Source organism: Adiantum capillus-veneris, chromosome 12 (assembly GCF_014529385.1).
Source record: "Adiantum capillus-veneris isolate H3 chromosome 12, ASM1452938v2, whole genome shotgun sequence".
Taxonomy (NCBI): Eukaryota; Viridiplantae; Streptophyta; class Polypodiopsida; order Polypodiales; family Pteridaceae; genus Adiantum; species Adiantum capillus-veneris.
Genome location: NC_140942.1, coordinates 157,471,643 through 157,596,589, shown reverse-complemented (window position 1 = coordinate 157,596,589; position 124,947 = coordinate 157,471,643). Strand labels below are relative to the sequence as shown.

At 43.0% G+C, this 124,947-nt stretch overlaps 1 protein-coding gene across 1 annotated transcript; it reads right to left on the bottom strand.

Annotated features, from left to right (window-relative positions):
• Window positions 1-84,738: 84,738 nt before the first annotated feature.
• Window positions 84,739-123,650, bottom strand: LOC147446750 (uncharacterized). Its single transcript, XM_086525928.1, has 6 exons — window positions 123,136-123,650; window positions 122,539-122,747; window positions 122,126-122,444; window positions 85,636-85,743; window positions 85,282-85,523; window positions 84,739-85,190 (listed from the first exon to the last, which is right to left on the bottom strand). Exons 1-6 carry the CDS (start codon window positions 123,466-123,468, stop codon window positions 85,076-85,078), a joined length of 1,326 nt encoding a protein of 441 aa, XP_086382054.1. The 5' UTR covers window positions 123,469-123,650; the 3' UTR covers window positions 84,739-85,075.
• Between the last annotated feature and the right edge of the window lie 1,297 nt (window positions 123,651-124,947).

Sequence of the window (124,947 nt, the reverse complement as noted above, 5' to 3'; positions counted from 1 at the left end):
CATGGGCCCAAGCGGGCGTGTCGAGTGCATAAAAAATTACTCTAGCCATCGTAGATTTGGCTTTTAGTGGCTTTGGGCTTAGTTGATGCTAGCATTCCCCCTTTTCTAGATCATGATGTCCCTCACATAACTGCGTTAATGCGTAATCAGGTCATCGGGCCACTTGTTGTTGATTGAGCCGTTGAAGGCCTTTCTTCCAATTATCTCTACACTACTTTTCTTCTTCATTTATTTACATTTTTTACAAGGAGTTCTTTAGCTTGATGACTTAGTATATAACAAATCTAGGTCGAAATTTAATCAACACTCATCTGAAAATCCTACACCTAAGCTCAAAGAATCCTATGTAGAAGGCCTCTTCAAAAGTTTTCGAGTAATATGATGACATAAATGAGATTCTTGCATAAAATCTAAAGAGGAATTCTTGGGGGAGTTGCTCTGACAAGTCAGAGCACAAGCTTTGTACGCCTTCCAAGCAAATCATCCATGGGGCATCTATATATTCTACATTGTTAAATGTCTCTATGCATGTGAGAAGCATATGGTAGATCTTTTGCATGATCACACATGTTAGGTCTAGAACCCTCTTGCAGCATCTTTGCCATACTATCCAAACTTTCTTTCATTTAACCCTAAGTTTCTACTCCATGCTTGGGCTTTGGTAATAGGTAATCAAGCCTTATTATACTCATTTGAACATTTTCCTTATTCAAAGTTCATGTGATGGTGACCACTGGGGATGGTGAGAGGTGCAAAGAAGAATTGCACATTTTCTCTACCACTCCCCTATGGCCTTCTTGGCCAAAAAGTATCCCAAGCTCTGTAGTGTCCTAGCAGACACAAAGTGGGATCCTCTATGATCTTTTAAGAAGCTTCTATCAAGTGGATTTTCCACCATGGATACTTTTGAATCCAATTTTTCCTTCACTTGGTGACTACCATCTTGTGTTCTTCAGTGAGACTATCGTCTTTATATGTCCTTGGAATGTAATACTTTGTGTCAAAGTAGAGGATATGGCAAACCTTGCTTATGCCAATCCCTTATGACTTGTTTTGGTTTGAGCATGTTGATATTCACGCGATGTAGAATTTTTTTCTACCATTCCATGGCCGTTGCAAAATACTTCATCTTGATCTGCAGTTATTGCCTTCGCTAGATTCTCTTCAATTGGGATTGAATATCTTTCTTTCTCTCACAAGTTTGAAGTGCAGGTCCACCTTGTGTCTTGCTCTCCCACGTTGATATATTCTAGAGCATTTATGTTTGAGTGGTCACTTTCTCCTATTCATTGAAATCTGACTTTTTAGAATGGAAAGTCCGATATATGTCCGAGAGATCACTTTCTCCTACATCAATGAAATCTAAAATTCCAGAATGGAAGGCTTTGATAAAGGTTGTGCAAGGAGGTCTCTTGCAGACAGGTTGTCTTTCTCTATTACTTCAGCTTTAAGTTTTGAGACTTTCGACCTAAGAACATCTACCACACTCCCTCCATCTTTTTGTTTCTACAACACTATCACTAGTTCTATTATTTGTAGTTGTTCAGCTCAAAGCTCAAACTTTACTTTGTTGATCTTGAGCTCTTTGTAAGCCACATCTACAAAAGATACAATTTCAAAGTAAGATTTCTCATGGTTGTCTTTTGACACGTTCAATTGTTGTTATAGTATGTTCTCAATTTGTGTGATTCGTGTGTTTGCGACATTAAGTTATCTTTTGCAATTGACGGCTTACAAAAGTTGTTTGGTTCAAGGATTATTATAGCTTATCGAGTTATGCATTTGGTTCTCAATTCTGACCATTAAAATATCAATATCAGTCTCCATATTTTCCATGTCCTCATCTTGTCAAACTATGCATTGATGCATTCTTTACGTATCCCTTGAGAGTTTTGCTATCTCTTTTTGCGGGCCTTCAATCTCCTTGGTCTTCTCTTGGACTATATTATGGAGCTATGTGCTCATTTAGTAGCTCCTACTTAATGATCGTGAATTGAACATCTAATGGCCACTACTCCGGACTTCCTCCAATGTGCATCCCAAACTAGTTTGTCAATGAAAGTCTTTGCACTTGCTACCTAACCTCATATATCATTTTTTGAGATATATTTCTTTGATGTGGGGCTGTTGCAATGGACACCATTTGAGTGTAATGTAAGGAGACATCTCCTTGCTTGTCTCTAACCTTATCTGTTCAATGAGCCTCTTCTAATAGTCATGCATCCTCTCCGTTTGTTATTCCTCCCATTGTGGTTGAGGTTGGGGTTGAGGAGACAAGGTGCTAAGCCACTCTCACGTTTTTCTTTTGCTCTCCTCTATTCTTCTTATCTTTCATGAAAAGTTTCTTTGGCAAGTATTGGTGTTTGTCTTTGCTCTTCTAGTTGTTGTTTTGTCTTCTTCCATCTTTCTTGCCTCTTCATCGACTCTTCTTTGTGCATCTTCTAGTACTACCTTAGCAAGTCGATCTTGCTCTAATTAGTTCAATCTTTCTTCTTGAATTTCTCTCATCGCTTTAGCCATAGCCTTGATGTCTACTCCTAGGGACTTGCTATACGCCGTCTGTGAGCCGCAGGGCTACAAGCACACAACCTGATAGATGCAAACAAGCTCTACGTCTACAGGGCGGTGTGTCACTCACCTCCTACAGTGCTACCACCAAGGGACTCCGTGTGCACGCAGAGAAGAAGAAGACGTCATGTCGCCACTCGTCCTTCTCCGTGCCACCGTGCTCTCTCTCTCTCTCTCTCTCTCTCTCTCTCTCTCTCTCTCTCTCTCTCTCTCTCTCTCTCTCTCTCTCTCTCTCTCTCTCTCTCTCTCTCTCGTTGTTCGTTTCGTTTAAGCTTGAAGTAGTTGTTCATTTCGTCGAAGCAGATATCCTCAGCCATGTTGATGGAGATCCATATAAGTTTACACAACAATATCAAGCAACAAGGCACTATACCTCTAGGAGGTATGTCAGTGTGAAAAGACCAAAACATCTGGAAAACAAGTGGAAACAAAAGCTAGACCCCTAACCGACCTATATGTTATCACTTATGGAATCAAGGGAAGAGGATATTATATAGACAGTCTGGCATCCCTAAGGCTAGGCCTCTATCCTCATCATCTAGGTAAACAAAATCATTGTCAATCAGGCCATAGTCTTCCTTGGCTTTTTTATCATCTTTGTGTGCACGTATGTTAATCAAGAACCTCGTTATGCATGGATACTCATCTTGTGCAAAGAATAGGCATGTGCCACAGGAGAAACATTCGTTACTGGGTCCAGGTCACTAGTAGTCCATAGACATATAAGCCATTCTAACTCCTCAAAATTGTTCTCACACACAAATCCCTCTACCAAATCCCATTCACAAGAAAGTATAGGGTAGCATCTATGAAACGCTTGAGAAAAAGAAAAAGGGTACCTTTCATAAAAAATAGAAGTGCATGCCTCTGGTGAACTAGCCATCTCTAGGAACACAGATAGATTTGGTTAGGTCTCTAAAACATGTTTTCTTGTCCTGCTTGATGTGACATGGTGCATTTGGACTATGTGTTGGGTCCGATAGGGTGCATTCTCGTTGCTAGTCTCTCTTGCTCATTTACTATTTTCATCCTCTCTTTTTTTTTTGTTGCTATAGTATAGGACTATATATATACATTCCCTAATATTTGGAAGTTAAGGGGTCTGAGAGGAATGTTAAGAGGGAAGCAATCGAATAATGATTGTTAGTAAGTACACTCCCCTTCCTTGGGTAGATCATACCTTCTGGAAAGTTGTCGGTCGCTTTTTGAAACCAACTGTTCCAAGTTGTAATGGGCAAAGATTTAGATCGATGGGATTTTGCCACCTTAGGTGATTCATAAGGTTGTAAGGGTAGTAAGGTACTCTCCCATGATCGTACTTGAGGAGTTGCTTCAGGTGATGAACTCATAATTGGAGGTACGGAGTCTTTTTTGTTTGTGTGGATTTGTACAATGGTAGGTGGAGGTTGTGTCGAAGCTTGTATTTCCGTAGATGAACTACATGAAGAGCTGTAAGCTTCATTCGACTTCCCTATTCTTGAGCTAGGTGGAACAAATCGTTCTTTCTTCGATACCCAAACTAGCTTTGGAACGGGTGTGTAGCATTCCGTGATCTTTTCCTTCCCGCGGTCTTCAAATCGTTTTGGGGTTACAGGATTTGCTCTACATGGACCTTTAGTAGGTGAGAGGGGAGAACACAAGGTACGTTTAGGTACCCAAATTTGATCGTTTCCATCGTAGTAGCCCTGGGTTTCAAATAGTCGTTTAGGAATCCACCGCAACGTATTCTTGCATTTCTTGGTGTGAGTGGGGAGTCTCTTACGAGGCTTTTGTTTTGAACCAGATTGAGCATCGAAAGTGGTTGTTAATGAATCTTTAGGGACCCATTTTTATGTTGCCCTTGACAAATCACGCTGAGTCTTGGGTGCCTCATTCCTTATTTCAGTCACTGAAGTTGAAGCTCCAAAGGGTTGTTCCATAGGGATAGATGTTTCAACCTCTTGAATATGCAATGTTACATTCTGTGTTCTCTCAGGAGTCAATAACTTAGGGATAGTTGCTTGAGTGGCAGGACTCAGAGTTTGTTTCTGTGTCATGATAATTTCCATTTTGGAAATCGATAGTACACTTGGTTGCAGACATCCACTTACGTCCCACGTTTATGTTGCCCTCCATAGCAGGCCGCAGGCATGACCAAAAAGCTTTGAGCCACGGTCCCATTGTCATAAGTAACAGGAGTGTGCAAGATGCCGAAGACAGTAGTTTTCTTCTTGTAAATACCCTTGACTTGGATGGTACTTTCAAATAAAGACGACTTTCCTAACTGACACCACACTCTATAGGATAACAGATTATGTTTAGCTCTTGTGTCCAATAAAGCGTTATATAGCACTTTCCCATAGGTGCTATTTAACTCGATCGGGTATCATAGAGGTGGGTCAAAAGCTTCTAAATCATCCTCTAACTCAACTTGAAATGCATGTGTAACTCCCACTTTGGCCTCTCATTGGTGCCTAATACGTTGTTGTCACTCTTGAGCCTCGGCTTGAGCTTGTATCTTTTTCAATTTTGCTTGTGCCTTGGCTGCATTTTTTTAATGAATGGCACGTAGCTCCTCTTGGCCTAAGGGATCATAGTATCTTTTAAATTTACTCCCATTGAGGAATCCAATGGTTTCCACTCCATCAAGAGTTTCCACATGAATGGTACCTTCTGGGATGATTTTGCATACTCTATATGGTCCTTTTTCCGCATATTTCAGCTTTTTCTTCTCTTTACGCACTCCATACATAAGAAATTTATCCCCAACCTTGATATCCTTGTTCTTTAAATGACGATCAAACCATTTCTTTCGCCTATCTTTCTCTACAAGTGCATTTCAGAGCCAATTGTCTCTCTTCATCTAACACCTCAAGGATATACAAACGCTCAACTAAAGGGTTACCATCCCAACCTTCTTGTGAAGCTACTCGAAGACTAGGAATGACAAATTCCCATGGCATAACTGCTTCTTGGCCATATACCATCTTGAAAGGTGTACAATTAATAGCCACTTTGTATGCAGTACGATAAGCCCACAGAACTGATGTTAGCTTCAAATTCCAATCTGTGCAATGAGCCTCTACCGTCTTGGTCAAGATAGAAATTAAAGTCTTGTTAGTACTCTCAGCTTGACCATTTGCTTGTGGATAATAAGGTGTCGACTTATGGTGGGATATCATGAAGCTTGTTGTGAGTTTCTTTATCACTTCATTTATAAAATGAGTGCCATTATCACTCACAATTTCAAAGGGACAACCAAATCATGTAATAATGTTCTCAAAGAGAAACTTAGCAGTTGACCTTGCATCAACCTTGCGTGTCGCCTTAGCTTCTGCTGTCACATAGTTAGTCGCAACAATAATATATTGGGAATGTGTGTTACGGGTTGCCGACTAATTGGGCCTACAAAGTCTAAACCCTATTTTTCAAATGGTTGGGTCACTTTAATAGGATGAAAGGGAATCCGATCCTTCCATTGTGTGGTCTTGTAACATTGACATTCATCGCATCCCCTTGCAAAAAGTGATGTATCCTTGAATAAGGTGGGCCACCAATAGCCTGATTGCAACACCTTCCTAGCAGTTAGTTCTCCTAAAAAATTTCCTTCCGCTATTCCCATGTGTGCTTCTTGCAGTATGTACAAATACTTATCCTCACAAGCACATCGTATAAGAATATCATCTTTCCCTAGCGTGTAGAGAGTACCTGAAATTAGAGAATAAGGTTCGCATTCCTTTAGTAGCTTTCAAACTATATCCTTACGAAGCTCCTTGGATGGAAAACCATTAACTAAAAACTTTACAATCTTTTCACCCCATTCAGGCATGGTTTTGATTAGGAATAGGAAAGTATCGGGCAATTCATCATCGATTCCAGTAGGGGCTTCCCCATTGGATATGCAAGACAAATGATCAACCATGACATGCCTTTTACCGGATCTAACCACGACGATAAAATCAAACTCAAGAAGAATTAATAAGCATCGTGTAATTATTCCCATGGAACATGGTTTGTCTACTAGATACAACAACGCTTGACAATCCACATACAAAACAAACTTGATGCAAAAAGGTAATAGCAAAATTTCTTTAGTGCATAAATCATAGCTAAACCTTCCCGCTCTGTAGTGATGTAGTTCCTCTCAGTATCATTCAGTTTGGCGACTTGCAAAGCTAATAGGGTAGTCCAATTTATGTTCTCCTAATTGAGCTAAAACACATCCAATAGCAAAGTTTGACGCATCAATATGCACATGGAAAATTACGTTGTCATGCAGTTCCGCTCCCATGCTAAGAAAGATACTAGGAAGATGCACATTGGCAGGCTTAATTGAAGCTTACTTCACGAATGATCAGTGTTCAAGGCTTGCTAACAAGCTAGTTTTATTATTAATGTATGCCAAATGCGGCTTTAAAGGGCCAATAGATGCCTTAATGATGTTATAAAGGAGTATGCTTGAAGTTAGCACAGATGGGAGTTTATGATCTAGAACTGCAACGCTTGAAGTGCTGAACCGGCATGTCTTTATGGCTCATCCATTGGAGCTACAGTGAAAAAGTTATGGCATATAGAAGTTTGAGTCAATTGCAGATCCGTATTGGATTGGACACCTGCAGCTGAGGGGGTAGAAATGAAATGAATGCATGGGCTTGAAGTGCTCGCTTTGTGAAGCGTGTCGGTCTTTTCAGATCAACAATCGGAGTTCCATTTGCCAAGATATTGGTTGTTAAAGATTCATCGGGGGCCAGTTCCGTACCAGTCTGGTGTGCTCGGTCGGTGTGCCATCTGGGAATTTTTGAGCTTCAATCACGGGATGTCGGAAAACGATGCCGCACTTGGCAATGCTTGAGTTAAGTTGCATGCTAGACGGCTAATGGACACACATGCTTTGGAAGTTAAATATGTTAAATGTGGTGCCCGTACGGAAACACATAATGTTTTTGAAGAGCTTCATGTCCGGAATGTTGTCTCTTGGAATGCAATGATTGTAGGGAATGCCCAACACTCTGCGGTAAGGAGCTTTGGGCTATTTTCACCGAGTGCAAAGGGGAGGCCTTCTGCCAAATGCAATCACCTATACTTATGTCATAAAAACCTAATATCTACTTTCCCCAAATGATTTCTCATATTAGACTGATCATTTAATATACGAATATACCAGGGGGGAGCAAATGTTGGATATTGCAAAGGATGCCAGACCGGTCTCAACAGGGGATCCAAAAGACGAGAATTGGGGATCCAGATGGGGATGGTCTGCTAAAGAGAACAGTACATCAATGGAGTTTAAAATACCCCTAGGTTTAACCCCATTAAGACTTCCATAGTGCAAAGTTCCAATTTTTTAACTCTAAAGGTCATAGGCTATGGGAACTTGGCTTAGTGACTAAAAGTGCAAACTCTAGAAGTCAACAAAAGACAATCGGCAAGAAGACAAAGGAGAGGGCGAGCTGGTAAGAGGACAGACTGGGAATCATACACACACACTCACACACACACTCACACACTACACTTTCCACAAAGCAAATAGGACACATGTCAGGCATGTAGGAAAACCCCAAATTCTTGCCTGAATCCTATTGGATGGACATAGAGGTGGACCAAAGAGGGCTCATCTAGTGTAAACTAAATTTCTTATTTTATAAATGCTTTAAAAACCAACCAATAAGAAATAGTCTCCATAAAAGACTATTGGACAGTCAAAAGGTCCAATGAGAATTAAGCAGCTCCTAATTTTCCTTAATTCCTATTGGCCAGAAGACTAAAAGGTCCAATAGGAATTCAAATAATTAAATTTATTATTTGAGCATTTACAAAAAGGGGAAAAGGGTGCACACTTGTCACAAGGCTTTTGATTGGGCCTCTCAAAGGCTATTGGCTAAAATATTCACGGGCCAGTAGGAAGCCAACAAGAGTACAACTCTTGCTCAAATGCTATTGTCCAGGCTTTTCAAGGGCCAATAGGAAGCCAGCATGAGTAAGTAGCAATAGGGGTCGAGCAAGATGAGAGAGGGGGCTGATTTGGAAAGGCATTATTCCACACACACACACACACACACACACACACACACACACACACACACACACACACACAAGCTCATGTGTGAAGTGAAGAAAGTCTATCTCCTTCTCAAGCTTTAATTGAAAGCTCTTCATCTACTCCAAGCTTGTGAGAAGTGAGGCCTACACCAACAAACTCTTGGCTTGGGATGCAAATCCAACCAAGAGACAAGCTCCAATGCATGCTCATCTTATCTACCATGCTAATTACTAAGCTATGCTAAGCTATTATGAATGATTATGTGAGGAGAAATACTTCTTTCTCGTAACACTACTTCTTTTTCTTCTAAGATCTACTCTCATACCCCGCTAGCTCTCACCATCTTCAAAGGTGTGTGAGGTCTTGGGTCTGAGACCAACAAGGAATTGATGTTGTGTTTGAAAAGTGTTAGCTTAGTGCTTGAAGCTTCCATCTTCATTGCACTAGCAAGTTATTGAAGGAACACAAAGAATTGTATTTGTCTCCCTTGATGGGGGAAACCTATAATACAAAGCCTATTGGAGGGGGAACTGGCTCCATGTGCACCCGGTCCTCAATTGTTGTCAAGTGTTAATCTCTCTCTCTCTTTTGAAGTATTGTTCATGCCTAACTCTAACTACTTGTTACTCTTTTGTTGATCTCTCTCCAACCAAGCACTCTTACTATGCTCATTAGGAATCTCTCTAATGAAATGCTCACAATCTCTATGTAATTTCCACTACACATAAGTAATTACCCATTAAATGTTACATTGGTATCAGAGCACAAGGTTTCTTTTTTATTGCTCAAGAACGGAGGTCCTCAAACTCACTATAAATGGTTGGTATTATTAATTGCATGAGGGTAAGTAGAATAGGGATTTATTATCCTTGAGGTGCACCTGCTTCGTGCAATTAACGGGGTATCACCGTTGAGAGATATGGTCTTAATAATGGAGTGCCAAGGGGCTTGCCTACGGCTTAACCATTATTGAGCTATTAGAATCTTGATAGGAACCGGTGCCGACTGGGCTATGATAAACCCTCTCTTCTATTCCTTGCAATTATGATATTCGAGTCACGGGTACAGGAGCTTGAGTGCTTATCTTTGAAAGTAAAGAGGAGTAGCAACTAGGGCCTGAAGTGCCAACGTACAAGTAAAAATTTACACCTAAAACTTAGTTAAAATGGGTGACAATAGTAGAGAGAGTGAAATTAATGTTGATGGCTTTGATTTTGCTAATGATCAAGCTACTAATGATGCTTATATGCTTGTAACTATCTTGTTACTAGGCTTCAACAAGCCATGGGCAACCCATTCCTCCAAGGATAAGTGCAATAGAAACTACGCATCCATGGGATTCTCCAATCTCCTCACCTAGAAGAGGGAGTGCCTATGAAAGCTCCTAGTGAGATTTCTAAAAGAGGGCTCTCTACGGTGAGAGAAGAGGAGGACCCATACAAAGGGCTCAAAAGCTTACAAGTTGATGGGGCAACTCCCTCACAAAGGAGAGCCCAAATCTCAATGGTAGAGCCCTCACCAAAATAACGAGAAAGAAGTGAATTTCTTGCCACCTCAGCGGAGATGGCACCACGAAGACAGCGGGCAAAACGCTTTCCAACACCCCCTAAATGGAGAAGACCATCGCATAGTCCTTCTCACCATAATTTAAAGAAGGAAGAAAGGAAGTATGAGAAGAAAAAGGCAAGAAAGAGGTCACCCTCTTCTCCATCTTCATCATCCTCCTGCTCTTCTGAAGGAAGTGATGGTGCAGCTCCCAAAGAACTCAAAAGGAGAGGCCATAGGAAATCCTATGCCACTTGGAAGAGGTCATCCAAGCTCAAACAGTTCAAGGAGAGAGGAAAGAGTATCTCTTTTCTTACCTACGATGGCAGCTTTCATGCTACGGACAAAGTCTTGGCCTTTATTCAACAATTTGATGCGGCTTTCGAAGATGAGGGCTTCACGGAGTCCTCTAAGATATGTCATGTAGCCATGCATCTCCAAAACTCCGCCAGGCAATGGTGGTCTAGCCTACAAGCAAACATGAAGCTCCACGAACATGGAAATCTTTAAGAACTTCCATTATGAAGTAGTATTTGGCTAGCGAAGCCAAAGACAAAGTGCTCACCGAATGGCGAATCTTGAAGCTCTCTCCCTACGAATCTATTCACAAACACGTAGACAAGTTTTGGGATTTACATCTCAAAGCCCTTATCTACAAAAAGATAGATTTTGGAGAGCAAAAACAACAATTTTGTGCGGGTTTATCTAAAAGATATGGCAGAGTATGTCAACTCCCAAAGGCCTCACACGATTTCAGTTGTCATACACCATATACTATGGTGGCTTCACGAATCAACTTCCAACAAGGGGCTAAGAAAAATCTTAAGCCCATGGAAATCAAAGACCGTAATGAGCCCCAATGAGCCTAAGGGGAAGGACCATGTCCAAAAGTCTCCCAAGGGCAACAACAACAAAGCTAAGGAGAAGGGAGTCAGCAAAGGCTCTCTCCTGAAGAGCTAGAGCGTTATCGCAAGGATAACCGTTGTTTCAAATGTGGGGAGCAAAGGCATTCTTATCGTGCTTGCCCACAAAAGAACACACGCAATGAACCTCCTAGAGCTTCCATAGTTGAAGTTCAAGAAGAATATGCTCATCGCAAAGGATCTCCTCTATGCCATGCTTGAGGAAAGGTAAGAGAACATGATGCTTTCATTCTCTTCGACAATGGCTCTACTCACAATTGCATATCCATGGAGTTGGTCACTAAGCTAGGCATCCAAGCCTTTGAGATGGGAAATACCCTACCAGCCGATGGTGCTTTCAAGAGAGAAGAAGTCCCAATTACTCCCTTATTTGGGAAATTGAGGCTTCATGTCCAAAGCTATGTGGACAAAGAGGATTTCTTCATCTCTCCCCTTAAGCATGAGGACATAATCCTAGGGGCACCATGGTTTGATCGCATGGCGGCCAACATCAAGTTCCCTAAAAAGAAAATTTACTTTAAGTACAAGTACATATATGCTGACAAGTCAGATAACACTATACCTCTTGTACATAAGCAAGCTTTTGATAAGTCAATAAAGAGCTCTATTTTCGTGTACATAATATTTGTAAAAGACTCTCAAAATGAACCTAATGTTTTGTCAAATAAAAATAAAGGGAATAAAAAAGAAAATTAGGGTTATCTAATTTCCTTAATGAATTCCAAGATGTTATTATTGACGACATCCCTAATAATTGTCTCCTAAATGAGGGGATGATGACCATGCAATTGAGTTTCTTCGATGAAGCTCACTGCCTAATAAACCTCCTTATCGAGTTTCTCAAGCTCAACAAGAGGAAATTATGTGGCAAGTGCATGAGTTGGTTGAGAAAGGAATGGTTAGGCCTAGTCATCTCCATTTTGTTCACTAGTTTTATTAGTGCAAAAGAAAGATGGCACATATCGTATGTGTGTCGACTATAGAGCACTAAATAGGATAACTATCAAAAATAGGTTTCCCATTCCGTGGGTAGAAGACCTATTTGATAAGCTACAAGGATCGAGCTACTTCAATAGGATTGACATAAAGAGTGGCTATCACTAAATAAGGATAGTGGATCAAGACATTGTAAAGACCGCATTTCGCACCAGGTTTGGTCTCTACAAATTCATTGTCATGCCTTTTGGCTTGACCAATGCACCAACTACATTCAAACGCATGATGGAGAAGCTCTTTAGCCCTCACCACAGTTACATTGGAGTGTTCTTTGATGATATAATCATCTACTCCAATTCCTTGGACGAACACAGACAACACCTACATGTAATTTTTCAAGTTCTGCGAGAGAATAAGCTCTACATAAATCAAAATAAAAGTGAATTTTTCTTACAAGAGATTCAGTATTAAGGTCATATTATCTCTAAAGATGGCATCCAAATGGATCCACCAAAGTTAGAAGTAATGCAAGAATGGCCTAATCCAAAGATCTGCATGAATTAAGAAGCTTTATAGGTATGTGTGCATACTATAGATGCTTCATAGAAAAATTCTCGCTCATAGCAGGATGTGCGCTCCTTACCGCACTGTCGAAGCAAGGGACTTGCCGATACACCGTGTGCGAGCCACAAATGGCTCCAAGCACACAACAAGACTAATCTAGCAAGCTCAAAAGAGGGCAATGGTGTGTCACTCACCGCTCTATGCTCCTGCCGTGGAGGATTCCTCGCCGCGATGAAGAAGAAGCTGCAGTCGTGCCGCACTCAACCGCTTCGCCGCCGTCGTGCCTTCGTAATGCTCGATCGCACACACACTCTCCCTCTCTCTCTCTCACACACATACACACACACACGAGGAGGTGAAGAAGAAGAAGATGGAGATGGAGATGGAGCAAGAGCACTCTTCTATTGCACAAATGAGACAATGAGTGAATTTTAGGTTTAGTTGGCTTTTATATGAGCTCACCCCATTCACACTTGGGTGCCCATGCTTAGCCAACTAATCCCTTGAATGTCCCAGTTAGAGTGCGCCTCTCATCGGCGATCACTCTTACCCTTTTCCTATTGGTCCGACAAGCCCGGTACCTAACTCTACCAAACACATAATACACGTCCGTCGTAGGTGATGGGGTGTCCGTGAGCCGTGAGGGTTAACATGCCCCCCCTTCCTGATGTAGATTCTGTCCTCGGAAGCTATTGAGTTGAAGCTCGTTCTTCGAGGTGGAAGAGCATTTGAGATGAATGTCCTTAGCCTTCTTCAGTCACTGCAAAATCAAACAACATTGGCACAGTAATTGCATTCTCATAAGTGATTAAAAAGAATATGCAGTTTTAGGTAGACAAATTGATTGGTAAAAGAATTTCAAACAATTTGTCAGCAATGAACGTTAAATTGCAATGTAATCAAATGCATAAACAGATGTAAAGGTAAAAAAATTAAACAAGTCTGGGGTCGCTAATTTGACTATCGAAAGGCACTAGAGATCGAATATTAATACCATGGGTAAGCTTCTTAATTTTCTGTGGTCAATTAAGTTGTTTAATCGCGAGAGCCAAGTAGTCATGTTCGAGGGCTGACTAGAGGCTATATCTAGAAGACCTTGTAGTTAAGCTACCATAAAAGGAATTTCTCATGAAATCATCGCCTGACTGATTACTTTTTCTTTGACCCCCCAAAGTCTTTTCACAGTGATTCAATCTTGATGTGTGTGCTTATTTTGTATACCTTGGGTTTTTTGCTTTTCAAGTAAAAGCGCCCATACTGGGAACCTCTAGGGCTCTAGTACCATAGGCAATACATGTGAGTGAAGTACCAAATCAAGCTGAGATTTTTCTTCCAGCTTAAGATTTTACAGTGTGGCACTTTGATTTTTTGTTTGTTCATTTTCAGCATTTTAATTTTGTAACTTTGGGGGGTCATATAACACTGATACACCTCCCCAGGCTCATCACACTAGTAAACTCCCTTTATAATGCTTAAGCTAAAGGTCAATAGGGTCAAGCCCACTAGAAAGCCCTAGTACATTTCACACAATGCTGCCTAAATCAGATTAAGAACCTAAGTAACCATTAATTATTAGGAAGGCATTCCCCATGGTATTAAGAGAAGATTTCTAACACCTAACTTGGTCAAACTAGTTTGTCGGACTGCTTGATTTTTAAACCTAGACAAGTGATTATGACAAAAAATTACATTGAATTAAATGTTTGATACTAAGCAAATGCGGTGAATATTAGGCTACCAATCACAATTAAAGCTGACAATCATAGATGGAAAAAAGATAAGGGGCAATGCTAATGAACAAGAAACACCTGTTTGTGTCGATGGTCGCGCTTGATTTGAAGAGTGAGTTGAGATAAAGATTCCATGAAGGTCCAAATCCTACCAATAGCACCACGCTCCTGTACACACTAGGAAACAAAAGGAATACCTCCAGGAGGCACATTAGTGGAAAAAGGTACCCTAAGGCTAAACCCTAATTATTTGTACTCCCCCTAGAAAGTCAAGGGAATAGGATATTGTAGAGGTTGGGGGGAAACCCTAAGGCTAAACCCCTATCCTCGTCGTCGAGATAAACAAAGTCATCATCCATGAGACTATATGTGCCATCCGTGTAGTCGTGTAAATTTTCTTCTTCATCATAGGTGCCCATGTTTACTAAGAAGGTCACTAGACGCCTATAGTCATCTTGGTCAAAAGGGTAGGCTTCTGCAATGGGAGAAACGCTCTCTACTAAGTATAGATCAGACGTGGTCAAGAGACGTATCAGCCATTCTAACTCCTCAAAATTCCTCTCACATGCTAGCGTACCTATCAAATCCCATTCACATGCAAGCACTGGAAAGACCATGTGAAATATTTGTCAAAAGTAACGGAGGTACCTCTCACCCAAGGCAGGAGTGGATGACTCTAGCGTACTAGCCATATCTGTACACGCAAATAGATGATGGTTAGAGTGCAAATATTACAAGGGTCATGTTCTTGTGCATAATTTGTTTTTATGATTTGTGTTATGGCTCTTGCTCTTTTACTTTTTTATCTTTTTTTGTGAGTATAAGGCTTTATATATACATTCCCTAAGATCGGAGATTAAGAGGTCAGGGAGAAAGGTTGAGAGGAAAGCAAGTGAATGATAGATGTCCACAAACACTTCCCCCTTCCTTGGGTAGATCATACCGTTTGAAATGATGTCGCCACCCTTTGAAACCAATTGTTCCAGTTGGTAATAGGTGAGGATTTTTGCCAGTAGTTTTCTATTACCCTAGGTGCCTCGTCAAGTTGCAAGGGTGGTAAGGTACTCTCCCAGGATCGAACTTGAAGTGGTTCATCAGGTGATTCTTGAACACTGGGAGGTGTGGATTCTTTTGTAGCTTCATGGAGGTCCATTACTATAGATGGAGGCTGTGTAGAAGCTTTTACCTCTATGGATGTATTACATGAGGAGCTAGAAGCTTCATGGAACTCCCCCCTTCCTGAGCTAGGTGGAATAAATTGGTTTTGCCTTGGAGCCCAAACTAGCTCTGGACTAGGTGTGTAGCATTCTGTGATCTTTCCCTTCCCACGGTCTGCCATTGGCTTTAGCGTTACAGTGTTTGACTCATATGGGTTTGTTGTCGATAGGAAAGGACACATTTTACGTTTAGGTACCCAAATTTGCTCATTTCCATCATAGTAGCTTTGTGCTTCTAATAGTTGTTTTGGAATCCATCGTGATTTGGTCTTGACTCTCCTAGGACGCGCTCTTGGTTTTCCCAGGAAATTTTTTCTTGGAATGGATGGGAGGGTTGAGGTAGTTGGAAGTAAGGCCTTGGGGACCCATTGATATGTACTCTTAGGTCGTGGATGAGTACTTGCAATATTACTGCTTGCTGCAACTACAAGTGTTGAAGTGCTAGGTTCATGGGTAGCTGGCAAAGACGAGTTAACCACCTTGGCTTGTGAATGTTGGCTATCCTTCAACTTTGCTAGAGTTTGCAACGTAGGTGACTTTGCTTGAATGAAAGGGATAAGAGTCGGTGTTCGCGTCGTGACACTAACAGTATCCCAATCAATAGTGCATTTGGTTGTCAACATCCACGTGCGTCCCAGGTTTACGTTGCCTTCCATAGCTCCCGCGGGCATGACTAGAAACCTCTGCACTATGCTTCCATTGTCATAGACAACAGGGGTCTGAAGGACTCCAAGAATAGCAGTTTTCTTTTTATTAATGCCCTTGACTTGCATCGTACTCGGGGATAGGGTCGGTTTCCCTAATTGACACCAAACTCCATAGGATAACAAATTGTGTTTAGCTCCCGAATCTAATAAGGCATTGTATAGTACTTTCCCATAGGGGCTATTTAGCTCAATTGGGTATCGTAGGGGTGGCTCAGATTCTAATGAGTCGTCATCTGTGTCCTCGAAAAATGCTTGCGTGATTCCCAGATTAGCCTCTCGTTGGCGTCTAAGACGTTGTTGTCGTTCTCGAGCCTCAACTCTTGCTTGGATTTTTTAAAGCTCTGCTTGTTCCTTGGCAGCCTTCTTTTGATGGATGGCTTGCAACTCTTCCTGGCTTAAAGGATCATAATATCTTTTGAATTTACTCCCATTAAGGAATCCAATGGTTTCAACTCCATCTAGAGTCTCCACACGAATGGTACCTTGCGGGGTAATTTCACACACTCGATATGGCCCCTTACCAACGTATTTCAATTTCTTCTTTTCATTACGTACCCCGTACATAAGAACTTTATCACCAACCTTGATGTCTTTATCCTTTAAATGGCTATCAAACCACTTCTTTCTCCTATCCTTCTCCACTAGAGCATTTCGCACAGCTAATTGCCTCTCTTCATCTAGCCTTTCCAGGATATATAATCGCTCCACTAAGGGGTTACCATCCCAACCTTCTTCAGAAGCTACTCGAAGACTAGGAATGACAAAATCCCATGGCATAACTGCTTCTTGACCATACACCATCTTAAACGGTGTGCAATTAATAGCAACTTTATACGCAGTACGATAAGCCCATAAAGCTGATGTAAGCTTTAGGTCCCAATCAGTGCGATGAGCCTCAACTGTCTTTGTCAAAATGGAGATGAGAGTTTTGTTGGTACTCTCAGCTTGGCCATTTGCTTGGGGATAATAGGGTGTAGACTTGTGGTGAAATATCATGAAGTTTGATGTGAGTTCTTTTATTACTTCATTTATAAAATGAGTTCCATTGTCACTCACAAGTTCAAAGGGGCATCCAAAACGTGTGATAATGTCCTCAAAGAGGAACTTAGCTGTTGTTTTTGCATCCGCCTTTCGTGTTGCTTTTGCTTCAGCCCATTTGGTTACATAGTCGGTAGCCACAATGATATATCGTGATTGCGTGTTACGTGCAGCCGGACTAATCGGTCCTACAAAGTCTAAGCCCCACTTTTCAAATGGTTGGGTTACCTTGATGGGATGTAGAGGCATCCTATCCCTTCTTTGTGACTTGTTGAAGCGTTGGCATTCATCACATCCTTTTGCAAAAAGTGATGCATCCTTAAACAGAGTGGGCCACCAATAGCCTGACTGTAAGATCTTTCGGGCAGTCAAGTTTCCTGAAAAGTGACCACCAGCTACGCCCATGTGTGCCTCTTGTAGAATATATAAATACTCATCCTCGCGGGCACAACGTCTAAGAATATCATCTTTTCCTCTCTTATAGAGAGTTACAGCCAGTAAGCAATAGGGTTCGCATTCCTTGATTAATTTTGGAGCTATATCTTTTCGCAGTTCTTTGGGTGTAAAACCATTAACTAAGAAGTTAACAATCTTTTCGCTCCATTCAGGCATTGTCTCAACAATGAACAAAGGAGTATCAGGCAATTCATCATCAACCCCCGTAGGAGCTTCGCCATTAGGGATACGAGATAAATGATCCGCCATGACATGTTTCCTCCCAGGCCTCACAACAACGGTGAAGTCAAACTCAAGAAGAATTAACAACCATCGTGTAATTCGACCTGTGGAACACGGCCTGTTTACCAAATATAGCAATGCTTGATGATCAACATAAAACACAAACTTGGTAGCAAGAAGGTAATAGCGAAATTTCTTTACTGCGTAAATCATAGCTAGACCTTCGCGCTCTGTAGTAGTGTAGTTCATCTCGGCATCATTTAATTGGCGACTTGCAAAGCTAATAGGGTAGTCCAATTTATGTTCTCTTGGTTGAGTTAGAACACACCCAATAGCAAAATTTGATGCATCGATATGCACATGAAAAGGTACATTCCAATCGGGTGTTCGCAGGATTGGAGCACTTGTTAGGGCCTTCTTTAATAACTCATAAGATTGATGACATTCTTCCGTCCAGTGAAACTCGATAAGAAGCTTGTACAATGGACGCGCTATCTCGGCAAAGTTTAAAATAAATCTTCGATAATAACCAACATGGCCCATAAATCTTTGAACTCCTTTATAGTTCGTAGGTGGTGGCAAATCGGCAATGGCTTTAATCTTACTCTCATCTGTGGATATTCCGTTCTTGGACACTATATGCCCTAGAATGACTCCATGCTTAACCCAAAATTGGCATTTGAAAGGGTTCAATGAGATGCGATAAAATCTGCACCTTTCAAATATTTTTCGTAGATATAACAAATGCTTCTCCCAAGAAGAATAAACACAAAGGTCGTCTAGGAAAGCTTCACAAAACTCCCTCAGAAATTCTTTAAACGCAGTGTTTATTAATCGTTGGAATGTAGCAGGGGCATTCGTTAAGCCAAAAGCCATAACACGAAATGCAAACACTCCAAACTCTATGATAAAAGCAGTTTTAGCTTGGTCCTCTAATGCAATTGTGATTTGATTGTAACCAGAGTACCCATCTAAAAAGCTATAAGCTTCCTTGCCCGCAACTCTTTCAAGCACATGTTCTGAATATAGCAAGGGATAATGATCTCTCCTAGTAGCTGCATTAACTTTCTTGAGGTCCACGCACACTCTTAGTTTCCCATTCTTTTTTGGCACAATGACTATTGGAGAAACCCATTCTGAGTGCTCAATAGGGTATATGAATCCACATTGGATAAGTTTTTCAATCTCCTCTTGTACAATTTTGGCGTACTTAGGATTCATTGGATAGGGTCGTTGTTGGACGGGTTTAGCAGTGTTGATCATGGGAATTGTATGTTGCACCACAGAAGGTGGAACGCCCTTCATGTCATGATATGTCCAAGCAAAGATATCCTTGTATTCCTTGAGGAGCTCCTTAAGTACAACCTCTTCAGTTTCGATAAGGTCTTGAGCAATAAAGACTAGTTTAGACTCCTCACCTGGTTCTGCTAATTCTATCTCTTTAACTACCGCTGGACCATCATAGACTCCACTGCTTTCATTGGTAGGTATTCATTGGGCCTTGGCATACACAACCTTTCGCTCCCCCGTGGTATAAGATTTAAAATGTTCAGGAGCCGTATGTAAGTCAGCAAGCTCTTGTCCTGACGGAGACCTTTCTTTTAGTTCTGCCTCCTTTTGTTGTTGTGCTAACTCTCGGTTTTGACGTCTTCTTATAGTTCGACTCAATTTCGGCTCTGTAACCTCCAATTGAGCGAGGTCAATGGGTCGCGGGCTGCACCACATGACACTCTGAAGATGTTCACCCCAATTGTCTACTAGCTTTCGATGAGCATCACATGCCCCTAGATAGCTAAGCCATTCTGCAGTAGATCTTTCCTTGTTTATCCTAGCTCTCACATTTGCTCGATATCGTCTTCTCTTATATGACCTTTGTTTCTTGTTAAGGTTTTGATTTTGGTAAATGTTTGAACTCGACTCGCTTGATAGGTCTTCGCTTGTATCTTCTTCACTCTCATATAAATTACCATAGATGGTCGTACTAGACCTTGAGTCATCCTCAGGGTCATTCATATACACGGGATCCTCTCCTGTCCCTATGTTAGTCTTTGAACTAGATTTTGAGCTAGAAGCATTAAGGGATTTCTTTCTTCATGTTTTCTTCTTTCTCGCTCGGCCAATGGATGCAACATCTCTCTCTTCAAGGATGTAATTTTGCTTTTGGAGCATCGACCGTGTGAGTGCATTCACTGGTGCTATGTTTATAGTTGGTGGTGTCCCATCAACAATCTCTATTATGTTCAATGGTGTGATTTTCAGTGCGTTTGGATTGTTAGGACACTGTGCGATCAAATGATCTATGCCACAACGATTACAAGTGAGTATTGGCATTGCCAATGCACTCCCTTGACTTGTTTACATTAGTGCGGCATTATTTTGCATTCTAATGGGGCACTCAGATACTCGATGTGGTCCACCACATTCGTAGCACTGAAGAGGTGGTCTCTTGGTAAAACTATTAATGTTTTGGCCTCTTGCTGCTAGCGCAGTAGCTTGATATACCGGTTTGATTTGTCCCCAATGGTCTTCCATATAGTACATGGGACACTCCTCAAGCATGTCGACTCCATAGGTGATACTAGAGTCTATGTCCTCTTCGCAATCTACATAAGTATTAGATGACTCGCAACCTATTTGGTTCATAGGTGTAACTCTTGGATGAGGGGGTTGCGGTCCTAGCACTGGAGGTGGCAACGGTGTGGTTTGGACCACATTTTGGGTTCTAGGGACCATGTGTTGTAATGGCAACTGTTGCTCCATGGGTGGGGTAGGCATCAATGCAGGAACTCGAGGTGAGTCTGCCCAAGCTATAGGCGGTCTATTTTCCATGATGTGTTTAAGCATTAGGCAATCCTTCGCTTGATGGCCATACCTACCACACGCGTTACAAGTCCTGTTAAACTTTACTCTAAAAGTAGGGCATTCACTCGTAGTATGTGGGCCCAAGAAAATTGAGCACCATTGTTGCTCCCTTCTTGGATACATATGAGTGTTTTGTGGAGCACGATTACCCCTAAGGCTTTCTTGGATGGCCTTTGTGAGATCTGCCAAAGTCATCTCAGATATCGTTTTCTCTTTCACGATTGGCTTTATCTTCATTGGCTCATGCCCTGATGCTTGCGAGCTACTAGACTTCGGCTCGGCAGACACTCTTTCTCTTGCAATCATTAAATTATCCTTCAATAGGATTGCATTCATGGTGACTGCTTCCCAAGTAGTGATACCTCTAATGACTAGGCCATTATAAATACTTTCATGTCGTAGTCCCCTAATGAATCTATCGAGCAATTGGTTGTTGTTGAATCGCTCGTTTGGATTGCATCGAGAATTCAAATTCTTTAGGCGACTAATGAAGTCTCTCACGGATTCACCTTCTTCTCGTTGGGCTTTCTGGAGCTGAGAGGCTACACCCCAAAGTACTCCCTCTTGTATGTATTCTTTTAAGAACAGTCTCCTAAGAGTAGAGTAGATCGTTTTTTCTTCTACTCTTAAGGTTCTATACCAATCTCCAGCCTTTCCGCTTAGGGTCAAACTCAAAGCCTTACACTTATGTAGCTCATTGTGCTCTTCCAAGGAATCGCACACATGTTCAAAGACTTCCATATGCTTTCTAGCATCTCCGTCTCCATTGAATTTCTGTGTGAGCTTAGCTACTTGAACTGCCTTGCTCCTAGGCTCTCTATCAGGTGCACTACGCATGTTTTCCGCAATAGAGCGGCTGATAGTTTGAGCAAATGCTGCCAAATATCCTATTTGAGCAGGTATAATGGGTGTATGTGCTCCTGGAACCACATGTGAGATGGGAGTTGGCCTTGGCCTTGGCATACGCGCGGCTCTTGGGTCCCAAATTTCGTATGGTGGTGTACCAGACGGTGGTTCAAAGTTTACAGGCGTGGCCCTAGGCATAGGGGGTGCCTAATATGGCATGTTATTATTAAATGGCATGGCTCCACTTGTATAAGAGCTTGGATAATTCCATTGTGGATTGTAAGCTCTTGGAATAATCGGAGGTGTAGGAGCTACATGAGGCTGAGGTACGACAGGTGCACATGATTGATACATACATGTAGGTATAGTTGGGGGCACTGTGCTACTAGGCATCGGCGCAGTATTAACAAATGAACTCCATGGTGTACTTCTTGTCATGCTCACCACTGGGATATGCATGGTAGCCGAAGTGTCATTAAGAGAAAGATGAGCTAGATCTGGGAAGGTAAAGCTGCCACTTGTGGGCTCAGATTGTATTGAGGATCCTGGCGAAACAACATATGGAGGATCAATGGGGCTCACTGAGGGAGTCTCCATTTGTGATAGGGTTGGTTGGTTGGTTGGCCTTTCCCATATCCAATAGTCTCATTAGGCCTGTTGAAGGCATGTTGATCCCTATGTTCTGTCTTTCTAACTCGACAATCCTATGGAGGACATCACAGACTTTCTATTGTTGCTCATCTATGCTAGTAGCACCCGATGTGGATTGTAGAACATCTAACCAACCCACATGATAGGTGTGTCCTGTGTACCGATCAGTTAAAGCTTCTGCTTGTAGGTCATACTCCCAATTTTCGTTTAGGAATATCCCATCTAGGCCCGGCGTGCTGGAGGTTTCCCTTGAAGTGGAAGCATTATTGCTCCCCATAGCTTGCCCCTCCGTGACTGCTACCTTGGGAGCACTCGGTTGCTCGGCTGGCATGATTGTTGTCATAGGAGCCTTTGCTTTCAGGGCTCGACTTTGTTCTAGCCTTCGTAGGTTCTCAATTTCCCTCTCCCTTGTTGCTTGCATATAGCGTTCGATCTCTTGTACTTCGGCAAGACTCCTACCATCGGGTAGTAAAACCTCAGAGGGAGATAGTCCTAAAGGATCAGGAGATGCAGTGGATGGGACATTCACATGCACACTCTCAAGAAGCATAGGGTCCATTTTAGGCATGAATGACGAATTTACTTCCCCACTCCCTTCATTTATTTCATTAACCGCATGTTCGGAGCGAGTAGCTCTACTAAGGGTCTCTTTTAAGCGGCTAAACACGCTGGACCCGGGCCGTGGGCCCATGGCATGCATGTCTTGACTTGAACTATCACGGTTTGGTGTAGGATACCCCTCCATGACTTCGTAGTCAGAGGAAGAATCACTAGACGCGATATGAGAATCTTGGGTCGCGCTACCTTGAGTCCCGGCCGAAGGTCCAGAACCTAGTAAATGGGTGCCCGCGTAAATGGAGGCACTACCAATATGCTCGTGCTCTAACACTCGTCCAGAGCGTAGGTTCATATGACTTGGATCCCCTAGAAGTGTCAGTGAGGGCCCGTGAAGGCTGCTCACCTAGTAATTTTGGGTGTTTTGCAACCCAAGTCTTTTCTTATTTATTTATTTTTTGATTTTTTGGTCCTTTTTTTGTGACCCAGCTATAGAATAGAACGTATGATAGCTCAAAACGAGCGTCTCGGTCAGAGGGAAGTGCCGTGCTTTACAGCCCTCTGTTTGGTCACTTTATGCCCTCGAAATCCCTAAAACCGTCAATTTCTAGTAGGGAACTAGGCCCAAATTAGAAAGTCTAAGGGTGCAAGTGGGAAGAGAAGGGAGGAGAGTGGGGGGACTTGCCCCACATGCTCTCATTCCCTCTTGAGGGGGTAGGGTATATATATAAGAGTGAGTCTAGTATATATCATAAGACTGAGGACTGAGGCCTGGGCCTGAGCTTGGGCTAATGATCCCGATCCCGATCAAAATTTTAGTGTAGCCCCCCTGTCACTCACGCTTAAATATTCTCGGTTTTTTTTTTTAATTTATTGCTAACTGCCTACCTGCTTATTCATTCACTGCAAACAAGCTAACGACTACTAATTGTGCAAAGACTGTGTGCAAATAGAAAACACAACATTATGCAGACATCACAGAACTTGCAGACCACAGAAATTAACAACTTACAGAAAAACAACTCATTCCTCTTCCTCTTCCTCTTCTTTCCTACTACAAACAACTCATAGGAGAAGCACAAAGTGCCTCTTGGGCTTATTGCAGGGCGATTCCCCTGCAGCGGCGCCAAAAAAGTGCGCTCCTTACCGCACTGTCGAAGCAAGGGACTTGCCGATACACCGTGTGCGAGCCACAAATGGCTCCAAGCACACAACAAGACTAATCTAGCAAGCTCAAAAGAGGGCAATGGTGTGTCACTCACCGCTCTATGCTCCTGCCATGGAGGATTCCTCGCCGCGATGAAGAAGAAGCTACAGTCGTGCCGCGCTCAACCGCTTCGCCGCCATCGTTGTTACCATATACATGTGGTAGTGATGTGTGTGAACACACTAGGACCGCCGGGGCATATTTTTCCTCTTTAGGAGGTTTTTTCCCCCGTGCATTGTATATACGCCCATCACTCTAGGGCTAACTATCTTTCCATAGTACACTAAGTAACACACTCTCTATTGTGTGCCTTGAGCTTCCTTCGTCTTCTCCAAACTGTGTGTGTTTCTATGCAACCCTAATTCCAACAATTGGTATCAGAGCAGGTCACGTCCTCCCGGGCTTAGTTGCCAGCTGCTCCAGCACACGCCTGCTCACTTTCTCCGATTTCAGTCAGAATTTTGATTTGGGCTCATTTCGGCCTCCGTTTCCACTACAGGCAGTACTGCACAGGCTATTTCGTCATTTTGTACAGATTTTCTGTCAGTGCCGTTTTCTGCATAACAGGTGCCTTATAGTCTTCTACGGCTTGTGCTATATAGCACAAGTTGTTCCCGCTCCATTTCTCCTATTTTCGGGCAGTTTTCACATCAGGTGCAGCATTTACCATGGCTGACAACAACAACACAGATGTGTTCAAGATGTTTGCTGCTGAGGACAGGTTGGATGGGGACAACTACCCTATGTGGGCTTATATGATGCAACATGTTCTTGTGTCAAAAGGTGTCTGGAACATTGTGCAGGGCATTGATGTACGTCCTGGTTCTGAAGATGTAGGCGATGTTGAGGATGTTGCACGTCTTGCTGCAAGGATTGCAGCTGTTAGAGTTGTTTTGCCTACGGCAGAACAAGCTCGTTGGGATGTTAAGGATGCGCAGGCTCATGCATTGATTGCGTTGTCTGTGAAGCGCACCATTATTCCTCACATCCGTTCAGCAAAATCTGCAAAACAGGCTTGGGATATTCTAGCAGGTCTTTATGCAAGCCACAATGAGGCTAAAATTTCTTTGCTGCGTAAAGAGCTAGAGTCGAAGATTATGCATGAGGAAGATGATATGGACACTTTCCTTGCTAGTGTCAAGGATATCAATGAGCAACTCATTTCTGCAGGTGAAGTCATTTCGGACAGTTCCCTTGTGCAGACTGTTCTTGATGCCTTACCAGATTCCTACCAGACTTTTGCTAGTACTTGGAGACTGATGACCCAAGGAAATCCTGAAGTTGTCAAGTTTGATGCATTATGCACATTGCTATTGCAAGAGTCACTTTCTAGAAAAAACAGGACTAGGCAGCGTGCAGTTGAACAGGCTTTTATTGCTTCTCAAAGAAAGGGTGGTAACAGTAATGCAGCCACTTCTTATGGTTCTGCTGTGAGTGGCAAAAATTCTGTTCCTAATGCTTCTGGTGGCAGCACTTCGTCTGGCAATTCTGGTGATAAGGGCAAAAAGAAGATGCGTTGCCATTATTGTAAAGCCAATGACCACTTGATCAAGTCGTGTCCTAAGTTGAAGGCCAAAGAGGCTAAGAAGAAAGACGGTGGTTCCACTGCAAATGCTGGTTCCACTACAAATGCAGCCATTGTTGAGTCTTCTGTGAAAGGAGATTGTGATGCTGATGTTGATGCAGAATGGGCTTTTAGCGCAGAGTGCACGCACAATCCTGCTGTCCATGATGCATGCTTGTCAGTTGCTGCAGATTCACATGTGTGGTATTTCGATAGTGGTGCTACAAAGCACATTACCTCACATCGTGAATTGTTTACCTCTCTCGAGTCTGTCCCTCATGGGAATTCAGTCACTTGTGCCAACAACGCCTCTTATCCAGTTCAGGGAGTTGGAAAGATTGTGCTCACTGCTGCTAATGGCAGTTCCTTCACACTTGTTGATGCACTTTATGTACCTGGGATCAAGAAGAATCTCTTGTCTGTATCCGCACTTGCTAGACTTGGACTTGTAGTCAAATTTGTGGACTTTTGCTCCCACTTGTCGTATGACTACAGTGCGTTTTCTATGTGCATTGGCAGCTCATTTTGGTTGGGATGTACATCAATCAGACATTGTTACTGCTTTCTTGAATGGTGACATATTTGAGGAAGTTTATGTAACGCAGCCTCGCGGTTTTGTCATAAAAGGACAAGAGGACAAAGTGTGCAAATGTAAGAAGGCTTTGCATGGGTTGAAGCAATCTCCTCGTGTTTGGTATGAGAAAGCTGACACTCATTTGGTTAAACGAGGCTTTCGTAACAATCCAACAGAAAGCACATTGTATGTAAAGCGTGAGGATGATGTATTTCTCATTGTGGTTCTTTATGTTGATGATTTGCTGATCACTGGACAAAATGAGAGACATATTGCTGAATTTAAGGCTGATTTGAATGCTACTTTCAAGATGAAAGATTTGGGGCTGTTGCATCATTACTTGGGTATACAGTTTAAGCAGTGTGATGGTGGTATTGCCTTGTGTCAGAAAAGTTACATAGAGACATTGCTATGTAAGTTTGGACTTGAGGATTGCAAACCGATTGCCACTCCCATGGAAACAGGTTTGAAGTTGAGTCTACATGATGCTGGCAATCCTGCTGATGTCACTCTTTACCAAACTGCTGTTGGCTGCCTCATTTATGTATGCAACACGAGGCCATATATTCAGTTTGCAGTCTCGCAGGTCAGCAGATTTATGCATAGCCCAAGGTCTAAGCATTGGCAGGCTGTCAAGAGGATTTTCCGCTACCTTAGTGGCACTTTACATCTTGGCTTGTTTTATCCCAAGGGGGGATCATTGCCGCCAGACTTACATGCTTTTTCGGACTCAGATTGGGCTGGTTGTTTTGACACGCGAGTGTCCACAAGTGGTTTTTGTTTCATGCTTGGCAGTTCATGTATATCATGGTTGAGCAAGAAGCAACCTACTGTGGCCACTTCGAGTTGTGAGGCTGAGTACAGGGCAGTCTTCACAGCTACGGTTGAGTGTGTATGGCTCAGACGCCTTATGGCTGACTTGGGTGTTGGACAGGACACTGCCAACACTATCTACACTGACAGTCAGAGCGCATTGGCAGTTGCGAGGAACCCAGTTTTTCATGCTCGCACAAAGCACATTGAGGTGAATTACCACTATGTCAGGGAGAGGCTCTCAGCAAGAGAGATCAGCTTGGCTTATGTGCCAACACAGGACAACCTTGCAGATCTTTTCACAAAGGCATTGTCTCGTGAGAAGCTTGAAGCTTTCCGCAAAGGTTTGGGCTTACTCCCCTTTGTGGACTGATCCTGTCCTCAGGGCATGGCACTTCCCTTTACTCATGTGCCAGCTCTCATTCACCGCATCACTCCAGGGGGGATTTGTTACCATATACATGTGGTAGTGATGTGTGTGAACACACTAGGACCGTCGGGGCATTTTTTCCCTCTTTAGGAGGTTTTTTCCCCCTTGCATTGTATATACACCCATCACTCTAGGGCTATCTATCTTTCCATTGCACACTAAGTAACACACTCTCTATTGTGTGCCTTGAGCTTCCTTCGTCTTCTCCAAGTTGTGTGTGTGTTTCTATGCAACCCTAATTCCAACAATCGTGCCTTCGTAATGCTCGATCGCACACACACTCTCCCTCTCTCTCTCACACACATACACACACACACGAGGAGGTGAAGAAGAAGAAGATGAGATGGAGATGGAGCAAGAGCACTCTTCTATTGCACAAATGAGAGAATGAGTGAATTTTAGGTTTAGTTGGCTTTTATATGAGCTCACCCCATTCACACTTGGGCGCCCATGCTTAGCCAACTAATCCCTTGAATGTACCAGTTAGAGTGCGCCTCTCATCGGCGATCACTCTTACCCTTTTCCTATTGGTCCGACAAGCCCGGTACCTGACTCTACCACATACATAATACACGTCCGTCGTAGGTGATGGGGTGTCCGTGAGCCGTGAGGGTTAACACAGGACCATTGCATGACCTAACAAAAAAGAACGTTAAGCATGCATGGTCTCCAAGGAGAACACTGCTTTTGAAAAGCTTAAAGAGAAGCTTATCTCTCAACCTATGCTTACACTATCGGAACTCTCAAAGCCATTTGAGGTCCAATGCGACGCTTGTGGTGATTGCCTTGGAGCCGTGCTGCTCCAAGAAGGGCACACCATAGCATATGAAAGTCGAAGGCTCGACCCAGTTGAGCAAGCTCCAGGCATATATACAAAGAAACTGTTAGCAGTTCTACATGCCCTAGACACGTGGAAGCACTATTTATTGGGGACTCCATTCATTCTGCGAACGGATCACCAAAGCCTTAAGTACTTCATGACGCAGACCAAGCTCTCTGACAAACAAATGAGGTGGGAAAATTTCCTTTCACAATTTCATTTCATATTGCTCACATTGTTGGCAAGCGTAATCAAGTAGCCAATGGACTCTCAAGACGACCAATAGTGAACGCGGTATCACTAGCAACTCACAATGATCTTTCGGACATGATAGATGAGTATGCTAATGATCCCGATTTTAAAGATGTGACGTCAGCCCTCGCACTAAGGAAGATAGAGGAACCATTTCCCCTACAAGATGGTTATCTTCTCTATGGTAATAGGCTATGCGTTACTAACTCACTACGTGAGAAAGTAATGTATGAATCTCATGCTCCTCCATATGCGGGGCATAGAGGGATTCAAGCTATCCTAAGAGGGATAGAAATGTACTTCTATTGGCCTACCATGAAAGCGAACATACAAGAGTATGTTTCAAAATGTGTGGTTTGCCAAAACACGAAGTTTGATAGAGGGAAGCAACCTGGTTTACTTCAACCTTTGCCAATCCCTAATTCACCCTGGGAGAGCATATCCATGGATTTTATCTTTGGATTTCTTAAGTCTATCCATGGGAATACAGGAATATGGACAATAGTAGACAGGTTCAGCAAACAAGCACATTTCATACTTGTCGAAAAGACTATTAAGGCCCATCAAATGGCAACCCTCTTTATATCAAAAATCTATAAGTATCACGGCTTGCCAATGTCAATAGTGTTGGATAGAGATCCTAGAATGACTACAATTTCAGGGAGGGGTCGCTTTGAGAATTTAGGTACAAGGCTAAATTTCTCTTCAGCCTATCACCCGCAAACGAATGGCCAAAGTGAGATAGCTAACTTAACAATTCTTGATCTACTAAAAGCTTATGTCTACTTCAAAGGTCCCAATGGGAGAAGTACTTACCTTTAGAGGAGTATGCTTACAATAACACAGTACATACATCCACATGATAAGCACATTTTGAGGTAGTTGAGGGAAGATCAAAAAGTCCCCTGCTACTTAAGGTACATGGGAAGATCTAGCCGCGACCTACAAGAATCTTTCCAAAAGATTAAAGATGCTATATCCATCTCACAGCAAAGGCAAAAGGTTGCTGCTAACAAGCACAAAAGAGCCCCGACCTTTAAAGAAAATGATCGGTCTTGCTTAAATTTCCCAAGGCTCGTTTAAGGCACACGACGGGCAAGAATCCTATGGAACACTAAAAGTACTATGCTAAACTAGCAAAAAGGTATTGTGGCCCCTTTCAAATTCTTAAGCTAATCAATGAGATGGCTTATCAGCTCAAGTTGCCCAACCGCTGGCTCATACACAATGCTTTCCATGTGACCTGTTAAAGCCTTACCAAGGAGAGCCATCCCAAGAAGCAACCATAGAAGACCCACTGAAGATTGAAGACCAAGAAGAGGTACTGCAGCCCGAGTCCATTCTCCAACACGAAGACAAGGTATTGAGAGGCGGTAAGATTATCCGACGGTATCTTATTAAGTTTAAGAATTATCCTTTTGAAGATGCTAGATGGATGCAAGGCATACAATTAAAGGATAACCTAAACCTTGTCAATGCTTACAATGATTCCTTAGAGTAAGCAAATATAAATATGTTTTAAATAATCAACCTTTTTGTCTTATAAGACTCTCTTTTTCTTTATTGTGCACAAATGTTAAGAAGTATGCATGCTTAGTTTGTGGCGACGACGTCTCCCAAACACCAAGTAGAGCTTGTTACTCTACTATGGAAGATTGATACAAACTAATGAGCAGACATTCTTGCGACAGCTAAGTCTCTCAAGCACCAAATGGATTAGTCCTCCATTCTGGAACGATATCGTAGGGTAAAATAGGGATCCTCTACCTGCTAGCAAACGGACTAATGATTAGGCTTTATCTTCTCTACCTCATAGTCGAGGACGACTATGATATCGAGAGAGAGGTAATGTCATAAAAACCTAATATCTAATTTCCCCAAATGATTTTCTTATATTAAACTGATCATTTAATATAGGAAAGTACCAGGGGGGAGCAAAGGTTGGATATTGGAAAGGCTGCCAGATCGGTCTTAACATGGGATGCAAAAGATGGAATTGAGAATCCAGATGGGGCTAGTCTGCTAAAGAGCACAATACATCAATAGAGTTTAAAAGACCCCTATGTTTAATCCCATTAAGACTTCCATAGGGCAAAGTTCCAATTTTTTAACTCTAAAGGTCATAGGCCATGGGAACTTGTCTTAGTGACTAAAAGTGCTAACTCTACAAGTCAACAAAGACAATTAGCAAGAGGACAAAGGAGAGGGCGATCTAGGAAGAGGACGGACTAGGGATCACAAACACACACACACACACACACACACACACACACACACACACACACACACACACAAAACTTTCCACAAAGCAAAAAGGACACATGTCAGGCATACTAGGAAACCCCTAATTCTTGCTCGAATCCTATTGGATGGACATAGAGGTGGACCAATGAGGGCTCAACTAATGTAAACTAAATTTCTTATTTTATAAATGCTTTAAAAAACAACCAATAAGAAATAATCTCCCTAAAAGACTATTGGACAGTCAAAAGGTCCAATGAAAATTAAGCAGCTCCTAAATTTGCTTAATTCCTATTGACCACAAGACTAAAAGGTCCAATAGGAATTCAGATAATTAAATTTATTATTTGAGCACTTACAAAAAGGGGAAAAGGGTGCACACTTGTCACAAGGCTCTTGACTGGGCCTCCCAAAGGCTATTGGCTAAAATATTTACGGGCCAATAGGAAGCAAACAAGAGTAAAACTCTTGCTCAAATTCTATTGGCCAGGCTTTTCAAGCGCCAATAGGAAGCCAACATGAGTAAGTGGCAATAGGGGTAAGCCATCATGAGTAAGTGGCAATAGGGGTCGACCGGGATGAGAGAGGGGGCTGATTTGGAAAGGCATTGATCCACACACACACACACACACACACACACACACACACACACACACACACACACACACACACACACACACACACACAGCTCATGTCTGAAGTGAAGAAAGTATATCTCCTTCTCAAGCTTTAATTGAAAGCTCTTCATCTACTCCAAGCTTGTGAGAAGTGAGGCCTACACCAACAAACTCTTGGCTTGGGATGCAAATCCGACCAAGAGACAAGCTCCAATGCATGTTCATCTTCTCTACCCTGCTAATTACTAAGCTATGCTAAGCTATTATGAGTGATTATGTGAGGAGAAATACTTCTTTCTCGTAAGACTACTTCTTTTTCTTTTAAGATCTACTCTCATACCCCGCTAGCTCTCACCATCTTCAAAGGTGTGTGAGGTCTTGGGTTTGAGACCAACGTAGAATTGATGTTGTGTTTTAAAAGTGTTAGCTTAGTGCTTGAAGCTTTCATCTTCATTGCACTAGCAAGTTATTGAAGGAACACAAAGAATTGTATTGTAAAATGTCTCCCTTGATGGGGGAAACCTATAATACAAAGCCTATTGGAGGAGGGACCGGCTCCATGTGCATCTAGTCCTCAACTGTTGTCAAGTGTTAATCTCTCTCTCTCTTTTGAAGTATTGTTCATGCCTAATTCTAAATAGTTGTTATTGTTTTGTTGCTCTCTCTCCAACCAAGCACTCTTGCTATGCTCATTAGGAATCTCTCTTAATGAAATGCTCACAATGTCTATGTAATTTCCGCTACACATAAGTAATTACCCATTAAATGTTACAACTTACATCTTGAGGGCATGTGGCACTATTCAAGACCTTGTTACGGGCATCGAAATTCACGATGATATTGTTAGTCAAGGACTATTGGAGGAGGATATGGTGCTTATTTCAATGCCTTGATCATTATGTATGCTAAATACGGTGCCCATTAAAAGGTTGCCCGGCTTCAAAGGCTAACCATTAACTAAAATGTGGCTGCCCAATGTAAAGAGCTCAATGGCCACCCTAATTTATTAAAGGGTGTGAACCAAAGGGGTAAGGGAAAAGCCATGGAGTTCAACAGCGAACGACGCGCGCACGCGCGCAAGAGAGAGAGAGAGAGAGAGAGAGAGAGAGAGAGAGAGAGAGAGAGAGAGAGAGAGAGAGAGAGAAACGATCACGCACGCCGCACTACTACTCGGTCCAGCTCCGCCATGAAGCAAGAAGTACTCAGCAGGCAGGGTGATCTTGTTTGGGGCCAATTGCGACCCATTTGGCGGAGTTCAAAATTCAATTTCCACATCATCAAGGGTGCTTTTTTATGCTCCCTAGCAACGACAGCACCGTCGTTGCTAAGGGAGGGGGGGAAGCTAATAGAGGGGTTATATATAGGGAAAATGGGCTATTGCATGGAGGGGAGTTAAGGAGCATAGGAGAGAGAGGGAGAAGAGTATTGTGAGGTAGCGAAGGGGAGACCGGAGGCATACAAGAGTTCTCTGTCACGCTTTCTCTCTCTCTCTCTCTCTCTCTCTCTCTCTCTCTCTCTCTCTCTCGGCCCTTGAGAAGCTTGAAGGAGAGCACTCTCGTTCTCGAACCTCTCAATCTCCAATACTAGGGAATGTATAGATAAAGCCTCATACTCACAAAAACAAGATTAAAAAGTGAAAGAGCAAGAGCCACCAAACAATAATGTGGAAACTTACAAGTTCTATACATAACACAAAATCATAAAAACACATTATGCACAAGAACACGACCCTTGTAATATTCGCCCTCTAACTATCATCTGTCTGTGTGTACAGATATGGCTAGTACGCTACAGTCATCCACTCCTTCCTTGGGTGAGAGGTACCCTCGTTACTTTTCACAAGTGTTTTACATGGTCTTTCCGGTGCTTGCCTGTGATAGGGATTTGGTAGGTAGGCTAGCATGTGAGAGCAATTTTGAGGAGTTAGAATGGCTAATACATCTCTTGACCACCACTGATCCATACTTAGTAGAGAGTGTCTCTCCCATTGCACAAGCCTACCCTTTTGACCAAGATGACTATAGGCGTCTAGTGACTTCTTAGTAAACATTGGTGCCTCTTATGATGAAAAAGATTTACATGATAACACAGATGGCACATATGGTCTCACGGATGATGACTTTGTTTTTCTCGACAACAAGGATAGGGGTTTAGCCTTAGGGTCATGTAAAATTTAATGGCCTAATAACTTGTGTGTAGCTGTTAACCCTCGTGGCTCACGGACACCCTATCGCCTACGACGGACACCGTAACCGTATTATTTATTTAAGTAGAGTCAAGCACCGGGCTTGTCGGTCCAATAGGGAAAGGTAGAGTGATCGCCGATGAGAGGCGCACTCTAACACGAACATGCTAGGGTTAGTTGGCTAAGCATGGGCGCCCAAGTGTGAATGGGGTGAGCTCACATAAAAGCCAATTAAACCTAAAATTGAGTCATTCTCTCATTGTGCAATAGAAGCTGCTCTTGCTCCATCTCCACCTTCTCCTTCACCATCTCCTTGTGTGTGTGCGTGTGAGAGAGAGAGAGAGAGAGAGAGAGAGAGAGAGAGAGAGAGAGAGAGAGAGAGAGAGAGAGAGAGAGAGAGAGAGAGAGAGAGTGAGAGTGTGTGTGCGATCGAGCGTTGCGGCAGCACGACGGCGGCGAGGCGGTTGAGCGCGGCGTAGCGGCGTCTCCCTCTTCTTCGCGGCGCGGGAATCCTTCATTCGCAACTACGCAGGAAGGTGAGTGACACACCGTTCTTCCTTGTGAGCTTGTCTGTTGTATGACTGTGTGCTAGGAGCCTTTGTGGCTCGCACACGGCGCGTAGCAAGTCCCTAGCCTTGACATTTTTGGCGCCGCTGCCGGGGAGCTGCTGCGCGTGAAGCTCCAATGGCGACCTGTAAATTGTATTGAAGTTATTTTTTATGTAGGAAAGGCGCGGCTTAAGTTTGATTATTGTTGTTATGCAAAAACAGTAGAGAAAGACAGAATGTTGTTGACTGCATTCAAGTTTTCTGTGTTCTGTTAAGCTCTGTTTTGCTAGTTCTATTAAGCTCAGATTTCAGCTTACACTGTTAGCATTTCTTGCGTTTCTACGTTTTCTGCATTTTCTGTTTGCACCGCACAGTTCTGTCAAGTTTCAATTTCTGCATTTTCTGTGTTTTCTGGTTTGTGCACAGTTAGGCGCACAGTTAGTTAATTAAGCAGGTTAGTAATTAGGTGAACCACTGATTAGTAGGCCGGTAGGTAGGTGGGACAGTAAATAGTTAGGTGATAATATCTCGAAAAAAAAAATCGAAAAATAAAAACGTGAGTGAGGGGGAGGTTAGATTTTCGAAAATAAAAAACGTGAGTTATAAAAACGGACGGGTTGGTTTGTATAAAAGTTAGATCAGGATCGGTTTCCCAAGCCCAAGCCCAAGCCTAGGCCTTAGTCCTCAGTCTTATGATATATACTAGACTCACTCTTATATATATACCCTACCCCCTCAAGAGGGAATGAGAGCATGTGGGACAAGTCCTCATCTTTCCTCCCTTCTCTTCCCACTTGCACCCTTAGACTTGCTATTTGGAGCCTAGTTCCCCAGCTAGGAAAAGACTGTTTCGGGCTTTTCTGGAGCAAAATAGAACCAAACGGTGGGCTATAAAGCATAGCGCGTCCCTCCTAGCGATACGCTCGTTTCAAGCTATCACACGGCCCATTCCACGACACGCTCTAAAAAATCTAACAAACAAACAAACAAAAAACACGCAAAAAACTAGTCACAAGGCCTCCTAGAGCAGCTTTTTGACACCTTAGGGTATCAAAAGCACATGCACTTACGCTCTGGGCGGGTGCTAGAACACGAGCATATTGAGGGTGCCTCTATTCATACGGACACCCATTACCCATCCACGATAGGCTCTAGACCCTCAGCGGGGACACAAGGTAGCACCACCCAAGACCCTAAAATAGCCGCTAGTGATTCCTCCTCCGACTCAGAAGTCATGGAAGCATACCCTACCCAAAACACTGAGAGAGAAGGCCATGCACCTCCCGAAGCTCCACAGCCTAGTACTAGTATGTTTAGCCGTTTCATGGAAACATTAGGTAGAGCTACTCGCTCGGAACCTGATGCAAATGAAGCACACGAAGGGGGTGGGGAAGTGGACTCTCCTTTCACATCGCACGTGGATCCCACACCACCAAAGAGTGTCCATGTGGATATCCTGCCAACTTCTTACCAAGAAGGCCCTGTTGAGCTGCCTCCTTCAGAAGTTCCCTCTAGAGTACCGTTGGTGACAAGTAAAACCACGGGGAGCAACATTGCTTCTACCTCACAAGAAACCGTTAACACGTCGACTCTAGAAGGATTGTTCATTAATGATCATTGGACATACGACCTCCATACTGAGGTGTTGACGGATCTACACTCTGGCCACGCCTACCATGTAGGATGGATAGAGATTGTACAATCCACCTCTAGTGCCACGAGCATCGAAGATCAACAGAAAATGATCTGTAATGTTATCCATGGCATTATTCAATCAGAAAGGCAAAACTGAGGGGTAAATATACTCTCAACTGGCCCCATGAGATTTCTGGATACGAGCAAGGCTCAATAGCCTACTCTATCACAAATGGAGACTCCTCTAATGAGCCCCATGGACCCATCTTACGTCATTTCACCTGGGGTCTCTATGCAATCTGAGCCTCCGAGCGACAACTTTAGCTTCCCTAACTTGGCTCAACCCTCTATTAAGGAAAACATAGTGCTTACTCCAGGGATAGGCCTGACAGAGAATGTGCCAATGACATCTACGGTTAGCGCAGTGCCACTACCTAGTGTCGTAGTACCTAATATGGGGCCTCGACCGTATGTGCCTCTAGCCCCTTATGCACACATGGCCCCCACACCTCCAATTGTACCACTTGTTTATGCTCCTCGAGTGCCGCTCCCTAGCCCTTATCCGAGTGGACCTATGCCCGGTTATGTTCCATATCCTGCATCATCCACACATATGCCAAGACCGGTACCCGTCCCTCTCCCACATATGATTCCAAGAGTACCCCCACCGGCCCAGCCTCCTCACATAGGTGACTTGGCAGCGTTTTCTCAAACCATAGGTCGATCTATCGCGGAAAATATGCGTCATGTATCTGATAGAGAACCTAGAAGTAAGGCAGTACAAATTGCCAAACTCACGCAAAAATTCAATGGGGACGAAGATGCTAGAAAACACATTGAAGTGTTTGAACCAGTATGTGATTTCTTAGGGGAACGCAACGAACTACATAAGTGCAATGCCTTAAGCTTGACATTAAGTGGAAAGGCTGGAGATTGGTATAGAACCCTAAGGGTGGACGAGAAAACAATCTACCCTACCCTTCGAAGGTTGTTTCTAAAGGAGTACATACGAGAAGGTGTGCTTTGGGGTGTAGCATCTCAGCTACAGAAGGCCGAACGTAAGGAAGGAGAGTCAGTAAGGGACTTCATTAGTCGTCTAAAGCACTTAAACTCTCGCTGCCCTGTAAATGAGCGCTTCAACAATAACCAACTGCTTGATCGATTCATCCGAGGGTTGAGGAATGAAGGAATCTATAATGGACTAGTGATTAGAGGTATCACAACCTGGGAAGATGTCACTGCCAATGCAATCCAATTAGAGGACAACTTGATGATAGCAGGCATGAGGGTGTCTACTGACACGAGATCCACTAGCTCACAATCCATTGAGTATGAACCCATGAATGCAAAGCCCATTGCCAATGAGCCAAAGGTATTTGAGAAATTCTTGACAGACCTCACCAAGGCAATCCAAGAGTCTCTTAAGGATAATCGACCCCCTCAAAATAGTCACATGTATCCAAGAAGGGAGCAACAATGGTGTTCCATTTGCTTAGGTCCACATAGCACTAGTGAGTGCCCTACGTTTAGAGTAAAATTTAATGGAACTTGCAACGCATGTGGTAGGTATGGTCACCAAGCTAAGGATTGTTTAATGATCAAACGTATGATGGCAAATAGACCACCTGTAGCCTGGACGGATGCACCTCGAGCTCCTGTATTGATGCCTGCTCCACCTGTTGAGCAACTACCGCAACACATTGTCCCTAGATCTCAAAATGTTGTACAAGCTACACCGCTACCACCTCATGTGCTAGGACCGCAGCCCCCGCATCCAAGAGTCGCCCCTATGAACCAAGTGGGTTGCGAGCCATCTAATGCTTATGCAGATGGCTGTGAGGAGGAAATAGACACTAGTATTGCCTACGGACTTGATACATTGGAAGAGTGTCCTATATACTACATGGAAGATTGTTGGGGGCAAGTCAAGCCGGTTTATCAAGCTGCTGCTCTCGCATCCAGAGGTCAAAATATCAACACCCAGGCTAGGAGGCCACCTCTTCAATGCTATGAGTGTGGTGGACCACATCGGGCAGCGGAGTGCCCTATTAGGCTGCAAAAGAATGCTGCACAGATGCAAATGAATCAAGGGAGCACGTCTGCAATGCCAATACTCACATGTAATCATCGTGGCATAGATCACTTGATTGCCCAATGCCCCTATAACCCAAATGCGCCTAAAATCACACCCCTAAATTTGGTCGAAATTGCTAGTGTGACATCGACAATACCACCCGTCGCACCCGCTTATGTGATTACACGGTCCATGCTTCAAGGGCCAGGCCATATCCTCGAAGAGAGAGATACCACGTCAGTTATCCAAGCAAAGAAAAAGAAGACACAAAGGAAGAGGTGCAAGAATACGGGAAATTCAAAGCCAAGTTCCAAAACAAACATAGGAACAGGAGATGACCCCGTGTATATGAATGACCTCGAAGATGATTCAGATTCAATCGAGACAATGGAGACTAGAACCAATACCACAAAGGGAAAGACCGACCAAGAAAACCGTAACATGGAACCAAATGAAAACCGAATAAGAGAAAACCATAAAGAGCCTCTGAAAACACCACAAGTGTTTCCAAATCCAATCCAAGACCCCCAAGATAAACCGCAGGGGCAAAAAGGGAAGAATCGTAAAAAGAAGATTGGGACGTACCCAAACCCAGTAGATGAGATTGAGCAGGTGAAACATCTAAGAGGTTTAGTGGAGGAGACTCAAAGGAAACTAGAACCAGAACCCATGCATGTCAAAATTCATGACACAGTGTTTCCCACGCAAGTTCATCCACCCCACATGAACCATAGACCGTTAGCCATATCTAGTATCATCCAAGAAGGGAGTGAGGACGGGACATCAAAAAGTGAGCATACACCCTTCTTGTTGGAAAGGATGTTTAACGAAGGAATACCTGATCCCATTGAGGAATATGAGATTCCATCCTCACCAGTTCCTAGTCAAGGACCTACACCCTGCAAAATGCCAATGAATGTTGCCAAACTGGTGGACTTCATGTCTTCTGAGGTCCGAACCACGATCATATCAAAGCTGTATGGAGATCCTGAGTTATTCCTTGCACTTCGAGCATTCCTTAACAGAGAGCTACGAACGGGATTACCGCAGTTTGCGCAACCAAATAGGCCTGACTCGATTATGATTGATGAGGAAAATCATGTGCAATCACTTGACTTAGATGGACACGAGTCTGTGATCGAGGTACCCATTAACGAATTAGGGCAATATTTTGAGGGAGACGAGTCTAATGCGACCCTACCCATCACTACCAAGGGATTAACTATAAAGGGAATTCTTGATGGTGGTGCGGGAGTTAGTATCGTTACAAAAGATTGTTGGGAATCCATGGGAAAACCCCGCCTCAGCGTTACTAACATTGTGGTAAAGATGGCAAATGGTACCATAGCCAAACCTATGGGGATGCTCAAGGATCTTAGGATCAAAGTTCTAGGACACAAGGTACAACATACGTTCATTGTAATGGATTTCTCTAAACACCTTATGTCATATGAAATGATTTTAGGACGACCATTCATGAGGGAAGCACAAATGGTTCATGATTGGTCTAAAAATCATGTCTATTTGCAATTCCAAGACTCTGTCTTTAGAGTGGATTTGGTGAATGGTAAGGTACACCCCTTAGGGAGTAAAACTATTATTGATCATCGCTCTGACACCACAGTTCACTCGGCCCCACTACAATATTGTTACACTTGTAAGAAGGATACAGACATTGGCCAAGATTCTCCTTACATGGATGTTTTACCGGGTATGACGAAATCAGACAACGTAGACTGGGTACACCTAGCTGCAACCATAGATACCTGGGGGAATAGAGGAACCACTTGGGTCACACCAGAGGGGGAAGAGGTACCACAAATTGCACCTCTGAACATGATAAGTGCCATACATGCATCTTCTAAGGGCAAGGCAATTGTGGACCAATCTGACAGTGACACCGATAGCTCAATAGAAGACTTTAACCAACACGACTCAGACACTGACTTCCAGAGTGAAACGGATTCTGAATCTCATGAATTAAAGAGTGGAGCAAGTTCTGAGTCAAAACATTCGGAAGGACCGAGCACATCAACCCATGATAGCTCCTCCGAGAGTGAAGAGGACACCAACGAGGACTCCTTTAGTGAGCCAGATCTAAATGCAAATCAAAAGCAGGTCTCAAATAAGAAAAAGAAAAATGTTAAGAGGCGTCGATATCGAGCCAATGTACGTGCTAGGATAAAAAAGAAGAGATCCTCAGCAGAATGGCTCAGTTATATAGGAGCATGTGATGCTCATCGAAAATTGGTAGACAATTGGGGTGAATATCTCCAAATGTTATGTGGTGTAGACCACGACCCCATGACATAGCCCAATTAGAGATCATAGACAAGCCAAAGTTGAGCCGCACTGCAAGGAGGCGTCAAAACCAAGAGTTAGCTCGACAACACAAGAAAGCAGAAATAGAAGCACAGACCAAAGCACAACTAGAATCCACAGCCTTGCATCCTGCACTAGAACATTTCAAATCTTACACCACGGGGGAAGCAAAGGTTGTGTACACAAAAGCCCAAAGAATACCTATCGATGGGAATAATGGAATCTATGATGGTCCGGCAATAGTTAAAGAAATAGAATTAGCTGACCCCGGTGAAGAATCAAAACCTGTTTTTATTGCCCAAGACCTCACAGAAGTTGAAGAGGCGGTCCTCAAAGAGCTTCTCAAGGAATTCAAGGACGTATTCGCTTGGACATACCATGATATGAAAGGTGTTCCACCTTCCGTGGTCCAACATACAATCCCTATGATTAGCACTGCGAAGCCCGTACAACAAAGACCCTACCCGATGAATCCTAAGTACGCAAAGATCATTCAAGAAGAACTAGAAAAGCTTATCACATGTGGGTTCATATATCCTATTGAACACTCTGAATGGGTGTCTCCAATAGTTATCGTGCCAAAAAAGAATGGGAAACTCAGGGTGTGCGTGGACCTCAAAAAAGTTAATGCAACTACTAGAAGAGACCATTACCCCCTACCATATTCCGAACATGTACTTGAAAGAGTTGCAGGCAAGGAAGCTTATAGCTTTCTAGATGGGTACTCAGGCTACAACCAAATCATGATAGCGCTAGAGGACCAAGCTAAAAGTGCCTTCATCACAGAATTTGGCATGTTTGCATTTCGTGTGATGGCTTTTGGCTTAACAAATGCCCCTGCTACATTCCAACGATTAATAAACACTGCTTTTAAAGAATATTTGAGAGAGTTTTGTGAAGCTTTCTTAGACGACCTTTGTGTTTACTCTTCTTGGAAAGAACATCTATCATGTTTGCGGAAGGTGTTTGAAAAGTGTAGGTTATATCGTATCTCATTGAACCTGTTCAAATGCCAATTTTGGGTCAAGCATGGAGTTATTTTAGGGCATATAGTATCTAAGAATGGTATCTCAACCGATGAGAGCAAAATTAAAGTGATTCTAGAGTTACCACCACCAACCAATTACAAGGGAGTTCAAAGGTTCATGGGACACGTGGGTTATTATCGACGGTTTATTTTATTTTTCGCTGAGATAGCACGTCCTTTGTACAAGCTTCTCATTGAATTTAAATGGACTGAAGAGTGTGACCAGGCCTATGAACAATTGAAGAAAACACTAGCAAGTGCTCCGATTTTAAGGACACCTAACTGGGATGTCATTTTCCATGTGCATATTGATGCATCAAACTTTGCGATTGGGTGTGTTCTCACTCAACCAGGAGAACATAAATTGGACTATCCCATTAGCTTTGCAAGCCGTCAATTGAATGATGCTGAAAGGAACTACACCACTACAGAGCGAGAAGGTTTGGCAATGGTTTATGCAGTAAAGAAATTTCGCTACTACCTTCTGGCAAACAAGTTTGTATTTTATGTGGATCATCAAGCGTTGCTGTATCTGGTAAACAAGCCATGCTCCACACGAAGAATCACACGATGGTTGTTAATTCTTTTGGAGTTTGATTTCACGATTGTAGTGAGACCCGGTAAAAGGCACGTCATGGCTGATCATTTGTCTCGAATACCCAATGGTGAAGCCCCTACAGGAGTTGATGATGAATTACCCGATACTTCCCTATCCATAGTTGAGACTATGCCTGAATGGAGTGAGAACATTGTTAACTTTTTAGTTAATGGTTTTCCACCCAAGGAACTTCGTAAGGATATCGCTCGAAGGCTAGTAAAAGAATATGAACCCTATTGTTTGATTGCCGGAACTCTGTATAGATTAGGCAAGGACGATATTCTTAGGCGTTGTGCCCGCGAGGATGAATATTTGTATATCTTGCAAGAAGCACATATGGGCATAGCAGGAGGATATTTTTCAGGAGACCTAACTGCTAGAAAGGTGCTGCAATCAGGCTATTGGTGGCCAACTTTATTTAAGGATGCATCACTTTTTACAAAAGGGTGTGATGAGTGCCAACGTTACAAGCCCACACAGCGCAAAGACAGAATGCCCTTACATCCTATTAAAGTAACCCAACCATTTGAAAAATGGGGCTTAGACTTCGTAGGTCCAATTAGTCCCGCAGCTCGCAACACTCAATCTCGATATATTCTAGTTGCTACGGACTATGTAACAAAGTGGGCTGAAGCTAAGGCTTCACAAAAAGCTGACGCGAGGACAACAGCTAAGTTTCTTGTTGAGAACATTATCACAAGATTTGGTTGCCCTTTTGAAATTGTTAGTGATAATGGTACCCATTTTATAAATGAGGTAATAAGAGAGCTTACCACGACCTTTATGATATCCCACCATAAGTCTACACCTTATTACCCGCAAGCTAATGGACAAGCCGAGAGCACCAACAAGACTCTAATCTCTATTTTAACCAAGACGGTAGAAGCTCATCGCACTGATTGGGATTTGAAGTTGACATCTGCTCTATGGGCTTATCGTACTGCTTATAAAGTGGCTATTAATTGTACGCCATTCAAAATGGTATACGGCCAAGAAGCGGTTATGCCTTGGGAGTTTGTCATTCCTAATCTTAGGGTAGCTTCACAGGAAGGATGGAATGGTAACCCCTTAACCGAGCGTTTGTATATCTTAGAAAAACTAGACGAAGAGAGACAGGTTGCTGTGCAAAATGCTCTTGTGGAAAAGGATAGGAGAATGTGAAGGACAAGGACATCAAAGTTGGTGATAAAGTCCTTATGTATGGAGTACGTAAAGAGAAGAAAAAGTTGAAATATGCTGGTAAAGGACCATATAGAGTATGTGAAATTACTCCACAAGGTACCCTTCGTGTGGAAACTCTTGATGGAGTTGAAACCATTGGATTCCTCAATGGGAGTAAATTCAAAAGATATTATGATCCTTTAAGCCAAGAAGAACTACGGGCCATTCATCAAAAGAAGGCCGTCAAAGCACAAACCGAGTTAAAGAAGATACAAGCTCAAGCTGAGGCTAAGGAGCGACAACAACGTATAAGACAAAAACGAGAGGCTAACCTTGGAGTCACAAATGCATTCCACGTGGAAATCGAAGAGGATTGGTTGGACTCTGACACACCTCTACGATACCCTATTGAGTTAAATAGTGCCTATGGAAAAGTGCTATATAACGCCTTATTGGACACGGGTGCTAAATATAATCTGCTATCCTATGGGGTGTGGTGTCAGTTAGGGAAGCCACCTCTATCTGAGAGTATTATCCAAGTCAAGGGTGTCAACAAGAAAAAAACTACGGTTTTTGGAATCTGGCACACTTCTGTCAGTTATGACAATGGAATTGTAGCTCAAGACTTTTTGGTCATGCCTACTGGAACTATGGAGGGTAATATAAACTTGGGACGCACGTGGATGATAGCCACCAAATGCACTATTGATTGGGGGACTGGGGGTGTCACAATGCAAAAACCAACTCTTATCCCTACCACTCAAGCCATAGTCCCTGAGATATTGCCTAAGGAAATAAAACCCAAGACATTGCATGTCCAGGAGGTTGAACCATACGTCCCCATAGCCCAACTCTCTAGAGCTTCAACTGATGTAGTTGAAAGAAAGCTTGAGACACACAAGAACCATCCTAATATAACAGAGAAAACATACAAGTGGGTCCCTAAAGCTTCTGTAGTGAGCATAGTTGATGCAAAAAAACGGAAACCTCGTAAGAACCGTCCCACTCACTCCAAGAAATGTAAAGAAACGTTGCGTTGGATTCCTAAACGACTATTGGAAGCCCAAGGATACTATGAAGGAAATGATCAAATCTGGGTGCCCAAACGTAAAGTGTACTCTTACCTGTCACCTGGCCCATGTAAACCCAATCCTGTGGCTCCAAAACAAATTGAAAATCGCGGAAAGGAAAAAATCATGGAATGTTACACACCCGCTCTAGAGTTAGTTTGGGTACCAAAGAAAGAACGATTTGTTCCACCTAGCTCAGGAGCAGGGAAATCAAATGAAGCTTCTTGCTCTTCATGTAGTTCCTATACGCAAATAGAAGCTTCGACACAACCTCCACCTACCACTGTACATATCCATACAAGCACGAAAGAGTTTGCACCTCCCGGGGTAAGTTCACCACCTACAACAATGTTGCAAATAAAATCATGGGAGAGTACCTTACCACCCTTGCAACTAGATGAAACGCATAGGGCGGTCGAAAACTATTGGTTAAAGCCTTCACCCATAACAACTTGGAACAATTGGTTTCAAAAGGTGACGACCTCATTCCAAAAAGTATGATCTACCCAAGGAAGGGGGGAGTGTTTGCTAACATCAATCATTCACTCGCTCCCCTCTCAACCTTCCTCCCTGACCTCTCAATTCCAATCTTAGGGAATGTATATATATAGCCTTATACTCACAAAAAACAAAAATAGTAAAGAGCAAGAGCGACTAGCAACGAGAGAGCACCCTATCAAATCTTACATATAAGTCCAAATTCACCGTGTCAATTCAAGCAACACACAAAAACAACTCTTATGTTTTAAAGGCCTAACCAAATCTATCTGTATTGTCAGAAATGGCTACTTCACCAGAGGCATGCACTTCTATTTTTTATGAAAGGTACCCTTTGTCTTTTCCTCAAGTGTTCTACGTATGCTACCCTATAATTTCTTGCGAATGGGATTTGATAGAGAGCCTTGCATGTGAGAGAAATTTTGAGGAGTTAGAATGGCTGATACGTCTATGGCTAACTAGTGATCCCTACCCAGTAGCGTATGTGCCTCCAGTGGCACATGCTTATTCTTTTGCACAAGATGAGTATCCACGCATCGCGAGGTTCTTGATTAGCATGCTTGCACAAGAGGATGATGAAGAGGAACTAATAGAGACCGAGGAAGACTATGGCCTCACGGACAACGATTTTATTTATCTAGATGATGAGGATAGAGGCCTAGCCTTAGGGTGGCCAAGTGGTTTATATAATATCCTCTTTCCTTGATTCTAAAAGGGGTGACAGATAGGTAGGTTAGGGGTCTAGATTGTGTTTTGAGTTTGTTTTTCAGGAGTTTTAATTTTTCACACTGACATGCCTTCTAGAGGTATAGTGCCTGTTTTTGGATGTGTTAGGTAGGACTTATATGGATCTCCATCCACATGGCTGAGGACATCTGCTTCAACGAAATGAGCCACTCCATACCTCCAGGTGTACTACTTTCCATGATTCATGTTGGTGGATATGTGTAATTGCTAATAATGATTTTTCATGCTTTGTTTGAGTGCAATAGTTATGATTGTTATCTGCCATTATAGATGTATAAATTTCTCTTTGCTTAAGTTGATTGAACTCCAATTTAATCTTATGGATGAGATTGGAGATTAGGAGACCGTGACTTTAGGTTAACTCATTTACTTGACCACTAGGCCTAGCTAATAAAATTATCCGAGTATTTGAGACCTTAGGAATGTTTTAGGCAGAGAAAGGCTTGCTCACTTAAACAATAAAAAACACTAGTGCGAATACCAAGGAAATGGAAGCAAAAAAAAACATAAGTGCCACAAATGAAAAATCTTACGCTGGAAGAGAAATCCTGGCTTGAATTGGTACTTCACTCACATGTTTTGTCTATGGTACTAGAGCCCTAGAGGTTCCCAGTGTGGGCGCTTTTCCTTGAGAAGCAAAAAACCACGGACATACAAAATAAGCACACACGTCACATGATTGTGACCCAAAGTAAAAAAGTATTAAAATAATAATAATAATTTTAAAAAAAATAAAAAAATAAAGAAAAATTAAAAGACTTCCATTGAGCTTACAGTTAACATTTCAAGCTTTTGTTTGCAGTTGTGAGAGCGAGTTGGCTAATCAAAGCTGAAAAGCATAATTAGGGAATCTTGCATTTAGATAATCTTCTTAGCTTAGCTAGTACTAGAGTAGTTGTTTTAACCTTAGTCATAGCTAACTAATTGATAGACTCACCCATAAGCTCAAAACTCTTGATTAATTAATTTACTCAAAGTGCAATTTATTTGTCCTTAATGGCAGTCTAACATTTCATAAATCTTGCATTTACTCATTTCCACATGTACTTTACATTCCCCTCATGATTTATGGCAATATAATTCCGCTTGCTAAAACAGTGACTTTGCCTTGCAGATTCAAATCTAGAAGCTCTACAACATGGACATACCAAGCTTCAACTCAATAGCTTCCAAGGACGGAATCTACATCAGGAAGGGGGGCAATGTTAACCCTCGTGGCTCACGGACACCCTATCGCCTACGACAGACACCGTAACCGTATTATTTATTTAAGTAGAGTCAGGCACCGGGCTTGTCGGTCCAATAGGGAAAGGTAGAGTGATCGCCGATGAGAGGCGCACTCTAACACGAACATGCTAGGGTTAGTTGGCTAAGCATGGGCGCCCAAGTGTGAATGGGGTGAGCTCACATAAAAGCCAATTAAACCTAAAATTGAGTCATTCTCTCATTGTGCAATAGAAGCTGCTCTTGCTCCATCTCCACCTTCTCCTTCACCATCTCCTTGTGTGTGTGCGTGTGAGAGAGAGAGAGAGAGTGTGAGAGTGTGTGTGCGATCGAGCGTTGCGGCGGCACGACGGCGGCGAGGCGGTTGAGCGCGGCGTAGCGACGTCTCCCTCTTCTTTGCGGCGCGGGAATCCTTCATTCGCAACTACGCAGGAAGGTGAGTGACACACCGTTCTTCCTTGTGAGCTTGTCTGTTGTATGACTGTGTGCTAGGAGCCTTTGTGGCTCACACACGGCGCGTAGCAAGTCCCTAGCCTTGAGAGTAGCGGAAATGAGCATGAACATAGTGGGCATTTCATTAGAATAGATTCCTAATGAGAATTACAAGAGTGCTTGGGTGGAGAGAGCAACAAAAAGTATAACACCTAGTTAGATAGCATCGAGAATACTTTCAAAAGAGAGAGAAATTAAGCTAATGACAACAGTTGAGGACCAGATTTGCATGGAGCCGGTCCCCCCTCCAAAAGGCTTTGTATTATGGTTTCTCCCATCAAGAGAGACATTGTACAATACAATTCTTTGTGTTCCTTCAAGACTAGCTAGTGCAATGAAGATGAAAGCTTCATGCACTAAGCAAAACACTTAACAAACACAACTTTAATTATCCCCGTTCTCAGACCCAAGACCTCACACACCTTCGAAGATGGTGAGAGCTAGCAGGGTATGAGAGTAGATTGAGAGGAAGAAGGAGTATCTTACGAGAAAGATGTACATCTCCTCACATAATCACTCATATTAGCATAGCTTAGCTTAGTAATTAGCTTGGTAGAGGAGATGAGCATGCATTGAAGCTTGGCTCTTGGTTGGATTTTCACCCACATGCCAAGAGTGTGTTGATGTAGGCTTCTATCTCACAAGCTTGGAGTAGGTGATGAGCTCTCCATTAAAGCTTGGGAAGAGATAGTCTTCTCTTTCTTCACACATGAGATTGTGTGAGTGTGTGTGATAATGCCTTGCAAAAATCAGCCCCCTCTCTCTCTTGGGCGAGCCCTCTTGCTATTTGCTCTTGCTGAGCCCTCATTCGCTCTCCCCAAGTCAAGCCAATGACTATTAAGCAGCATAAGTGATAGCCTTCTGACATGTGTCCCCCTTTCCCCATTTGTGAGAGCTTTAGGTAATTAAATAATTAAACTAAACTCTCATTGGACCCCTTTGCCTCCTGGCCAATAGGAATCATGCAAGCCATTGGGCTCCTGAATGCTCATTGGACCCCTTGTGAGACTGCCCAATAGGCTTCTAGGAGACTTAATTCTCATTGGTTTCTTTTATTAAATGTTTTTAAATTAATTAAACTAGATTTACTCTAGCTTAATTCTCATTGGTCCACTTCAAGGGTCATCCAATAGAAACTGGGCACACCTTGTAGGCATCTGGCCTATGGAGCTGACATGTGTCCCTCATTCCCTTTGTGTAAAGGGAGCCTCTGTGTGTGTGTGTGTGTGTGGCTTTCTCTCTCATCCCCTAGAAGAAGGGCTCGCCCCCTCCCATGTAGGGATTGCAAAGACTTTTTTAGTCACACACAAAGCATCCAATTTCCCCTAGGTTTGACCTTTGGACACAACCTTTGAATTTTGGAACCTTAGCATTTTGGAAGTCTTAATGGGCTGAACCTTAGGGTCTTTTTAGCCCATTGTTGCACATGGCTCTTTTACAGATGCCCCCCCCTTTGGATCCCTATTTTCCCTCCTTTGGATCCCTACTGTGGCTGGTCTGCTAGCTTAACCAATATTCTAGCTTTTTCTCCCCTGGCACTTCCCCACATTAAATGATCAGTTTAATATGAGAAAATCATTTAGGAGAATTTAGATATTGATTATTATGACAGGGTCCTCCCACAATCTCTATAATATCCTATTCCCTTGACTCTCTAGGGGGAGTGCAAATAATTAGGTTAAGGTTTCTTATGTTTTTTAATTGTGTTCAATAAGTGTTGGTACCTTTTTCCATTGATGTGCCTCTGGAAGGTGGATGTTTGGTGGTGACTATTGTGCAGTTTGTGACTATATAAGGATGCCTTTGAAGGACAATGACAATGGATGTTTACATGCTACAACGGATGTTCTCCATTATATCAGGTGTACTACTTCCTTTTATCCTTGCTTCCACATTTACATGTTTGCATCTTGTCATTTGAATTCTAACAATGCATAAAATTTAAGAAGTTGTGACATTGCCAATTTAGATGCTATAATTTTTTCAAACTTCTAGTACCTTGTTCTTCTCTTTGAGTTTGGTCTATTAGTTGGATTTAAGTAGGTATCAGGACCCTTAGGCTAAACTAGGCCACTTAATTGCTGACTCTAATTCCTAAATAGTCTATTAATTGTAGTAACTTTAGTAATGTTTTAAGCTATGAGGATATAGTTCTCTCTAGCTTATTCCACCTATGTGTGACTTGTGTTGTGGAAGTCCATGTGTTAAGATGGTATTTGAGACCTCGAGTCTCACGGCTAGTTTATGCTCAAGCTGGTATTTGAGACCTTGAGTCTCCCAGCTGCTGGTATTTGAGACCTCGAGTCCCCCAACTACTTGTAGCAACTATGACAACAACAAAAAAGAAAACAAAGGAAAAAAAGAAAGCAAATAGCACAAACTTTGTTGTATTTATGTTTGTCACACTTAAGTGGTATAAGTGACAAGATCACTAGTCCTTGACCCCGACGAGCATTCCTAGGGTTAACTACTCTTTAGTCAACATTTTTTAATTAACTTTGGTCAATCTAGTACTTACTTTAGCCCTAGATCTTGTGTACTTCTCTTAGAGTCGACCTAATAGACCCTAACTCAATTGCATTTTATTCAGTTACTACGCTTGTTCTAGTTGGCAATGTTACAATTCATGAATTTTTTTTTGCATTTCCTAGAATATCATGTATGCATCTCACTTACTGCAGGCCTGCACATGCTTCCTTTGAGCTTTCACAATGTTGTTTTTCTTCTGACACAGGTACTCCTATCGTGGATCTCAATGTTGCACTGTTATATTCCATGGACAGAATCTACATCAGGAAGGGGGGCATGTTAACCACCGGTGTCCACTTTCTAGTAGTCATGGGCCGGGCTTGTCAGTCCAATAGGAAAAGGAGTGATCGCCGATGAGAGGTGCACTCTAACTCAAACATTCAAGGGTTAGTTGTCTAAGCATGGACGCCCAAGTGTGAATGGGCAAGCTCATATAAAAGTCACCTAAACCTAAAAATCACTCATTCTCTCATTTGTGCAATTGAAGAGTTCTCTTGCTCCATCTCCATCTCCATCTTCTTCATCTTCATCTCCTTGTGTGTGTGTATATGCGTGAGAGAGAGAGAGAGAGAGAGAGAGAGAGAGAGAGAGAGAGAGAGTGATCAAGCATTGCGATGATAACACGGCGGCGGCGAGGCGGTTGAGGGCGGCACGGTGGTAGCTCCTTCTTCTTCGCGGTGAGAAATCCTCCACAAAGGCGAGCATAGGGCAGTGAGTGGCACACCCTTGCTCTCTTGAGCTTGCTAGATTAGTCTGGTTGTGTGCTTGAAGCCATTGGTGGCTTGCACACAGTGTACGGCAAGTCCCTTGCATTGACACGTGCGACAGACACGCACACTAAGCAAGAAGCTCTCTCTCTCTCTCTCTCTCTCTCTCTCTCTCTCTCTCTCTCTCTCTCTCTCTCTCAGTTTAGCAAAAGGTTCAAAGGAAATTAGCAAAGAGGTTAAAGCTTAAGCAAGGGGAACAACACAATCTATGCTTGAAGAAGGAAAGCAGGAATCTGTTCTTCTCTCATTCTCGAAGCTAAGCAGGGATGAATCTGGAAGCTTATCATAGGAGAAATTTTGATCATCGATGCAAATTTAGGTTTGATTAATTTGTTTTGATGAATGACTGAGCCGTTAATTGCCCGGAGGAAGCCGTAAGGGGAGTTTAAACTCGTAAACCATCATTTGATTTAATTAACAAGTGTCATTAATGGCACTGCTTCAATAATTCCAAGTAGATTATAACTTTTTCCATAGCCACCAACAGCCCGATGCTGACCTGGCTCAAGTTTGAACCCATATCCCCCGACAACGTGGTGAACCCAACGCAAAATCGAGCTGGCGTGGGAAAATAGTTGAAGCCTATGTCTACACTGCAAGAGGCAGCCATGTGGCAAATGATGCAGCAGTTTGCAGCATGCATGCAGCATCAAACAGGCTGCCGAACAACAACATAATCTACAAGAGCGGATTCGTAAAGCTCAGCAAATTGTTACAAATAAGTTGCAGTTGTTTGAAGGCCAAGATATTTCAAAATTTTTGCAATCTTTTACGAGCAATCTATGGAAGATAATGGAATTGAAGACCAGGACTTAGAGGAAGGATTTCATCTGATTGTAGTGCCGGAACTTAGGGCCTTGATTAAAGAAATTCAGGCGGCTCAAGGACCAAATTGGCAGGACTTCAAGAAGGCGCTGCAAGAGGAATATTTCTCGAAGATTCCTAGAGGGTGACCAGATAAAGCTTCGTGAAGTGGGTGTAGAAAAAGAATAAGGACTTGTCTGCAAGAGAGCTGCTACGAGAATTTGAAGAAATTTGACCAGCTATCTACAGTGGTGCAGTGTTCGATGAAGGATCGAAAGGTGGAATCGTTTATTCAAGCTGTTGATCAACGACTTTAGGAAGGTTTGGTACAATTGTTGGAGGATCCGACATGTGAAATGGGATTAATATCTTATTGGAAGAAAAGTCAATGAAGTGGTTAACACGATAGTGAAACGGCAGAAGACAATTGATAAGCTGATTGTGGCAGATGTCATGGATGTTGTGGAAGAAGAAACTAAGGAGAAGCCATCCTCTACAGTACCCAATGTGGAAGGGCCTGTCCTTGACAATCTGGTAAAATGTATTCAAGAGCTAAATTTAAATTTCAAAACTGTTAAATTTGAAGAGTAAGCTGCAAAAGCGTCTACTTTCAAACCTAAGCAGCAACAACCACCACAAACAAATTGGGATAATTGATGCATGTGGTGCGATAGTGAAGACCATAGGTATATGAAAGATGTGATGAGCTTGATGAAGCTTACAGGAAGAATGTGGTTTTCTGGAAAGATAGGAAGATTCGTCTCAGGGCAACAGGAGAGATGCTCCGCTTAAACTTTGGCAAGGGCGGCATGAAGAAGCTAGTGGAATAAATATAGCATAATGTTGCTCTTGTGGAAGCGACTACATATAAACTACAGGTTTGTGGTAAGGGAGATGCTGAAGATACAGGTGCAAAGGGCCAATTGTGGTCGTATGCTTTAAAGACAATAGAAGCAGGTAAGGTAACGTATGAGAAGTTACGATAGGTAGGGAATTCAATTCGGGAAACTACTGGGTGGACCGATCTAGTAGATTCTCTTTCAGTATATGTATATTGCTAAAGCTCAAGCCAATGAAGCTATGGTGGAAGAGAAGCGGAAAAGGGATGAAGTGGTTATTGGGACATCAAAAAGGCCAACGAAATCCAATAGCAAGAAAGAGGAAGGGCATGCTCCTAAGCCCACTCCTGAAGTGGTTATGGAGAAGGCTACAAAGGAAAAAAAGCAAGGTAAGCCTAAGGGACCATCGTATAAACTTAAATCTGATATTGAATTGGCTACAGATCTGAAGAAGGTTTTTGAAGAGCTTATCAGGAATAGTAAAGTGGAGCTCACATTGGGGGATATTCTGGGAATTGCCAAGCGTGAGGTTCCATGATGAGATCATCAATATTATCACAAGCAAGCGACAGATACCAAGTGAGCAAGAGCCAAGTGGTTCGACACATTGAAGCAATTTTGGATGATTATGAAGAATATTTGGCAGATCTTGAAGAAGAAGAGTCGCAGTTTGTGGTGGTTTCAAACACAATTGTACCCGAGGTAAGAAAGGTGCATATTAATGATGGAGAAGACAAAGAAAATATACCCGAGTCACTTTTCAAGGACTCATTGGACAAGAGCAACGACTGAAACTATGGTAAAGCTTGGCGACATTGAGGAGTCGGTCTTAGCCCTTAAAGACCATGGTTCATAAATTAGTCTGATGGCGAAGAATTTGCACCAGAAGGGGAAGTGACCTATTGATGTGGACCATGGGTGGTGGATTCGAGCTGCCAACATGCTTCAGGTGATCTTTATGGTGCATGTGCAAATGTCAAGGTAACTATTGGGGATTTCTATGATGAGCAAACTTCTTTATACCAGAGCATTCCTCCTACCCACTGATTTTAGGACAACCCTACATTACGGCTCTATGAATGGAAACCAAGGTGCTTGATGATGGCTCGGCTTATGCCAAGGTTTGGGCCTAGATGGTAAGAAAGCGGCTCAATTTTTGACAGTATGTGTTGACCATGCCAGGAACAAAGATCGTTTACGAGATCGTCCAATGCCAAAGATATGCAGAGAGTTCAAATATCAAAGATGTGCTCAAGATTTTCTTGGGGTGCCACTATAAAGCGGGACTATGGTGGCACAAGTGAGAAGAAGTTCTCGCAAAGAGAAACCTTCTCTTCAGGATTTTTGGCATTGACATCTGAGGGTTCAGTATCTTACAAGAAATTCAATGGTTTAAAGTGGGAGAAACAATATGTTTCAAGTATTAAAAGTGAATTGCATGGATGTGATGTGCTTGAACCGGATGATGTGATTTCAGGAATCTTTGAAGAGATTTCTTATGCTGACACTATGTCAGAGCTTGAGGATATCAAGCAAAACAGATTACAAAGTGGAACAGAAGTTGTTAAAGTGCACTCAATGGACATGTATGAAGAGCTAGACATATACGAGGCACTTATGTATATTGAGGATTACTTGGGTAAAGCAGCTGAAGCATAGGTAGAGGCGAAGTACAAAACAGTTGCAAAGAAACTGAGATGAGTGGCTACACCTCTACCAGAAGGAAGTGATAAGGTGATTAAAGAAGGTTCTCGATAGCCTATGCTCAGGGATCCAAAGAACATTGGGCACAAATTCACTAAGGAGACATTGCAGCAGTTGAAGGTTGGAGAAGATGGTTTTCCCAACGAAGAGGAAATCAAGTGTTTTCAAGGTATGCTCAAAAAACACGGTATAGCGTTTGCTTTTGAGCCAAGTGAGATTGGGTGTGTGGATCCAAGTGATGTTTCACATATGGTTATATTCATTGTTCCTCACATGCCATGGAGCTTACGTCCCATTCCAGTTCCTAAAGCTCACTTGCCAAAGCTTATCAATTTGCTTAATGAGAAGATACAAATGGGAATTTTGGAGCCATCATGTGTGCCATACTCCAATCGATGGTTCACTATTCCAAAGAAAAATGATACTTTAAGGTTCATACAGGACATGCAGCCGGTTAACAAGGTAACAATCCGCAATGTGGGTACTGACCCAATCGTGGATGAATTTGTTGAAGCCTTTGCAAGTAGATCAATTTACTCTATGGGTGATATTTACTCTAGATATGATCGATTTCAGTTAGCTTTGGAGAGCAGGGATCTTACTATGATTCGTACACCTCTCGGTTGGTAAGAATGTGCACTCTGCCTCTGAGTGCTACTAATTATGTAGCGCATATGATGAACGACATGAATACGCTATCAAGGGACTTCATCCCTCATGTTACTACGCCTTTTATTGATTATCTACCAATTAAAGGATGTGAGGAAGGATCAAAAGATGAGGTAAAAGATCAAAGGGGGTGCCGACAGTTTGTTGCTCAACATATTGCTGACTGTGACGCTATTTTGCCCAGGCTTCAAGAAGTTAACTTATCACTTTCAAGGCAGAAATCAACTTTTGGTGCTAAAGAGGTTCTAATTGTGGGGCATATGTGCAGTCCAGAAGGTAGAAGGCCAAGTTCGGCTAAAGTTCCGGCTAAAGTTAAAGTTATTCAAAAGATGAAGGAAACGTGCTCTTTAGTTACTAAAGTCCATCAATTTCTGGGTGCATGTGTACTATACCTTATTTGGCTGCCATATTTTGCTCATGTTGCAAAAGTGCTTTATCAACTGCTGAGAAAAGGTAAAAGATTTTTTTGGGAAGAAGTTCACATGCGAGCTATCAAGAAGTTAAAGAAGATGCTTCTTGAGGCTCCTACTTTGAGGAAATCCGACTACAAATATGGAAGGCTAGTAATTTTAACAATTGACACTAGCCCGACAGGTATTGGGTGGGCTATAGGTCAAGATGGTGAAGATGGGCACAGGTATGCAGTTTGATTTGGAGCAAAGTGCTCAATGCTCGTCAACGAGGCTACCCACATGTTACCAAAAAACTTTGGGGTGTTGCTACTGCTCTAAGGTCTGATAAAGAACACTTTATTGGAGCTTCAGCCATGGTAGAGATGGATTGCTTGCCACTGATAGGGATGATTGAAAACTGCTCTACTCCTGATATTGCTATGCTGCAATGGATAGCATGTATTAAGTCTCTTAACCATGAATTTTTTCATATTGCAGGAAGAGATAATCCTGTTGCAGATATGTTATCAAGAGCTAGGTTTGAAGATGAAGAAGAGATGTTGACCACAAGTGATGATTTTGGCTTGAAGTTCTACACGTGTTCTTATCTACATGTAAATTGTGGTAGTATTGCTCATATTTTTGAGGTATTTTCTGAGGAGTTCTATCATGGAGAGCGGCTTTTGATCGGTCGCTACCTTAGCACTCTTACTAAGCATGAAGGGTGGACGGATCAAGAGTATAAAGGGATCAGAAACAAGGCTTACGACTATTTTTTGAAGGATAGACATTTATGGAAACAACCAAAGCACTCTACAAGGGTATTGCAACGGGTTGTTTGTGATAAAGCGACTCGACATCAGGTTATCAAAGAATTGCATGAAAGTTTATGGGCTAGACACAGAGGAGTCTAGGCAACTTTTGTCAAGATAAGGATCGTTAATGGTGGAAAGGTATGTATAAAGATGTGGCTCAGTTTGTGGACACATGCTTAATATGCCAACAGTATTCTAATGTGTTACATCGAGATGGATTGCATCCCACCTATCCACTGGCTATGCACTACAAGTGGGTGGTGGACCTTATTACTATGCCATTAGGTGCTTGGCAGATGCAGTATATTGTTCTTGCCAGAGAAGATCTTACTAATCAGGTAGAAGGCAGAGCTTTGCGTACCAAAGCTACCAATTTTGTATGCAAGTTCTTGCTTGAGGACGTTATTTCCAGGTATGATGTGTTGGTAGAATTACTGTTGATAGAGGAAAGCTGGATGCAAATGAAGCTCGGGATTTCTTTGCACACTTGGGCATTAAATTGGCTCTCACTACAGTATACAATCCAGAGGGTAATCGTAAAAGTGAAAGAGGGCATCCGCCTATTGTTAAAGCTTTAGCAAAGGCATTCCAGGGACATATTGGTGATTGGCCTAAACTCCTACCATTTGCTTTATGGGCTAATCGAGCTACGCATAGTTCTGTTACAAGTTTTATGCCATTTGAGCTACTGTATGGGGAAAATCCCATTATGCCTACAGAGGAATCGGTTATTTCTTGGACCATAATGCCATGGGAAGAAGGTATGTCTACAGAGATTTACTTGCTTTGCGCATTTGCCAACTTGAGAGGCGTCAAGAAGATATTGAACATGCTAAAGTAAAGCTTAAGGAAGCAAGGTTAAAGAATAAAGCGGCATTTGATGGTAAGCACAGACTAGGACTCATGCTATTAAAGGTCGGGATGGGGTCCTTGTCTATGACAGTAACCTAGAGAATCACTACATTGCTATGTGGAAGATGGTTAAACGATGGTTTGGACTATATATAATAGTTCATGTTTATGATAATGCGACCTATAAGTTATGTGAGCTTGATGGCACTGAGCTCAAAGTACCTATTGCAGGAAAAAGAGTTAAGTTGTTTAAGAAATGAGAAGGTGAGATTAATATTGAAGATTTCAACACAGATCGATCTCCTGAAGATAATGTTATGTATGCATCAAACGATGAGTCTGATGATGCTCTTGATGATGCTTCTTAAGTGCACTTTGGCACAGACCAGAGGCTGTGCACGTTCAAAGGCGGTGGATGGCGTGCAACTCCTCTCCCATGCTAGAAAATATACAAGGAAGATACACATCGGGCTTAATTGAAGCTTACCTGATGAATGATCGGTGTTCAAGGCTTGCTAACAAGCTAGTTTTATGATTAATGTATGCCAGATGCAGCTTTAAAGGGCTAATAGATGCCTTAATGATGCTAAAAAGGAGTATGCTTGAAGTTAGCACAAATGGGAGTTTATGATCTAGAATTGCAGTGCTTGAAGTGCTCTACTGGCCTATCTTTATAGCTGGTGGAGCTACGTTGAAAAAGTTATGGCAGATTGAGTTTGTGTCAATTGCAGATCCATACCGGATTGGGCACCTATAACTAAGGGGACAGAAATGACATGAATGCATGGGCCTAAAGTGGTGACTTTGTGGAGCACGTCGGTCTTTTCAGATTAGCGATCGGAGTTCCGATTGCCAAGATATTGGCCGTTAAAGATTCACCGGGGGCCGGTTCCGTACGAGTCTGGTCCGCTCAATCGGTGTGCCATCTGGGAATTTTTGAGCTTCAATCAGGGAATGCCGAAAACTGATGCCGCACTTGGCAATGCTTGAGTTAAGTTGCATGCCAGACGGCTAATGGACACACATGCTTTGGAAGTTAAATATGTTAAATGTGGTGCCCGGCCGAAGTACATAAGGTTTTTGAAGAGCTTCGTGTCCAAAATGTCGTCTCTTGGAATGCAATGATTGCGGGGAATGCCCAACACAACTGCGGTAAGGAGCTTTGGGCTATTTTCACTGAGTGCGAAGGGGATGCCTTCCGCCATATGCAATCACCTATACTTACATCTTGAGGGCATGTGGCACTATTCAAGACCTTCTCACAAGCATCGAAATTCACGATGATATTGCTAGTCAAGGACTATTGGAGGAGAATGCCGTGCTTATTTCAATGCCTTGATTATTATGTATGCTAAATATGGTGCCCATCAAAAGGTTTCCTGACTTCAAAGGCCATTGAGCTCAATGGACACCCTAATTTATTAAAGGGTGTGAACCAAAGGGGTAAAGGGAAAGCCATGGCGTTCAGCAGCGAGGGGCGCGAGAGAGAGAGAGAGAGAGAGAGAGAGAGAGAGAGAGAGAGAGAGAGAGAGAGAGAGAGAGAGAGAGAGAGAGAGAGATGATCGTGTAGGCCGCTCTACTGTTCGGTCGAGCTCCACCATGAAGCGAGAAGTGCTCAACAGACGGGGGCGATCCTATTTGGGGCCAGTTGCGGCGCATTTGGAGGAGTTCAAAATTCGATTGCCACATCATCAAGGGTGCTTTTTTATGCTCCCTAGCAACGACAACGTCGTCGTTGCTAAGGGAGGGGGGGAAGCTAATAATAGAGGGGTTATATATAGGGAAAATGGGCTATTGCATGGAGGGGAGTTAAGAAGCGTAGGAGAGAGAGGGAGAAGAGTATTGTGAGGTAGCGGAGGGGAGATCACAGGCATACAAGAGTTCTCTCTCACGCTCTCTCTCTCTCTCTCTCTCTCTCTCTCTCTCTCTCAACCCTTGAGAAGCTTGAAGGAGAGCACTCTCATTCTCAAACCAAAGCAAGAGGAGGAACTAGGTATTGGAAGCAAAGGGGAGAAGAGTATTGTGAAGGAGGGGAACGAAGAAGGAGGTTGTTGTTGCATGAAAACGGAAGGAGAAGAGACAAAGGCATCGAAGGGCTCTCGCTCTCGGAACTAAGCAATAAGCTCTCTCTCTCTCTCTCTCTCTCTCTCTCTCTCTCTCTCTCTCTCTCTCTCTCTCTCTCTCTCTCTAGCCCTCAAAGTTTAGCAAAGGGGTCGAAGGAAATTAGCAAAGAGGTTCCCTCCACATTTAATCCTTTGGTAGTGATTGGTAAGGTCGCATTGGATTCATCGCCTTCAAAGTGCTTTCCCAACTTGTTAACAAGTATTTCAACAACAGAGTTCTCATCCATGTTGGGCTGTGGATCTAAGGTTTCCTCCTCTACTGGCACTTATGAGACCTATCTACCGGTGCAAATTGTGGTAACCCAACGTTCAGTTCTCCATTGAGAAGAGCTAGGAATAGCTCGGGGTCTCCATATAGTTTAGAGATGATGGTGGCTCTACCTTCTGAAGCCATGAAATCCACAATTTGGCAATATTTATCTGAACTTTTTGGGCTTCATTTCCATGACATGGGGAAGATGGGATCTCCATTTCTTCAATAGGGTCAGGTAATCCATCTGTAAACATTCTCTCCAGCAAAAGGGAGTACACCCACTTCCCAATGACTTAAAGTCAATTTTTTCTTGGATGACACTAGGTATGGCTAGTGGTCTATGGTCTTTGTGAGGTTGATTTTGCGTAGGAAACATTGTGTCTGCAATTTGGATCTTCCTAGGTGTTGGTTCTAGCTCCCTTTGGGTCTCATCTACGAAACTCCTTAATTGCTTCACTCACCCGATCTCCATAATAGGGTTTGGGTAAGTTCGAATCTTCTTCCTATGTTCCGTGGGTTGTGTCCATTGTGGCTCATCATGATCCTCTTTGTTTTTTTCTTTTCTAATAATCGTTTTAGTCTCCATGGTCTCACCTAAATTAGGATCATTTTCAGCGTCGTTCATATACACGGGGTCGTCACCAGCCCTTTGTTAGTCTTTGAACTAGGGTTTGACTTTGTTACCTTTTGTAATCTCTTCCTTTGTGTTTTATTATTCTTCTTGGATTGGGTGATTGATGCCATGTCTCTTTCTTCAAGAATATGATTTTGGTTTTGGAGCATCGATTGTGTGAGTACATTTCCTGGTACCACCGGTGTCCTTTGTGATGGAACCTCAGTAATCTCAATTAAGTTCAATGGCGTGATCCTTGGTGCATTCATATTATTAGGACATTGGGCAATCGAATGATCTATGCCACATCGATTACACATGAGTATCGGCATTGTAGATGTGCTCCCTTAATTGGTATGCACTAGTGTGGCATTCTTTTGTAGTCTAATAGGACACTCAGCTACACGAAGTGGACCTCCACACTCATAGCATTGAAGAGGTGGTCTCTTGGCAGTGAGATTGATATTTTGGCCTCTTACTGCAAGAGCAGCTACTTGATAAATAGGTTTGACTTGTCCCCAATATTCCTCCATGAAGTATTGTGGACACTCTTCAAATGAATCCATCCCATAGGCAATATTAGGATCTTTATCTTCCTCGCAACCTTCCGAACAAGCACTAGATGGCTCGCAACCCATATGATTCACATGGGTGACTCTTGGATGTGGGGGATGCGGTCCTAGCATGGGAGGTGGTAGATGTGTAGCTTAAGCAACATTTTGGGCTCTAGGAACCATGTGTTGCGATACTTGTTCAACAAGTGGGGCAGGCATCAATGCAGGAACTGGAAGTGAATTCGTCCAGGCCAAGGGTGGTCTATTCGCCATCACACGTTTGAACATTATACGATCCTTATCTTGGTGACCATACCTACCACATGCATTGCAATTCGCATTAAATTTTACTCTAAATGTAGGGAATTCACTAGTGCTATATGGACCAAAGTAAACCGAGCTCCATTGTTGTTCCCTTCTTGGATACATATGATTGTTTTGTGAGGCACGATTGTCTCTCAGAATTTCTTGAATGGCCTTGGTGAGATCTGCTAAATTCATCTCAAACATCTTTGGATCTTTAACAATATGCTTTATGGTCATTGGCTCATGTCCCGATGCTACCTGCGAGCTAGTAGATTTAGGCTCAACATACACTCTTTCTCCTTGAATCATTAAATTTGTCCAATTGGATTGCATTGACGGTGACTACTTCCCAAGTGGTGATACCTCTAATGACTAGGCCATTATAGATATCCTCATGTTGTAGTCCCCTAATGAATCTATCGAGCAATTGTTTATTATTGAAGTGCTCATTTGGATAACAACGAGAATTCAAATGCTTCAAGCGACTAATAAAGTCTCTCACTGACTCCCCTTCCTCTCGTTGGGCTTTCTGGAGCTGAGTTGCTACCCCGGGGGATTCACTCTATATAAAAATGGGACGCCACCTACGAGCGGACAACTTTGATAAAACCCTTATATACAACTCATATTAGGAAATATGACCCCCTTTTTTTACGCTTATACGACAATCCATGCAAAAAACTATCATACCCCTATCTTAAATATGTAGGTCCTCAATGTGTCTTAGTTTGACTTTCAAACTATGTGCTCGTTCAACCTGCACTCTAGCTACTCGTCCAATTATGACCCATCTAAATTACTCAAAAAATGGCTATAAAGTTTTGTTATGTTCTTTGTGTAAATTTGAATCTATACAAACTCTTTATAGCTTTCATCCCTCAACAAATGAACTATATACAAAGTAGTGTTAGTTCTTCCATGTATCTTTGTAGCTATTGACTCACAAGTTCAAGGGCAATATCTTTTGTGAAGCCATGATTTTGAGCGACAAAAATTTCCTCTCATGTTTCCCTTTTCTCACTTCTTTCTCTCTCTCTCTCTCTCTCTCTCTCTCTCTCTCCATAAATTTGATACCCCCTCCCTTATTTTTAAGCTTGGGAGATAAATTACTAGGGGCCTACCCCTAACTTATACGCTTATGTAAATTGTTAAAAAACCCCCCTCCCCTACACTTACGTGGTGCGGTAAGTTTTCCATGGTGAATCCCCCGGGGTTGCTACACCCCAAAGCACTCCTTCTCGTGTATACTCCTTTAGGAACAATCTTTGAAGAGTAGGGTAAATCATTTTCTCTTCCATCCTTAAGGTCCTATACCAATCCCCAACGTTCCCACACAAAGTCAGGCTTAAAGCATTGCTCTTATGTAGTTCGTTGTGTTCTCCTAGGGAATCGCATATTTGTTCAAATACTTCGATATGCTTTTTAGCATCCCCATCCCCATTGTATTTTTGTGTGAGCTTGGCCACTTGTATTGCCTTACTTCTATGCTCTCTATCAAGCATGTTACGCATATTTTCAGCAATAGATCGACCGATAGCTCGAGCTCTTATGTAGTTCATTGTGTTCTCCTAGGGAATCGCATATTTGTTCAAATACTTCGATATGCTTTCTAGCATCCCCATCCCCATTGTATTTTTGTGTGAGCTTGGCCACTTGTATTGCCTTACTTCTAGGCTCTCTATCAGGCGTGTTATGCATATTTTCAACAATAGATTGACTGATAGCTTGAGAAAATGTTGGCAAGTCACCTAAGTGATTACGTATAGTGGGGACAGGTGTTCTCGGGACTGCATGTGGAATAGAGGTTGGCATCGGGTTAGGCATACGGGTGATCCTCGGGTCCCAAGTTGGGTACGATGTTGTGCCATGTGGTGACCCAAAGTTCATATGTGTGGCCCTAGGCATAGCAGACATAGGATATGACATGTTAATACTAGCTGATATGGCCCCACTAGAATGAGTACTCAGATAGGGTGGTTGTGGAGTGTAGGCTATCGAAACAATCGGGGGCGTGAGAGCTACATGGGTATGAGGGCCCATAGGTACATATGATTGATGTTCACTTGTAGGTATTGTTGTGGGTGTTGTGCTACTATGTAGTGGTGCTTTACTTCATGAATGAGGTCCAAGGTGCACTTTTCGGTGGGACAGGCATAGTAGCCGCAGATTCTTCAAGGGAAAGATGAGTTAAATTTGGGAATGTGAAACTATTGCTTGTGGGTATCGAGACTCCAGGTGAAACAACATATGAAGGATCAATGGGACTCACTGAGGGAGTCTCTATTTGTGATAGGGTTGGTCGTTTGGCCTTTCCCGTATCCGAGAATATCATAGGACCCGTCGAAGGAATGTTAATTCCCTGGTCTTGCCTCCCTAATTGGATGGCACCATGGATGACATCACAGATCATCCGTTGCTACTCCTCTAAACTTGTGGGCCCAAACGTGGATTGTACTACCTCTAACCACCCCACTAGGTATGTGCAGCTTGTGTACAGGTCGGTCAATGTTTCAATTTGTAGGTCATACTTCCAATTTTCTCTGAGAAATATCCCCTCTAAGATTTTCATGCTGGAGGTTCCCCTTGAAGTGGAAGCATTATGGCTGCCCATCGCCTGACCCTCTGTGATTGCTATCTTGGGAGCATTTCGTTGCTCCATTGGCCTGGTTGTTGTCATTGGGGTCTTTGCTTTCATGGCTTGTATTTGTTCTAGCATCCGTAGGTTCTCAATTTCCCTCTCCCTCATTGCTTGCATATATCGTTCGATCTCTTGCACTTCGGCAAGACTACTGCCATCGAGTAGTAGGACCTCAGGGGGCGATGGCTCGATAGGGTCTTTAATGAGGGGATTAGGTAGGATGCCAACATGGGCACCCTTGGGGAGTATAGATTCTACATGATAAGTGAAAGGTGAATCTACCTCCCCATTGCCCTCTTTCACTTCACTAGTTATGGAATGGGTGGCTCGACTAAAGGTCTCTTTTAAGCGGCTAAACATGCTAGACCCATGTCGTGGGGCAAAGGCATGCATGTTTTGCCTTGACATTTCATGGTTTTGTGTAGGATATCCCTCCATGATGTCGTAGTCAAAGGAAGAGTCACTAGACGCGATATGAGGGTCTTGAGTTACACTACCCTTGGTTCCAACCGAAGGCCCGGAACCTAACGTGGATGCATAATGGATTCTCGTGCAATTCTAGGCACTCTCTAACTCTAGCACTCATAAAGAGCACAAATACATGTGAGGTGAGTATCCCAAAAGTATTGAGTGACGAGTACTCTAAGAGGTCCTGCCACTAGAGGTCGTTTTACTTGGTTTTGTTTGTTTTGTATTTTTTTATTTTTTTAACCCCTTTTTATGTGTGAGACGGAATAGGTCATGTGATAGCTCGAAACAAGCATATCATTCAAATTAATTTGGCGTGATTTACAGCACATAATTGGGCTACCAAAAACTCTCGTGACCCCCAAAATGGTCAAATTCTGGTTGGGCGAGTAGGAGGAAAGGGAAAAGTCCAAGGAAGCTAGTGGAAGGAAAGGGTAAAGCCTAAATCCCACATGCTTCCTTTTGACCTTTAGACTTGGGGTATATATATAGTATGAGGTATTGTACTCCTTCACTGAAAGGAAGCTATGGAGGTCTCCTCTTCCATATTATATATCAAAGATCGAGGCCAAGGCCGGGGACGGGGTTCGGGAGAATAATCCCAACCCCGATAATTCTTTCTGGTGAACAATTTTTTATCTTTGTTTTTATTTTTAAAATTTAGAAGTTGTCTGTTTTCTTTTTTCTGTTTTTCAAATTTGCAAAAATGTACACTTGCAAACATACACAGAACTAACTAAACAAAAAACTGCAGCAGCAATGCACAGAGCTTAGCAAAGAGCTGTTTTGTCAAAAATTTCAGATTTACACAGAGCTCAGGCAATAACTAATTTGAAAAAAAATTAAAAATGCCAATGCAAACACAACCACACACACACACACCCTTTCCAACTTTCTCTATCTACATAGAAAAATTTAACCTCAGCAATGCAGTATGCAGGCTACAAGCGGAGCTTGGCACAGAGCATTTCCCCGGCAATGGTGCCGTGCCAAAAATATCTACTCCTAGGGACTTGCTATATGCCATGTGTGAGCCACAGAGCTACAAGCATACAACCTAACAAATGCAAACAACCTCTACGTTTATAGGGCCGTGTGTCACTCACCTCCTACAGTGCAAGGGACTCCATGCGCGCAGAGAAGAAGAAATCTTTGGGTCGCCGCTTGTCCTTCTCCGTGCCACCATGTTCTCTCTCTCTCTCTCTCTCTCTCTCTCTCTCTCTCTCTCTCTCTCTCTCTCTCTCTCTCTCTCTCTCTCTCTCAAACAAGCAAGAAGAAGTGAAGCAAGAGCAAAGCTTGCGTGTTGAGAATGATTGAAAGCCCTAGTTTACAGCCTTATCTAGGGCTTGCTGTCCTTTTCACATACAGGTGTCCATATTTGGTCAATTAGTGCTAAATGGGTCTGGTGCGTCTTTCATCGACAATCACCAGCCTTTTATTATAAACCTCTTGGACCGGCAAGCACGACCGATGACTAAACATATACACTAAAGAATAATGGTTGCATCATGGGTTAAGACTTGGCTTTCTTTTTTCTTTCATCATCACGTGCCCTCTTCTTCTTTGGGCATCTTCTACTACTACCTTAGCAAGTCGATCTTGCTCTACTTGATTCAATCTTTCTTCTTGACTTTCTCACATCACTTTAGCCATAGCCTTGGATTTCTTCTTTCTTTCCTCCTCACGTGCCCTCTTCTTCTCTTTTGTCGAACCCCTCATTTAGTCGTGGTGTTTGGATTATCGTTCTTGTCTGCTTTCTTTTTTAGTGTTAGATTCTTTAACGTCAGGTCTGCATTTCTTTTTAGTTGGCTACAATTGAGCCTTATCCATTCTTCACTCCGTTCTTCTATGTGCATGGGTTTCCTTTTCGCACCTGGTCTTCTTCCTTTTCTGACCTCCTCTTATTCATCCTCAAAGCTTGAGTGATCCATCTCATCATCACCCTTTTCTTTTTATTTATCAGTGGTAACTTCGCCACATAAGTCTTATGTGACCAATCTTTTAGCTAACCTTATACTTGTAGGTTGTGTCTACCTTTATTGTTGACCCTCCTCTTTTGGTACAAGTAACTCTTTTTCTTAGGTGCTAAAAGCACGTTATCAACCATGCCCATTGCATGGTAAGTGATTATGGTTATGGCTCCCCCTCCTCCTAATGTATGAAACTTAGACATTTTTCAGAGTTTGCATTTTGGTCAATAACTCATGTAAATATTTAGGAGATTGATTTCTTTTCTTTGAACTTGAATCCAATACATGAGTAAATGTATTAGCCATTGCATGGTTCGTCGTGGTGTACCTTGTTGGCCCTGTTTAGCAAAGTGATGATGTTGTTCATAGAGTTGCAACGGGAGCTCTAACTTGGGTCTCTTAAAATCATTCAAAGTTGATGCCACTCCAAAGTTAGTAAAAGCATCTATACTCTACTAGGTATCCAAAATTTTGGAGCCACTAATATTGTTCCTGATACGACATGCTCAAAATGGTACGCAAAACGAATTTGACCAGCACTACCTACTGACTATTGCAACACATAAGTAAAGATGCACCAATGTTAGTCCCAGAGGCTCATATTCTCCACATGTGGAATATGTCTCATATAAGGATGTCAAAAAATTGGACATCCATCAAGTATAAGATGTACTTGTGTGTGGAGGTAATTATAAACACTCAGCGACATGAGGGAGAGGGACCCTCATAAACCTTGCTCCACATTGGCTAAACCAAATTCCATAAGTTCCTAGACCACATTGCACCCTTGTGACAAACAACATGTGCCAAGTGAAACCCTACCATGTAGGTTTATAACTACATGATGCAGAAATGTATCTAGTATAGGATTCAACCAAAATTCTTTGCTCCTACATGACATTTTCATGTGTTTGAAGAGAAAAATGGATATAATCATTCTATCATATTCATCCCACTTGGAAAACACACTCAGAACATATTCAAAAATGAAACTAAATCAGATCATATGCTTACTAGGAGGTGGAAAATAGCTTACACTTCCAAACCCCAAAGGTACATTAACAAAAATTGAGCCCCAAAACACTCAGTATGTCTTTGACCTATTAAATGCTAAGTGAGAGATTACTTGCTTGACATTGAGGCCATGCCTACTTGCTACCCAGAGAAAGCATCATCTATATTGGTTGCACCTTGTGCATAGAGCCAATGATATAAAGTGCCCACCATTATAATCATATACAATCATCACAAGAAAATATACCCACCTCAATTTTTATCAAGTAAAAGATTACAATTATGGGTAACCAGTGCAACAACATCAACAAGATAATCTTTAAGAAAAATCTTCAAAAACAAATAGGGTCTTACCTTGTCTAGTGCATGTGGACATCACAAGGAGTGGAATCCACCATGACTATGAGGTGGATAAGGATGTCCTTAACAAAGTAGCTGGTGTTATATCCAAAGTGTGAACAATGATGGGGTGAAATGAATTCCACCTTACTGGCATGCCATGCATGCAATTTAGGAAAACAAAGTAATAAGCCCTTGGCTACAATGGCAGTCTCAACAGTTTGAGACGGTACCTGAAGGGGATCGGGGAGCACCACAGACGGAGAGTGAGAGAGAGAGAAGGAGACACACACACGATGTGGGTGGGGAGACTGTGAAGTGGCAGCTCCCCCTATACAGTATACTCACTATAAGTATAGGGTAACAGTGGGCGGGCGTCCATGACCTGGGCGATCGGTCAAAGCACATAGGCCTTAACCCCATCAACCTCCCACTTAAAGGCCAATGTGCCTTTAAGCAAGATCTACTAGTGTACAACTAATAGAAGGTGAGATATTCTCTCAACCTATGCCCACTGACTCTCGATGAGCTAGTGCATCCGGCTCTACTGATAGACAAACATTCCGCTGCGGAAGCCACACAGAGCTAGATCCAAGCTCTGCAAAGAGTCTACAAGAGCTCATGGACTCCTGCAAGTATCGGTCCAATACCTGCAAACCTCCCCTATGCTCTATGCCGAGATCGGTCATCGAACAAATAATCAACCCTGCTGCAAATGCTCCCACTGCAGTTGTTATGTCGGGCCTCGAGATCAGCATCTCGTACATGAGGACACCGAACGTTGATGCAACCCTGGCAACCTCTGCCACCTCCAACTCAGAACTCAACTCATGGCAATCCTATCCCCTATCATAGAGACCATGGCACTCTGACTCCGAGCTCTGGAGTGACTCCTTGTGCCCACCACATATCACATGTGTACCAAGAGTATCCATCTGTCCTGAATCTGCATCAAGCTCTGGCATAAGCATATCAAGAATTGACTCCACAATAGTCGACATCTCAACATCCATGTGAGTCATCTCTGTCATCACCTCTGATGACTCATCGTTCTGTGACTCACTAGAGCTACCCGCTCTACCTGTGCATCCGTAGACGCAACCTGCACAACAAGGTCACTGCTCTGCACTCCATGCAAAGCATCCTGCAACCCACAAGCAAAAGAGACTCGCCTGCTCTCTCGCTCTCTACGTGGTTGCGTGATCACAGAGACAACACCGTCTCTCGCGTGATCCACATGCAATGGGTAACCTGTACCACTCCTGGCACCTCTCACAATCACTAGCGAACCCAAATGCAACGCAAAAGATCGCTCAAGCAGCGATACCCGACATCCACTATCCCGTAACTGTCTGACTGAGATCAAATCCCGTCTCAGATCTGGCACATAACGCACATGATGCAGGGTAAATCTCATACCACTAGGCAAGGACAAACATACGTCTCCTGCACCCTCAATGTCATACACAGCACCATCAGCCATGTGCACAACCAAGTCTCCCACGAGAAAACGTGCTAAACCACTCACGATGCGATGTGACATGGAAAGTAGCATCTGAATCTAGTAACCAATGTGAAGACAATGTGCAATCCGATATGCAATCCGTAGACATAAGATCGTCTGAAGACAAGCTAGATGTAAATGTGACATCGCCGTCACAAGCATACTCAGTAACCACCGTACTAATCTCACTAGCATCTGTCATGCCCAAATCTGCATCACGCATCTGTCGCCTCCGTTGTCTCAAACGCCTGAAACATCGACGCCTAATGTGCCCTCTATGTCCACAATGCCAACATGTCAAGTCTCTATGCCGTCGAGACTTGCGTGTGGGATCAATCTCTCCCATGGACATAGAAGTGGGACTAGACTTCCCTGTAGACATGGATGTCGCGTACATAGCATGTAAACTCTGCCATAAAGCATGAGTTGTAGTCTCCCTCGAGACCTGCCAGTCAACAGACTCAACCAGATGCAAACGAATCGTAGACATTGCTAACTCATCAAGATCCTGCCAATCATCATCACGCATAGACTTGTGCTTCGCCGATAAACCACGCAAGGGTTTATCCTGCCCCAAATCCGTCAATGCAACAAGCATATGCTCCTTCCAAGCAACAAAATCTGCACCATCAAACTGTGTTAGACCATAACGCTGGAAGTCAAATGAAAAATCAGCCATAATGCTCGCAAAAGAGCAACCAACAATGAGTAGCAAATGTCAACCAAATCAGCCCTAAACTGGCTCGAATCGCATCAACAAAAGTCTGCAAATATGGCTGTAAATCAGTCCCAAAATTCAGCTCTTAAACAGCTGCATAAACAAGTCACAAACGTGTCCTAGATCAGCCTACAACTGAGCCATACATGGACACCTGCAAAGAGGAAACAATGGCTGAAAATTCAGCGCCCAAATAAGCCCTCAAACCTGCCTGTAAACTTGTAAACCTGTAGCAGAATCCTGCTGAAAAACCTCAAGCCATTAGTGCTCGAATCCGGCTACCTAGCTCGTAGCCACACAAGCATACATCACAATACTCACTCCTATGAGTGTGCCAAGATAACTGTACTCCTGTCAAACCGTGAGCGAATCACCAAGCCCACACTGTGTGGTATCAATGCATACACACGCACAAATCTCCCACCTGCAGAGAACACCGCACGCAAATGCTGAGTGCAACCCGCAATCTCTACCTAGATCGCATAAATGATGCGCATAAAACTCCTGGGAAAATTTCGCCAGAGTTTCGACGTACAATGGCTATCAACACAAAATAACCATTGTCCTGCAAGCTCAATACAATGAGCAATCAATGCGCATCAAACTACACTCAACATACATGCATAAGCTCTGCAAAACTATGGCAAACAATGCTCGAGATCACAAGACTCTCCCACCTGAGAGCAAACCACTGTCTCAAGCAAAGAAAGATACACAACTCCTCACTCTTGCAAGAGTGGATACAAAAACACAAAACTGTGTCCAAACTGACAAAACCTGTCAAAGTGAGAGTAAACACTCGATCACAAACTATGGCGAGAATCTGGGAAAAATCCCGACAGAATTTCCCCTGAAAACTGAGCAAAAAACTCAAGTACAATCTCTACCATAAACCATAACACTACTCAATGCCAATGAGTAGAAATGCTAAAATGGCTCCACATTTTCACATACAATGGCAATCCGCACTCAACGTACATCAACGGAGTGACCGCGCATAAGCAAGCGCCAAAAGATTTGCAATCCGAAAACTTGATCAATGCGAAAACAATGCTCTCAAGAGAGCTCACCGGCACTTGAAAGTGCTCGCCAAAATGCATGTATAATGGGCATCAACCATGCGCCATAACCATATGCAAACCATCCGCAAAGACCATGAATCCAAGCACAAAATCACTGCCAAAGTATCCTGTGAAAACCAGTGAAGAAGCTCCACCTGTGTGCTCCAAAAAACTGCGTCTCTCAAGAGACCGCCTCGGTGGTGTGTAAACGCCTCCGTACTTCGTTGCCCAAGTCTACCAAAAAACCCTCAAACCACAAGCTTAACACAAGCTGCAATTGCATCTTCAGCTCAGAATTTATGCACTCAACTTCAAGCATCTCCCGTGCTTCCAAAAGTGCATCAAACTCGCACACAATGCGACAACAGAAAATCTGGAATTTCTGTATACAGACAGTCTGAGCAGAATATCAGCAAAACGGTGAGGAATTTGCAAAAAGTTTCTTCTGCAAAGTTGTAGACCACGTCAAAACGGATGGGCATGGAGAACAGAATTCTCAGATCTGCATTCTACAAGGAGAAAAATGAATCTGAAAACAGTGCTGCTGCGCACACAGTTTTAGGCCAGCACCTTCACTTACACACAATCTTCCACACTCCTTTCTGAGCTTCCACAAGAGCATACATCACTCTCAAGTGAGCTCACAAGCTCCCATTGCATTCTCACAAAGCTTCCAAGCTTTCTTAATCTCTCTACCGTCGAGAGCGAGCGAGCTATCGCCTCGAAGCTCTCAAAGTCGTCGTGCTCTCCGCGGTCACCATAGCTCTGATACCAATTGAAGGGGATCGGGGAGCACCACAGACGGAGAGTGAGAGAGAGAGAGAAGGAGACACACACACACGATGTGGGTGGAGAGACTGTGAAGTGGCAGCTCCCCCTATACAGTATACTCACTATAAGTATAGGGTAACAGTGGGCGGGCGCCCATGACCTGGGCGACCGATCAAGGCACATAGGCCTTAACCCCAACAGTACCATACATGCCTTTGCACAATCTGTACTAGCATGGATACATCACAATTCAACATTGTCAAACATAAACTATGAGGTTATATCCTCTTATTGCCAATGCCCCAAAGTTGTCTCACATTGCTCTTGCTCCCAAGTGAATGAGTAGTATCTTATTTGAAATAACACCTTTTATAGTGGTGAGTATCCTCCTTTCTTTAATCTCCCTATATCATGTCTATTCAGCCTGCATAACATACTTTACCTCTACATCTTACAAGACATATGAGCAGACACGTTACACTCTATGGACCCCAACGAAGTCAAAAGCTTGTTCTCCTATTTGACAATCAATTTCAAGAGATCAAGGTTGACACTCTTAAACAAAATTTTGTATCCAAAAAGGAGATTTTTCTATGTGTCATAATGGTAATCTTAAACATGGAGAGAACAATGTTGGTGACCAAATTTACACCCTTGACCATGAAGTTTTACTGTTCTACAAGATTGTTGTCACCTCTGGTTTATTGCCTAATGTTGTTGGCTCAAAAGTTTTGCCAATAGCGATCAAAGAGAAAATTAACGATTAGAAGCATCCATGTGCGAGTGTCATTTGACATCATTAGAACCCTTCCATTGCAAACTAGCCTTGTGGCCTTGATTCAAGTTCAAGATGTTACGCAAGTGTCTGAGCTCCCATGTCAATATGATAGGTATATTGCTTTTGAGTTTCCATCACAAGGTGAAAGCCCAAGTATGAATGGTATGGAATAACGTTTTGATGGACATTCCTGGGTGGAATATGTGACTTGCAACAGTGATTTGTTCAAAGGTGTTGGGTGCTTTAGCAGATGTTGTGGCGATTTGTGGTGTGTTAATCTTGATTGTAGTTATCATTTGAGAACAAAGCTTCCAAATGAGAGTCATTGGAAGGGATGATTATCACAAGCACCACAAAAGATTGGAGCGGGATTTGGCAAGGTTGTGTGTGTCCATTGTAATCAAATCTCAGAATATGTAAATGCTTGTGCTACCATCATTTATTATTGCATCCCAATTGAAAAGGAAATTGTTAGTAGATGTGCAATTCATCTTGGTTATCACAAGCATCCAATTGTCGAGGGAAAAAGTAGAGCTATAGACAAAGTTATTTCCAAAGCTTTGCTTGTACAGGTAGCTATAGATCCTTTGACTACAGCCAAATAGTTGGAGAGAGTAACAACAGAAGAGCTTGTAATGGATAGGCTCATGGGCCTAAGCTCCTCTAAGAATACTCCCTTAGCCAAACATGAATTTACCACCTTCCTTGACACAGTGATTGCACTCTCTAATAAGCTCATGTGCAACAGAGTTTGGAAACAGCCAAAAAAGCTAAGGTTATCACTTCAATGGGATTTGAGTCCATATTGAAATTAAAGAGAAATAGTGGATACCCATACTGGCATAGTGTTCTATTTCCAGGTCAGTTAGAAGCCAAGCAACAACCTCATGTTTTCAAAATGTCTACTATGGGTCCTAGTAGTGGGGTGGACTTGGTGGATCGTATGCATCTCGGAGGTAACTTGCAAGATATGTGACCATGTTCATAGAGTGGATGGATGGCCTACTATGTCTGCACATATATATGATCCTTATGTTCGAGAACTTTTAACTTTTGGAATATGTGAATTTACAGTTGGAAAGAAGAATGGGTTTTGGAGAATGCTTAACAAGGTGGTGATCGATCTGGGATTTGAGAAACCCGAGTTTAGAGGTTTCATGGCAGATGAAGCTAATGCAAATTCGATTGCTGTTCATACTGTTTACTTTGGTGGTGCAAATTAAAAAATGCATGAAAAAGAAAGATCATGTGTGTTCCATTGGGAGCAAAGTATGGTTAGGCATACTTCAAAGTGTAGACGTCCCTCTTGAGGAAGAGCACAAACTTAAATGCCAAAAGTGGATGCATGCCTCCACAGAGAATGTTGCAAATGTTTGTAAAGAGGAGCTTAGACAATTTTGGCATTGGCGATCTGAGCATGCCATTGAGTCAGAGATTCCATCATTAGAGACATGGTTGTCTTGGTGGGATGTAAAAGTGCCTCATTGGGGTGACAGATTTGTTTTTCAAGATGTAGCAGGTGCTTTTGTGCCAAGAACCAATCTTGATGAGGCAAAACATGCAAGCATGCGTTCAACTATTGGTAGTATTGGTTTGTATGAAGCAACCTGTGCAAATATGGCTCTTGTTGTGTTGCAGAGTCTTAGGTACAATGCATACCTTAAAGGGAGTAACACATGCACTGGACCAGGTGTGGAAGATTTGGTTGCAAGGTTTATGAGTCAGCAGGCTACTGGTGGGTCACGTAAGAATATTATAGACCTATCTCATTCTTCTTTGTAGGAGATGTGCATGCCACATCGTGAGACAAACAGAGAATCAATGAGGGAAAAGAGTGTTTGAAGATCTATACCAATATTGATGGACACTGATGAACTACTAGAAGATGACAGTCACATACCTTAGTATATGACAGTCACATCAACAATAAGCTACCTGGGAGTAGACAGCAGCAGGATTCCACAACTCCCCTCATGTGGTTGGAGCAAAAGTGTCTTGGAATGTGTGGACAATTAGGCGTACTAAGCCTGGGAGAAAAAGGACATGCTTTGCTGTTCTTGCAGGTCATACTACACTCTGTGGGAGGTTTATTAACGAAATGGCACCTTCCGTGAAACAAGGAGTTCCTACACCAAGCTTCTGGGGAATGCAAAAATATGATGCAAGAGGATCCCATCCAGGAGGCATTGTAGAGGGGTTTGTATGGTTCTGCAACAGTAGTAACACTCATACCTGATTGTCGATCCTCTAGGACCTGTAGGGACTTGGATTGTGGTCAAGGGCACTAATCTCCAACCATTTGAAATTGAAATATTATTGAACAATGCGTTTGTTCTTAAAGAAGCACATGGAAGTGATGAGTGCAGTCGCAATGTTAGAACATGTGGTAGCACACCAAGCTCATTTTGTCCAGAATTTAGGTATGGCGAACTTGCTAGATGGAGATCAAAACTTACAATGGCGGCCAAATTAGTAAGGGAGGTAATCATGGTCCCCAATGTATCACATGTGTTTCATGTTAGTACAATTGGGTTAGTGGAGAAAGGTGTTACGTATGTTGTCACACTTGCAGACTTCCCTCATAGGACCATAAACGTCGCTATGAACAAGTTTTAGTGTCTACGAACACTTCCTATTCAATGAGGTGTTCCTAGTTTGTTTACCATTGATACAATGCTCACAGGTAGAAAATTGAAATAACACAAGTAACCAAAACGTGACGGTGTTTTCATTCCCTTTTCGCTCATATGGCCTAGCCGGCTCTGCCATAACTCAGTAGATGGTAGCTCGACTATGGAAATACATGTCAAATTTGACGATGCGGAAATGTTGCTCAATGGGGAGAATACACATGAGAGAGAGAGAGAGAGAGAGGGAGAGAGAGAGAGAGTATTGAACCGATTGGGCAATGAATTAGTGGTATAGAATGGGGTAAGGTGGTGCTTATATACTAGCATGGGGCTCTTAAGCACCCCCCCTTAGTAAATTTCCATACCCAAGCCTTTGACAAATAAGTAAAATAAATACCAAAAGCCAAAATAAATATTGTGATCACATTGGGCTATTCTCTTAATATGCTATAGCTTTAAGAATATAATCCTCTTTTACACATGAAACAAACATAGAGTAAAGCATTCCATGCTTTTGAACTATGAGAATCACAAATTTTCCCTTCCTAATTGTCCATGATTTATTCCCAAAAGAGGTCATGTAACCTAAGTCTCTGCTAACTTGGGAACATGTCTAATATGTTTAACTATAAGTTATGTGCCATTATGCAAAACTAGCTTGATGTATTTAACACCATGGATCTCAAGCTCATAGGCATCTCCAAGCTTGATTTTTCCACAAATATTTGTGTACGTAGAGATCCATTCTCTATGAGTGTTACATGGAAACTGACTCTAGAATCTATGACCCAATTTTGGTCAAGGCTAGCATCTTGTGCAATTAGAGCATCTCAACTAATATTTTTTGTAAAGACTAGAACATCTAAGGAAGTTTGGACCTTAGGCACATCTACAATCTTAGGAGGCTCTAGCTCATTGAGCTCCTCAATCTTAGCTTTGACCTTGTTGTCATTGTCAGACTTCTTGTTGTCTTGAGACTTTTTCTTGTCTCTTTGCCATGCACCCAAAAAAAAATTTAATATGTCCTTTCTTGTGGCAATGGTAGCACTTGACATTTTGCAAAGAACCTCTAGATTTTCTATGAGAATTCTTGCAATCTATACTTCTGGCACGATTATGAGTGCAACCTCTCTAACCTTTGCCATCGGCAATATACACATCACCTTGCTTTGTCGGCTCCATAGACTTCTTGCATATCTCTTCATTGCCAACTTGCCTCAGGCGTAGAGTTGCCAATTGCTATGCAAACTATGTCCCATGAAGGGAATAAAGAGCACAACAAAAAGATGGGCTTCACTTTATCATCAAACTCCAATTCCTGTGATGTTAATTGATCGAAAAGTACATTGAAAGCATTCAAGTGCTTGGAAAATGTGTCACCTTATTGCATTCAAAGCTCAAACAGCTTCTTCATCAAGTGAACTTTGTTACTTGCACGTTTTCTCTCATATGTATTGCATAGCTTTTTGCATAAGGATAGCTTCTTCCACTACAGTCAAATATACAGATTTAGGTAGTGTAAGCAAATAATGGACCTGGCTTTTGCATCTAGCATCCTCCTGTAAGCTTTCATATAGCCATCTTCCTCTACACGCTCTAATTGACTATTTTGGGTTAGCTAATCCTCGATTTTCTCTTTCCACATAGAAAAATTTGTGCCATCAAACTTTCTAATATTGTAAATGTCCTTCTTAGTGGAAGAGGCCATTTTTGCAAGAGCTGAGCACTATGGCAAGAATGCCAAAGTTATGGCTAGAAAACCCGATGCAATTTTGACAAAACCTTATTGTAATAAGAGCCAAATCTCAACAAAAAATGGTGCTCAAGGCTCAGATGTAGTGAAAACTTGACCCAAGTGATGCATGCTCTACCCACCTCAACAATCAAGTGGTATCCAAGCTTGAAGAGGTTATGGCCTCTTAGTTATTAAGCATATTAGGTCTATTACCTTCCTAATCATCCTTTAACTACAAGTGGTTCGGCAAGTTCTATGCAAGACATACGAGCCACTAACCCTTCCCTAGATAATTTTACGATTGATTACAAGAGCCTTTTGTGTGTGCTAGATCATATTGGTGCCATTATCTTCATCCCAATAAGTAATCTTTGATTTCTATATCTATCCCATGCTAATTAGCCCATTTGGTTGGCTTTTATTGGTCCCTGTGATCTCCTTGCTTCGAGATTAAGGAGGTTTATCTAAATATTTTCAATAACTTTTTAATGTGCATTAGGCTCTTATATTTTTTTCCCTCCTTTCCCAATTTTTGCATCAACAAATTTTTTCTCCTTTAATATGATTTGGTTGCATTTTTTAGGTGTGGAGAAACTCCTTTTTACATCATTTTAATCAAGCCCTTAATCACATGAATTGCATACGATTACCCTATATGATTAAGCCAATTTTTAGGTGTATGTGCAAGGGGAAACATCTTCTATATAGAGGATAAAAACTGTTTTCTTTTTGAGTTCCCATCACACGACGACACAAGGGCATCCTGGGTAGACCTTGCATACAAATATTTGGTGGGCGTGGTCGTGGGCTCAAAGCCTCTCTCCAAGTTTAAGGGAGAATGGGTGGACCTCACATAGGTATTTAAGAGGAATTCAATCTCATTTTGAGTGCAAAACCTACTCTTCACATGCACAAACATTTTGCCTTTATCCTCGGGACACTAACCCCTTTTTGAAAAAAAAAACCTTTTTGCTAAGTCAGCCCCAAAAGCCACCTTTCTCACATGCAACCCTACCTGTAGAGAGCTCCAAAATTTTCAAAGGGAGGTTCTCACACTTCATTAAGAGCCATCTCCTACCTAAGAGGCATTTCCCACTACATCCACCAAAGCTATTTTTTGCACAGGGAAGAGTTCCCATAGTAGGGCAAGAGATTCTTCTCAATCAAGGAGAAGTTCCACATAGTAAGGGTGTCAAAGTCAATTCAAAGAAGTCTATTGTAGATTGATTAGAGATTCAAGGAACTTCAAATTCATCGTCAACAACATCTTTACAAAATCTTCAACAATTTCTATCTGCCTTTCTTTTACCCTCTCTCCAAATTTTAAAAAACTTAAACTTTGTATCCAAAAGCACAACATTAAAATGTATGTTTTCTATATATTTTTTTGTGGAGGTGATATCATTGTGATGTCGTGAAGATGGTAGACATTGATCAAAGGAGAGTCACCTTGATTAAGACCCCTTTTTAGCATGGGAGAAAAGAGACTTGAGCGGTTCAATGGTGATGGTTTCCATATCTGGCTAATGACGTTCAAGGGCTAAGTTGATGAAATAGATTATTTGGGGAATAGTAAATCCCACCATTAGTGACCCTCTTTGAGAGAAGGTGTACAAACACATTCCATGAGTACACAAAATCTAGCCAAAGACAAGTAAGCTTTAAAGCCCGGGGGATTCACCATAGAAAACTTACCGCACCACGTAAGTGAAGGGGAGGGGGGTTTTTTAACAAGTTATATAAGCGTATAAGTTAGGGGTAGGCCCCCAATAATTTATCTCCCAAGCTTAAATATAAGGGAGGGGAGGGGGTATCAAATTTAGGGGGGGGGGGGGGGGGGGGGGGGGGGGGAGAGAGAGAGAGAGAGGAGAGAGAAGTGAGAAAAGGGAAACATGAGAGGAAATTTTTGTCTTTCAAAATCATGGCTTCACAAAAGATTTTGCCCTTGAACTTGTGAGTCAATAGCTACAAAGATACATGGAAGAACTAACACTCTTTGTATATAGTTCATTTGTTGAGGGATGAAAGCTATAAAGAGTTTGTATAAATGCAAATTTACACAAAGAACATAACAAAACTTTATAGCCATTTTTTTGAGTAATTTAGATGGGTCAGAATTGGACGAGTAGCTAGAGTGCAGGTTGAACGAGCACATAGTTTGAAAGTCAAACTAAGACACATTGAGGACCTACATATGTAAGATAGGGGTATGATAGTTTTTTGTATAAATTGTCGTATAAGCGTAAAAAGGGGGGTCATATTTCCTAATATGAGTCGTATATAGGGGTTTTATCAAAGTTGTTCGCTCGCAGGTGACGTCCCATTTTTATATAGAGTGAATCCCCCGAGCTTTAAAGATCATCCTCACACCCTTGCATGACAATTACGACCACTTTATACATGAATGTGGGACATCCTCGAAAGCCGGGGAGATATTGAAAAAAAATTCATGTCTAGGAAAGAAGAATAAAGTGAATCCAAAGGAAACATAGCAAATTTATGTACCATCTCAAGAGCATGATAGCACAACTAACATATATGAAAAGTGAGGTGTTTGACAAGTAGTTTCCCATAAAGTTTTAAGAAAGACCCAACTCTTGACATGCGAGATGTCATTAATTCCCTATCATCTAAAGAAAGGAAGCAAAGGAAACATCAACCATCATGGAGACTAGCGTTAGTAGTTGCATCTAAGAACTAAACATTGGAAACCTTGCAACAAGATCTTGGCTTGACATAATTTTCAGTCTTTACATATTTGCATGCCCAATCTGCTCATGCCAAATTTCAATGTCTGCAACAACTTCCTAGCCTCATGCAAACATGGTAGAATTCATCTCATGCATTAAGAGTAAACATTTTATCCACCTTCTTACCTTGCAGAATAAGCCTCCATTCTTATATGTTTTCACATATAGACCATCAAGATTGAACCTGATCCACAAACCTCGCTCAACAAAAGACACCAAGTTCTGTGTAATGTTGAGTACATTACATACGTCATCCAACTACTTCACTTTTCCATCTAGCAAATTCAATGGTACATTACCTGTATGCACAATAGGATGTGTTGTATTATCCCTTGTCTCAATGTAACAAGGGCCATCTAAAGTGTGCAAGCCTTGCAATCATTCACCATGGTTGTTCAATGCACCCAAATTCATGTACCATACATTATCACCACATTTTGATACATTTGCATATCTATCAATGGAGAGGTGCCACCATCTTGAATCAACCGTGATATCAAGGAGAGGTAAGTAGCTACTACATCTTCATAGTTGAACAAAGCTACCTTTGAGGTCTTAATCTAAAACCAATAGGATTGAGTCTACCTAATATCCATCGAGTGTGCATACTCAAAACGCCCTTTCCCATAAAAGCCCCCCATAGCTGCTAACTCCCTAAAGGTTGTCTCACATAGGACCCTTGTCCAGACAAAAACCTACACTATCTAATGCTTTACTAAGTTGGTCTAGGCTTGAAAATATGATATAGTTGTTTGATTCTTTTATTGAGCATAAATAGACTAGAATTTAAGAGAAAATTAAGAAAAAAACTAAAGGAACTAAAGGGAACCACGTACTGACGACAAAACATACTATCTTTTATTTTCATACATTTATAGTTCATGACAGTTCATGTTTATAGAGTTCCAATTCTTCCTATAAGAAACTCGTCACCTCTTAAGGCCTAGATCCTTCAAGCTCTCAAAAGTTTTTGATGGATTTTTCCTCTCCAACAAACTAGGGCTACCAATTGTTGGTTTTAATGCAAAGCAACAATGCTTAAGGTTGATGCTACATTATGGGTGCCTTTAAAGCTTAGGTTGATAGTGATGGCTACTTTTGTGAGCTTAAGCAATCTTAGCATAAAATGAATTTCTCTCAAGAAAGATGGGGAAATTCATTTAAGCTGCACATATAAGATGTTACTTACAATACACTTGCAGATTTCTCTTGGTGCTCATGTGAGGATTTTCAAAGACGTAATAGCAAGCGTGTTGCATATGTGCCTTGCAAGCACCTCTACTTTGTGTTTTTTAGAATCTTGGGTTTGGACTCCGCTGACCATGTGCATCAATCTACACTTACAAAAGTAGAGTTGTTCCAAGCTTTGGGGGGTTCTCGGATAACATCGTAGGTTATAGAGTTCATGTGTTGACTTTTTTGGGAGATGCACATGCCAAATTTTTGGTGGACTATTTTGGAGAGGATCACCTAGAATTGCACTATGTGTCAAGTATACAATTTTATGAATGGTTCTGAAATCTAACTTTGTGTCCATCGGTTCACGGATTTGTCATAGTGAAAATAATATGCATGGCATAATTATTCTCTTTCACAATTGTTGCTCTTGTGTGACTTTACCCTTGAACTTGTTGCTTGTTCTAAAATGGATTTCTCTCAAGAAAGATGGGGAAATTCATTTAAGCTGCACATATAAGATGTCAATTACAATACACTTAATTTTAACTTCACTCAACAACATGTTCTTCACCGAGGTTCAAAAAAAAACCTTGTGATTTAACAAAAAGAATTTTCCCCTTTTGAACACCATTAGCTCAATGTCTAGCCATGAAAATTTCAAACAGAATCAATGTACACCTTCTAAGATGAAATGGACATAATTAGTGGACAATGCTACTACCAATCAACATTAGGTTAATTGGAAAATGAAAAACTTTGATTGATTGTGTATTCATATCAATGAAATTTGTATTAATCTACGAACGACATAATTATTTTGGATAAGAAAATAAGATTATAATTTTACTCAAGCCAAAAGGGTAATCTATGCTATGATAGGCCAAAAATTTCCACCCCTTGGCTAGCCTATGAGAACAATTTTGATTTTACATGTGCTCTTAGTTTTGACGGGAACGTCCAAGTTCATGGCTTCAAGATCAGTGATTCACATGTTATGTATTTTTCAATGCAAAATTACATGATTCAACCTTTGGTTCTACACATAATCTTCGAGGATTTGACATGTTTTGTGCACATACTTCTTTCATATACTAGCTATTGACAAGAATTTCCTAATAAAAATGCTTCTTTGAGAAAAATAGAAAGTCACACTATTATTTTTAAACATGTAGTGTCACAATATTTTTGAAAAAAAGTGTAACAATGAACTACTTACATTACAATACATTCCAAAGGCATAAAAAATAATGTTTGACACAAAACTCAATGCCCCTCTTTAAAAATAGAGGCACATAAATGTCGACACCCTCTCACAAGGCCCTTTTAAAAAATATATATATATCATTAGCTTGTCATGTGGCATTAATGGACAAGCTTTTTCCAATGATCCAGATTTGCACCCAAAAATCCACCCTTCACTAAGGACTCCTTATGTAGTCCAAAAAGCAAGTTGATTTAGCTCCCTAAAGAGAAATACAACATGAATTTTGGATGCTTTTGCAAGCCATGAGACTATAATCTGTTTTCACCTTTCGCCATACCCACACACTTTAAAACCACTTAGTAACATTCCTTTCTAATATAAAGAAAGTAGGAAATCTTCAAATATCAAGTGAAGTATATTCAATTTGAAAGTGGATCCTCCACTAGGCACTTGTTACTTGTTACGTGTAAAAAGTTGCTTCCATAAAATGAGATCTTTGTTTGTGAGCAGAATGTGCAAGGCAATATTACTGATATCTTCAATTCTTCCCTTCCCATTTTAGTCTTTGCCAAAGCAAACTGATGACATTGTGACTATCGTCTATGATAATTTGTCAATCTTTGTAATGATGTTTACTTATGGTACACTAATAAATACCTATTGTGTGATTGACATAATCAAAAGCAATCTTTATCACTAAATGTGTCTCAAGATTAGATTTGATGGCTAATGTCAAATGCACATGGATAAGGCTCTACTATTGATAACAACGACACTTTTGTTTACAATCTCTCTCCCTCTCTCTCTTTGTCTCTCTCTCTCTCTCTCTCTCTCTCTCTCTCTCACACACACACACACACACACACACAGGGGTCCCTCAATGAACCCATGTGAGCTTATCTCTCTCTCTCTCTCTCTCTCTCTCTCTCTCTCTCTCTCTCTCTCACACACACACACACACACACACACATACACAATGTGTGTGTGTGTGTGTGCACACACTCTCTCTCTCTCTCTCTTTGTCACACACACACACACACACACACATTGTGTATGTGTGTGTGACAGAGAGAGAGAGAGAGAGAGAGAGATAAGCTCACATGGGTTCATTGAGGGACCCGTGTGTGTGTGTGTGTGTGTGTGTGTGTGTGTGTGTGTGTGTGTGTGTGTGTGTGTGTGTGAGAGAGAGAGAGAGAGAGAGAGAGAGAGACAGAGAGAGAGAGAGAGAGAGATAGGCTCACATGGGTTCATTGAGGGACCCATGTGTGTGTGTGTGTGTGTGTGTGTGTGTGTGTGTGTGTTGGGGGGGTAGCCTTTGCTCCAATGTATGTGCCCTTCTTCTCTTCTCCTCTTAGTCTCTCATCTCTTCTCATACAACATGCATAGCACTCTGGTTGCAAAGGTGCACATACCCATCCTCATCGTCACTTTTCTTGGACTCACCATGGAAGTTGTATAGCTATCGTCATTAAAGGTATCAATCGCACTTTTTTCTCTTTTGTATGGTATTTGCATGTGTTTTTGTAGGTGGTTGCTCTTCAGTTTACGCTTTGAGAAAACTCCATGCTATGAGGGAGGTCACTATATATAAACCTCCTATATCGCATGCGTTCAGGACCTTTTTTAAAAATTCCTTCTTTGTGAAATTTCAACGATATAATGAGCCCTTTTCTTTTCAAATTTTGTACATTTTTTAAAATTTTGAAAAAAATAACCCTTTTGCAATTTTGTTTCTATAAAGGTATATTAATACCCTTCTTTGGAACTCATGCGATAGGCAGATCTTTTATAAGTGAACCCACCGAGATCTAAGCTAAGTTCTACTATTTTAAAAATTTGTTGTCATAATGATCATAATTGTATACTTCAGAGCTGAAGAAAATACTTGCTTACTTTGTGTTTGTGGAATTAGTTATGTTATATTTGAGGGGGAGAAGCTTTGAAGAACAGGGGAAGTATAAATATGTAGATTTTAAGAAAAATGTACAGTGCATAGATGCTCATATCATTGTCTTCTTTATTTGAATCCCATGAAAATAGATTTAGGAAAAGAAAAAATGGGGGAAGTGAGTTTCCCAGAAAGTTATTTGTTTTTTGTGGAATACAAATTTCGGCAAGTAGGGAGTGATTACTATGTATGGACATATCTCTAGTGTACATAGAGACAACTATTCTCTTTCTTATAAATCGCTATTCTTTCCTAGTTTGGAATAATATAGCATTTTTGTTTTGTGTTTTTTTCCTTTTTTTTTGTTCCATTTGCTAACTTCAGCTTGTGTAGCAACCCTTGGATACTATTTGATTATTGTATTGCTACCATGGCTATTCCTTAAAGTGCTTCCTAACTAGTACCAAGATCAATTAGCCATTTGCAATTACAGTTATAGCCCACTTTCCCTCACTATACCTGTCATTTGCAACTACAATTATAGCCCACTTCCCCTCACTATACCTATCATCGCAGTATAATCCCCCTCCAATCAATCGCTATAGCTCGAACCCAATAAACATGGCAGCACTAGCAGCCACTCAATAGCAACATAATGTGAAACCCTCGCACTAATAGGCAACAATTCGCATTCACCTAGCCTCTCAGTATGTCCAACCGACTCAATTTTCCTTTAATAACTTTCTTAATTTTTATTTTTATTTTAAGGTTAAAGTTCACCTAGCATTCTTAAACAATGAAATGAAAGGGAGGTAGGTAACATTGACATTCCAAATGCACTCTTTTCTTCTTTAAACTTGTTCTAGAAAGGTAAAAAGTATAGCAAACAAACTTACGACCAATGATATCTTCTTTTTCTAAACTCTTGAAACATAATATGAAACTTTGATGTCTTGCAAAGGAGAATCTTATACTCATAAAATTTAAATAATCTTATACTCATAAAATTGTTGACTATATCTTGGGTTTCATATATATAGCAGTAGATGAAACATAGCTTCTCTAATTATTAGGGCTAGGATTTTAAATTTTCTTATTTTAAAAATGCTTTTGATTTTTGTAATTGCCGAGGGATAGCAAAGTTGTTTCATGGGATTAATCTAATTAGTTGGAAAATTGCAAAAGATTCAAGGTCGTAGATTTGGGGAGAATAAAATATTTTGTTGAATTATCTATTACAAGTAAGATCTGTTCAAGTTAAGGCATCAAAAATTTGGAACAATGTTCCCACTATCAACCTTATTCAAATTGTAAAACCAAGTTGGTTACACATATAGTTTACTACATTGGTCATATTCACATCGATTCGCCGGTTTAGAGACCACCAACTTTACAATGCAAATTCACTAATTATGTCACTACACAAATTTGCTAATTTATGTAACATTAATACAATGACACCGGTGTAGGCAACAAGATTATTTCATGTCGATTCGTTGTTTAACCAGCACCAATTACAAAATCATATTACATATATCTAACTACAATATGATGAAATGATTTGTCTTATAGTGATGTGAACTTCGATATGGTTCATATGGATGATGATGTGATGCTATGATGTTGAAAGATCTTGGTTGTTGAGTGATGGTTATGATCGTCGATATCCCTAATACATTAAGCTATGGTGATAAACAATGAAGTATATAATATAATGGTAATGAACAAGAATAAATATAATATAAGAGTGATTGACCGCATAAACAAAAATTATTTAGGTTTTGAAAGTTATGTTCTGATATATTATATTTATGATATGCAAGTTTAATGCCTAATTTTCAAATGTTAAAACTATATCACCCAGAAACTACTGAATAGAATAACTTGAGAATAACTCTCAATACAAACTTGAGGAGGCATTAAGAGTAGAAAGAGCTGGAAAAGTGACCCATAAATTTGGTTACTACAATTTTATACAAAGAAAAGAGCAAGAGACAAACTTACCACTGATTGAGGATTACAAGATGACGGAATTTTCACACCTGCATATCCCTTCCAGTTAGTAAGAGCGAGAGAACAACAGAGCTAAGTAACACAATTATTCCGCTCAGGTGCTGAAAACAAAGCAGTAATGTCTGCAATTTAGTCATTATACAATAGGCCAGCATGCACTTGTTTCCGAAACAAGCAACCTTGCCTTTAAGATGATGTGCTTCGTGACTTGAACACCTCCCTCAGTCCTCTGACACTTGCAGCATCTCAAAGCCAAATCAACCCTCTCTCTTTTCCGAGCGGCTGGAGCTAATCTCTCCTGACAAGCTGAGCGTACGGCTAAGTTCCAATCGGTATTCCAAACCCCTCATATGATGACCCAATAGCATGCACCTGTCAAAAACCAGCCCAACAGTTAAAATAGGCAACCCTTACTTGCTAGCTTCTCTGAGAAATTTTCATGCCCTAGAGAAAAAAAATTTACCAGAATAGCAGTCTTGCAAGATGATCACGGTTTACAGTAACCATTGCTTGAGACTGCAAGGGAGAGCTGCTGTATTTTTGGGTAAAGTTTCCCTCCCAAGAGCCATTCAATGGGCTCGCCTGTGATCCAAATTGCGAGCTCTTATGCTGCAACTTTGTTGAGGGATTATCCAGAAGCTCAGTAATGACATGCTGAATTACGTCCTCCACTTCTGATGATGTCGGCTGTGACAACTCCGCTACCTAGACTATCAAAGAAAATTTAAAGACCAGAAACCACCCGAGGATTTCGAAATTGATTGTACATAATAAAGCTGGCAAATTCAAAGGACCAAACAGATGGACACAGCCACACCTTCTCAGGTGCCAAGCTCCTCAGGTAGTCCAGTAAGTCATTCTTTTCCTCGCCCACCATATTTTGCACTTGTATCCCAGTGTTAAATTTCTTAGTGTCCTCCAATTCCTGCAAAAGATTGACTCAGGACAAGCACAGCGGCAAATAGTCAACAAGTCACCACATCATTGTAAGCCCTGAGCTCAATGTTAAATCGCAGACAGACCATGGAGCAACAAACACTAAGAAAAAAAGGCAAATCAACTTTCTTTAGAAGAGACCAGAATGCCCCTTAGAGCAGATTGGCCCCCATGCGCACACCTAGACATTTCAAAGGTAGATCAACTTTCATTGACAAGAAGCCAGATTGCCCCTCAAAGATAAGAATCCAGCTGTGTCTTTTACGCCCACTGTCAAGTGCAAAGCAACTTCCCAGCAGGCTTTATATTAGGAGAAGCAACCAAAACCTATAGCATCCTCAAAAGACAACACTTTCCATAGCCACACGGAAAGCAATTCCTTCTGTATTGCCACATTGGCATGCCATACGGGTGCCTGCCAGAAATCCCGCCGTGTTTCACTCACATCCGCACTCAAAATCTAGGTCCTTTAATCCACTCCAATTCCCATTCGGCTCTTACTCACTTCATTCGGTCCACTACAATCATGCCCCATCATCACTTTGTGACATCCTATGAATAGACATCCTGAGCATGATCCATAAATTCCTAAATGCTCCTCTAGAGAGACCCTTCAAAAAGAAGCCACTGGAAGAAACGTGTCTCAAAACATCCTCCTCTAATGGGACCCTTCAAAAAGAAGCCATTGGAAGAAACATGTCTCAGAAAATAAAGTAGGAGGTCAGAGAGTGTGGTCTTCAACCGTCCTCAGGTGGTTCCAACCTGTCAAAATCTTTGCTTTATATTTTAGTGTCAACCATAGAGAAGCGAACAATCTCTTGAACGCGACCCAAGTACAGGATGCCAATCCATGCAACAGTCAAGTTGACCACCAAGTCTATGCATTCCCCTTTTCAAATACTAAAGCTGCTTTCCGCTTTCCCAGCATTGGAAGCCTTTGTAAAGCTGCCTCCAGGAAACGCCGCATCAAAATGTTAAACAAGAGATTTGCCATCTCGAAGCCCTGAAAAAGTGTTGAACTTCAATGTGCTTCCATGCACGGTTCGAATCTCATCAATTCGTGCCCGCAATTCTCGCATAATGATGAGAGCAAAATTCTCGACCATGGATTGTTTATCACCCCACCTTATCTTCCATCGCCTGTTCATATATTTTGTAGAACTTGGACACATCTCATCCTTCAGATTGGCCCAACTTGTGTGCTACAATTCAAGAAGGGGGTGGGTGATTTTGAGTGTACTTTTTGGTATGTCAAAAGGTGAAGTGTCACAAAGTGATGATGTGGTATTGGTACAAGAGGAGAGCTAGAGCCGGAACCCGACACTGGCCGGATGAGACTTCTGTACTACACGGATCGCAAAGTGGCATGTTGCATGTGCCTCCCAGTTTGGTCACAAACGGAGAGTCTAAGATCTTATTTTCTACCACCACCATGGATGCAGCATCACCTCGTGATTCTGAGGAAGAGTATGAGTAAATGGAAGAGCAAGTTGAAGTGGAGGAAGCAAAGGATGTTGAGGAAAAGGAATCGGCCCATGAGGAACAAGCTGCAGATGATGACAGTGAGACGTAAGGAGAGCACGAATCATCTGTTGATGCCGCCGACACTTGGGACTTGGAGCAGCAAGACAGTGCAATTCCTTATGTACCATCTACTCAAGTATTTTCAGGATTTTCGCTATGCAAAGCATATGACGGCATCACCCATTAAGCTATTCTCTACTCGTAACTAGAGGCCCGGCACCTTCCCGTTCTCCCCTAGAGAACAACGCACACCGACATATTTTTGGTGAACTCCATGCAAATCAGACTGGGGTGAGTGGAGTTAGCTCTGTCCAGTGTCTACAAACCAAGATAATGAGATGCAGCAAGTGTTGCAACAGTTTGTTGCACTTATGCATCAACAAATCTGCATTATCAATAGAACCTGATGAATCAGAGTATAGTATGAGCCCAATTTGAGAAGCTAAGCACAATGTCTTCTATTGATGATTATCATACTTTGGGACATGTATCACTTGGATATTAAGAGGATAATCTTTGTGAAGATCAACCCTCGGCTTTATTGTCAAAACCTCTTCCATCATCATATCCTGATTCCTAATTGAATTCTGGACTACCCATCTCGCACTGAGGGAGGCGTTACAAAGTTTCTGTTCGTGTGTTGCTATAGAATTCTCGCTTGGAGTATCCAAGCCTGTTGCAATGGTATCCGAGCTCAGACAATTCTTCTACTGAGGATCCGATCCTTTTTCTACGAAATACATGGATTCTAGCAATGAATTTGCGAGACACGCTTGTGTAACAAGACCGGCACCACGTGCCAACGGAAAAGAACAGACTGAGACAAACATTTAGCACTTCAAACAACTGAAAAGATAGAAAGAGAATTCACACGCGACACGGAGAGGCATAGTTGCACCCTCTCAATGCACTAGCCCCAAATTGTGGCGTCCCTTTTCCAACTTCTTTATATTGCTTCAACGAGGTACAACACTAGCGGCTCTGCACTACATCTCCTGCAGGTAGAATGCCATAGAGTGAGCCTTGAGAACATATTTAAAGGGCCCTTGGTGTCATAAACTATTGATGTATCAAGCCATTGAAGAACGGAGCCAACCTGCAAATCCCGACCGAGGGGCCTAAACCCTAAGAAGCAGCAACAGAAGAAGTAGAAGCGGCACAAGAAGTTTTACCAACTTGCAAAGTCTTACCGAGAGGCCTATTTTCAAAGAAGAGTTCCCACCAACTTATGGACCCCGTCTGATGGAGCCCAAGTGACTAAAGGCATTAAAATAAAGCACCCAGAAGACTTGCGTGGAGAACCGATGACGTGACAACAGCTGTACGGACGGCCCCATTCGCCCTGGACTACTGGGGTGGCAGATAGTATAGAATTCCGCGTTTTACGCTTACCATGCCGACATGGCACCTATACAGATTTTCATAATTTGCGGTGGATTGCTTTTAAGCGCCAGCTTTTGGGACAGATGCTTTTAGAGTTTGATGATTTTCATGTAATTGTTTTTCATAAGCCAAGGGCCTTTAAATATGTGCCATGGGCTCATTCTCTAGCACGCTTCTAGGTGAAGGTGCAGAGCATGGAGTACCGGCTTGTATCGTGTCGAAGCAATATAAAGAAATACCAAAAGGGGCGCCAAGGTTTGGGGGAACTCTGCCACTCCCCGTCTCGTGTGTCGTGCATCTCTTTCAGTTCGGTGTTATTTGAAGTGCTTAAAGTTGTTCAGCCCATTCTTTTCTATAGGCACGTGCTGCCCGTCCCCGTAACGCTTGGCCATCTAAAAGCAGTTACATAAAAAGCATCTACTCTAAAAGCATATGGTCTCAAAAGAGCACTCTCAGAAACTGCCCGTAAAGCGTTGCCACGTCAGCAGTAGTCAACGCAAAACTCGGACGTCTGTACAAATGCCACATCATCAACTCTTCTACACAATTTTCGTAGTGTGTCTTCTACACAATTTGTAGTGTGTGTGTGTGTGTGTGCGCTTTATTTTAATTTTTTAGGTCCCATCGAATGGGGTTCCATAAGTTTTTGGGGACTAGGATTAAAATCCTAAACCATTTAATAATTAGGCCACTCCGACAAGGATCCTAAAAGTTGGTAGTCCTCACCTTCTTCTAATTCTGCTAGGGTTTAGACCCCTTGGCCGGGATTTGTAGATTGGCTAGGGTTAGGGCTAGGGAGTCCTAGCCCTCTGGGTCCTCAGTGGCTTCACATGTCACCACTTTGTGATAGCTTGTCTCACAGCGATGGTGAACTCGCAAACTCCATTGGCTCATAGAAAAGGAGAGAAACAATGAAAACATAGCTAATTGTCTGGAACTCTCTACCCAACCTTTGCTTACATAGGAAAAGATCTTGCTCTTTTAGGACAATCAAATGTGAACCGGCAATTGAGGCTCCCATCACCACTTGTTATTCTCATCAAAGTTACCCGGAACGGAGAACAAGGGGGGGGGAAGGGGGCGGAATAGAAACAAGTCCAAAACAAATGACTAAAGAAACACTTGAGTTGCCTCCATTCTACTTAGCTCCAAATCTACTCCAAAACAACCCCCCCCCCCCCCCCCCCCCCCCCCCCCCCCAAAAAAAAAAAAAAACTACCTCGAAATCTTCCCAAAAACCGCCCTCAAACAGCCCCAATTATGCCCCCAAATGGCTACTTTTGCCCGTTTCGTTTACGCCCCATTCCAGAAGGGCATTCCGTTCCCGACTCTGTTCAGGAAGCTGGAGCCGTCCAAAACGCCATTTCAAGACATTTAGGCGACATTCTGCCCGTCTCCTATTACATTGATTCTCATAAACCCTCTGTCCCGTGCTTGCCACTTTTCCTTCTTGTAGACACCCCCAAACGTCATTCCTAGCTACTTGCCGCAATCCATGGCAAATCTTGGCACCTTTGTCCTTGAGCTTTGCATTTGCAGTGCACACTTGACATGCATAGACATCCACCTACTTGACACACTTGCACTTGGTCTATCTTTAGAACCTACGCCTTGTCCCCCCCTTAACTTAGATCATTGTCCTCAATGATCACTTGGAAGGGTGTAGTTAGAAAAGAAAAATTTTCTGGTGTGAAAAATTGTTAGGTGCAACGGAAAGGTTTAAGGACTTAAACTCGGATCTAGTATTTCATGCAATCACTTCAGACGAGGGGATTAAACGAAAACACAGAGATAATCGCAAACTACACACTTGTCAACATTCTATCGCTTCAAAACACTTGGATAACAATGAGGGAGTAGAGCAAACGACTCGGCAGAGTTTCGGGCCAAGACGCATTGGCTCCGCCCCTTTCGATATTTCTTTATTATTATGGTTCGTAAAGCACAACAACCAAGGGTCAGATTCTTTTTAAGACTCTACGTCCAAATGCCCTCGAGGAGTGGCCCTTGGGCAGTTATAAACAGTAAAAGAGATGCCAAAAGCAGAGCCCCGAAAGCTTAGGTCCTAAAAGCACTTGTTTCCTAAGAGTATCTGCGCAAATTCTATCCCCAGCCAACGTAAAGAACAAAAATCCGTATAGTTCCCGCTACGTGTGCTCAGTGCAAAACGCGGAATTTTCCTACTACTGTCACGTGTCATTCTCGACGTAAAACGCGGTGGTCCATAGAGCAGCCACGTGAACATACTCTTCCCAATTTTTGTGTGTGTGCGCACCTTTAAATAATTAGGCCCCGTCGATAGAATTTCATAAGTTGGATGGGGGTTAGGATTAAATCCTAACCCAGTTTTATAACTTGGGCCAATCGTCACGACTTCATAAGTTGGGATTCCTTTTGTTTCCTCTTCTTCTTCTTGGCTTTGGGTCTCTCAACCAATTCCTGCAAAACTCAGTCAAGTTAATTCAAGACCTGAAGGTCACTCAAATGTCCTGGCACCATGCAGATGGCATTCAAATGTAAATTCCATAGAGAGAACTGATCACGGCACAAAGGATTCTCACTTTGACCAAGAGATTGGCATGGACCACCTTGCTAGGAAGAGTGAGTCTATTACGAGCCAAACGAACGCATTGATCCGATACGTCTAAGACCTCGACGCAGAAACCCTAACCTTAAAACTTGTCACATACCGCCTTCTAAAATCAAACCAATTTTCCTCGATTGTAGGATACAAAAAAATGTCCACACTTCTTACATTCATGCGACTTAAAATCTCACAAATGATCATTCATGCATTCTTGTGTCATGATGGCCGTTCACACATAAAAGCTAATTGCAGACATCTCAAGTTCGTCTGAAAATCGATCTTACGGCAAGTTTCTTAGCCAATGCCAATAAAAGGTCATTGGATCCTGCTTGTCGTGTCGATCACACACCCAAGATCATATTCTTAGCCAATGCCTATAAAATGTCATTGGATCCTACTTGTCCTGTCGATCATGCCCACACGCAAGATCATATTCTTAGTCAATGCCTAGTAAAGGTCATTGGATCCTGCTTGTGTTGCGTGCACACACCCAAGATCATAGTTCTTAATCTTAGGCATACTCATAATCTCTATTCATCAGCTTGTGGTGCGTGCACACACCCAAGATCATAGTTCTTAATCTTCGTCATACTCATGATCTCTATTCATCATAAATTTGGACAAAAAATTCCAAATTTCTTTGCTTTGATTCGTTTGTCGACACTTCTTGAGTAGCTGGATACTACAATCCAACACCAACTCTTTGTTCTTGTGCTTCAATTGAATCGTTCGTTCTCTTGCGTCAAATCGGGCATGATACTTGTAGAACCAAGGCATGCCCATTAGAACATCACGTCCTCCAAACCCATAATGCGATGACATGTAAGTTTCATTAGCCATTTGTGCTTCAATCAACATCCTTTTGGCATGCAATTATATCTACTGCAAATGTCTCATCAAGGAAGCTTGGGTACAAAGCGAGCTTAAAATCATGCCATGTCTTCGGACTCTCGGGTTTCTTGGTTAGGGGCAGTCCACCATGTCAAAGCACTTTCATTGAGAAAAGATGTGACTCGTAGCAACATGGATTCTTCTGTAAAATTTATGTTACTGAACAGAACATCAAACTATTGTAAGAACTTGAAAGCATTGTGGGAATCTTGGACACCTGAGAAGGTGAAAAATTTAACCGTCGCACCAAAATCTTTGAAGGGTTTAGGACCCAAATCTGCCACCTGAGGTGCTGAGTAATAATATTGTCACGTGACACATCCCAACCCTATGTGTCCGTGGACAAGCTACACCACAGCAGGGTTCAGTCAGTACAGTCAAGTTTAGATTAGCAGTGATCTGGCACTTTTGTGAGTCTATTCGTAGACCGTGCATGCCCAGTCACTTAGCATAGATGCATATCCTCCGGTTGCACACAGCATGATCATCGGAATTCCCATCAGAATCCATTAGCATCAGTTAGAAGAATTTTTCAGTGCATTTAGCCAATTTTCCTATTTTTGGTTATTTTCACTTATTATTTTTAAGTGACTTTCCAACAAAAGTAGGTAGGGCAATTTTGCTAAGTTAATATATAAGCAAACCCAAGTTAGCACTTTCTGGCAGAAGAGACAGCAGGAGCTTCCCGCTCAACAGGCAACTTCTCAGCAGTACCCCCCCTCAGCACCTAGCCTTTTCTAGCAGTACCATCGCCAACCTTCCAGCATCCTTGGCGATTCCCATCACATCAGATCCCCCGCATTCCCCCCCTTGCATGATCGCCCACAGCATCCTCAGCCCAGCGTTTTTCATTGCAAAAACACTATACCTTCATCAGCGTTTTCCATAGCAAAAACGCCAGCCAGATCTCAGCCCTTTCCAGCGTTTTCAGCCCAACCACTAACGCCAGGAAATCTGCAGTTCAGCATTGAAGAAAACGCAGGTTTTCAGCCATGGTACAATAGCAGATTCCCCCCAAGTCGGTTGCTGATGATCCCTCATTTTCAGCCATAAAAACGCAGCCAAAACAGTCATTTTCAGCCACCAAGACAGTCCCGAAATTCAGCGAATAGAAGAACTCAGATTTCAGCCATCAAGTTGCCGTCGCCGTCGTCGTCATCGGCAAAGTCCCATTGCATCAGTCCATTGCATTCGCATTGTACACCTTTGTGCAATCAAAGTAAACTCTCGCCGACGAGAGTGGGGCCTTCGGAGGAGGGTTTTACAAACCTCTCGGTGTCGTATCCCTTCTCTCTCCTTCTCTCAGTCTCATTCACTTGCACGCACAATATCCACTCACTTTGTTCGTGATCATAGCACTCTCCATAAAGACGGAAGGCTCTCTCCTTCCTAAGAACTAAAAAGAACCTTGAGCAATAAAGATCACTAATCTTGAGAAAATGCCCATCTGATGAATAGGTAGGTCCAAAGGTGCTGGTGGAACATAGGGTTCAAGTGTAGAGCGCAACGACAGTGGTACTTCGGGGCCACATACTGTCGTTTTCCTGATGCCATATTCTTGAAAATGCTCCCCAAAAACCGAGAGACATCTCCAGATTTCTGCCATGAAGAGATAATCGGTTGATTTTGATAAGAGTCAACTGGAAGAGAGGAGTAGATCAGAGAAGGTTGGGGTGGCATAACAGGGTAAGCAGGGGGATTCAAGGTGATCAAATAGTTGTGCAACGCTTCCAAAATCAATCCTGTCATTTGTCGGTCTCAATTTTGTTGTTGTTAGGTGCAGCGGAATGAATGTTTGCGCTTTGCTCAAGATGAGTGCTCCGAACTGTGCTCAAGGTTCCTTTTGTTCTTATGGAAGGTAGAGCCTTCCGTTCTTAATGAGAGAATGCTATGATCACAAACAAAGTGAATGGACACTGTGCGTGCAAGACTGAGAGATAGAGAGAGAAGAGAGATACGACACCAGAGACGTTGTAAAACCCTCCTCCGAAGGCCCCACTCTCGTCGGCGAGAGTGGTCTACTTATGATTGCACAATCTGGTACAAATGGAATGCATGAGACTGATGCAAGTCTAGGCTATGTTGACGACTACGACGGGGATGACAAGGCCGACACTAGGGCTGAAATCTGCAATCTTTCTACTGCTGTCCAAAAACTATATGGGCTGAAATCTGGGATTGATCCAAAAACGCTGATTTGGGGGCTGTTTTCAGTGGTTCCTTGACGCTGAAAATCTGCAGTTTTATGGCTGAAAACTGAGGTCTTTCTGGGGCTGAATCTGCTACTTATTCATGGGCTGAATCTGCTACCTTTAGGGGCTGAATCTGCTATTGTTCTAGGGTTGTACTTGCAGGTTTTCCATGCTGAAAAACGCTCCTGATGCAGGTCAAAAACGCTAGCTAGCTGGTTTCCCAAAAACGCTAGCTTGCTAGCTGAATCTTCTGGCAATCCCTACTAATGCAAAACGCTAGGCAAGGGGTTACTGATGCGGTGATGCTCATGCAAACGCTGGTGTCTGTTCTTGCAAGCGATGGTGTAGATCTTGAAAACCCTAGAGAATGTCTGATGCTGAAAACGCTAGCATGGGGGTTCTTAATTGGAGGGAGTACCGCCAAGGGTCTTGTTGAGAAGCTGCCTGCTGAGCTTGGCTCCTGTTGCCTCTTCTACCATTTTGTTCTAACTTTGGTTTGCTTATATATTTTCTTAGCAAAATTGCCCTACCTACTTTTGTTGGGAAGTCACTTAAATTAATAAGTGAAAAATGTCAAAAATACGTAAAATGGGCTAAATGCACTCCCTGATGGCATCTGATAGATTCTGATGGGAATACTGATGATCATGTTGTGTGCAACCAGAGGATATGCATCTACACTAAGTGACTGGGCATGCACGGTCTACGAATAGATTCACAAAAGTGCCAGATCACTTCTAATCTAGACTGACTGGACTGACTGAACCCTGAACATGTAGTAGCTTGTCCACAGACACATAGGGTTGGATGTGTCACGTGACATCCCCTCCTTTTCAAAGTGAGGTACTGGTACCCAACTGTATGGCATCGAGGGAGATCGCCAACAACATCCGGAATCCTGGAAGGGACTCTTCGCCGATGTGGGGGTCGTGCAATACTTGAACTTCATAAAGGTATGCAAATCTTGCTTCTTTGGGCCGCGCCGAAAGCGACACAAAGTCTTATGTGGCTCCTTCGATGCTTCAACTTCATCTCTAGGCATGTTTCTCTCTTCTTCAAGAATCTCCATGGCTGAAAATTCCTGAAACCATTTCCAACACAAAACCATGAACATACATATTCCATGTTAAGTGAGTGGAAAAAATCTTGTCTTCGCTAAAGACTGTGTATGCAATGTAGATGAACATAGAGACGGAGTGACAACCCGTTCATCAAACATATGCAAACAATGAGATCGAATCTTTCTCTTATGATCTAGAGCAATCGACTGCGGCAATTCACCACGGAAATGCCCATGCTTGGTGCTCATACTTTCATGTGCTCTTTCTACGAATGTGTCATGCCAAGGAAGAGACATGGAATGTGACTTCCTTGAATGCATACTTTTCAGCTTTTCATGAACAATCCGCATACATCCGTGCTCATCCATGAGTGAAACGTGCTCAACGTACAATATGTCATGCCTAGGAAAAGGGATCACATAAAGACGCTGACTAAAATACAGGAAACGATCACGAATGAAACACTCAAACAATGCGTGTGTATCAATCATGCGAACCCATAATACTTCCTGTGAGAGTTCTCTGGACCTAGGCTCGAGAGCCAAGATCGGTTCTTCCTGAGGGGGTCCTTTGGACCTCGACTCGAAAGCCAAGATCGGTTCTTCGTGATTGATCGAATCGACAACCAGGTTAGCTTCGCTAGAAAAAGCATCCACTAACACATCATCCTTGTGAACAATCACATCATCTTCATGCAACTCATCATGCTTGTGAGAAATCACATCTTGATCATGCTAATCATTAACATCCAAATCATCATGCAAATCATTGTCATTCAAGTCATCATGTTTATCATCATCATTCAATTCATCATGCTTCTCACAATCATGCAAATCCTGTGTGTCACGCTTGGGAGAAGAAGAGACTAAGAGAGTCTCCTTTTTCCGAATCTCGTGCATCTGTGCCTGAGCTTGAGAAACGACTTGCAAGAACTCTTTCACGTGTTGGTCGCTCTTTCCTTTGACGGTGGCTGCAATTCTTTCTTGGTGCTTGCGCTTCGTTTCTGCTTTTCTTTCTGCTCTTCTTTCTGCGTGTCTGCGTTCCATTTCTGCCATTCTTTCTGCATGTCTTGCTTCGCGTTTTAGCTTCCTTTCCAAAAACATCTGGTCCAGCTCCTCCATAGGAGGTAGTGCAATTCTTGTCATAGATGGGGAAGGGGGAGGGTCGGAAAAACCTCCTGGTAAGGAAAATTCTTCTTTGCCTCTCTCATGCTCATCACCTCCAAGCGAAGTATCCATTCCGCTTCGAGTGATGACCATTCTGAAGTCATGGGTTCTTGTGGGTTCTTGTAATCTTGGGTTCTTTAGTTCACGAGGAACTTGGGTTCTTTGGGGGTCTTGGTTTCTTGGGTTCTTGAGTTCTTGAGGGTCTTGAGGGTCTTGAGGTTCTTGAGGTTTTCTTTCGCTTGCAATCTGTGTTTGAGAAGGATCTTCTCTTCACCCAAGTTCTACTCCTTTCCGCGAGCGCACCCCTTGGCGGCCTTGCGTTCACACCAAGGTTTCTTTTTCCCACCTCACGTCGATTGGCCGGCCGCTAAGTGCACGGTCCGCTCTCAATGAGTGAAAAGAGACACAAGGGGAGGCTAGACAAGCCCTTCTTTCTTGGGATTCCTGTCACTCTTCAAAGGAATCGACACGCCCAAGCGAACTTGGGTTCTTGCGACCGCAACAAGCAAAACAAATTCTTGTGATTCTTGTGGTTCTTTCCTTGAGTGATACAGAACACTGCCAAAGCTCTAATACCAATGTTAGGTGCAGCGGAATGAATGTTTACGCTTTGCTCAAGATGAGTGCTCCGAACTGTGCTCAAGGTTCCTTTTGTTCTTATGGAAGGTAGAGCCTTCCATTCTTAATGAGAGAATGCTATGATCACAAACAAAGTGAACGGACACTGTGCGTGCAAGTGTATGAGACTGAGAGATAGAGAGAGAAGAGAGATACGACACCAGAGACGTTGTAAAACCCTCCTCCGAAGGCCCCACTCTCGTCGACGAGAGTGGTCTGCTTATGATTGCAAAATCTGGTACAAATGGAATGCATGAGACTGATGCAAGTCTAGGCTATGTTGACGACTACCACGGGGATGACAAGGCCGACACTAGGGCTGAAATCTGCAATCTTTCTACTGCTGTCCAAAAACTATATGGGCTGAAATCTGCGATTGATCCAAAAACGCTGATTTGGGGGCTGTTTTCAGTGGTTCCTTGACGCTGAAAATCTGCAGTTTTATGGCTGAAAACTGAGGTCTTTCTGGGGCTGAATCTGCTACTTATTCATGGGCTGAATCTGCTACCTTTAGGGGCTGAATCTGCTACTGTTCTAGATCTTGAAAACCCTAGAGAATGTCTGATGCTGAAAACGCTAGCATGGGGGTTCTTAATTGGAGGGAGTACCACCAAGGGTCTTATTGAGAAGCTGCCTGCTGAGCTTGGCTCCTGTTGCCTCTTCTACCATTTTGTTCTAACTTTGGTTTGCTTATATATTTTCTTAGCAAAATTGCCCTACCTACTTTTGTTGGGAAGTCACTTAAATTAATAAGTGAAAAACATCAAAAATAGGTAAAATAGGCTAAATGCACTGGAAAATTCCCCTGATGGAATCTGATGAATTCTGATGGGAATACTGATGATCATGCTGTGTGCAACCAGAGGATATGCATCTACACTAAGTGACTGGGCATGCACGGTCTACGAATAGACTCACAAAAGTGCCAGATCACTTCTAATCTAGATTGACTAGATTGACTGAACCCTAAACATGTTGTAGCTTGTCCACGGACAAATAGGGTTGAATGTGTCACGTGACAGTTGTTCTGCTAAATATACCAATCGACGTACCACGTACTGGAAATGTGTCTCGTCAGGGTGCCTTTGAGTGGATGGGCTCGGTGAATTTCCTCCTTCGGCAAGGTGATCTCCTTCTGCTCTGTCCATGTCCATAGGATCGTGCTCCGGTTGGCAGAGGGCAAGGGAACAAGCTGTGCTCTGATACTATTGTAATAAATTCCGACGAGGGGATCAAACGAAAATACAAAGATAACTGCAAAGTACACACTTGACAACACTATTACTTCAAAACACTCGAATAACTCAGTAGGAGTATACGACACGATTCAATGGAGTTCCAAGCCAAGACGCACTCCCCCAAAGACTGGCACCCCTTTCAGTATTTCTTTATTATTATGGTTCGCAAAATAAAACTCCCGAGGGTCCGACCCTCTCCAAGCCTCTGCGTCCATATAAACAGTACTTGCAAGGGATGCCAAAAGCAGAGCCCCAAGAGCTTAGGTCCTTGAAGCACTTGTTTCCTAAAAGCATCTACATCCAAAAGCTAGCGCAAATTCTGCCCACAACGTAAAAAACGAAAATCCGTACAAGTGCTTCCACGTGTCATGCTCAACGCAAAACGCGGAATTTTCAATCTCGACGTTAAACTTCGCAATTTGGGGGTGTGAGTGTGTGTGCACGCACGCACGCACGCCTTTTTATAATTAGGTCCCTTCAACAAAATTTCATAAGTTTGCTTAGGGTTAGGATTATAATCCTAACCAAACTTTATAAACTTGGGAAACTCATTGTGAGAGTGAGCAGCGGAAAGTGTGAGCCACGCATGCCAAAAACGCTGGAAGGAGAGAGAGAGAGAGAGAGAGAGAGAGAGAGAGAGAGAGAACACAAGTGCTCTGCAAATGCTCTCAATACACAATCTCTGAATGACTACAAGACCCTAAGCATTCTATTTATAGAATCTTCGGTTGAGGTAGGGCAAAAATGTGTAACTATTGCCAAAAACATTAAAGCCCAAAAATGGCTAAAAATATGTGCACCCAGCTAGGCTCAAAAAATGACCGGCCAAGCATGTGCTAAAATGTCCGCCCATGCAATCTACATGATGTGCCATGGGTGGCCAACCCGAGACAATCACTAGTTGTACAAAATGGCGAAGCAACGGTGGTGTAACTCACTCCCTCTCAACACCGGATGCTAAGACAACACAGAGGAGTCGAAGGTGAGACGCCAAAGTCCGCTGAGGTACAGCCTTCACGAAGATGTCTGCTGCATTATCCGTTGCAGGAACATACTCAAATAAAGATCTCCAACCAAAACCCGCTCTCAAACATAGTGGTATTGCACTCAATGTGCTTAGTCCGAGCGTGAACAATAGGGCTCTTGGCAATAGCAATGTAACTCTGATTATCGCACAAAAGACAAGTCGTAGCAGTCTGGGGAAAACACAACTCTCCCAGTAATATCTTCGTAGCCATATGGCCTTACAAGCAGTATAGCAAGCTGCTCTGTACTCCGCCTCTGTAGAAAATAGTGCAACGGTGGGTTGCCGCTTACTGCTCCATGAAATGGGTCCCGAGCCGAGTGTGAAAACTACTTTTGTAGTAGTAGAGCGCTGAGTATTTGGATTTCTTGCCCAATCCAACCAAGTAAGGTGCAACCCTTGGAGAGACCATAGAACACACCATGATCCAAGGTGCCATTGATGTACCGCAAAGTACACTAGGCACACTGCCAATGTCGCTGACGAGGTCGGGTGTTGAAGGAACTGAGGACAGAAACTGTGTAACACATGTCTGGTCGAGAATAAGTTAGCCAATTGAGGCAACCAACAACATTCCTGTACCGCTCCAAGTCAATCGGTGGGGAAGGAACGTGAAGTGATACGTTCTCTCCAGGCTCAAGAGGAGTGTCAATCAGTCTGCAGCCTGTCATCTGGAATCTCTCCAGGATAGCATTCGCATACTTCCGCTGAGAAAAGAAGATGCCGTCTGATGTCTAAAAAATCTGGAATCCAAGAAAATAGTGAAGAAGCCCAAGATCAGTCATCTTGAAACACGTCTCCATAGCCTTCATGATCAACTTGATCAAGCTAGTCCAAGAGCCAGTGAAACCATATAGACAATCACTATTGCAACCAGAGAGCCATTAGAGACAGCATAACAGTTGGAATTTGATGAGGTACGCCGTAACCCTAGCTTCACGAGAAACTGGTCAAGTGTGAGGTACCACTGTCGTCCAGCCTACTTCAGTCCATACAATGCTTTCCACAACTGATAGACCCAATCCTCCTTGCCTGGTACACGAAACCTAGGAGGTTGCTCCATAAAAACTTATATATCCAAATCTCCATTCGGAAATGCACTTTTGGGTAGACCAACAAAAGTTGGCTGCGAGAGCAAACACTGTGCGTATGGTAGTCATGCGAGCAGTGGGAGCAAAGGTCTCACCAAAGTCCACGCCTGGTCGCGGTGTGAAACCCGGAGCAGCAAGTCTCGCCTTGTGTTTGTCGAGGGAACCATTGGCCTTGTACTTTGTCTTGAAAATCCATTTCGTAGAAACCACCTTCCACTTGTTGGGCCTGGGAACCAAAGTCAAGGTTTTATTCCGCTCGATAGCGCTCTGTCTGCATGGCACGCTTCCAGCAATCATGCTGGAGTGCTTCCTCTACCAAAGAAGGCTCAACTGGTGAAGCCTCAATCTGAGACATGAGTGCAAAGTTCACGAACTCTGCGCCATCATAAACTTGCTTGTCCTTGAGGCGTGCGGAACGTCGAGGTTGTCCAGTGTGTGGCGGGTCTGGTAACTTCGTGACTCCAGAGGAAGAAACCGTAGAGTTAAGCCCAACACGAACTAACTTCTCCTTGCGAGGTCGAACCGCCTCCACCCAAGGAGAATCATCATCCACATCAGAATCAAATCTGGCATGGTATGATCGGGTGAAGTAACAAGCTGTAGTGTAGAGGGTACAGGAACAGGAACAGGGATAGCATCAGGTGTAGGAGGTGGACAAGGAGGAGGGAGGGAAGGGATAGGCTTGGATGATGTCCCCTCTGCAGGTGTGTTGAAGAGCTCCATGAAAGTCACATCACAGGTATAAAGCCGGTATCCGTCAGACTCTCGTGAATAGCCCAGGAAGATGAGCTTCTTCGCCTTAAGTCTAACTTCTCTCCCTTCTCCTTTGGCACATGGACAAAGGCCAGACACCCAAAAACTCGAAAGTGTGAGATCGAGGGCTTGCGCCCGTAGTAAGCCTGATAAGGAGTCATGTCCTACAAAGCATGTGTAGGAGAACGGTTCTGAATGTAAACCGTCGTGTTGCACGCCTCTGCCCAGTAAACCCGGGGCAAGGAAGCATGCGCAAGCATCGCACGAGCCATCTCCAGGATAATCCGATTCTTCCACTCAACAACTCCGTTCTGGGAAGGTGTAGGGAGTAGTCAACTGGCGCTTTATGCCCTTTGACTTGCACCACTGTGCAAAGTCCTTCGAGGTGAACACACACCCTTCTGTCTAAGCGAATACATTTGACGTGAAAGTCCCTCTCCTTTTCAACCATCGTCGTCCAATTTCGAATGAAATCGAAAGCCTCCAACTTGAGCTTTAGGAAGGAAGCCCAAGTGTACCTGCTGAAATCATCCACAAGCACAAGCAAAAACTGTGAGCCAAAATATGAATGAGTGCTCATCGGGCCACATAGATCAATGTGAACTAGTGCAAGTGGTGTCGAAGCTTTGTTGGATGCCTGCTTCGGAAAGGCTCTGTTGCTTGCCCAACTGGCAAGCCTTGCGCCTAATGAGGAGCGTATTGCTGGTAAACCCTCCACCATAGAGGTCCTAGCAACCTGATAAAGATGCTGTTAACATAGATGTTCAAATCGTGCATGCCATAGAGAAGAAGACTTCGTGGTCCTAGACAGAAGAGTAGTGAGGCGGTATCACGCTCACCGCGTGCAAGGATAGTACCTGACGTAGAATCAAAAATGGTGACTGTGCCACTCCCAAAGTGTATGTCAACTCTCTGAGAGTCCAAACTCGACACAGAGAGGAGGTTGAAGGCCATGTCCGAAACGTAAAGCGCCTCGGGTAATCTGGCATGTGCCAGACACTGGAATCTCATGGTTGTCACCCATAGTGACGGTCTGCCCGTGAGTCTCCCTGAGAGAGCTAAACCATGATTGTTGGAGAGTCGTGTGAGTAGTGGCTCCACTGTCAACAACCCAAATACCTGACTGCGATGTAGCAAGAGCGTGGTCCGTCGTCGCGACAAAGCAGTCCCTGCCGTCTCGTGACAAGCTACAATTGCAGTCGAGGCTGTCTGTTTCTCCCTGTTGGCCTCGTCTCGCTTCTTCGTTCTGCATTCTGATTCTCTATGCCCTTTCTTAGGGCAATGGTAACATTCGATGTCCTTGTTCTTCTTCTTCTTCTTACCTTTACCTTTCTTGTTACCTCCTTGAGCTATCAAAGCTCCTTCTACATCAATAGCACCTCCGGCTCTGAATGCGGAGTGCCTCTCAATCTGTCTGACAGAAGGTAGAATCTCATCCCAAGAGAGAAAAGAGGTACGTCCAAATGTGAGCAAACTCTGAAAATAGGGATCAAAGCGTGGGGGAAGCTTGAATAGTAAGAGGCCAGCCATGCGTGTCATGGTGATGTCGCCTCTGGCAGAGACAAGGTCGTCCCAAAGTCCCACATGTGGCGGGTCAACCTATCGAGTGAGTTGAAATCCTTACACTGGAGGTTGTACAACTCCCGTTCAAGTGTGATCTATCTAGCAAACGACGTCTCCTCAAGCTGGTCAAGAATCCGTCTCCACAATAGATGTGCATGCTCCTCTTTGGAAACTTCCTTCGTGATGCGGTTCGAGAGGTTTATCATAAAAAAGGTGTAGACTCGTATGTCTCGATCCACCCACTCGTCGATATGGGCCTTAGTGGCGGTGGGAAGGGAAGGCTGAGTAGTCGAATGGGTGAAATCATTCAACCATCCCAAGAGTCGATGGTAGGCAACAATTGTGCGGACTCGTGTCCTCCACACAGAATAGTTGTGTAAATCCAACTTCTCCTCCTCATCAAATTGAGTGAGGGCATAATTGTTGGATGTAGCGTTGGCAGATGCCGACGTAGTCACAGAAGTGGAAGTGGCCGTAGTCGCAGAAGACGTAGTGGCCCCCTTCTGGGATTGTTGTTGTTGTCCCTTCTACTGTGGAGTCGATGTTGCCAAATTGGCTTTATCTGACAGAAAAATAATTCTAAATGAATTATTGGATTTATAAGTGAGAGGGTTTTCTCGCTTGGAACACCAAGGAAAAAAATAATTCTAAATGAATTATTGGAATTTTAAGTGAGGGTTTTTCTCACTGGAGACATCCGAGTACACAGTATTCCTAGTGCGTCATTTAAAGTAATGACGGGAACACTGAGAACGGGAATATCTGTAAGGCCACCAGGAACGGGTACTTCTGATGCGTCACATCGGATGGGTGACAGGGAGCATCGAAAAGAAGTATCCGACCATCCGGGAACGGACATCTCTGATGCGTCATAGGATGGGTGACATAGAGCATCGTGAAGAAGATTGTACCGTAAGTTCGGTAGGAAAGGACTAGGTGATGGGTATTCCTGATGCGTCACAAGGTGGGTGACGGCTGCATCAGAAACGGAATATCCATAGTCGGGAGGAAATTCCGAACTGTGTTAGAATTGTGCACAAGGAAAAAGCAAAAACTTGAATGAAGATGGGTTCAGAGGAAACTTTGAGGAAAAACAGATGCTTTTTGAGAAAGCGGGATTGCTTTTCAGGAAAGCAGATGCTTTCCTGCGAGGAAGTCTCTGTCTGCATTGCAACTGTGCATGTGATTGCATCCAGGGACGCCTGGGAAGTGCTGTGAAAGCATTGTTTTTAACTTATAAGGTTTTATTGAGTTTTTGGGCAGGTTCAGACTATTTTTAAAATACGTCGGCCGCCCACCTAATAAGTGGACAGCCATCTGATAAATAAGGCAACAGATCAGCCAGCGTTTTCTCTCTCTTTTTTCTGGCAGAACAAAAAAAAAAATGAAAAAAATGAAATTAAAAAAAAAAAAAAAACAGCCGCGATCTCTACGCGAGCAGCTATTCGTGCCCGTGGCTAGGAGCTATAAAAGCATCACATGCCCTCACTCAGAGAGGAGGACCAATCTTTGCAAGGAGGAGATGCTACTGCAGATTTCAGCCGTAAAGAAGACGTTGCCGGTGATGCCTATGGTTGCCCCAAGTGTACCAGATGTCGCCAAGACTCAGTGCGCAAGTTCCCTCGCGAAGAAGTGCCTACGAAGCGTGTTTCCATCGCGACAAGTTGATGTTTTTCTCTGTTTTCAGCCCATAAACGTCGTAGATGGGGCTGATTTACGAGAAGGAACCCGAGAACACACCTCTTTTGTGTGTAGGATTGGAAGAGAGGATTTTCTATGGAGAGATCTCTCCTAGGAATTGCTTTTCGAGAATCGAGTTGCGTTTCGAGCGTCGAGACTTTGAAGGTAACGATTATCATGTTCTGATCTTTGAGTATTTGATTGCAGGTGTACTTCCTCTTCGTGAGGGAGTAGGAGCAGAGGAAGGCATGAGCCTCTGCAGTAGAAAAGCGCTCTGAGGAACTAGGGCCAGATCAGCCCAAGGGTTTCGTACACGAGTTTGGGAAGTAGATCCACGGATCGGAGAGAGGTAGTCTCTCAAGTTGTGATCCGGAAGTTGGGATTCCCAAGTAAGGACTTCGTGTCCGGGAAAGCAAAGTTGTTCTGCGGGAAGAGGACTCTGGAAAGAGAGTTGGAAAAGAGTTGCAGGGATGCCATGCCCTGAGCCTGGAAGGTGAGATCCAGAGGCGAGAACCTTGATTCTCGAGGAATTGGAATAAGGAACGGAAGTTCCTTGGAATAGGATTTTGCCCTAGGAATCGGAAGCTAAGGCTTCCGGGAACCATCAAGTCTTATTCTAGAACGAACGTGGTAATACGTTCGGTTCAAGTGCTTGTATAGACTTCTCCTCAGTAATAAAGATACTATTACGGGGAGGGACCAGCCCATCTTCTGGTCCCCAGTACTGTGTCGATCTTCTCACTCTCTATCTCTCTCTCTATTTATTTCTCTCTATATCCTCTGGCTTCAGTAATAAGTGATAAATCCTATTTATCCGAATGTATTTTATATTGTTATGCGCTCCTGTTTGTGACAGTCGACATGTCGCGTGCTCAGAGAGAAGTCCCAAAGGTAGATCGATAAGATCGCAAGTCGTCGATGAAGGTACCGTTCCCAAGGCTGTAGCAGCCCAAGATAACCGCACGGACAACCATCGAATGGTGTCCTGACGAGGAAGGGATGGTTCAACCGCATAAAAGGTAAAAATTCAGCGTGCTGTCCGCCCAAAAAACGCTGCAAAGGGTGCTGAAAACGCTGTTGTAATAGAGATTTTCAGTGTGCTTGTACGCCACCGGTCAGTGCAGAAGCATCGGAGTGTGTTAGAGGAGAGGGTTCTCGCACTTCTCAGTCATCGAGGGACTGAAAACAGAGAAAAAACAGCAAGTAATAAGTACTGAAAATGGTGCCGATTGGATATAGATACTTGTCCAAGGTGTAGATCTCCAAGTTCCAGGCATTGTAGCAGACTGCTGGGTGTTTCTTGGCCGCTCCCTTAGGTGCAGAAGATCAGCGTTTTGTGAAAAATGCCGCAAAACGCAAGCAAAACACGGAAAAACGCAGCAAGATCTGCAAAACGCAGATCTGTCCAAAAATGCTAGGTGTTGCAAAAACGCCAGCAGATTTTTGGTGCCGGTTTGGTTTGATTCTGCTGCAGGAGGGAAGCGCTAGGGAGAGGGATGCAGATCAAGGCTACGGATGTAAAAATGGTGTTGTTCTTGCAAAAAAATCTAGGGCTGAAAAAACGCTAGGCTAAAATGTAAAAGCACTCAAATGCTCAGAAGCTGACTTCGAGTCATCAAGCTAGCTGCATATTCGCCAACTTTCGTATCAAATGCATCTGGTTCAGAGGCGTGGTGTTTTCATAATTGGACTTTAGCTTTTGCCATATTGCATAAGCAGAGTCCAAACGCTAGATGTCCGTCAAAATGTCATCATTGATAGCCATTTTGATATAGGCCATAGCCTTCTTATTTAACCTGGCACACTCTTCGTCAAACAAACCTAGTGGCTTATTCTGTTCCAATGCATCTTCAGAATCCTTTAAGAAAAAGATACCTTGCATACGTTCTTACCAAAGATTGAAGCCTTGACCATCGAACCGTTTGATTTCCATCAAACTTTTAGTGTCACATGCGGAAGATGAAGAAGCCATCTATACAACAGAGATGCAATAGGCAGAAAATTTCAGCAAATAGTAGCAACCACAAGACTTTGCATACAACGAGCCACAATTTCTTTACATGAAATAGTCAAAATCTGAAATTTCAGCTGAAATGTGCAATTTCAAGCACCTGTACTCAGCTTTTCTGTAACAAACTTGGACACTCCAAGTCAAGAATCAACCGCGACAGCACCAAATAACCACTTCAAAACAATTCACAGATCACAATAGATTTGCGCTGGCCCGGCGGAGTTCCGTGCCTAGAGATATTGGCCCCAAAGAGTGGCGCCCCTTTCGGTATTTCTTTTTATATTAATCAATCATCAAAGTACAAGAGAGCGGTTAGGGTTTCACTCTCAGACTCTGCGTCCAGATGCTCTGAGAAGTGAGGCCCTCACCACTAATTTAAAGGTTACAAGGGATGCCCAAAAGCAAAGCCCCAAAAGCTTTTAAAATCAAAAGCATCAGTTCTCCCTCTCTCTTAGAGAGTCTTTTCTCTTGTTTTTATTAAAAAAAAGCAAAAGCAAAATTCGCGTCGCTCATTATTTTTTTTTTAATAATCCGCCTCCGCGATTTCCGAAATTTAGGGTTTTTGGCAAAAATTAGGGTTTGCAAGAATTTTAGGGTTTCTGACAAAAATTAGGGTTTCGTTGTCCGCCATGTCATCACTTTGTGACATACCCCCCTCTTGAAAGCATTGTAATCGACCGCGATTACGCCTGCAAAACCGACAAAAGCCATAAACCGTCTTAGCAGACACTGACTGTTAGTACCTACGTACTAGGAACACACATCTAGCACATGTACAAAATCGACAGTCACATCACACGACACCACAGGACATCACCAGACATCACAGGACATCACATGACATTCAACATTCATTCGGATCTTAGACCATGATTTATCGGCAATGTAGCTAGCAATCACATCTAGGTCCAATCGGGACCTCATCGATGTCCGATTGACTAACCCCTATTGCAATCATGACTATTCGAGATCAATCAGACCAAAATGCTGCAGTCATTTCGGCTATCAATTCCTGCACTCACAAGAAGTCAAGAATAAATCAGTATCATAATCAGGAATTCCATTTCATAAAGTCATCCAGCAGAATACTGTCAGCTCTCAGTATCCCTGAAGCTCAAAGAGACATCAGTGACTTTAGTATCAAAATCGAGGCATCTGTTGACAAAGGAGTGGAGTGACTCCCCTCTTGTGCAGCCCACTGCACCAGATCTCCGGCCAAGCTGAATTCTGGGTTCCATTTGGAGTAGACTATGCTAAACCAAAACATCGAGGTAAAGTTTCACAATCCAAAGAGTATCTGCTAGGTCCTCCTCCTCCATCCACTTCGCATCAAATGCAGGAAAGTTCTTGAACGTAACCAAGAACCGCCTTCGGACTTTACCTTTCTTCGTATCGTTATGTGCTAAAATCTGTTCAGGAACAAGGATCTCCTTGTTTTCTTCCAATTCGGGTTGCTCATCAGGCTCCCCATCATCAGGCACATCACCCTTAACAGGGTTCAAGAGACTCACATGCAATGCATTGTGAATCCTCCAAGTATCTGGCAGTTCCAATCGGAAGGAGACATCATTTATTTTGTCAGTGATCTGGAAAGGTCCGTAGTATCGCATACTAAGCTTTGGAAAAAGCCTCTCCTTTCCCTGTTTCTTTCTTAGGCGTGCCTTCTCAAAAGTAAGAGCACCCAATCATCCTCCTTCAGTTTCCAGTCGCGACAATGGCGATCCGCTGCCTTTTTCTGTCGTTCTTGAGACTCCTGCAAAGTCTCGCGAACCTTGGCAAAAGCCGTATCCAAATCTCGCGAATATTCATCCGCTTCAAATTTCTAATCTTTCGTGCTCAGGAAGGATGGAACCTTCGCAGCACTTTCAACAATCTCACATGGCGTCTTCCCCGTCGAAGAGTGTATCGTGTTATTGTAGGCAAATTCCACCAAAGGTAAGTTCTTTTCCCATTGAGTCTTCTGATGCGAGATACAAGACTTCAATAAATCTAAAATCACTGAATTGGCAATCTTAGATTGCCCGTCAGTCTCCAAGTGGAACGATGACGAGAACTGCAACCACGTGCCAATGTTCTCCCAAATTGCCTTCCAAAACAAACTCATAAATCTGGGGTCTCTGTCGGAGACAATCGTCTCAGGCGTGCCATGTAATCGGAAAATCATCGTGATCATTCTGTATTCTCGGGAGATCAAAAAAAATGAAATCCATTTCAATATTTTCCCAGGGGCGGGTGGGTATGGGTAAAGGCTGTAACAATCCCTGTGCCTTATGCCTCTCAAACTTGACCTTCTGGCATACCAAGCAACTGCGCACAAACTCTTCCACATCCTTCTTCAGTCTCCGCCAAAAGAAATCTCTCTCTACCCCTTTCATGGTGGTAGCAATGTCGCGGTGACCCGTAAAAGGTGGACAGTGGCAATCAGTCATAACCTTTTCCCTCAACGGCTGTGCAACGCACAACATAGTCTTTTTCATCAAGTAGCCTTCCCGAAGGGAGTATCCAGCTACTGTCTCCCCATCCCGTATCCGTGTGAAAATATCTGCAAAACCTGTATCTGGGGCACACTGATCGACCATATCCTCGAAGCTCCTATGATGTATCGCAGAAATAGCTAGAACCAGCGGTTTTCGAGACAAAGCATCTGCCACCACATTCTTCTGTCCCTGCACATGGACAATCTGGAAGTGGAACTGTGACAAGATGTTCACCCACCGCATCTGCTTTTCCGAAAGCTGCTTCTGTGACAAGAAGTAGCGCAAACTCTGATGGTCTGTAAAGACAGTAAAATCCACTCCGAGTAGGTAATGCCGCCACTGAGTAAGAGCATGGATAACCGCCAAAAGCTTGTTCTCATAAATCTGTGCTGTCATCTCCGGCCTAGAGAACAAACGACTCTCGTAAGCTATGACATGGCCTTCTTGCATCAAGACCGCACCCAGACTACGACCACAAGCATCACAAAATACTTGAAATGACTTCTGCAAGTCCGGCAAAGTCAAAATGGGTCCTGTAGTCAATTTCTCTTTCAACGTCTGAAAGGCAGTCACCTCTGTGGGTCCCCACGAAAAAGGTACTCCTTTCTGTGTCAAGGTATGCAAAGGGGAAGCAACCTCTGCAAACTTTCGTATGAACCGCCTGTAGTACGAACACAGTCCCAAGAAGCTTCTAACTTCATGGACATTCCTCAAATCGGGCCAATCACGGATAGTCTCTATCTTGGCCGGGTCCATTCGCACTCCTGCTGCTGACACAATGTGTCCCAAAAAGTGTATCTCTAGTAAAGAAAATTCACTTTTCTTTGCATTAATCACTAACGTGTGATCTCGTAATGCCTGAAAGACTTGAAGCAGATGATCTCTGTGTTCTGCCTCATTCTTGGAGAAAACAATGATGTCGTCAAAGAAAGTGCCAAAAAAAAAAAAAAGCATGTACTCTCGAAAAATCCTGTCCATCACCCGGTTAAATGTCGCAGGAGCATTGGTTAAGCCAAAAGGCATCACCAAAAACTCAAATAACCCAAAAGTCGTCCGAAAAGCTGTCTTGTAGACATCTCCTGGCGCTATCCTGATCTGATGATATCCACTCTTCAAGTCAATCCTGCTAAAGCACGAGAATCCCTGTAACCTGTCGAGTATATCATCAATCCTAGGATTCGGAAATCTGTTCTTGATGGTGATTTCGTTGAGAGTGCTATAATCGATGCACATTCTCCAAGATCCGTCTTTCTTCAAAACCAACAACACTGGAGAGCAATACGGTGAAGTACTAGGCTGGACAAGACCCTTTTCCAAGAGGTCTTTCACTGAGTTCATAATCTTTTCATTCTGTACTTGGCTCACACGATAAGGTGGCCGATTCGGTGGCGTGCTTCCAGATATCAGATCAATGTTATGATCTTCAGGTCCTCTCAAAAGCAATCGGCATGAGCGTGGAGAAAAAAAATCTTGGCGTTCTTTTCTTCAGGTCAAAACATATTCAACTTTTATCCATCGTTCAGTTCTCCCAAAAGAATGAGTAAGAAAACTGAAGTTCATCAAGTACAATCTCTAAGCCCTTCATTTATTTATCAAAGTCGCTTTCTCGGCCCGGTAGTCAACCACGGCGTAGTTCTTGTGGTACCAAGGGATCCCGAGTAGAACGTCACTCGCGTCCCCTTAACACCCCTGTCTTTGCAAACGAAGTTTGCCAATGCTCGGTGTAATGGCAACATCCCATCCGGGTGCCAGTCGAACTACCTCCGCCTGTGGCGTCAGTCTGTCGGGCGTAGTTCCAAATCGAGCCGCCAATTCCAAGTGAAAAGAAGTTGGCCTTGGCTCCTTCAAAAGAGCTTCCTGATCCTTCGCTTTGCCCCGAAAGCGGCAAAGTTTGTACTTTCATTCATTAGATTCGGTGCAGGTCCCACGTCATGTGGTACCAGTTCTGCTTTTCTATCTGCCTTTTCTGCCACATTCCTCAACTGCTCTCGAACTCTCAGACCTGTCGTCGTCTTTATCATTTTGTTCTTTCTGTGCCTTATCAGGGCACTTTGCGGAAATATGTCCATGTTCCCCGCATCCAAAGCACTTCCCCTCTCTGATGAAGCGAGCTCTCTCCTCAGGAGTAAGCTTGGGTCGTGCATCCTTTTTTTTCTCTGGGTTGCTCTTTTTTCATTCTACTTTCATTCCAAAAAGTCAGTACGGCTCGTTGTGTCATGGCCTCATCTGTGGGGTAGGTCAGACTACCAGAGTGAATGGCAAAGCCCCGCTTCACATGACTCATCAACTCCTGAATAGAAGCCGACTTCTATTCCAAGCAGTGATCTCGGATCTCTATAGGTAGACACAAGGTAAACCGCTCAATCTATTCTCTGAACGAGATCTTCTTGAATGAAGAGGCGGGTAGAAAAGAGCTCCAGAATCTTTCACAATAAGAATTCACTGTATCGCTCTTGGTCATCCAGAGATGGTTCCAAGCAGCTAGTATATCTCGCTCAAACTCTTGAGTCAACCAAGAAGAAATAAAAAGCCTCTTGAATTTCAGCCATGTAACTGGCACAGTCTTGCTTAATAGAAGCGTGGACCACCAAGTACGAGCATTCCCCTTATAGTAAGAGGCAGCTCTCCGAATCTTGGAGTGCTCTGAATAGCATCCTCCCACGAAAGCGATGTCAAACTGCTGAAAAAAAGACACAGCCTTCGAGGCATCTGAGTATCCTGAAAAGTATCAAACTTGATCGAGTGGCCACCTTCCTTAAACTCTCGGACTTTCTTGCTTTTATCTTCGAGAAAGTCATACTGGTTGGCTTTGTAAAAATTCTTCTTGTTCGCATAAAACTTTCCGTCATCGGAACCTGAGCTGTCTGTAGACGAGTCCTCAGTAGAACTGTGAGTCTCTGGGCGAGATTTAGCCTTCTTTGCCTTTCTCTTGCCCTTTCCAAAGCGTTGCTTCTTGCTTCGCTTTTTACCTTTTCTGTCTTCTTCGCTCGAATCCAAGGAGCTAGAAGAACTGTCAGAAGAAGAAGAAGAAGAACTGGGTAGGTCTTCAAACTTGACGCACTTCTTCAATTTCTTTGCCTTGTCAAATGTCGACCGACGACCCAAATATCCCGGGAAGTCAGTGCCTTTCTTCTGCTTTTTGCCGTGCTTTTTGGCTTTCTTTTGCGTGTCAAAAAGCTGAGCAATCCGTGCATCAACCACGTTCTCCAGTTCCTTCTCCGTATATTTCTTGGAGGCAGAAGGTTTCTTGAGAGCGGGTTTCGGGAGTGGTGTTGTGGTTCTCTGCCACTCCATTTGTACCTCTTCCAAAGAGGTCTGGTTCATATATTTTGCCATCTTCGGGTCCTTGGCAAAATTGAGCATCATCTTTGTTGCATCACCAATCAATTGACGACGCTCCATCTCTCTTTGCTCCGCTTGAGTAGGCCGAGGCGGGCCATACTCTCTGCCTGAATCTTCGTTGTGATCCCAGCCCGCATCTCCAGATACAGAGGGAGTCGACTAATCATTGCCTGAAGCCATAGGTGCCGCGGAAAAAAATTCGGGGTTCGGATTTCCCGTAGAAGAGAAATCGGCCGTGCTCTGATACCACTGTAACAAACTTGGACACTCCAAGTCAAGAATCAACCGCGACAGCACCAAATAACCACTTCAAAACAATTCACAGATCACAATAGATTTGCACTGGCCCGGTGGAGTTCCGTGCCTAGAGATATTGGCCCCAAAGACTGGCGCCCCTTTCGGTATTTCTTTTTATATTAATCAATCATCAAAGTACAAGAGAGCGGTTAGGGTTTCACTCTCAGACTCTGCGTCCAGATGCTCTGAGAAGTGAGGCCCTCACCACTAATTTAAAGGTTACAAGGGATGCCCAAGAGCAGAGCCCCAAAAGCTTTTAAAATCAAAAGCATCAGTTCTCCCTCTCTCTTAGGGAGTCTTTTCTCTTTTTTTTATTAAAAAAAAAAAGCAAAAGCAAAATTCGCGTCGCTCATCATTTTTTTTTTAATAATCCGCCTTCGCGATTTCCAGAATTTAGGGTTTTTGACAAAAATTAGGGTTTGCAGGAATTTTAGGGTTTCTGACAGAAATTAGGGTTTCTGCTGTCCGCCACGTCATCACTTTGTGACATTTTCACTTAATTTGTCGCGACAAACATCAATACATGTGATCCCACAACTTTGGTACACCTGCGTATTGCTGTTTTGACCTGTAATACACTGTAAATCACCTGTTTTGACCTTAAAATGGCTTGTTTTGGGTTGTTTTGGTAACCTTTTCGACTCCGGAAGCAAGGGGCTTTGCGATGGAAGCGAAATTGATCGCGGGAGAGCAATTTTAACTCGCTGTCCAGCAGACTGCGCAGGGCTGTTTTGAAACCCTAGGACTCTGATACCATTTGGAAGCGCGAAGCAGAAGGTACCGATAGGTGCGCGACGCGATGTAGTGCAGGATTGGAGCAAGCAGGAGGAGGCACACAGCAGCAGAAAGCTAGAGCTAGAGATCGAAGCAGGGAAGCCAGGTTCAATGTGAACCTTGAAAAGTATAAAAATGTACAAAAAGGGGTTATTTAAGCCTTTAACCCAACACTAATGATTTCTCGCTTGGAGTGTCTAAGTCTAATACAATCTTGTCTATTGTGTGTTCCTCACTTCACTCCTTCAAGCTCCTCACAAATAAGTGACCTTTTATGTCAATACTACCACAACCGTTGTTGCTTGCGCAGCCTCAGCATCTAGTTGTACAAGCGCTCTGTTGAGTTATTGCTCTTGAGTCATTGCATTCTCTTCCTCTTCCTCTCACATGGTGTTTGTGTTCTCTCTTGTGTGCTCCTCTCTTCATTCCTTCAACCTCCTCACAAATAGGTTGACTCTTTATATCAATACTATTGCAACCTTAGGTACATGCAAAGTCTTGCCTTGCTGTTGTAGCTTTGCCACCACCGTCAGTATTGATAACGAGTGTGTGTGTATTTATGTCAACACTACTATAGTGTTAGGTGCAGCAAAATTGGAATGGTGACAAGATCTAGACTTTACACTTCCACAAACTTCACTTCTTTCCTTGCATTAATGTGAGCTACTCAGCATGAGAGATGGTTTCTTTTAGTTCCTTGAAGAGAGGGAAGGAGAGAGAGAGAGAGAGAGAGAGAGGTAGAGACGTGCACAGGAGGAGAGAGAGGAAAGCAGGATGACACTTGATGGAGTCCCAACCAACCCTCTCAAGGGCCCCCCATATCATTGCGGATGTGGTATTTGCTTTTGATTGCATAAATGGAATGTACACGTATGCAATATCTCAATGCAAACTCTATTGACTCCAATGGGAGATGTCGCCGTGGTAACTCTTTAAAATGAAGCACCCCCGGGGTTGATTTGATGCACCTTTGGATTGATCTCAATGAGGGGTTGCTCATGGCCACCAAAGGGTAGATTTGGGGTTGATTTGCGTTTTCGATGTGAGAGGAACCAAGCATTGAGAGCTGTGCTGCAAAAACGCATGATCCGTCGCATAAAGCAGGGCTGAAAACGTAGATGATGCTGATGCTGATGATGGACAACAATGGGAACACTCAATGCGGCGAGGGAGTGGCCGAGAAGAGGCTCAATGGGCTGCCGAAGTACCGGGCTACAACGGAGAGGCTAGAGTTAGTAGATCTGAGCCGGTTCCCACGAGAGAAAGGACTGAAATCTGAAAACTCTAGGGATAGGTGCAAAATTGGCTCTAGAAGTCGATGAAGCATGTCCACGTCGCATACAGAGCCATGTACGGATGACATCCCCTCCTACTTAAGGTGAGGTATTGGTGCCAAACTCCATGTATGCCATAAAATGGTCTCGAAGGAATGGCCTTCTAGATGATGCTCTCCACGGTTACTTTTGAGAGAGGCTCCCCTGAGTGATGTGCAAATGTCCAATAGACAAGGATGGTGATGATACATCTACTCGCAACCAATGGAGTGCCTCCTGGATCACCGATTACCTTGTTGATTACCAGCTAGCCTTCGCTACCCCAACACAGATGGTTTGAACCAAACTGCAAACTAGATGGATGCTCGTGGAGCGAATGGCTGGATATGCAAACACTTATGCCCACGAAGGTTATCGGCCAATCTATGCTGCCCCTACCAGGAAGATTGGTGAGAGCACCGTCAAATGGGAGATGAAGATGGATGTGTCCTTTTCAATGCCCACGAACCATGGCAAGTCCTCTATGATGTCTCATAAAACCGCCAAATAACTCCTTAAAGATAGACGCTGCTTTGATTAGAGTGCCGTATGATAAAAGCTCTAGATGAATCCTTGTCTCTAGAACGGATGTGACTGAGAATGTACAATCACAATGCATGCGAACTCCCGCGGTGGTTGCCTCAATTTGGAACCCTTGGGCTCCAAATTTATGGCTATCGATTACTAAGAAGATGCAGATGGTGTGGACATGTTGTGCTGCCAAAGATGTGTACAGATCAATGACGATGCAATGCCTCTTTGGAATACCCTCTCACAAGCACACCAAAACTGTAATCCCGGGTGTACAGTGTTCACATTTCCTATGCTCAAGGTGCACAATTCTACGCAGGTCCTACAGTTCCATAAGTGAGAGAAGCATCCTTGGGCGATGTAAGGTGCAGCGGAAGTGAATGTTGAACTTTGCTTAAGATGAGTGCTCCGAACTGTGCTCAAGGTTCCTTTTATTTATGGAAGGAAGAGCCTTCCGTTCCTTTAGTGAGAGAGTGCAATGGACACAAACTAAGTGGATAAACACTATGAATGAAGGTGCTGAGACTGAGAGATAGAGAGAAAAGAATACGACACCAGAATGTCGTCAAAACCCTCCTCCGAAGGCCCCACTCTCTATGGCGAGAGCAGTCTACTATTGATTGCACAAATCTCTACAATGACGATGTCGACGACAATGAGACGGGCTGAAATCTGAAAATAATAACGGGTTAAAATCTGCAAATCTTTATCTGCTAAATTCTAACTCTATGTCAATGAAGATGACGACGATGCAACAACGACGCGCTGAAAACGCAGATGCTGAAATCTGCGTCTTCCGGGCTGAATCTGCAAACTTCGATGGATCTAACCGTGCGGCAAGGATCTGCTGCAGGAAGGTGAGATCTGCGAAGTTCGGGGCTTCTACTGCGATGTCTGACTGCTGAAAATCAAAATCGTTGTTGCTACTGCTGATTTCGTCGCGGAGAAACTGCAAAACGCTAGGATGTCTGCAGCTCTAAAAATGCTAGGGCTGATTTGGTCTTCCTGTGGAAAATCTGCTAACGCTAGGGCTGATCTGTTGTTGCTGTGGAAATCTGCTACAAAAACGATATGGCTTCTGCTTGGTTTGCTGTCGCAAGGAGATCTACAATTGCAAAACGCTGGCTGATTTGCATTGATGAAAAAACGCTGGTTTCTTGTGGATGAAAACGCTGGGTTTTGTTGTCGGAGGTGGTCTTGCTGAGAAGGTGCCTGTTGAACCCTTGGTTCCTATTGCCTCTTCTGCCAGAATTGCTAGCGCTAGGGTTTTCTTATGTACTTGTTTAGTGAATTTGCCCTACCCAGTTTCCAACAAAAGTCACTTAAAAGTAATAAGTGAAAAATGTCAAAAATAGGGAAAATAGGTCTATGCACAGTTAAAATGCTCCTAATGGGTTTTGATGGAAATTTGATAATCATGCGGTGTGCAACCAGAGGATACGCATCTACTCTTAAGTGTCTGGACATGCACGGTCTGCGAACAGACTCACAAAAAATGCAAGATCACTTCCTATTCTAGACTGACTAAACTGAACTGAACCCTTGCCATGAAGTAGCTTGTCCACGTACACATAGGATTAGATGTGCACATGACTTCCCCTCCTTTTCAAAGTGAGGTACTGGTACGAACTGTATGGCATCGAGGGAGATCGCCAACAGCGTCTGGAATCCTCGGAAGGACTCTTTGCTGGCCCACTCTGATGCGTGGGTCATGCGATACTTGAACTTCATAAAGGTCTGCAATGCCTTCTTCTTTGGGCCACGCCGAAAGCGACACGAAGTCATATGTGGCTCCTTCAATGCTTCAACTTTGTTGAGAGTCATGCGTCTACCATCTTCAAGAATCTCCGAGGATGAAAATTCCTAAAACCACTTCCAACACAAAAACATGAACATATCCATCCCATGTAAAGTGACCGGAAAAATTCTATTCCGTCAAAAAAACTATGCATGCCATGCAGATGAACAAAGTGATGGAGTGCCAAACCTTTCATCAAACACACGCAAACAATGGAGTTTGATCTCGATTTTCTGATCTAAATCAATCAACTGTGGCAAAACACAATGGAAATGCCGATGCTTGATGCTTAATCATTCTTGCGCTCTTTCGGATACTGTGTCATGCCAAGGAAGAGACATGGAATGTGAATTCCTTGGGTGCAAACGTTTCATCTTTTCATGAGGAATCCGCATACATCCGTGCTCATTCATGAGTAAATCGTGCTCATCGTACAATATGTCATGCCTATGAAAAGGGATCACATAAGGACGGTGATTACAATACAGGAAAGCATCATGAATGAAACACTCAAACAATGCGTGCTAGCGAATCATGCATACACATAACACTTCCTGTGGGGGTTCTTTGGACCTAGGCTCAAGAGTCAAGATCGGTTCGTCGTGATCGATCGAATCTTCTTGTAGGGGTTCTGTGGACCTCGACTTGAGAGCCAAGATCGGGTCTTCGCGATTGATCAAATCTACAATGATGTTAGCTTCACAAGACAAAGTATCAACTAAACCATCAACCTTGTGAACAATCACGTCTTTATCCTACAAATCATGATGCTCATAAATAATCACATCTTGATCATGCAAAGCATCATGTCTATCATCATCATGCAAATCATGTGTGTCATGCTTTGGAGAAGAAAAGAGTGAGTCTCCTTCTCCTCATTCTCTTCAATTTGCGCCTGCACATTTGAAAAGAGTCGGAACAACTCTTGCCAATGTTGGGCTCTCTGTTCGGCTGCCAAGCGCGCTTGCTCACGCTCACGCTCAAAGGCTAACCGGCTTTCTTCACGCTCGCGAGCCAATCTTGCTTTTCTTTCTTGGTGTTCGCGATCCATTTATTCTTTTCTTGCTTCGTGTTCTCGGTCAAATTCTGCCTTTCTTGCTTCTCGTTCTAACTTCCTGTCCATCATCTTGTCGAAAGCCTCCATAGGAGTTAATGCAATCCTTGGCGTAGATGGGAAGGAAGAGGGTCGAAAAAACCTCCTAGTGGGAAAAATTCTTCTTCACCGCCCTCATGCTCATCACCTTCATGCAAAGTATCCATTCCGCTTCGGGTGATGACCATACACTGAGTCGTGGGTTCTTAAGTTCACGAGGAGCTTGGATTCTTGTGGGTCTTGGTTTCTTGAGGTTCTGGAGTCTTGAGGTTATTGAGGTTATTCTTTAGCTTGCAATCTGTGTTAAAGAAGGATCTTCTCTTGTGTTTCTTCTTTAGCTTGCAATCTCTGTTAGAGAAGCATCTTCTTTTACCCGAGCTCCTCTCTTTCCCGCGGGTGCACCCCTTTGCGACCTTGCGCTCACACCAAGGTTGCTTTTTCCCACCTCACATTGATTGGCCGGCCGCTAAGTGCACAGTCCGCTCTCAATGAGTGAAAAGAGAAACAAGGGGAGGCTGGACAAGCCCTTCTTTCTTGGGTTTCTTGTCACTCTTCAAAAACACGATTAGGAATCGACCGGCCCAAGAGAACTTGGGTTACGTGCGACTGCAACAAGCAAAAAAAATTATGTGGTTCTTTCCTTGAGTGATACAGAACACTGTCAAAGCTCTGATACCAATGTAAGGTCCAGCGGAAGTGAATGTTGAACTTTGCTCAAGATGAGTGCTCCGAACATTGCTCAAGGTTCATTTTACTTACGGAAGGGAGAGCCTTCCGTTCCTCTAGTGAGAGAGTGCAATGGACACAAACAAAGTGGATAAACACTGTGAATGAAGGTGTGGTCCCACTCTCTATGGCGAGAGCGGTCTACTATTGATTGCACAAATCTCTACAATGCTTTGGACTTGCCAACGATGTCAACGACGACGAGACAGGCTGAAATTTGAAAATGCTAAGGGCTGAAATCTGCAAATCTTTATCTGCTGAATTCTGACTCTATGTCGGTGACGACGACGATGATGACAAAGAAACGACCACGCGCTGAAAACACAGACGCTGAAATCTGCGTTTTCCGGGCTGGATCTGCAAACTTCGATGGATCTGACCGTGCGGCGAGGTGAGATCTGCGAGGTTCGGGGCTTCTACTACAATGTTTGACTGCTGAAAATCAAAAACGTTGGTGCTACTGTTGATTCTGTCGCGGAGAACCTGCAAAACACTAGGGTGTCTACAGCTCCAAAAAGGCTAGGGCTGATCTGGTCTTGCTGTGGAAAATCTGCTAACGCTAGGGCTGATCTGCTGTTGCTGTGGAAATCTACTATAAAAACGCTATGGCTTCTGCTTGGTATGCTGTCGCAAGGAGATCTGCAGTTGCAAAATGCTGGCTGATTTGCATTGCTGAAAAAACATTGGTTTCTTGTGGCTGAAAACGCTGGGTTTCGCTGCCGGGGGTGGTCTTGCTGAGAAGGTGTTTGTTGAACCCTTGGTTCCTGTTGCCACTTCTGCCAGAATTGCTAGTGCTAGGGTTTTCTTATGTACTTGCTTAAATGAATTTGCCCTACCCAGTTTCCAACAAAAGTCACTTAAAAATAATAAGTGAAAAATGTCAAAAAATAGGAAAAATAGGTCTATGCACTGTAAAAATGCTCTTGATGGATTATGATGGAAATCTGATGATCATGTTGTGTGAAACCATAGGATATGCATCTACTTTAAGTGTCTGGACATGCACGGTCTGCGAACAGACTCACCAAAGTGCCATATCACTTCCTATTCTAAACTGACTGAACTGAACCCAACCCTTTCCATGAAGTAGCTTGTCCACGTACACATAGGGTTAGATGTGCACGTGACAGGCGAAACACTACAACACACTCAAATGCTATAGCGAAAAAAAAAATTCAAAGATCAGCGGTTTAATGCAAAATCACAAAGCTGTGATACCAATGTCAGGTGCAATGGAAGTGAAATGATGACAAGATCTAGACTTTACACTTCCACAAATCATCACTTTTGTCCTTGTGTTAATGTGTGCTACTTAGCACAAGAGATGGTTCCTACTAGATCCTTGAAGAGAGAGAGAGAGAGAGAGAGAGAGAGAGAGAGAGAGAGAGAGATGTGCACAGAGAGGGAGAGAAGGAGAATTGACACTCTGTGGGCTCCCAACCAACTCTCTCAAGGGCCCCCCACACCGTTACCGCAGTGGTGTTTTGCTTTTGAATGTACACACATGTAATACCCCATTGCATACTCTACTGACTCGAATGGGGGATGTTGCCGCGGTAACTCTTTCAAATGAAGGAACCCCGGGCTTGATTTGATGCGCCTTTGGATCCGTCTTGATAAGGGGTTGCTGATGGCCACCAAGGGGTAGATCTAGGGCTGATTTGCGCTCTCAATGTGAGAGGAATCAAGGGCTAAAAACTGGCTGCAAAAACGCAGCCAATCCATCACATAAAGAAGGATGAAAACGCAGACGATGATGATGCCGATGATAGACAAAAATGGGAGCACTCGATGCGGCAAGGGAATGGCCAAGAAGAGGCTCAATGGGCGAAGTACCGAGCTGCAATGGAGAGGCTAGCGTTAGCAGATCAAGGCCGGTTCTAGTGAGAGAAAGGGCTGAAATCTGAAGACGTTGGGCCAATCTACTGGAATCTGAAAGCGCTAGGCTGATCTGCTACCAGGGAGCAAAAAATTAAAACACTGCACTAGATGGAAAACGCTAGGGCAGCTGTCACTATTGTGACTATGTTACAATATTACATCTACTCCTAGTTGCAGATACGCAAAGTGCCATGCCAAGGAGAACCCAAACGCTTGGATGGTCACGACCCTTCGCTCAAGAGAGCTCAGTGTGCCACGTGGACATGGTTCATCGACTTTCGGAGCCAATTTTGCACCTATTCCTAAATAGGAGTGTCTAGAATCGTAGGAGTAGTAGTATTGGTTGTTTTTTGAGCTTGTTCGCAGGACTTGCATGTCTAGACGAGTTCATTAGATTAGGTTTTCCAGTGTTGGAATCCTCTTGCATAAATAGCTTGTACAAGCGATTTGACAAACGATGTTACACTACCCGGTGGGCATCTAGCATGACGTGCGTGTAGTTTTAGGTTACAAGAATCCAACAGGCCATTCCCCGCGTCAATTGGAATCCCGATTGGGTAGACGTGCAAGAGTTTCACCTAGAAACTGAGCCGAAGTCAAGTTTATTAATAAATCATTTTAATGATTTTTTTGTATAACTTTCTCTTCAACTTTTGCTCTACCTAAGCCTTAAAAAGTTTATAACCAGTATCTTGCCCTATAAAGGCAGGAGTGGTGCTAGCGTTTTGGCGCAGATGAGCCAGGGCTAACAGAGAGCTATTGTGAGGATTAGTGGTGCTAATCCTATAATTAAGACTTAAAACTTCATACTTAAGATCAAACTGAGACTCAAGAGACTGAATGTGTGTTTGATTGCTTGAATGAATGTTTCAAAACTGAGTACAATAGGCTCCTTATATAGGTGACGAAGAGACGCAAATGAAAAGACACGTCTCATGTTGAAGAGACGCGACTTTACACGTAAAGACTCATCCTTTCGGTGAAGAGCGAAGGAGTGTGGCTTTTGGTGAAGACATGTGCACGTGACATGCAAGGTTTATTGCTTGCATAGCCCTACCTTCTTGATGTTGTAGCTTTACCACCACTACCAGCATTGATCACGGGTATGTGTGTTCAAATTACAATTGTTTAAAATCATATTTACACAGCTAGTGTCAGCAAAAGCTCTCACGAATGGGTATAAGCACACCCTTGGCTATAGCTGATAAGTTACAGGCATACGATCATCTAAAAAACGCTCTGATGGTTTGCTGCAAGGAATGCCTGAATGCTTTCCTCTAGGAGCCTTAAGCATATGGCACATACATAATGTAAAGTGCTGACATGTACTACAGCTTCAGCAAGAAAATTAGCATACCTTTGAAACAGATTCTAGCTGCTGCTTCAAATAGTGAATGTAGTTCTTGGCCTCTTCACTGAGAGGACCAACCGGTTCAAGTGTACTCAGTTCGTCCTCAAATACATGTGTTTCCCCTTGTATAGCCTCCAAAGCTTTCCCTGTGAAGAAACTGTTCTCCTCTTCATGTAGAACAGGTTCAAGAATGCTCTCGACTTCTCCAAACTGTAGCTTCTGTTTTACAAATTCTATATCAGGCCCACGACCAGCATCCTCATCATCGGAGGATTCTAAACTCTTCTGCAGGCAAAGTCTGTACTCTGCATTTCTTAAAGTGTACCTATAACATTGACGATTGCGAAAACAATGAGAATGGGCATGTTTACCTCTCACAAACAGTAACGGAGAAGCTCTTTCAGAAAACCAAAACATACCCAGTCATCATGGAAGAGACGAGAAGTTTTGCAAGGGGTTCACGGGAAGTCTCCACTGTCACCTGAAATTGATCGGATGGTAGCAGGCCTAGCATACCAGAAATGGTCCTCTTCATTGCATCCATGCTGTCAGGAGAAGCCTCCTTGCTTATCTGGCTAACGTCCAATGGTTGAATCTCTTGCACCAGACTAAGAAGTAAGGACGGCTCCTACATTCAATTGCAAGCTCAGATATAGGCAAGCTAGCTACATAGCATAAGAGAGCACACAACATGAATTATCTATCTCACTTATGCAAGACAAGCTGTTTCAAACCTGACAAAATAAACTCTGTTTAGGGCTAAACAATAGGATACCAAGCTCAAGATCCCAGTCATTCATTTATACGAATAATTGCGATTCAATCTGAATTATCTCTCAAAGAGAATACAAATGCTTAGCAATAGCATAAGGCAGTCCCATGTATTGAAACCTTGCTATGCATCTCACAATAATCGGTTAATACATACGCGACCTAAGGCCCCATCCAATCAAGTTAAACACGACAATCTGTCAATCTAGGAAACCGGCAGCATCTTGAAAGGCTAGCTTGTGCACCTTGTTCAGAGCACTCTTCTTGGAGAACGCATAATGATTGTCCCCTTTGCTATCACTATTAGCTCCACCTTCTCTGAGGCGACTCCGGAAAGTAATGAAAGAGCTGATGCATTGCTGCGAGTGCGAGAACCAATGATGCTTGAAGAGCTCACCCTCATCTTGTTGACGCACCAACCAGGCCCTGTCTGCCCTTCTTTTGATATCCCAATAGTGTCGCCTGCGTGCCCAAGATGAGGATGCAGATAATGATGACGATGCAGCTGTCTGGAGCAAAGCTCTCACATGCTCCACGCTGTAGAAAGGCCGAGAGCAGGCAGCTCCAGGTACGGACATGGAGAACGAGATTCTCTCTCTCTCTCTCTCTCTCTCTCTCTCTCTCTCTCTGTCTCTGTGTGTGTGTCCTAATCCCGCCTAGAAGATTCGGGGGCAACGAGCCATAGCATCTGTGGTCGCTTACCTCCGACCTTGGAGGAGGTCTCGATAAACACGGGTCCGCTTATTAGCCTATTCTACCTAAAAGCTGGCTAGCCAGAATAACAAGACGCCCGGACTCAGGGCGGGACGGCCTTTCAGGCCACGAACGGAGAGATAGGGAGGGCACATGTAGACGTGGTCGATGAGTCGGTGTGCTCACCACCAATTGAAGCCGAACGGTACGTACATGGTGGCACTCGGGTACGTACATGGTGGCCGAGTGCCGTTGCTGTTGCCAATGTGGAAAGCTAAAAGAAGAGCAAAGGGCAGGATTGCGCCTAATTTGCTACCAACTCTGAGCTCCCACCTCGATGCAGTAGGACAAAAGATCAGCACAAAGAGATCATTGGTTCGAATCTGGTGGAGGGGGAGTGTTCACCACGATGGGAGCTGACAAAATCTTCGTGGGCTCCTCCTCCTTTTTGGCCGAGGGGGGGCACAGAAAGGCTATATGTACCCTCCTGAGAGAGAGAGAGAGAGAGAGAGACTCTCTCTCTCTCTCTCTCTCTCTCTCTCTCTCACTCTATATATATATATAAATATATATAGTGCAGCCGATTTTTATCTAGTAGACAGTAGTTCACTCTTTTTATCATAGCTTCTTCATTTGAACTCCGATTTGGGTGATCTCTAGCTTCAATCGAAGAGCATGATGCCCTCTACGCAATGATGTAAAAACCACACAAAAAAAACTCAAAGTTGCGGAAGGTTTTTTTGCAGCAACATTTCTGAAATGAACGGGTTCACTCTCATCTCTTATTTCACATACAATGTCTTGCAAAACTCGCAAGGGTTCTACTACTTCAAAAAGGTCCACAACCATTGTAGAAAATGATCCAAAATCTCCTAAGTATGGAGACAGCAACACAACCATTCAACCAACAACATTGAAAACCATGATCATGGCATACTCGGTATCGTTGTTGCAAGAGACCATAAACAATCAAAGTGAAGAGTTACAGCCACTTGCAATGGAGAATGACATGGTAAGGGTTCTTGTGGTTGAGAATCAAAATCCCAACAAAGACACTTGAGATACAAACAACACGGTTGATGCAACTTAAAGAGGAAGTCAAGAAATATAAACGCTCTCTTGTGGACTTGAATGCTTTGAAGCAGCGCATGAGCAAAATGGAGCATGACCATGTATTGAAAGATGAGAAATTTGACACCATGAGTCGAGATGTATGTGATGGGAAAAATGTATGCACAAGCAAGTCTTGAGTCTATGTATGTGGTACCAATGTGGTTCCTAATTCCTCCTAGCTCAAACAAAGAATGTTGAGAATGTGGATGTAGAGAAGTTGAAGGAACAGGAGCTACGTTCCAAGAACATTG

Coding starts and splice junctions, on each gene's coding strand:
- LOC147446750 (XM_086525928.1), bottom strand. CDS start 123,468: ATGTCCGTACCTGGAGCTGCCTGCTCTCGGCCTTTCTACAGCGTGGAG. Junction 122,445..122,538: donor GTCTCTTCCATGATGACTGG/GTATGTTTTGGT, acceptor TCAATGTTATAG/GTACACTTTAAGAAATGCAG. Junction 85,524..85,635: donor GGAGCTTGGCACCTGAGAAG/GTGTGGCTGTGT, acceptor TTGATAGTCTAG/GTAGCGGAGTTGTCACAGCC.